General features: G+C 45.7%; 5 protein-coding genes and 2 long non-coding RNA genes across 13 annotated transcripts; 3 read left to right on the forward strand and 4 right to left on the reverse strand.

Moving 5' to 3' along the window:
* Nucleotides 1-10475: 10475 nt before the first annotated feature.
* On the reverse strand, nucleotides 10476-22863 carry RBM17 (RNA binding motif protein 17). Of its 3 annotated transcripts, none has more exons than XM_032107033.1 (12): nucleotides 22794-22863; nucleotides 21446-21586; nucleotides 20200-20316; nucleotides 19177-19343; nucleotides 17197-17291; nucleotides 16614-16670; nucleotides 14788-14929; nucleotides 13676-13827; nucleotides 12965-13038; nucleotides 12533-12631; nucleotides 12149-12221; nucleotides 10476-12005 (listed from the first exon to the last, which is right to left on the reverse strand). In XM_032107033.1, exons 2-12 carry the CDS (start codon nucleotides 21566-21568, stop codon nucleotides 11902-11904), a joined length of 1203 nt encoding a protein of 400 aa, XP_031962924.1. In that variant the 5' UTR covers nucleotides 21569-21586; nucleotides 22794-22863; the 3' UTR covers nucleotides 10476-11901. The 3 variants fall into 3 exon arrangements, with proteins under 3 accessions (XP_031962924.1, XP_031962922.1, XP_031962923.1); XM_032107031.1 differs by having other exon boundaries at nucleotides 17197-17294; XM_032107032.1 differs by lacking the exon at nucleotides 22794-22863 and adding an exon at nucleotides 21985-22277 and having other exon boundaries at nucleotides 17197-17294.
* Nucleotides 22864-24806: 1943 nt separating this feature from the next.
* Nucleotides 24807-29283, forward strand: LOC116443199. The gene is made up of 2 exons (XR_004239776.1): nucleotides 24807-25062; nucleotides 26835-29283. It is a non-coding gene; the product is annotated as an uncharacterized LOC116443199 (long non-coding RNA).
* Nucleotides 29284-40720: 11437 nt separating this feature from the next.
* Nucleotides 40721-56392, forward strand: LOC116443437 (interleukin-2 receptor subunit alpha-like). The gene is made up of 7 exons (XM_032107615.1): nucleotides 40721-41009; nucleotides 49659-49844; nucleotides 50059-50181; nucleotides 50482-50709; nucleotides 53058-53111; nucleotides 54016-54079; nucleotides 55357-56392. The coding sequence occupies exons 1-6, from the start codon at nucleotides 40934-40936 to the stop codon at nucleotides 54057-54059; spliced, it is 711 nt and encodes a 236-aa protein (XP_031963506.1). The 5' UTR covers nucleotides 40721-40933; the 3' UTR covers nucleotides 54060-54079; nucleotides 55357-56392.
* Nucleotides 56393-64097: 7705 nt separating this feature from the next.
* Nucleotides 64098-69981, reverse strand: LOC116442924 (endonuclease domain-containing 1 protein-like). 2 transcript variants are annotated; one of them, XM_032106601.1, is made up of 3 exons: nucleotides 69875-69981; nucleotides 67481-67800; nucleotides 64098-65676 (listed from the first exon to the last, which is right to left on the reverse strand). In XM_032106601.1, exons 2-3 carry the CDS (start codon nucleotides 67763-67765, stop codon nucleotides 65137-65139), a joined length of 825 nt encoding a protein of 274 aa, XP_031962492.1. In that variant the 5' UTR covers nucleotides 67766-67800; nucleotides 69875-69981; the 3' UTR covers nucleotides 64098-65136. The 2 variants fall into 2 exon arrangements, with proteins under 2 accessions (XP_031962492.1, XP_031962493.1); XM_032106602.1 differs by lacking the exon at nucleotides 69875-69981 and adding an exon at nucleotides 69377-69400.
* A 7914-nt stretch (nucleotides 69982-77895) lies between these two features.
* On the reverse strand, nucleotides 77896-97306 carry LOC116442923 (endonuclease domain-containing 1 protein-like). Of its 3 annotated transcripts, none has more exons than XM_032106600.1 (4): nucleotides 97182-97306; nucleotides 83056-83189; nucleotides 80058-80377; nucleotides 77896-78633 (listed from the first exon to the last, which is right to left on the reverse strand). In XM_032106600.1, the coding sequence occupies exons 3-4, from the start codon at nucleotides 80340-80342 to the stop codon at nucleotides 78088-78090; spliced, it is 831 nt and encodes a 276-aa protein (XP_031962491.1). In that variant the 5' UTR covers nucleotides 80343-80377; nucleotides 83056-83189; nucleotides 97182-97306; the 3' UTR covers nucleotides 77896-78087. The 3 variants fall into 3 exon arrangements, with proteins under 3 accessions (XP_031962491.1, XP_031962490.1, XP_031962489.1); XM_032106599.1 differs by having other exon boundaries at nucleotides 97165-97306; XM_032106598.1 differs by lacking the exon at nucleotides 97182-97306 and having other exon boundaries at nucleotides 83056-85315.
* Nucleotides 85412-89401, reverse strand: LOC116442922 (endonuclease domain-containing 1 protein-like). Its single transcript, XM_032106596.1, has 2 exons — nucleotides 88076-89401; nucleotides 85412-86044 (listed from the first exon to the last, which is right to left on the reverse strand). The coding sequence occupies exons 1-2, from the start codon at nucleotides 88358-88360 to the stop codon at nucleotides 85451-85453; spliced, it is 879 nt and encodes a 292-aa protein (XP_031962487.1). The 5' UTR covers nucleotides 88361-89401; the 3' UTR covers nucleotides 85412-85450.
* Nucleotides 97307-114296: 16990 nt separating the features above from the next.
* On the forward strand, nucleotides 114297-119559 carry LOC116443383. Of its 2 annotated transcripts, none has more exons than XR_004239853.1 (3): nucleotides 114297-114406; nucleotides 114565-115063; nucleotides 116638-119559. It is a non-coding gene; the product is annotated as an uncharacterized LOC116443383 (long non-coding RNA). The 2 variants fall into 2 exon arrangements; XR_004239855.1 differs by having other exon boundaries at nucleotides 114927-115063.
* Nucleotides 119560-141995: the final 22436 nt, after the last annotated feature.

A 141995-nucleotide genomic window follows, 5' to 3' on the forward strand; every position in this document is an offset into this window, starting at 1 on the left:
GAAAAGCATCAGGTCTGTGTGCGTGTCAGCCTGGGAGCTCTCTGGAGCTCGGGTTGCAGCAGGAGGTGAAGGTGGAGCATTTGAACCGGGGAGGGTTGTTTATTTTTACTGTGCTTCCTTCATGCCCTCCCTGCAAGTAGAAAGAGACATTGGCTTGGAGGTAGTTCAAGAGAAACTCTTTGAACTGTGCACGACTGGACCCCATCCTCTCCCCGTGGTGCTTGCCAGCGATACCATGAGCTCCACGCTGTGTCTCTGCTCCCTGCAAAACTGGACTCCTCCTGGAGTCAACAAGACTTTCCTCAAACCATCCCTTGTGTGGTCTAAAGCCTCCCCATCCATCTCCTGCAGGCTCCAGCCCCATCCAGACCACCTCAATGCTCCAGGTGAGTGTTCTTCATCCTCCCCAGGGTAAAGTCTGCCAGGTTTGGCTTAACCCCCACTGGAGAAACCTGTTTAAGCCAGTGGGTGAGGAGCACTCCAAAAAAACACCCCCCAGGCTGTTATGAGAGCTGTGGCTGCAGCAGGAATGGCAGGGACAGGGACATCAATGTCTTACATGGCTTTGCTGCCTCTGTCCTGCTCAGGGAGTGTTGGCTGATGCACGTGGAGATGTTCCTGAGCCCCAGCAGCATGTGAGGAACAGAAGTGCTCAAGATTTGATGGCACGGGCTGCTGGGCTTCTTCCAGTGACTGGAACCAGTTACAGCAGCTGGTTTATGCCCTGCCCCTGGGAAACACAGCAGGACAGGCTGGGGGTCTGCCCAAGCTAATTGAGCAGGCAACCATTTCCTTGGGGAAAAATCATCTAAAAATGGAATTTCCCAGGATGTTTAGTAACCTTAAAGGGCCAAAGGCTGGAAAAATTTAAGGCAGGTGGAAGGGAAGAACACCCCAGTCATGCCCAAGGCCAGGGCACCATGACCCAGGAGCTCTGTTGGTCCACCTCAGCTCTAACCCAGTCCTCTGCTCTGGCAAAAGAGTGAAATTCCTTGGAGTGATGAGCTTTCAGCTCTCTACAAAACACAAAACCAGATTTTTACAGTTTTATTTCCCAGGATAAATGCAGATTAGCAGTTCATCTCCAGAAGGGTATTTCCAGCTCATGATTCCAAGGCTTGGCAAAAGAAACTTAATCCAATATACTCAGGGTTAGACCCAAAATGAGTGTCTTACCGATCAAATCCATGTTTGGGTGCTCATGTCCAAGTTTGTTGTCCATAACATCCTGCTCAGTGCCTGCACACCTTGGAAGGGGCTTAACTCCTCGGATGTTTTTTTTCTGCAACACTGATCTTGCCTGGACAATGCAACTTCAGCTCCAAAAACTGCCCAGCTGGAGCATCCCAGAGTTTCATAGTTGCAACCAAGACGTGTATTAGAGGATGATGGTTCAGGTCCACATTAAGGTGCTTCTGTCACCTGGTCCTTGCCCTGGGATTTGCCAGTTATTCTGTGCATTGACCTAGAAAGATCTCAGATGGGACTGTCCTTGCTGTCCACACATCTGCTTTCCATTTTCCAGAAAATTCCAGAAACCAGCTTCCAAGGAGTCAGAGCATCATTCCCTAAATCAGATACTGTTGGGTCTCACCCACAGAAAGCACCTCAGGCATCTCAGTGGTGCCAGGCAGTTTAAAGAAGCAGAGAAGATTTCAAACATGATGTATGGGGATCTTCACCCCTTAGTCACAGTTCAACAGCATTTCTGTCTGGCATCTAAAAAGAACAACATAAAAGTAAAAATAGTCATAATTAAAAGAATTTCTGAGAATCCAGGTGGTCCCAAAATAAGATTCAGATGAAACTAAATGAACTGTGGTCCAGGACAGTGAAATCAGAGCATCTCTCCTCCTGGCAGAGCACAAATGCCAGGCTGCATGGCCAGAGAGGCTGGCAGTGGCTCAGCATCACTTGAGGTTTTCAGAACAGGTTGGGCAAACACGGTGGGAAGGGTTTCAGCCAGCACTGATTGTGCCCCAGGGGTGAGGGATGGTCCAGAAAGCTTCCTGGGATCTTCTCAAGTGCTGGTTTCTGTGGGAGTGGCACTTGGAGCCTCAATGGTTGCTACCAGCGCTCCCAGCCGTGTCCTGTAGGAAGCTGTCTCCAAAGGAAACAAAAGTATAATTTAATGGCTAATATTTCAGGGGGGTTGTTTGGTTGGAACTGACCCAGAAAAGGGTCCTTTTACTGCTCTCCCAGGTTTAAGCTGCATATTTCATAGAATCCTAGGATGGCTTGGGTTGGAATGGATCTTAAAGCTCATCCAGTTCCAACCCCCTGCCATGGGCAGGGACACTTTCCACTATCCCAGGTTGCTCCAAGTGCTGTCCAGCCTGGTCTTGGACACTTCCAGAGATCCAGGGGCAAGCACATATTCTCTGGACAACCTGTGTCAGGGCCTCAGCACCCTCTCAGGGAAGAATTTTTCCCTCAACTTCATCCTTAAGCCCAGAAAAACCTCTTTATCCAGGATGGAGATTTAATTTGCCTTCCCCACCTTGCACTGAATCCATCTGTGTGCGCAATCAGGCTTTGCATCAAGGGGCACAGGGATGAAATGAGCTGCCCTGCACATCCCCAGCCAGGAAATCAGTATTGAACTGATCTCCCTTTCCAGTTAGCGAGATAATGGGTGGGAGCAGTGTGAGACAGGAATGTCAGTGCTTTTAGCCTGAGAATCAGTCACAGGGATCTCCTTCACTGCAGGGCTAGTACTCTACAAGCAAATAAGAATGCAAACAACTCCTTTGAAATATTTATAATATTTGGAATGACTTGCATGGCACAAACCCAAGGAAGACGAGGGTGCTGGGAATTGCTGGGTACACCAGGGGATCTTCTTACATGATTGATCTGGCTTGCAAAGTTCTGTTTTGTCGTTTTGTAATACATCAGAGTGCTCAGGCAGGCTCTTCTCCTCCTCCCCTGGGTTACACATTGCCTGAAGGTGCTGCTTTCCCCATCAGCATCAGGCCCCTTTTCCCACTGCTCAGCTGTTCCCTGGCTGAGCTGCTGCAGTCACACCTAAGCCAATCTTCAAGGTGACCAGGCACTGACCATTACACTTCTGTTTTCAGCCCGTGCCCAGGTTTTCAAGGCTTTTGCTGATCTCCCCACACTCCAGCAGCCAGACACTGGTGCCCAGCTCCCTTTCTCACAATGAGCTCTCCCCACATGCTGACCACCAGCCTGATGCTTCAGCCTTGCAGATTTAGCAGGGGAAAGTTGCAGAGAGGCTCGTGGCCTGTTCCTGCTGGGAGAACAGAGAACACAGCCGGGTCATCAGGGCTTAAGATGCAGAAGGGACTGGGAACAGTGAGCTTTTGGAGAGTTTACAGCCAACCCCCCCTCGTACACTGTAGCCTGACCTAGGGAGATTACTTTTATTAACCTCTGGTATTAGTGCTGCCATCTTCATATCACAAAGATTAGGTGCTCTATAAAGGTGTGGAGACAAGATTGGATTAGAGAGATGCAGGTCAAAGACTTGGGACAAGGACAAATGGCTTTAAACTAACAGAAGGCAGGGTTAGATTAGAGATAAGGAAAAAATTCTTCCCTGTGAGGATGCTGAGGCCCTGGCACAGGTTGCCCAGAGAAGCTGTGGCTGCCCCATCCCTGGAAGTGTCCAAGGCCAGGCTGGACAGGGCTTGGAGCAACCTGGGATAGTGGAAGGTGTTGGAATGATCTTTAAGGTCCCTTCTAACCCAAACCATTTTGTGACCAGGTGCTCTTGGTGCCTTGCACAGCTCCAGATCCTGGTCTCCTGTTCTGCACAATTTTCAGCTTTTGGGTTTTGGAGAGAAAGAACTAGACAGTGTTTCCCAGGGGTGATCTGCAGGCAGTAGTTACTGCAGCTGCCAGGTACAAACCTTCCTGGCTTCTCTGCTGCTGCCAGCTCCAGCAGGCTTCTAAATTTGATTCTGCTCTTTCCATGCAGGAAACTCAGTTTCCCTTCTCCATTGATTTCTGTGGCTTTGAACTGCTACCACACACCCACCTGGCACTGAAGAGGAAATGTCACGTTTGGAGGAACATCTGCATCCTTCTTCTGATGCATCAAGAGTGACAGATAATCAATTCTATTTCACACAGTCCAGGATTGCTAAGGCAAATCCTTGCCATGCAGTTAACTCCCCCCTTTTTTTAAAAAACAGGAAAAAAAAGGATGTATTGATTTTATGATGCCAACACCATTATTTTTTAACATAAAAGCTGATAGCAGCCTCAAGTTTCCAGGCTTTTATGTTCCCCAACACTGCAGGAAAAGCAAAACCCATCAGGCTTTGCCCATGAATAAATCAGCCTGCTGGATAGAAATAAAACAAAGCAAAATACTTTTAAATGATCAGGTAGAAATCCAAGTGAAGAAAGGGGAGGAAATGCGTGACTAGTATGTCATAGCTGAAGATATTTTCAGAACTTAATTTCCTTGTTAGCCCTAAATTCCCGACTTCCTCAGAAGAGCTGAGTCCTTGCAGGTGAATGTGATGCTTCTGGGACAGTGTCTTTGGATGCAATGGAGTTGTGTCACATGGGATGATGGGCAGGGCTGTAACTGGTGCAGGGAGATGGATCTTCCTATGAAATTTGGGCTTGAAGCAAATCCCTGAACCCCAGTTTGAATACACTTCATTGCTGCAGGATTGATTGCCTGGAAAGGTCTTTAAATTTTGCTGTTCGAGTGCAACACCCCCTCCTACAAGGAGAGAAGATAAGACATCGGGAATTGCTCCAGCTCACATCCTCTCCTAGTGGTAACTCTGCGTCTCTGCAACTGCACAAACCCAGCACTTTCCCAGAGTGGAAAAACACAAAACCCCACCAGTTTTCACTTCCCATCCTCCCAAGAGGAGCTCGGTGTGTTGTGCCAGAGTATCATTTGAGCTTTGGTTCACAGTTGCTATACAAGTTTTACAAGTTCAAAGCAGAGAAGTCCAAAAGTGCTACCCAGCTTTGTGCCTGCGGCAGAAGGTGGAGAAACCCAAGATGAGCTGAAGACCTTTGTCTTGGCAGGACCATGTGGATTCCTGAGCTGTTGACTTGCTGCAAGCTCTCAAATGGAGGCCAGAGATCAACACCTCAGAGACTGGGAGAGGAAAAACAACTCAAGGACTGTGAAGTGGCAAGATGCTTGAAAGCTGCTTTGAAAAAAGCCCACATTCTTCCCAGAGAAGGAATAAGAAGCGGGAGAGAAGAAAGGAAAGGGTTAGGCATCTTCCTGGGAAAGATCTTGTTTTCCATAGAGCTGAGGGTGTCTTGGGCTTTAAGCATGTGCTACAGCTGCTGGGGCTGCCAAAGCAGGGCAGGGGGATGTCCTGCACAGGAGACAGGGCCTGGTGGGAGCAGGACATTTTTGCCCTGTCCCCTGGTGCCCACAGCTACAGGGCTGAAAGCTCGGGGTTTGGACACCAGACATTTGTTTGGACACAAGACATTAGGCTGTGTTCTTACATTTCTATACTAACAACCCTGTGCTCTGGGATTTCCCCATTTCCTGATGCTAAAAAGAAAAGAGGAAAAGCCATAAAGCCACAACCATGAGCTCAACGGGGATCAGGAATCGGGGGATGAGAGGAAACCTCTGCAGCAGCACGTACACTATGCTGTCTTCAGCTTACAGAGCTTCCTTTGGCTTTCACGCCTGTTCTTCCACTGCACCTTTTCCTCTTCAATACCCATTTCTCCCCCCATTCAAACAGGCTTTTTCTTAATGGCATGGAAAGCTGTGTTTGCACCTGTGGACAAAAAGCCACCTGCAAGACCCAACCCCACCTGACACAAACAGGGAGCAAGATCCCTAAAGGAGCACAGCTGACAACAGGACCACATTCGTATTTATTGTTAGCTACTGCACATTTCTGGTTAAATTACCAAACACAGGCACACAGGGAGTTTGTCATTCATTTTCTCTCTTCAGGAACAGAAGTGAAAGACTTTAGGTTTGCCCACCTTTTTGTCCAGCAGTTGAAAGTCCTGCAGATTTTACAGCAGTTTTTTTTCTCCTTGCCACTAACTTGCTGAGTTGCATCTCAAGTGACACAAAACATTTTTTTGCAGTAAATAGGAGGTAAAATCATGCTGGACATTCAAGGCAAGCAGCACTTCTAACCCACTGACCTGCAGAAATAAAAAAGCACTCATTTAGAAGAAGTTTCAGAGTTAAAAAATCCTTCAGTGAGGGGGAAAAAGGAGCAGCTACTCCTTTATTGCTCCTGACACAAGGCATGGGTAACTGTGATTACATCCAGGGCTGCCCAGGGGTTAAGGCTTGTCAGCTCTGGCTGATGTTATGAGCAACTCATATAATTACCAGGTTTTGCATCCTTAAAAAATCCTGTCATCCTCTGTGAAGCAGGAAATGTCACTAAAGTCTTTTCAGAAAAATGTTCATTTTTGAGCAACCTGGTCTAGTGGAAAGTATCCCTGCCCAGGGCAGGGGTTTGGAACTAGATGGTCTTTGAGGTCCCTTCCAATCCAAACCATTCTTTGATTTTATGATTCAAAACAAGGCAAAGCAGGTGAATTTGTCCACTAAACTACATCACAGGTAAAAACCATCTGTGTTCACATATTAAACACAAAAGGGCCATGTGTCCTGCCAGGAGCTGCCTGACCATCTCCAGCTGGACTCCAGAAGTCCCTTCTACAGCCACAACCAGAAGTCAGTGGTGGTGTGTGAGGATAAACCAGACTGATGGATGATAAAGGCACTGGGATTGCTCTTTAACTGCTCTACACCTTGAATAAAATCACAGGGCAAGAGGGAAGTCTTTTATTGGAAGTCCTGTCTATAGGACACACCAAAAAAATTCCAAAGCCCAGGTGCTACTTTCAAACCCATCTATGAAGAACCTACATCTCCACAGAGCAGCACAGCAGAAATCCAAATCTGGCTGTGTCCTCTCATTGCTCAGCGACAGCAAATTAGCAGAGCACACACTGCTAATCACAATCAATCCCTGTTTGTCTTTAAGGACAACTGCCTGATCACCTGAAGGGAGGAATTTCCCTAAGGACTCAATCATTACAGTGCTGAACTTAGTGCTACAGAAAGTGCTTGTAAGCAACACTAAGTCCTCCATGATCACAAGCAGCTCCTGCTTTTTTGGGGAAAGGAATAGGGTTAATCTTGCACCCAGCTAGGAACACATTACCAGTGCCAAATGCATCCATACATGGCCCCCAGCTGTGTGGATGTTCTTGCTCTCTTCCAATTTTTAGAGAATTTAAAATAATTTCTGCAATTCTGTGAGTAGCTAATCCTGGACACTGTTTTTATGAAGGACAAGAAAATCATCAGTAGCAGTCAGCTTGGATTCACCAAGGGGGAAGTCATGTTTGACCAACTTGATAACCTTGAAATGAAATGACTGGCCTGGCAGAGGAGAGCTGTGGGTACTGTCTACCTGGACTCATGTAAGACTTCCAAACATTATGTCCTGTAAGAACCTCCTCACAAAGAAGCTCTTGAAGCTGCAGGAGCAGACACCAAAAACTGTCTGAATGCCTGGTCCCAGTGGTCAGTGGCTCAGGGTCTGGCTGGAGGCCAGGAGCTGCTGGTGAACTACAGGTGTCAATGCTGGGTCCAGTCCTCTTTAACACCTTAATTAAAGCAAACTTGCAGATCACATAAACTGGGAGGAGTGGCAGCTACCTCAGAGGGTCATGCTGCCACCCAGAGGGACCTGGGCAGGTTGGGAAGAGGCTGGCAGGAACATCATGGAGCTCAAAAAGGAGTGCCAGGTCCTGTACCTAGGGAGAGGCAATCCCAGGCACGAACATGGGATTTAATTCAATGAAACACAGGGTGAATCTTAGTCTTGCTCAGGGCCTCTTGCACCAAGTGCTGTAAGGACTGGAAGTTCTCACTCCCTCATTGGACTTCTGCTTGCGGAGCAAGAAGGATCTCAGAGTTTAAGATCCTCTTTGAAACCTTCCATATTTGTCTATCTTTAAGAAAACTGTATGAGGTTACAACACGTATTTTCTCTTGCACAGAAGGGTAAAATCCCCTGAAACACTCAAATCTCCCACAGGAGCTTGATTTCAGATAAACCCCTCCTAAGGCAACCACTTACACAGACCGCAGCACATGAATTACATCTCCTTCTGAACTTGCTTCAGAATCCAAAGCTCAAGGCTAAGAGAATTGACCATTTTCTGTTGCCAAAATAAAAAGCAGCTCCACGAGGAATGTGGGTTTTGGTTGCACAGTTGCAAGTACAGAGGAATAGGGTGTAATCCCAACTCTCCAAACCACCTTCTGCATGTCCTTGGGCAAGATATTTCTTGTACCTGCCTCCCTCCCTCCCTGGCTATTCAGACAGAAAGTTCTGTGGGGCAACAACTCTCACCTTTCATGTAACAACAGCAAAGCAAACTTAAATTTTGACAATAGTAATGTTAAAAATGTTCCCTGCGAGCTCCATCTCACTTCAGATGGCAGTCTGACACCAAGTAGGCAAAGTGATAAACTGACAGGTGAAATTCAACACAGGTTAAGTGCAGAACAGTGCAGGTGAGAAAACAAATCATAACCTATGTGCTTCATGATGGGCTCTGAAATAGCTGCTCCTGCTCAGCGACACCACGTTGGGGTTGTAACAATTAGGAAAGTAATCAAGTCACTAAATCCCCACTGTTAAAATAGTAGCCAGTGTTCCCAATTAGGAAGAGAACAAGGCAGCAAACGGTGATGCCACTGCACAAATCCCTGTCCTTAAGACCTCAGGGTTGTTAATGCACCGGGCACCTCATTCAGCTCCGGGCTGACACGTCCTACACGTCCCTCTCAGCTTGCTGGTTGCTTCAGGACACTCAAATCTCTCTAAGCAGGCATGTAATCTGAATTCCCAGAAGCAATGAACAGTTCATACGCAGCCCATGAGGAAATGCAGTTGTTCAATACATTACAGAATCACACAGTGTTTACACAGGTGCTTAAACCAAGGAATTAAAGCTTAAATTTAGGAAATCATACCTGAAAAATACCCGGTGCTTCACCTGAAGCACTATAACCAATCCTGCACTGCCAGTAAAGCAATTGTTCGTAACAGCCCATCATCCTCTTCATTTTCTGTAAAATCAGAACCTTTTAGGGCACCACACAAAAAGAGAAACCAAAGTATTATTGCTTCAGACCAGTCACCATGTACGTACATGAGAGAATGAGGTGGCTGCAGAGTTTCGAGGGTGTAAAGACAAACCACCAAATAAAACTTGGTAGCTGCAAAGAGCTCCAAATTAAGTGCTGCTGAGCCTTTGGAAAGGGCACTGATGAATCAGAGGAGAAAAAGGGATGTGTAAGCAGGAAGAGCTGGAGGTGTTAGATAAAAAGTCATTTGAGAAACTACTAGAAATGGAGGTCAGTGGCAAGATTCCAGAGGAGGCCAATTCTCCAGTAGAGAAGTAAATTCAGAACCAAATTTTTCAATGCTTGCAAGATACAAACGTGCCTGAGGAAGTCTGAGCCAACACACTGAGAGTGTTGAAGAACAGGGAGAAGGTGCATTTGCAAAAAAATGCTTCCTGCTAAGGAGACAAACGAGGTCTGACCACCTCAGAGCCCAGTGAGTGTCCGAAGCTCTGCAGGTTTCCACACCTGGGCAGGTGTTTGCTTGCATCAGCTGTGGCCACCTGCTTACACACCTGGCTCCACTGTCACGTGTTTGTACAGCACCCACCAGAGATGGAACTCAGGGGATGTAGGTCTCCTCCACTTCAGGTGTGCTTTCTTTAGAGTCCCCTTGGTACATAAAAACACCTCATTTATAGCATCAATCTCCTACACAAAATACAAAATGAATAAACTATCTCCCCTACATTTTCATGGATAAACTTTACGCCTGTCTTCAACCACAATAAGGATTCTCAGAACGAAATCGTTCAAAAGTTGCCAATAAAGCCATTCTCAGCAAATGGAAAACCTTCAAGTTATCAGACTGGAAGCTCAGAAGCTGGTGCTAAAAAGCAAAACAGCTGCTTAAAGGCACAAAAACCAGTCTGTGTACCTCAGGAAATGTTTACAGCCTAGTCACTCAAGAGGTATTTGCTGAAATAAGAGCCATAAATAAATCACATTGCTTTAAGGTAAGTCATATTTCAAGCTCAGATCACACTAAATCTGTTACCAGTGGTTAAACTTTCTACAGCAGCCACTCAAATTATTTGAGTATTACAAGCAAGCCTATGCTAATTCATACCAGGCTCATCTCTGTTTTACTACACGGCACCAAAGGCCTTGAAGTGTTGCTCGAAGTCAAAGAGAAAACGAAGAGCAGAGGCAGGAACAGAATCTAGATTCTGTTTTTGCCCCAAGTCCTGTGGTTTTGGAGTCAGGCCTGTTCCTCAGCTCTGCTGCAGTGAGGGTGCATTAGAGAAAGAGCCAACTCATGGTGCAGAAGTGGCCAGCTCTGAGGGAGGGCCTTGCACAACACAAGAGCAGAGTAAGGAAGCCAACACACAGCAGGTAAAATACCAGGTTTTTTTTAAAAATTCCGTTTTACAAGCAAATGTTTGTACAGAGGTTGGCGGAACACAAGTGGACAAAATAAGCAAAACACAAGACCCAAGGGTTTTGTCATAGAAATCTGTGGCCAAAACTCAACAAAAGGGCAATAACTGGAGATACTCACAGCGTTGAACTACAGGTCTATCCCCCCTCCCCCCAGTCCTTGTGTGTAACAGGAAGAAGACATCCAGCATCAGCTTTCAAACAGCTAAAATGCCCTCAGGGCTCCCAGGCATTTCAGTATCTGCACAATTCTGGGTGTAATGGGGCACAGAGACAACTGCCACCATTGCAGAGTCACCCCCTGCCACCTCTTTGTCACATACGGTTCCCAAACGAAAAGCAAACATAAAACCAGGAGCAGAGAGCTGTGTACTATTTTACATCAAGTTAAAAGTAAGAGTAGTAGTGTTTAGTAGTTTAGTTTGTCAACTCTTCAGATTTTCATAGAAGAACTTCCCTCCATGGCCACCTACTTTGAAAACTTCCACAGGCACTCCTTCCCAAAAGGAAAAAAAAGCATAACCCTGATGGTATTTGACCTCAGATATAGAAATATACACAGAAAGAGCAAATGCCAGGTTTGAAATGATTAAACAAAGTTAGTTGCCCATGTGTGAATTAGAGGAAGTGAGATTGTGACAGCTGGCCAGATACATGAAGGAGTTTCCCATCTCCCTGCCTAATAATCTGTATTCAGTTATCCCTGGATATTCCCAGCACAGACTGCCTGACAGCACAGAGCTCCTGCTAAGAGCCCATTAAACTCCTTTCTCTTTCTATTTCCCTGGATTAGACATGGATTTTCTTTTGATCTGAAGACAGACTCAATCCTTATTATTTTAGTCTCCATTCTGGCACAGAAGGCATTGTCCTGGAGTCAGGAGAACAAACCAGCTGCAACTGTCCAATTACCCAAATCACTGGTGTGCAGAGATGAGGACTCAGGAGAGCAAGGCTCTAACTCTAAGGGAGACCATCAGGGAAGAGAAGATCATAGCACACAGTCCTTGTCCAAAGCTTCACACTTATCGTGGATCCAGCACAGGGACTCCATGATGAAGCACCAGAACAAAGAAAGCAGGAATACAGACAAAGCATCTCCTCAGCAGTGGGTTTTTGACAAAGTCATCTGAAAGCTCAAAAAAACCAGGATCCCCAGAGCAGTAAGCAGAAATGTGCAATTCAAAACCACACAGATGTGAATCTTACTTTCAAAGGGCTTTATATTACAAAAAAACGTAAGTCACAACGAATGTGTAAAATCCATTCAAAGAGGCCTGTTTCCAGTTTGCTAGGAAAGCTACTTTTCTCTTCTTTATTCCCAGCCTACTGCTGAAAACGTGATTGCCAAAACAATGACACCTTGAGCTAGATTTCTAAAATCAAACTTGTTCCGCCAGATCCAGCACTCTGAACTTGTCCAGGTTGTAGAAACAAGCCTTCACCACTCTGCCTCCAAAATATCTTCCATTTAGATCCACAACAGCTGGAATTGAAACGAAGAGCAGATCAGCAAGCAGCAATTCAATAAAATAAACATCTCTAACTCAACAGCCTGACCACTGACACTGTTTAATCTCTCTACAGAAGTTAACTCTGAGGTTCACAGGACACAATTTAGGATCCTACCTTTGATGGCAGATTCAACCCGTTCAAACTCTAAAAATATTCTTACAGCTTCATCATCAGGGGCACCAGGGATCTGAAACAAACCAAAAACCCTAAGCCACAAGTAATTAGAACAGTAGCAAAAATACTCTTTTACACTGTTCTTCACAAAGGCAATGAAAAGAACAAAATAAAAAGATTCCAAAAGCACAATGCTCAGAGATTTTTGCCCAGTTCCTATTATTAGAAATTTGTATCTTACAGAAAATCCAGAATCCCAACACAGTAAAGGACCCTGAGAGATCTTCTATGTATGCAGCTTTAGGCAGTAACACACCAGTCATGAGGGACAAGTGCCCAGTTTACTTTCAGAGCAGCCAAAAAGAGAGACAGATTATTTCTTACCTCAAAGATGACGCATTTCCCAACCTTGCCATATTTCTCACATTCCTCCTTAGTTTCGACTTCAAGGTCTTCATCCACCTCCCCAGCACCAACCATGTTCTGAAAGTCAAAGAATAAACCCAGCTCACTGGATGGAGTCTGTGTAGGTGACTGTGTACATGAATCACAGATGCTCTGTGAACTGTGACTACCAATACTTTAAGAGCTACAGAAGGAAACAGTTCCCTGTCCCTAGGACAAGAGAACTGTACAATTTAAAGCAGTGCTGATTTAAAGTCACAGCTTGTACCCCAGGAAGTCACATCACTTCCCCAGAACACAAAACACCACGTGGGTGCAGGCCAGAACCATTTGAACTGTGTAGAGTCTTGTATCAGGAACAGAGGTTTAAACATTCCAACACCAAGACATGTTCCCTTACTCCCAACTCACCCTCAGTAAGACCACTTTAGTTGGGCATTTCAGTATCTCAGTCAAGGGGTTGGAATCCGCCTTCTTGCCTGTTTCTGTTTGAAGACAGAACAGCGAATCAGGGAATAATTTATGATTAAAGCTCAATTAGGGACTTTTATCAGAATCTTATTGATCAAACAATGGAATAAAAGCCACAAAATGTCATTTCATATTGGTGAGGAACAGTTATTCACAGCTTGTAGCTACTGAGAATGACAGTAAGCAGAAAAATCAATTCCAGTGATGTGAATTAAGCAAGAACATTGACAAGGTACTATTTCTTTGAGGAGAATAATTCATAAGTTCAGAATAATTCATAAGAACTAGAAGACTAAAAGTCTTCTGACTTCCATCACTTGTACTCAGAAGCCTGGATGTAGTCTCTAGATCAGACAAGAGCAGGGAAATGAGAGCAATGTCTATAGGACGTGAGAGGGAGGAAGCCATTGGGGCAGAGCAGGATCAGCCCTGGAAGTGAAGATGCTTCCTGACACTAAAGGAGGACAGCTGATGGAGGAAGGGGAGGATGAGCTAAAAAAAAAAGCATATGGGATCACTTTGCAAAAAGATAAATTTCCACAAGAACAAATAGAAGTCATTTTTCCAACTCCCATGTTTTCAACAAGGACAGATGGTAAACAAAAACCCAGGAGCTTCATTTCTCACAGACTTGGTGTAGAACACAATTACCTTTCTCTGTAGATTCACCAACAATGATCTTGCCACCCCTCTTGCTCGTTTTCTCTACTGACAGTGCTGTGCTGAGCCCCTGTTCATGTTTGCCCAGCCCCTGGCCCTCTCTGAAACCATACTTCTGCATGATTTTGTGAGCTACTGTCCCCCTGCAAAGAGAGAAAAAACATCAGTTAGTAAAGGTTTCTTCCAGAAAACATTAACACTGCATTTCTGCTGAGCGCTCAAATATTCTACCTCCTAAAATCTCCTTACGCAGGGGCAAAAAGCACAAGAGCTACTACAAGTTACATGATTTTTTTCTAAGCAAAAGGCTAAAAAGTATGGCTATGTAATGCTGAAAGGTTAAAACACTAAGGGACAGAATAAACAGCCAATTGTGTGGTCAAAGTGAGGCAGGTTAGGTCAGATTTTTAGCCCTTTCTTCAATGAAGTGAAGGTTCCATGGTACTGCTAACTAGAGGTGGCAACAATGCACAAGCTGGTCCAACAGTACCAAGTTTGATTATCTTTTTCTGGACAATTAAAAAACCCCCACGAAATCCAAAAATTAGGTCTCTGAGCTGTTTTTAGCTATAGACTCATCTTCACTTTGTTTCCACAGTAGTAACACAAGCATCACATACAAGGCAGGACAGTAAATGGGCAGATTTGCAGCCACAGCTGCTACATTCATGCAAATACACTCCTGAATTTTTGAACAAAGCAGAGCTGAAATGATTTGAAATATCAGTTTGCTGGTATGCAGCAAATTTAAGACAAAGCTGGAAAAGAAACCTAGAAGAACCAATGTGCCACCTGTGTTTTCAAGTATACTGCATTGTTTGGCTTGGCCAAATACAGGCCATAAACACTATACTGGAGTCTGGCTTAAAAACCAAGCCTTGAATGCAACCACCTCAGATGTGTTTCCCTCAATCCAGTCAATCCTGGATTTTTCCAGGATACACATTTTTTCTGTATCCTGCCAGTTTGGACTCTCTGAACTCAGACTAACCACATACATGCAATGGGTTGTGCTCTTCTCTCCTGACAAACTGTTTCAGCTTTTGGTTTCCACCACCTTCCAATGCCTTTTCCCACAAAATGTGCAGAGGTCACTCATTTACCCCATGTTGGCGAGGAAGGAGTTGCTGGGTCCTGTGGGGGAACGAGGTCTCTCTGGCTCATCATACACTGGAGGAGGAATTGCTGCTTTGGAAGAAGGTGCCCGAGGTCTCGACTCCTCCTCATATGGGAATGATGCTACAGCTGCAGAAAACAAACACACTTGGGTTTTTTTCAATAAAATTTTAACAAACTATGAAAAAAGTCTTCCATATAAATCTAAATCAGAAGTATGTTTCCTTTGCATGTGCTGTTTTAACATCTCCTCACTTCTCTCTCTCAGAAACAAGATCTGAGTTATTCTGGATTTTCCTCATTGGATATAGATTCCCACAGCTCTATAATGCACTTCTTAACCTCTTACTAAATGGATAAAATAAACATTAAGAGGCCACCTGCACTACAATGAGATTATCCAGAGGACAAACTCCCATTCATCAGGAACAGAATTATGACAAAAAAAGGATCAATGCACAGAACTCAAGGCCCAAGGACTGTAAGAAAAATACACTGCACATTTGCAGAGAAGAGAAACCAGTCTATTAAAAAAAAATGAATGCAACTCATCTCACTGGGAATTTCTGAACTGCAACTCTTCCTGGGGATGGAGATGGATCTGGATATCTCAATTATACTGGATGGATTATTAAACCACCTTTCACTGACAAGTCAAATGGCAAAATTAAAAAAAAAAAACCAAACCTATAGAAACCCTAAAAAAAATAAGTAAATCACTTTTGAAAAGACTTATGGACTTTGACGAGACTGACTTAATTTCAGAGTATTTTCTTCTACACTAGCTTTTGTATCTTATCAAATAAAAGGTCAGATGTGAAGTCTGGGGATGTCATATGAGGAAAACCAATCCCTATTTAAACAGCAAATGGACTGGACTATGGGACCAATATTTTCTTGTTTTCTTACAGCCTGGATTTGAGCATCAAGTAAGAAGCCACATAAAGGTTTCTTTAAAATATGACTATGTCACATTTTAAAAGCTCTCCCCATAAGGATATTTCTACTATTTCCAGCCTATATTTACTTTTCCTTGACACCACTCAATTGCTCTTAATTATTTACTCAAAACAATGTCTTTCTGTTTTGAATGTTTACTTACATCACACGCTTTCACTGCTGTTTCATTCACTTAAGCTGTGGGGGTTTTTTTATTTTTCAATATTCTCATAAATACAATGAGGACTCCCAAAGGAACGTTTGTGTGCATAAGAATCTTCTTACTATTTTTTAAAGTAGACAATATACAGCTAATTATTCCAATTTTAAAATTTAAAACAGGTAGGCACGGAAAAAAAAAGGGAAGCAAGATGATGCCATCTCGTGGACAACTAAGATCCTCACACCACCACTGCACACAAATCTCTTCAGCTACACTGTACCCCTGAAAAACGCATAAAATTCTGCCTGTAGTGCATAACTCCTTCAGAAAAGACATTCACTAAGTACCTCCTAAAGGAAAGAGCAATGGAAAAATTCCCCCTCCACACTGTGGAGGTTTCTAGTCTATCCAGAGAAACCTGCCTGTGACATTTATTCTTTCACATCAGAAGTGAGTAGCTGCACATGGTGGTAAGAGCCCAGTTTGCCAAACCACTTGTCCAGCAATACAGAAAGAATCCTTCAGAACAGAGATGTGAAGCAAAGCAGCATCACAGGTCCCCCACAGCCTCCCCACAACAACAAAGAACTTGTTCATGTACTGCTGCTACAAAAAACTCCAATGGGAAAAGCAGGAGGACTTAACCAAACAGAAAGTTGAGTGAGAAATTAACACTGCTGGGTTTAGAGAAGTGGTTTTTGGAGCACTCACGTTCTTTGTCCTTCTCAACGAGAGAAGTGGGTGGTGCAATGGCAGCTCCTCCCATACCTATGAGCAAAATGGAACACAACACATTTGGAGGATATCACAACAAGCCTGATTTATTTACTGTAACTTTGTTGCTGAAAGAGAGTAAAGCTTAATTTTGCTTATGCAATGATGTATTTCTGATCACATCACCTGACAAGCTCTAAGGGGACTGAAGTAACAAATGCAGGAATGAAAGCCTGCAATAGTGAAAACTTGACAGTGCTTCTCACAGCCTGATTTTATGTCATGCCTCACCCCTTCTTTGGAACCTGCACCATGCAGAAACTTACAACAAGTATCTACAAACTAAGGCAAATAGAGGTATTTTCACAAATAACTTGGTTGCCATCTATCTCCATGGAAAAATAGCAGTCTTCTGGATTATATGATGTTGTAATAAAATGCCAGATTAATTCTAAAGGCTCAGAATTAACAGTGTACTCATGTGAGGACAGAGAAATACAGAATCCATGAAACAGGACTGTGAATCCCCCTCCCTCTTCTTCTCCTCTTTCCACACCAAAACCATAAGCAGTTCCCTTACTTCTTTTCCGTCTCTCCCTTTCATAATCTTCATCTTCATCAGAATCTGGATCTGGTCTTCTTGAAAACCCACTGGCTTCGTGTCTGTCTTTACGCCTTCTAGGAGACACAGCAAGTTAGGATGAGAAACCATGGAAATCAACTCTTTGCTTTTATTTGTGATCCCACCTGTGCAAGGTGAATTATTCTGCTCCATCCAGCTGACATTTAACACATTTCCCATGAAAGTGCAAGTAAACACCTTCACCGTTTGTTTTTTTGTTTTTATCCTCATGGGGCATTTTTGGTAAAACAGAAGATGAATCTAAACCAAGATCATTTTCCACTTGCAAGTCAGCCAAGAAGAATGTATGGAAAGGAGGAAGCACCCGAATAAATCTTGTCCAAAGAGGCCAGAGTGACTGAATGACTGCAGTGGAACAGGTGTTGGATGGAGCGGAGAGCAGGGTCACAGACATTAATTGATCACCCTGCTTTGCACAGAATCCTTTTTACATTTCCCATCACAGGCAATACAGAGTAATATGATTTACTCAATTAAAAAAAAATCCTCATGCTTAAACATCAGATTTTTGAGAAGTTTAATTAAAATAAGATTCAGGCATAACTTTCAACGTGAAGTAAGGAATGCTTCAAGATTTGTTTGCGCTTCAGCTGTTATCTAATGTGATCAGGAAATTACTCATTTTAATACTTTACAACAAAAAGGAAAAGCACTTTTCCTCAAAAGTTAAGAGCACAAAGTGCATAAATCAGATCTCATTCCTAGCACAGCCACCAAAACTGTGCTACAGGATGCTAAAAACAGCTCTACTGTGGAACCACACAGAACTTCTGAATCTCTACACTCTGAAATCAAAACAAATGTACAGCCTGATATCCCAAAGCACACATCTGATGCAGGTTTGGCTGAGATTATTTCCCCCAGTTTGAAATCAGAATGTACTATTTGTTTTTCACTTCTTTTCTCTAATGTTTGTATGTATAAAGACTCTTGGCCCACACACAAGTACAAATATGACTAAAGAGCAATCAATGCTGAAACTGTAGGAATGACATCCCAGATTCCTGAGGTCTTGCATGCCAGTAGGACAGAGGCTCAGGCATTCCTTCTCCAGCGAAACAACAAAGATATATCCAAGAGAAGAGAGAAGTCCCAATGACTAGAAATATTAATTTCCACAATCTAAACAGGGCAGCAGAACTGTAATTCCAGACTTCAGATGATTCATACTGCGATGAAGACAACTTATTCACTTCACTTAAAACGAGTGAATGTAATCTTCTGCCTGGCTGGCAGACCTTTTACCACTTACAACAATCAGATACTGAGTCTGCATTCAACTTCCTTAATGTGATTACAGAGATTTCTTATTTCAGGGAAAGGGCATTAAAAATAAAGTAGTATTTTCTTTTCTCCAAAGACAACAGAGTATTAAACACATAATTAACTTATTAAATTACTGACTGCAGAGTATTAAAAAAGGAAATGCAACTATGCCTCTCAAAGGCTCTGCTAGCCACATGTAAAACTGAATGCATTCATGGATCAGTTTGTAGTTTTTAGAAGCAAAAAGGACGGTTCATCACTGAGTGTTGAAAAGGTTTTTCTGTAGTCAGGTGGCACTGACAACAAATACTCTAAAACACCTGCAAGGTGGAAGTCTGATAATGATGCATGAAGTACCTAAATATTGCAGCTATTATTGAAACAAAGTAAATTCAGAATAATTTTGACAAAGGTCTTTCAGCCAAAGAGGCTGCAAAACTGATAGTTCTTATTGGTTTTGCACTGTTAGGTGATTTTTACCAGGGGCATTAAAACATATTAATTAAAACACTGCACTTGTTTCTACAAGCACGCAGTATTCACAAAACCTCTACGAATTTCCCTGAAAGTAGAGAGATAAAATGAAACAAATTGACATGTCTATTCTTTACATAAGAGTCAATATGTCAGGAGTTTAAACAAAAGCCTTACTTTTCTCTCTCTTCAATCTCCTTTTGTCTCTCCAGCTCCCGCTGCCGCTGTCGTTCCTCTCTCTGACGTTTCACCACTTTTTCGTAGTCATTTGGGAACATGGGATCATACTCATCTGCCAGGGGAATCAACACATCTCCTGCAGAAAAACCACTGGGGACAGGATCCTGGGGGAAAAAAAAAAAAAAAAAAAAAAAGGAGTTTTTTCAGCTGAGAGCTGAAAACAACACTCAGTTGGAAAGCAAAAATGTAACACTTCTGATTCCTGACTTCTGTAATGTCAGGTAATATCCTAATCCCACTGGTACTACAAGAAAACTTGGCTTTACTTAAAACTAGCATTTCATCCAGTCTCTCATTATCTCAAATTTTCCCATGAAGAAAGAACCACCCCCTCCCCTTGTCAAATGCAAAGCAGCAGCAAATCAGCACGGACAAGAATTTTCAAACCCCATTAATGCATTATTATAAGCTTTATGGCATCTTGCTGCTGCAACCATCTGCCAGGGTCCTCCCACACAATCTCATCAGGCTTTTTATCAGCTGCTATTAATACAGTACCAACAGAGACACACAGACTGTTCTTCTCTAATCTGAAAGAACCATTTCAGAACTTTTTCTTCGAAAAAGCTGCAGGGACAAACCTTCTCTTGATTCCTTACCATGAGAAATTAATTTAAAAGGTTAGGTGGCTTTCATTTATTTTTCAGTTGATTGTTATACAGGTCCAGTTCCAACACTGGTGCAATCACAGTTATAGTCATTACTTAGCTGCCCAAATTGCTATCTTGCTAGGTAGTTTGAAGCTGTCTGGGATTCTAAGAATACTGTTTTATAACTGCACATTAACCGTGGTAATTCCATGCTGTACCACATGGAAGTCTGTATAAAGTTGAAATGTTACTTAAAAACTCTAAGCAGAGGAAAACATTCTCAGAAAACAATCACTTTTTTGACCACTAGGAAACATTTAATTTCCAAAACATTTGTTAACAGCTGGACTTTTAGCCCCCCTGGTCTTACCTTTAGCCCAGCTGCTACATGAGGGGGTGTGTCCACTATCTGTCTCTCATCGGAGGAGCTGCCTCGTTTCAGGTCAATCACTGGAGCAAGGACCGTAGTTTGTTTTGTTCTCTGACTCTGCAAAAATCACCAAAACACACAATGTCTAAAAAAGATAATACAGTTTTCTAAAAATGAGCTTGCTTGATATACTCATTGCAGTGGTAGGTGAATGGTTCTTGGTTTTCACTGGGACCAGGAACACCCATTAGAAATCCATACAACCTCTTCAGGTGAGTTTGAACTGAGTTAGTTTTTAAGAAGTTCAGACTTATCCCAAAGATCGACTGTTCTTCCCATTTATCATCAGATAAAATATTTTAATCTATTCTGAACTTGAGTTTTCTAATCCTATCCTATTCTTCTGTTAGGCTATGGATACACTGCACATCAGTTACACGGACAAAGAATATAACTAATATAGCAATCAGTAAGTTTCATCCATGCAGTTTGTTCCAAGGATCAACTAAATCCAGCCCCCAATTTCAGCAGCACAAATCAGGAGTAATTCCAGGGGAAAAAATGCTGTGCCTACTTAAGTATTTGGCATCAGTGCTACTGCTTCTTTTTTAATTAATCTCTCTACAGAACCTACACACCCCACAGAGCACTCCTGTCCTGCCGGAACCAAAATATCAACACTGCTCAAAGAAAAAGGGTGACATAAAAAGCAGCAGCAATAAAAAGATAAAATAGCTCTGTCACAGTCTAAAAAGAATTAGCTTGTACTCCTCCCTTTCATCTACTCTGAGAACACTTGCTGTAAAAATTTCTAATACATAATGATTTGCAGGTTAGCACCAAGAGCCTTTTAAATAACAACCATAAAATGATGCAAACGTGTAAATAACCAGTCACAGTGTGACCCCTACTTACATTAAAAAAAAAACCCTAAAGAGCTGAATTTCATTATCTTTAAAGCTAAACTTGAAGATCAGCTTTTGGCTCTGCTTGTTAAAAGCTCTGAAGTTTGCAGCACATACATCAGTGCTTCCTTCAGTTTTAATTTTGCAACACTCCCTCTAAGACACATCAAGAAAAATGCATCTTCCCTTTCCCCCCCTCCACTTTGCCAGGTTCTTTGCTACAAACTCATAGGCAAATCCCAGCAAATTACCCCAAACTGGTATTCTGAGGTCACAAACACAATGCACTGAACACAAAAGAAGTCTGAAAAACAGAAAGCAAAACCACAAAGGGACTGTACCTTTGCTTGTGTGAGAGCTGCTTTCTTCACCTGCAACTGAGACTGCAGCAGTTTGAAATTCTTGGACCAGCCTTCTGTTTTGGAATCACTGGTCTCAACCCCCAAGTCATCGTAAAGTGACATTTTCTCTTCAATTTAAAACTGAAAGACAAAAGGAAAAAAAACCTCCAGATGACACAACAAACCTATTTCCAGGTTATTTGCTAATAGCTTGCATGTATAGGTACACCATATTTTATTTTACTTTTCCTAAAGGCATAGAAAGTTGACCTTTTTCTGGCTAGTGGCAAATACATATAACCAGAGCAAAGCTGTATAAAAGTAACAGTTTGAAAGGTAATGAAAACTGTTCAAGAACTAATTTCTTCCCGCAGTGGAATATGAACAATTAGGGCTCAACAGAATGGAGTTTACTGCAACAAAGAACTAGGAGATTTTGAAGATTATTAAACATCTGGCCTCGGGATGAAACACAGCAGGGGTTATAAAGGCACAGATTCACAGGATGAGGACAGAGCACTGTAGGAATTCCCACCTACCACAGAGCAGTTGGATTTAGGAAGCAGGAGTGATGCTGTCCAGAGGGAGACAGGATGCACTGGGGGATCACAGAATCAATCAAGTTGGAAAAGACCTCTGAGATAACCGAGTCCAACCTTTGGCTGAAGACAACCTTGTCACCCAGACCAGAGCACTCAGTGCCACATCCAATGGTTCCTTGGATACCTCCAGGGACGGGGACTTCACCACCTCCCTGGGCAGCCTGTTCTAACGCTTAACCACCCTTTCCATTAAGAAATTCTACCTAATGGCCAGCCTGAACCTCCCCGGGCGCAGCTTTATGCCATTTCATATTGTCCTGTCGTTTGTTACCCGTAAGCAGACCCGACCCCCCAGCCGGCTGCCCCCTCCTGCCAGGCAGTTGTGGAGAACGACAAGATCCCCCCTGAGCCTCCTTTTCTCCAGGCTGAGCCCCCCCAGCCACTCCTCCTCAGACTTCTGCTCCAGACCCTTCCCCGGCTCCGTTGCCCTTCCGCGGACAATGTATGGATGTACGGATGAATGCAGGAAGGGCGCTGTCACCGCGAGGAAGGGACAAGGGAGCGAGGCACAGGGGCTGTCCCCACGATAAAAGAAAGGACGGGCTGCGACCTCCGTCGATCTGGGGACAGAAGGGGCGAAGCAGGCCCTGACGTCCCCCCCCCCACCTTCCACACAGGCCCAAACACCACCGAGAAGCCGTTGAGCGTGGGACACCCGCCCCGCCCGGCCCTCCCACACGCCGCGGGACCCGGAGCCGCCTCCCCACACGTTCGGGGCCGGGCCCGGGCCCGCAGCCGCCGCTCACCCGTCCCGGCGCCGCCGCCGCCGCCATGAGCCGGCGCTGAGGACGCCGGGAAGGGCCGCGCCTGCGCACTGCGCCCCGCGCCGCCGCCGCGCCAGCGCCCCCCTGCGGCGGGAGGGGGGAGCGGCACCCCCGCCATTCCCACCCCTCACGGCCTCCCCAGTACGCGCCAGTACGGGACTGGGAGCGCGGCACAGCGACTCCCGGAGACTGGGAGATGCGGGAGGGGGCGGAGCAGGCGGTTGGAATGCTGCCCCCGCCTCAGCTGCCCTCCCAGTCGCGAAGAAGCTGCCTGCCCGAAGAATACGAAGCCCCGTTTCCTTCGGGCTCGCACAGCGCACGTCGAGTGTAATCGGCGCTCTGAGCTTTTATGGAATCAGAGAATCACTGAGCCACGGAGAGCGTCCGAAGGAGGCCACGGGGATGGGGAAGGGTGTGGAGGGGAAGCCCTGAGGGGCACTTGGGTTGTGCAGCGGGAGGAGGCTGAGGGGGGACCTCAGGGGGGTCTTCAGCATGGCCCCGAGAGCAGGAGGGCAGGCACGCATCTCCGTGGTGACAGTGACAGACACCGAGGGCAGGGCTGTATTTGTGCCCAACACTGTTTTCCCTGTACTATACTGTGTTCCCTGTTTTCTATACCATGTTTCCAACTCCTTAAGAAATTTCTGGTAGCTTATTCAATCAATGCCCATGGGCATTCAGCGTTCCCAGTTACATACCAAGAGCGCCTGTGATTTTGGGGAAAAAAATGGACACAATATGATTCTGAGTTTGACAACACACATGTACTGAGGAAGTTGGAAAGAAAGAAAACTTTTTTCTCATCAAGTGTATATTAAACATCCCTGTCTAATACTCTAACATGTTTGCTGCCGTTTTACTGTGCCATCACTGCCACTGAGGTCACTGGTTAATTGTTATTGCAAAATATTGGGCTATTAGGAGGACTTACTGAATTATGTCACTTGGGCTTGAAGTGGACTGGTTAGGTCTGCAGAAATAGATTTCTTTTCTAAAGCAAACCTTAAAATTCTGTATCTGTCTGAGCCTGGATTTTACCCAACCATACCAGTTTTCCAGCCCACTATCTTGCACTAATTATTTAATATTTTCTTTTCGACAGTGGCAAAAATGGATTTTCCTTTGTATTTATACTGTGCTGGTATATCTCCAGCTCATACCAAGCAAGTGAAATAGATGAGCTGAGTTTTCTAAGAATCATGGCTTCTTGCACCACATGATGAAGCAAATAAACATGCAAGACTGTCTGCAAAGCCAAACACAACCTCCAGCCCTGAAGCAGATAGATCTGGCACCTCAGCCTCAAAATATTAGAAGTACTATCTCTGTATTAATCAGAAAGCCTTTATCTCCAGCACTGCTTCCGACTGTGCTACTATGCAGTTTATTTCTCCATGGTTAGCTGAAAAAATAAATAAAATAAAGCTACTACTTCCCCTCCTACTTATGCTGCTTTCTATTAACCCAATCTTTCTAAACACGTTTACAGATATGTCTATTTTCATAGTAACAGTGAAAGTTTCTTAAATACAAGAAGAAATTATCTTCACTTTATTTATAGGGGATCTCCCAAGTATCTTCCTGCGGTTCCTTGCCTTAGCAATGCCTGCATTTTTTAAAGGAAGGATTGATATAATTAATGTATTTGTAACCTTATGGAAGCAAAAAAATCAGCCAGGCACTACTTTTCCGGTGTCAGAATCCCACTGAGAAAAGAACTGGTATCCTATGTTAAAGGAAGGAATCAAATAATTAATTGCATCAAAAGGTACTGAGAGAAATCCCTGTGAGTTGAAATGTCACAGAGCAATATCACAGCATGACAGTCACTGGGAGAAACTAAAAGGAGATTAGAGTCTGCAAAGGTGGAAAACACGATAGCAAGGGGAGATTTCAGTTCCTCCTCAGAACAAGTCATAGCAGGGAGGGTAAAGGCTAAATTGTCAGACCTGTAAATAAGTACCTATTAAAGCCATGAATCACATAACTCACAAGGAGAGAAGCAGCTCTTGGTTAAGTCTGAAAAATGCATTAGGCATGGATCAAAACTGATCCATCACTGTTTGTGATAATAGCCACAATGTATTTGTACACACCCATTTAGGAGCAAAGGAGCCGAAAAAATCCTTCTCATTAAATTCAGGGAGGCTTCAGGCAGATACAGAAACCTCACCCGGCTGCCAAGGTCCCAGACAGACTGGAAATGGAGGGGAAATTTGTGAAGTCATCCCCAGCATTACACATCTTGAAGGTGGGTAATTGTGGCTGAAATCTCCTTTTCAGCTACATCTGCAAAGGTGGGGGAGCATTGGCCAGCTCCATGCCTCCAACAGACCCTCACAGTTGCTGAAGTCTGATCTTCCAGTTATCTTTATTTTTTTTTCCATTCAGATTTCAAACCTTTCCATGGTGGTGCTTTTCCTCTTGAATCCCACTCATGATTGCTGTGTCAGCAGTTCTACCTCTGTACCTGCCTTTCTTATCTCAAATGGCTCTGTCTGTACCTTGCAGCTCTTTTCTCCCAATTTCACAATTTTCTCATCATTTTGAAGTGGGTTCGATGCAGCTGGGTCTCCTGAACTCTGGGAAGGGGAGGAGAGGAGAGGAGAGGAGAGGAGAGGAGAGGAGAGGAGAGGAGAGGAGAGGAGAGGAGAGGAGAGGAGAGGAGAGGAGAGGAGAGGAGAGGAGAGGAGAGGAGAGGAGAGGAGAGGAGAGGAGAGGAGAGGAGAGGAGAGGAGAGGAGAGGAGAGGAGAGGAGAGGAGAGGAGAGGAGAGGAGAGGAGAGGAGAGGAGAGGAGAGGAGAGGAGAGGAGAGGAGAGGAGAGGGATTATGGATTCATTACAGGGAGGTCCAAAAAGCTGTGAATAAACTGATTTTTCCACTGTGAGAAGAGCAACCAGCCTTGATTAGTACCCCTCATTCTACCAACAAGCCACCTGGAAAAAGTGAACAGCCAAGGTGATGAAATCTGCTGCAAATCCCAATTTATTCAGAGTAATCAGCCAAAAGCTGGAAGCAAGAAGTTGCAGAAGGATGGCATAGCACTGGCTGGGTGATGAGATGGCAGATGGGACCCAGTGTTAATGAATGCAAAGCAGTGCACACAAGAGAAAATAGCACTAACAAAACACACACAGCGGCAGCTCTAAATCAGCTGCTTCCATTAAGGAAAGAGATGCTGCATTCATTGTGGATAATTTCCCAGAAATGCCTACTTAGTGCTTTGAAGGAAGCAGGAAAGCAAACAGGCTGCTGGGAAGCATAAAAAATTAAAAAAATGAGAAAATATCCTCATAAATCCAACATGCACATGCACCTTTGAGTGGCCACCTGCATTCCTGGGCATCTTATCGCCTCCAAGAACCAGCAGTGCAATACAAAAACTTAAAGAAATCAGATATGTTGGGTGAAAAGAGACAGCTGAAGGGGACCCTGGAAGCATCAAGCACCCAAAATGGTCCAAAAAAGGTAAATAGGGAGTTCTCATTTTTCTCCCTGATGGTGATCTCTACGAATGTGTAAAATAAAGCAGTGCTGGGGGAAAAAAAGAGTAGCCTATAAATGTCTCCTTTATGTCTCATTTCTGTAAAGCATTGATAGCAGTTTTTGGTGGATGTGAATCGTTTGTATTACATTACAGATCTCCTCTGAGGGTGAGGGTTGCTAATATCCCAAAATGGCATTAGAGGGCAGTGCATGGCAACCTAACCTGAATTTTTAGGGTGGCAATCCTGAGTGTGGGAAGCCACCTCTCAAAACCTCTGAGGATCAGAAGAGAGGGGCTCCCACTCACACAGGTGGGAAATGGTGGGGGACCAGCACATGGCACAAAAGCAAAACACTAGGGCTGATCAGAGCAGTGTCAACCTGCTCAAAAAGTAGTTAAATCTCATTAAATGGTGGTTTACAGCCAAGGGTGGAGATCCCAAGCAGAGAACCAACCCTTCTACCTCTTTTGTGGTTGCCCTAGCAGCACCTTCAAACCTTTCTGGATTTGATTTTCTTTAACTTTTTTCCCCCAGAAAATAATTGCTTGCTGTTGTCTTCCCAACGATCTTCAGCTTTACCCACATGGCAAAATGAAATATGAAGAGGAAAGTCCCAGTGGAAAACTTGTCCTGGCTTGGGAAGATTGGCTTAGGTTTGCTGGCTCAGAAAAAACCAAATCCAAACTTCGAGGAGTAGCAACCTGAAGGAATTGAAAATGGTTAGAAAGGCGTTTGAAATATTCTTTCTTCTGCTAAGGGAACAGCTGAAAATGTGACTGTGAAAGCATGAAGGAAACAGTGCCTTTTTGCCATATATAGAATAACCCAAACCCCCAGAAAATTGTGGGGGTTTTTCACCTACTTTTTACTTGCTTCACATTTTCACCTCATTTCATACTTTGGCTGAGTTGCAAAACTAAAATGAGTAAGAAATGTCTCAGAACAGAAACATTTCATCACAGATGAAGTTTCCGACACACATACTTCGATATTTTTTGATGACAACTAAAGAAAACTCCTTTGCTTTTGACACTGCCCAGGAAGTGTTTTTGTTTGGCCAGCCATGGGAAAAATAACATGCTTTAAATGAGGAAATGACCATTTTGTCTTACCACCACTGTCTGAAGCTTGCTTGAAAAAGTGAGAAAATGTCAAAAACATAACAGTGAAAATATTACACATGACTAGACTCAGTACAGATGGGATGTCTGCCATCACTGAGGGAAAAAAGGGTTGTGCTGTTCTGCTAGAGGAAGGATTTGGATAAGAAATTATTCAGAACTCCCCTGTGTTAGCCATACAGTGGGCCTCTGTGCCAAAAATGCAGGTTTCTTACATGCTGAAAATCCTACTGCCTGAGAAATTGGAGGGATTTCAGGAGGTTTGTCTTTCTAGAATCCTAGAAGGTTGTGAGTTGAAAGGGACCTACAAAGATCTGGGTTAAGAACCTTTGCTGGGAGTTGGACTCAATGATCCCTGTGTGCCCCTTCCAGCTTAAAATATTCTGTGATTTTATGAAAATGAGGGGGACGGGGGAGTTAAACGTCCATTGCATTGGTCACCAGTTTTAAAACTAATAACTGAGAAAGATACTGGAAGCCAAGGCAAACAGTGAGGAAGGGTTTGGAAGAGAAGGAAAAAATCAGCTTTACAAACATCTAAATGAAATCTCTGTCCAAATTTACAGGCACACTTTTTGGACTGAAATAAAATTCTGGATATGAGATTAGATTCTAAGAACTGTGGGTTGTTACTGAGCGGAGCAACATCACTCTGGAAATGCCTCTGCTCTGATGATTCACTGATAGGTGAGGTTACCCTTCCACTTGCTCAAGATTCATATCAAGTTCTCATGAACAACTGTTTTCAGTCCAAAACAGCTGAGTCCAAGAACATGAAGTTCAAAGAGAATTCTCTGACATCCTGTCATGGTGGCTGTCACGACATTCTGGGTATAAACAGAACTATTTGGTGTTAACAGCACATTGATGGGCACTGAGATGTTCATGGACAGTAACAGGTTGCCCAGAGAGGTTGCACAGTCTCCATCCTTGGAGGTTTGCAAGCTCCAACAGAGTAAAAATCCGGGTGGGATCTCATAACCAGCCTTTTCTTTCCAATCTGAACCGTTCGATGAGTCAGTGATTATTTCTGTGGCTTTGTTGCTTGCTGTACTTCTCCAGAGAGATGAAGGAGAAGATTTAGCATCCAGACTTGCTCTGGATTTACTCTCCCAGTGCTCTGACTACTGAGAAAATGTCAAAAGGAGTTTGCTCCTCCATTAGGGATTGCCAGCTTTTAAACAGAAATTCAGCTTATTTTCCATGCAGAATTTTGTACTGGGACATGGTCTCATCTCTGTCTTTTTGTGTGGATTTCTCCCCATGTGGGTCATGCGCAGCATCCTGGGCCCTGAAGTATGTCCAGTGGCATTGATATTCCAGGTGAATTTTTGAAGCTAAGACAGATGTTCAGAATCTGTTGAATGTAGGAATTCTGGTTTAGGGCAGTCCTGGAGGACTTAAACGTCAACCCTTCAAGATTGTCTCTGCTACAGAGGTGTGTGATGCAAACAGCGACAGGAGCACTGGAACACACTCATCCCTGACCAATCTGGTCTAAGTGATATGACTCTGGTTTAGGATTCAGAGCTTCCTCAAGCCCCAAGCAGCATTTTCCAGCTGTTTAGAAGTTACACATTCCATCTCACCAATGGACCATGTATATTGGATATATGGACTCAAGGATGTTGTCTTATACAATTATAATTAATCTCATCCAGGTTTAGCTTTCTAAAACTGAGATGCCCAATACGTTTGCAAGCATGGACTGAGGCCAGGTGGTCAATCATTTCTAGAACAGAATCCATGGAACAGCAGTTTCCTTACTTACTGGGACATTTTCCATATTCCACTTTATATCCTAGGACTTATTTTTGGTCATAGTTTTAATTTTATGAAAATAAATAATTGTTTGCCATGAAGTTTTGGTAACTCTACAATTCACAAGATGTTGCTCGAGTAAGAAACAAAGAGTTGTGTGTTTATTCTGAGTGTACATCTCTTACAAGACAGAAAAACTTTTATATGTTACAAAACAACAATATGTTAAAACAAGATTAGGAACAAAAGCTGATTATTCTGCATTTGTCTAGGTAGGATTTCTTGCCTCTTCCTTCAGAAATATTATATGATTATTGAAAAGGACCTGATACTGAACTACCCCGACAGGTAATGTAGCCCAGCCTGTCAACTCTTACATTTCTTAAAAAAAAAAAAAGCGGTGTAGCCAGAGATAGAGTCCCCTAAAGTCCTTGATGATCTGATCCTACTATGGATCAGATCATTGTATCATGGAAGGCAAATGATGAAAATTGAACACTGAGCTGTCATCTTTTTCAGCCTGACAATGTTCACCATGTGCCTTGTTTTTCCTTCTACACTCATTCCAATACCTTAACCATAAATGAGCAATCGCCAGGTGTGAGCGCTATCCATCCTTCTGTTCCTGAAAAACAAGGAAGACATTAAAAAAACCCACCCCAAACCTACTCTTCAGGTAAACAGCATTATCTCCACCATCAGACCAGACCACATGTGCGTAAAAGGATGTGTTATCAAAAATATCTATAATGGTGACCTTAAAAAAGTACAAGAAGTGCTAATGAATTTCTTGTTATTTTAGAAAGGGACTTTCTTCTCCGTTGGTGCAGAGAGCTTCCTGAAGCAAAAACAAACGAAGCTTTTCTCTCTTTCTTTTTAGATGTAAGGTAGAAACATTTTGACTGAGCTTCTGCTCTGTTGTTTTCTAGTTATTCAGAATTAGGAGGAGATGTTTTTAGTGATCCTTCAGCCTGGAGAAGAGAAGGGTCTGGGAAGAACTTCAGGTACCTTCCAGTACCTAAGCAGTCTCCAAGAGACCTAGAAAGGGACTTTGTGTGAGGGCATGGAGTGACAGCACAAAGGGGGATGGCTTTAAACTGACAGAGGGCAGGTTTAGATCAGATATCAGGGAAAAATTCTTTACTGTGAGCGTAGTGAGCCCTGGCACAGATTGCCCAGAGAAGCTGTGGCTGCCCCACCCCTGGAAGTGTCCAAGGCCAGGTTGGACAGGACTTGGAGCAACCTGGTCTAGTTGAAGGTGTCCCTGCCCATGGCAGGGGGGGTTGTTGGAACAAGGTGATGTTTAAGGTCCCTCCAAACCCAAATGATTCTGTGATTCTAAGACAAAGTCCTGTCTTAACTCAAAGACTGAACATGGCATCAAGCAGAACATAGAGACATCTCTGCAGTTAACATGAAGGTTTTTATCAAGAATGTATTGTACTCAAGAGTTTACAGGTGTTGGGCAAGGGGAAAGGCAAGGAGGTGACTTCCCAATCCACATTTGGAGTTAGTGGAGGAGCCAAAATTATGATGAGGTGCTCTTAGCTGTCTCCTCTGGGCTCCTCCTTATGATGCTTGCTGCCTTTGGCAGCAGGTCCTTCTCATGAAGCTCTCCCTCTCTCAGCTCCTCTGGTTTCCCATTTATCAGAAATCCCCATTTGTTGGTTATGATTTCTCATTTCAGAGCTCCACACTGGAGCTGGATGTTTCCGGGATGGAGCATTCCAAGGGCAGAGCCAGGCTGTGCCACCATGGGGAGCTCACAGCAATGCCTGTGACAATCAGTGAGTGCCAGCAGCTCTGCTCAGACAATGTCACTTTTTGGGGAGCATGAGAAGCTGAGGTTTGGCTGTGCATAGACGTTTGGGATGCCACAGCAACCAGGATTCAAATCCAGTTGCATTAAAATGGGTGCAGTTACTGCCTTTGTGCAAATATTTAATTTTTGAATTTTCTTGATCGCACTAAAGAGAGATGATACAGATGTAATCATCTTGATGAGTACTGAACAGCCAAGCAGGTAGATACTAACATTTTATTATGATTTATTTTTTCATATTGTCTTTTATCTATTCTTTTATAGCATCTGAGCTGCACATATCTGGCACAGCATCTGGAGTACTTTCCACTTCTAGCTTTAAATGACCTGACAAAAACACTCCAAATTGAGGAGGCTCAGTGTCTGGCTTTTATTAGTCACATCACGTATTTCAGGTTTTCCACTTGCTCACCATGAAAACGGCTAATGAGATGTTTTTTGAGTACTACTCTTTGTATCATGCAGGTGACAGATATAATGAAGATGGTCATGAGGGCATCTGAGTGAGGGGCAGTCTGGCTGATAGGAAGTAAATCAGCACTGGAAATTGTCCTCTCTTTGTTCCTTCAACACAAGTGACATCAGCGTCTGTGTGACATGAGGACATGTGAAACTCTTTGCCCAAAATATTCTTACTTTCAGAGACTTATTTAATAATTCCCTATATTAAAAGTAAGTTGCAAGTCAGACTCTCAAGATGAGGGAATGTTGATGTCTGGTAATTAGAAATAAAGAAATTTAGGCATTGGAACTATCCACCTTAGGACAGAGCCTGAAATTATAAGATTGTTTAATGCTTTCTTCAGAGGACCATATAGCGCTGTCCTTGGTGATCACCATGCAGTGATCAAAATAGACAGGGCTTCAGAAGGGCAGAACTGTGATAGTCAGAGGTATCAGTAGAGAAGAGGGTGAGTGTACATCCAGAAGAGATATAAAAGATCCCACATGTTGTTTTTTTGTCTGATTTCCTGCCTGCAGTGTCACTGTACCCTTTCAAAGCACAAGACCATCCCACACATGATGGAATTCTGCTGGATAAAGGTGACCGCCAGCAAAATTTGCACATTTTTGTGCAGTTGGTAAATACAATCAGATTCAAAGCCAATTGCACTCACTGTCTGAGCTCAGCATTTCAGGACCCCTTTTCAGCACTGAATCTTCTTATGTTACAAAGAGCTTTGTCCTGATCTCTGGGAGAAAGTTTGAGGCCATTTGCCCCACATGAATGATTCCTCTGCAACCTCCAAAGCCAACCACCAGGCAGTTCCCTCAGTTGGATGAATGGAGATCATGAAATAAAGACTGGCTGTGAAGTGTGGACAGTTTAATTCCTTAGGATCAGAGGAGAACTTCCTCAGGGTACGAGTACTTGTGTTGAACAGCCTGATAAATAGCTGCTGTTTTCTTGGAAGAACAGCTACAGGGCATGAAATATGAACTGCTTTATGGAAATAACTCCTGCATTTCATTAACATGCTTTACAGTCAGCTTGATCCTGTCTAGGTCACCTTCCTCTTTCCTTCTCCTCCCAAGCACTAGAGAGGCACTGACCATCAGAAGTCCTGAAGTGTGAGCATCAGGGCTGGTGTGAGCATCGTGGACCTTTCCCTACTACAGATTTGCCAGCTGCAATCCATTGCTTTCACCTCTAATTGCATTACCCTTCAAGAGTGAATATTGCCGCTGTCCTAGGCCCTATCACCGTGTCCCACAGCCGTAGGGAGGAGGAGAGAAGATCCAGCAGGCAGGAATTGTGCAGCAAGATTGATTTATTTAATTATTTTACAAACTCTTTTATAGACTTTTTTCTTCATAGGCTAATTGGACAAAGAATCAGCCACCCCTTGGGGGTGATTGGCTAAAATCCTAAAACATCCATTGTCAAAATATTTTCCTACTGTACTATAAATGAAACTTTTCAAGGCTGCAGGTGTTTGGTTGTTTATATAACTCTGCTACCGCTTCTGTGAGAGAGAAAAGTCTCTCATGGGCTTAGAAAATAGCAAGAAATCCTTGGTAGCAGCATTTTTGTATCTACAAGTGAAGTTGTCCAGAATTCAGCCCCAAACTTGCTGTGCTCCAGCATTTATAACCTGTGCACAAGAGTCAGAGAGATGGTGGGGTTGGTGACAAGGTCTGTATCCAGGATAATTGACAAATTTCTAGCTCATCTGATTGAAGAGATTAAACCTGGTGGTGCAGAGGTTGTTTTTGCTGAGGTCTCTAAGCACTGGGAGACTGTCACGGACACCAAGGCAACGCAGGGCAATGTTTGGTGCTAATTATAGCAGACGGAGTTTGTTTGTGGGAGATGAATGCCAGGTGGGAGGTTTGGTGGGTGCCCTCAAACCAGATGTGATATGTACTGCATTTGGGTGTTCACAGTCAGTGCAGAGAAGCAGCCACCTCACAGTAGAGCTCATTTCACCCCAAAGCAGACATCAGAAATAGGTCATCTGAGCTGCTGCTTCTCCTCTGCTTTCACAGTGACAGCAGACAGGTGACTAACTCAGAAGTCTGTGTCTACACCAACATCTCATTAACCGAGAAAAGGTGAAAATCACCTTATTGATCCAAAATTCTTTTCTCATCTTGTCTTAGCAGTCGAGCTCCCTCAGGAGAAAGATACGAAGTGCTCTGAAATCCTCCACAGGCCTGTCAGGTTACTCAGAGCTTTGGACCCCAAACATCTGTCACCTCATGGTTGGGGAGACCTTAGAGCAGACTCTGGTATCTAAAGGAGGCTCACAAGAAGGCTGGAGAGGGACTTTTCATAAGGGCAGGGAGTGATAGGACAAGGGGAAATGGCTTTAAGCCAAAGGAGGGTAGAGTTGGATTAGATATTAGGAAGAATTTCTTTACTATGAAGGTGGTGAGGCACTGGAACAGGTTTCCCAGAGAGACTGTTGACTCCCCATCCCTGGAAGTGTTCAAGGCCAGGTTGGACAGGACTTGGAGCAACCTGGGACAGTGGAAGGTGTCCCTACCCATGGCAGAGGGGTTGGAACTGGATGATCTTTAAGGCTCCTTTCAATCCAAACCAGTCTGTGACTCTAAAATTCTCTGATTTGGTAATCCCAAGATTCCATCCCAATCCCACCCTTCACAAATAATGCTCAGTCAGTGAAAATGGTGTTAGGTTAACTGCAACAAAACGGCCCATGGAGATCTGACCCAATGGAAAGGGTACCCATCAGTGAGCTATTTATTTAATATCTCATCCATAATTTTCTGTCTTCAAACGTCCAGCTCTGTTGACCATCAGTGCTCCCTCATTAATGCTTAATTATCCCATTTTAGTCTGCCTCATCTACAGCCAGGTGTACTGGGGTCACTGCAGTATTTGAGAATCACAGAATGTGCGTTAGAAAAATGCCCTACAGAGAAAACCTTAGAGCAGCCACAGGAAATCATGGTTTCAAAATTCTGTCCCAAATCATCAGGTCTGACTTTTGTAACAAATCTTAGCCTGAGTTACTCTGGCAGTAATTGGAAGGATTGCACTTGATTCTGTAAGAAGAGGATTTGGGGCTCATCACAAAGATGTTGGACAAAGTCCTGAGCCTCATTAGAAGCAAAGAAACAAGGCATGAACCCTTATTGTGCACGGAATAAAAGGGTTAGCTTTAGTAATTTCTGCTCAAGAAGGAAAAACTCCTATTATTTTCTGTTTCTTTAGCCTGGCTGAAGCAAAATGCATCCTGACCTTTCCACTCAGCTTTTCATTTTCTCACTCTGTACTTGCTTCCTGATTACCACACAAATTTTCACACCTGAACACCAACTTTTCTTGGTTAGTGGTTAGATCTAGAAATTTCCAAGTTACTCAAGCTGAAGAACTTCTTGTCTTGGTTTGAAAGAACAGGTGTCTGCCAAGGAAGGCAGGAGCCTCCCTTGAAATGAAAAATGCGAACTCCTTCCCTCCAAATGATGAGAATTTTGAAATTGAGGGGCTTTCAGGCAAAGATATGAGGAACAGAAATAACAGCTCTTTCCTATTATATATCTAAATGTGTATAACCAGTCAAACAAACAGCAATAACTCTGGCAGTAACAGCGAACAATCCCAAACCCAGTGCCAGCCTTCTCGGCTGTCGGGCCCTTTCCCCTCGGGTGCAGTTCCGCTCGCAGCCGGCAGGGGCGCTGGCGGCTCCCGGTGAGCAGGGCAGGTGCGATGGTTCCCCCGCGGCTGCAGGGGGCGCTCCGGAGCGAGCTCGGGGAGCACGCGGCACTGGTGCCCTGGGATCCCGGGAAGGGATGGGACAAAGGCTTCACAAACCCCTGGGCAGCCGATCCCGGTGTCCGGCCGGACCCTCGGGAACAGCAGGCTGGAACGGCAGGGACGAGCACAAACCCAGGTGGCAGACGAGATGTATCGAACTCCGGAGCTGCAGTGGGAACCCCCGGAGGTCTCAGCAGGCAGGGCAAGCAGGGCTACAGGAGAGCGAAGGCTCGAAGCAGTGACAGGGGCAGAGCGGCTGAAGCCCGGCTCCCAGCAGGGCAGGGAAAGGCGGGCTTGGGAACCCCGGGGTTTCTCCCTGAGGCACCCGAGCAGATGGTGAACAGGTCCCTCTTTTACTAACGTGGGGTGTTAGGGTCCCGGTGCAACAGCCGCTCCAGTGAGCAGGCTCCACTCACTGCAGAAGGAAGGCAGCTGAAAGCAGAAGCCTGCAGCAGTGACAAAATCCCTCCACAACGATGGCAGCCTCTCTCTGTCCCAAAGCCGAGAACACCAGCCTGCCCGGGGTGTACCCAACCCCCAGGTGAAAGAGAGTAGCCAGTTGAACCCCTCCTTCTGTGGCCACATCTTTTGTTTTTCTTAAGCATACAGTAATTTGTTGCCCTGGCAACATATATGGGAAAAATTCTTTAAGAGAAAAAGAAAACAGGAGAACTCCTAAAAACCCCAACACTTCTCTAAATAGTTCCTACTACTATTTGCATTTCAAAGTTCTAATTTTTTGCATTTCTATAAGAAATCCTCAAAATCCATCCAGTTCAGAAGGTTTTTTTCACTCCCAGGGTAGTGATTAAGTGATTTCACTCCCAGGTAGATTAAGGTCTAAGAACTGAAAGGCAACTGTTTGCTTTTAATTTCTGTGGCAGAGAATTCAGCCCAGCTTCTTGGAACATCTACATCAGCTTCCTATGAGGTGGTAAATTCAGAGCTGACTCAACAAAATTCATACAGCCAAGATTAACTGTGCTTTTACCAAGCTAAAGGAAGGCACTGAGCTATGCCTTCCTAAACAGAAGCACCTACGCAGCCTGTGAAGCTAAAGATGTAGGAAAGTGCCTTCTGAGTGCAGCAGAAAGATTTCTAATGGTGATCTTCAACCATGGGAAGTTCACTTGGCAATTTAAGGGCCAAAGGTGGGATGGGAATAGTGTGAGGTGCCAAAGTGAGCATTGAAACTTGCTCACATTCATCTCTCCTGATTTTAGATGCCTCTAATAAGGGGGATCTGTCCTATTTCAGATAGTCCCTAGACTAGTGCTGGAAGGAGACTTGAGGGCTCATCTAGTCCATGCCTAGAGCAGCTCCATCACTACCACTGCTAAGGCTCTTATTTTGTTCCCTTCTCCATCATCATTGCTCAGACAGTTTCAAGTTATTTGGTTCTTTCTTTTAGAAAAGGTTTTCGAGGCCCTTTTGTCATTCCCATTGCTGCTCCATGGTTTCTCAGTGTGCGATGCCCACGAGTAGGGGCAGGATCCTATCCACGGCTTCACCATCACAGCACAAAACAAGGGATTAACAAGGGATTTCTTTGCATGTGCTGTACATTTCAGAGTTAGATTTAATTTTTTCACGTGTGATATTGCCAATTGGTCTGCATTGTCCAGGGAACTGCTGAAAATACTGAATAACCAAAGGATCACCTGGGCACCACCTTTCAGTGCATCCTTCTCTTCTGAGAGTTTATCAGTGCCTATCAATATGCTCTTCCATTTGACAGAGTTTTGAACTCTCTTTTCAGGGATTTTCCAATAAATTTTGTACTCACCTCATGATTCATCTAGATTATATTTCCATAACTTCACAGATAATACAAAAATTCTTACTGAAATCAAGCAAAGAAATGGTATCTTGGGTAAGGAGCTCATTGCAGAGGCTGTCTTAAGACTTGTGCACTTTACAGGATTAAATATATTTGATTCACTATAACCTCATGGTAATAAAAAGAGGAGAAGGAGCAAATATTACCATGCAATAATACACTTCATTTACCAGTTCCTCAATTTTTTTTGCTCAGGCCAAGGGAATGATGATTGCAAATAAGAATAGGAAGGAAGTTATCTGTACTATTCAGCTGTATTTGCATGTGGAAGTATTAAAGAAACCAGTCTAGGAACTGGTATGTTAAGAACATTGTGGCAGAACTCACTACATGGAAACTAAATATATCCAAGGGTTTTTCATGTTCCTCATGTATTTCTCTTACAACTCATCACCAGTGAAAGGAATAGTTAATAGGAGCATAATGAACCATATCCAGGATGTTTGACAGGAAAGACTGTTCTCAGTCACTAAACAATCAATTTAAATTCTCTTTTCAAACTCAGGATGGATTTTCAGGATGGATTTGTCTCATCCAGCTGGGGCTACCTAAAAGACTTGTTGTGCTGGTTTAACAGTTGTCTGCAGATGGGAGGGAGAGAGGGAGAGAAGATGAGAATAGTGATTCAAGTGGTGGAGGTAGATGTCCAGAAGAGGAGGTGAATCACTCTCTAGATGCCCTTATTGACTCTCCACTGACTCAAGGGGGAACTTTGACAACTGTATTGACCATACAACTCTCTCTTGAGTTGAGCCCTGTGGACCTTGTAAAGATGCTCCATTTAAGGCTTGAAATTTGTGTGCCTCGTGTCAGCTCTGTCTCACTTTGATGGGAAATAAAAAGTGATTAAAACCAGTTTGACCTTTATGGATTGGATGGAAATTTTCTGATGATAATTTCTAGGACATGGTATAACTCGGGATTCCCCAAACCTCTGCTCTGCAGCAGAGCTGGATGCTGCTGTGGAGGTTGGGAAGAGCCCTTGTGGGTGCATAATGTGAGTTCACAACCACCATTACCATCATTTTAAGGATGCAAAAACAATATGCTGATTAATAGAGTTTAGGTAGCTGTTAGAGCCACCCTCACACCCTCCCTGGGAAGGTCCATATGAAATGTTATTCCCTTGAATGGAGGACTTGTGTAAGAGTGATTCACAGCAGAAAAGTTGAACAAAACACAACGCTTGCTTATTTCAGTGAGTTACATGGATGTTTACAACTGCTTTGAACTGGGAAGAGCTGCAATAAGATCACACTGTTGTCCTTTCTGCAAGCTGGCTGAGAGATCAGTTTAAGGAAAGGACAGTCCTCCAGAGCAAATGAGTTTGTGTAGAGTTTTAAAAGCACTTAGAGCGTTTCAAAAGGCCCTTGTTAAACCTACACCTAAAAAGGCTGTAGCTGTGTTTGTGGTTTACTCCCTGGCAACTCCATTTCTGAATTTGTTGTGGTCTTGTGACACTGAATAAAAATAATCTTTATAATCTTATCTGTGGTGGCCTGAGCTACGTGACAGGCTCTTTTCCTCCCAGCTCTATGCTGAAACAGAGAACTTCCCTGAGCAGCAAAACTCTGCTCATCGATGGAGGAAAGTCAAGGAGCAACAGAGACCCAAGCACCTTCTTGTTCTCCTACACCTTCCTTGATTCTCAAGATGCCTTTTTTAATATCCCTCCACCAGTTCCCAGATATCCATGGATTTTTCACAGCACTCCCCTTCCTTTATTGCCACACCTAATTCTGTTGCTAACATCTCATGTTAATCACGTAAATTATAGTGCCAGTTATGGGTTTTTTTCTCATAAACCCCTGTTTTCATCTGTGCCTGGACACCTTTCCCCCTTGTTGGCTCTCTCTGTCCTCACTCTCCCCTTCCCTTCCTCACTCTGCCTTGGGGCAGTTGCTTGCAGAATCAGCACTGTTTTTTTCCTAGAATCATTCAGCAAACAGACCTATTTCCCAAAGCTGATCTGGCTAATTCCTCTCACAAACCGTAACTGTTTTTTCTGACCTTTAAAAGGTGTAAAGGTCTTTTTCATGCAACCTGGTTTTGTAGCAATGAGCCACCCAAAGTCACCATTCTTTCCACTACCACTAACTGTACTTTCCATGTTCATTCCTGGATAAAATCTCTAAATTTCTAATAAAATCTTAGTAGCTGTTACCCACCTGTGCTGAGGTTTGCTACCTGAAAGCAAATGGCTACATGAAAGATTGAGCTGGAGGACTGCAGAAAACACCCCCCATCTCTGTCTCCATCATTAAAATAGCTATGGAATTAGATAGTTAGACCAAACAAGAAATTGAAGCAGATGTTGGCCAGTAAATCCCTTCACCTCAAAAGAACAGATCCAATGTTTAGTAGGGAAAGGATAAAAAGGTTGGGATTTCTTTCCAGGCAATGTAATAAATGTTTTACCAGCCCAGATGGCTGCAGGGTTCAGGCAGTTACATATCTCCAGGCATCTTGGAAAAAGGTGAAGGACTGGGGGTCTAAGGCTTTCAGACAGATTTTTCAGGAGCAAAACTTTCTTAAGTCCTTCAGAGGGCTTTGGCATGAGCTTTTCCTATTACACTGTTAAAGACAGAAGATGACTTGATACTAAAGTGAAGGCAGTAAATACCTGTGGAGCATGAAGCAGCCCAGGGTGAGCAGAGCATTTTACCCACAGCAGCTGCTTCAGAAGTCTTACTTGTTTCCCACACCCTGTTGCATTTAGATTTGGGAAGTAATCTCCTGGCAAAGCCTCGCAGCTGGCAAACCCTGCAGGAGGATTTGTCACCTGCATCACAAAGCTGCACAAAATCTTTCATGGAAGGAGCAAAGGGAGCTTTATCAGGAGAAAGGTGGCAGGCTGATGGATGCAGCCATAGCAGCAGTTAAAAATGTGTGACATCTATTCCTTAGCTTGCCTGTTAAGAGGGTTTAATTCACTGAGAATTTATAAAGGAGAAATAAGTGCCCAGCATGTAATAATCATGATAGAATACTACAGATGGTTTAAATCTGTTTTTTCTATAGTCTATCACAATTAATTCTCTAGTTACTAACAGGAAATAATTTCTGTGGAAATGGCTGAAGCAAAACTACATAAAGTGTGATACTTCCTTGATAATTTCCAGTTTTCTACTGGCATTTGGAAGAATGTCACTGAAGCATGTCACACTCAGACAATTTAGAAACAAGGGAACCTTTTCCAAACCTGACAGCCTCACCCTCATGGTTTTGGTTTGTTTTTTTTTTAAATCAAGCTGTCCATTCTTCACAAGATCAGCTGGGATTCAGAGAAACTGCAAACACGCTTCCATCAAAACCAAATACAGTGTGGCTTTATCATCACTGACAGAAGACCCCTGAAAAGCCAAAAGGATAAGCTGTGGAACCTTTTTTTTTTTGCAGGTAGAGCCCACAGATGTTGCCTGAGATCCATTGTCATGCATCAGACATTTATTCCACAGCCATGGTCCCTCTCTAATACCTGTCCAGCCACAGATTTTGGGGTGAGCACCTGCACAAACCTGTTAAAGTCTCCCCACTTCTACTGACCTCAGCTGTAGTGAAACGGGAAAGAGCTCTGGAGCCAGGAGCTCTGATGTGTCAAACCACTTCCTACACACGAAGGCACGCTCTGCCACACCGAGCATTGAGTTTGGTTTCCTGGATAAAAGACTAATACCTGAACAGAAAGCAGCCTTTCTTCTTTCCTGTGGAGCCAGCAAAACGATGATTTGCTGACCAAAGCCCTCGCTGCACACGTAGGTGGCGCTCCCAGACAGACTCATCAGGCAGTAACCAGCTCTTTGGCTTGGTTGGCAACAGCTCATCACTTCTGAGAAACTTCATCCTCAGACTTGCGGAGAAAAGATGTGGACAAGTCCCATGGAACTCAAGTGGCTTTTGATGTGGCTCTTGTTTGGATTCATCAAGGCGCTCAAGCCAGGTAAAGGACTCTTTTTGCCTTTTGGGAAGGGAAAATATGATTTGGGGTTTTTTGTGGCTGTTAGAGGGTGTTCACAACATCCTGACTCCTTTCAGCAAAGGAAAAATGTTAAGGAGCTTAAGGAATTTACTATTCTAAGGAAATGAGAGAAATGGGTTTTGTGCCCACAAACTGTCAACTGCAGAAAATCCAGAGCTTTAGAGGATATTTTTTGTCTTACTAATATATGTATCCTCCAACCCATCACTGGAACAGTGGGAAGATCAAAGCAGCCTGAGGCAGCCCTTTGAATTTGCTTTTTCCATTTTGCTTGTAACTTTAGGAAACATAAAAATAGACACCGAAATGCCAGTACCCCTGTAGGTAAAATTGATGGCAATGCTATTAGCTAAAAGATACCATCCAAATTTGCTGTGGGTACTATAGACATGAAATATTTTTTCAGCCATGGCTCTCAATCAGCAGTGCCTATAAACTGTGAATGGAGACAGCTAATCCAATTCAGCATAATTTGACACATTTATAAATGGTGACACTGCTTAGATTTGGCTTATTTGTTGTGACAAGTGTGTGCACTGAGAAATGGTCTGGTGATACATTAGTGTATTTAAATTTAAACTGCCTTGTTCGAAGGGGGGGAAAAATATCTTCTATTTTCCGTGCTCCATAAATGTGATATTTCCTTCTGTGTCTGATGATGATGTCCAGGCTGAGAGGTATGAACAGACACAGCCTAAGGCAGGCTCTCAGATATGCTGGTTGTGTAACTGCTGATGGATCATCTTGAGCAGGGCTGGGAATTTTCCTTGGGGCTGGCCATCTCAAGGGAAGAGTGTGTTGCTAATGACCAAACTCATTAATGCAGGAAGGACCTTCACAAATGTTGAAGCCCCAGGTGATTTTATTCTTGTTATTTTGCCAGTAAATGCTGCACCTTCTCCTGCATGGGGCCTTTTCACTGCCAGATGAGGTGCCAGAGCCCACAGGAAGCGCTTGGTGCTGTGTGCAGGAGCAGCACCGTGAGATGCTCAGCCAGAGATGTGTCAGTGGGATCAGTTCTGGGATGAGTCAGGTCCCCCAGATCACACTTTCTGTATTACTGTGCCTGGAACATGTTGTGAAATTTCTTGCAGGCAGATCTCGTTTATCAGAAATCTTTCTGGTTTTTTGGAAAAAAAATCGAGCCGTGTCAGAGCAGTTGCATTTTATGGTATTCGATGTGATTTTATTCACCACTGAATGAATAAATGCCTAGTATTGCATTCTCTACTGTATTTCTAAGCTCTTCGTTCCTCAGCTTCCTGTACTTATTTTCAAGGTCTCTCTCAAAGTTTAAAGATAATATTTATATATATATTTGCAATTTCTTCCTGCAAATAATATGCTAAAATAGAAACACCACCTTTGACCAATTTAGGGGTTTTTAATCATAGACACACCCAAGGTGTTGTGGCTGTAAGACCCGTTGGTTTTAATTCCTTAAGGGAGGATCAACAAGGAGACCTAGGAATAGACATAAGCAAAGCAAAGGGAAAGAGGCTGGGTCAAACTGGTCAAAAACCAACCAGGCCTCAGCACATACAGTGCTTTTTTTATTATTTTGCCTCAGTCTTTTCAGCTCATCCCAGCACTGCAAGTTTAGGTTTGTAAATAGATCCAGCCCCAGATGGTGTTTGGCAAAATGCACTATCAGGAATAAATGTAATTAGAGGAAAAAGAAAATAAAAAGCCTTTGTTTTCCAGAACAGTTTCACTGATGGTTCTCAAAGTGTTTTGAGAGGGCAAAGTCCTGGGGGACTGGGGAAGTTAAGGCATGGGATGATCATTTATTAATTTACTAAAAATTAAACCACACCTTAGTACTAAAAATAAGAGAAATGCTGATTTTCCTGTGAGGAGCATCTCATTTATCTCCTTTATTCTGCACAGCTGCCTAGAAGCTGTAGGCATGGGTGAAGCCTGAAGTGAGGGTCAAACACAAGGTAAAAGCTGTGCTCCTACAACCTTTCCATCTTGCTGTTCATCATACAGGGATACACTGAGTAGATTTGCAAGTTAAACCTGGAAAGGATTAAAACTCACAAAAGAAGGAATTTCATTCAAGTGAATCTCATTCACACAAGATGGGTACCAGATCTCAGTCATGTAAATGAGAGGAATTTCTTTCCCATTATACTTGCATATTAGTGCTGGCTCCCATGGATTTGAAATGCAATGCAGAATACATTAAAGTTGTCAAACATGGACAAGTGATTCTTTTAAGGTCAACTAGAGAGCAAATACCTTTATAAACCTTTCAGCTACAGTGGCCCTCAGCACCAAAGGGCTCAATATACAGCTGAAATTTAAAAAATGTTAAAAAATGTTTTAAAAGTGTGATCCTGCTGAGGAAAAGCAGATATTACAGACAGAGATCCTGCAGTACCTGCATCTTCAGCTGGACGAATTGTTTTCCCACCTCATCAGAGGTGAGATGTTATATCCTTTCTCCTTCTATTGCAGAAAAAAATCCACTCTGTATCTACTTCTAGAAAGCCACTGCTTCTGCCTTTGTTCCCTGTTGCCTTCAGAGCGTTGTTATTTTGGTTCCCCTACATCCTCGATGTTCAGCTATGTCTGCCCTGTTTTCCCTGTTGCATTAATGCTGTCTTCACAGTCCAGCTTCCGGGTACTTTCTACTCACGGATTCCATTCCCTGACCTTGGTCCTGAATTTTGGAACAACGTCGCTCACTGAGGCTTTGCTCCATCTCCTCCAACACTTCCCCAAAACTCACATTTCCAAAGTCCTTCCATGGCTTTCCTCACTTGGCTCCCTATTCCTCAGCCCTGCCAGGGGAGCAGCACTCTGTCACCTGCTGCTTTTTCTTGATGTTCTTGATTTGTAAAGTGTGAGCCCTCACACGAAGAATATATAACCCTCTCTATGTGGAAAAATATTTCATGCATGACGAGGTCAGAAAAATTCTTGCCATGTGTAGAAAATTTCCATCACACTTTTGGGGGAAAAGTTCCATGACCATGCTAAGTCCCTAAGTCAGGTGTGATGAGTCCTTAGGCCACATTTGAAATAGAAATTTCCCCACTAGACCTTTTTTTTTTTTTTTCACTTTCCCAAGACTGGGACACACACTTGTTAGACCATTCAATTAATTTCAGAGAGGATATTCTCTACTGCCCTTTCAGCCCTACAAAAGGCAAGGCTGAGAAAGTTCCAGACAAAGGAAAGAATCTGAACCCTCTGATGCTGTTTAAAAAGACAATTTTTTGTTTCCTTTTAGATGAGAATACCAAAGACATGTGTGTTACTGAGGTTATCTCTTTAAGCAAAAATGTCACACACCAAAACAAGGCTTTCACGTATGATATTCTCAAGACTTGGCTCTGTTCTGCTACAAAACCATGTGCCGTGGTTGCATGTAGAGAATCTGAGCTCTGCGGCTTTACCGCGGAACCAAGGATGTTATGAACACCCAGAAACAAAAACAAACGTTCCCCATTCTTCACTTAGTGCACTTTCTATGCAGTGCACTGTGCCCAGGCTAGTTTTCCTCCCTCTCCCTCTTTCCTAATGTTCCCACTTCCGATTCCACATTTTGAGTCCAAGTCCCCAACCCAGCGTCCCTGCTAGGGCAGGTGTGAGATCCATCAATGCATCAGGTAAACCACTCTGATTATCAACGTGAGCATGGAAGAACGTTCTCCCACCCCTGCAGCTGATAAAAAGAAAGAAGCACATTTAAGCTTTGCTTTGGAGAAGGTAAATTAGGTGTCTGCTGTGCTCTAGAGAGGTTTGCCCAGTTCCAATTCTCACAGAAGGAGCTAAGAAGGCACATGCCAGAGGCTAAATTATGCTTAGCATGAGAAAGCTTAGTCCACTGTCCAACCAAGTTTAGCCTTGCTGTATATGGAATTTTTTTGCATTAGATTCTACTGCCTTGGTCAATGGCAAATAGCTGGTCAGCAGGATTAAGCCAAGAGATAAGAGAAGTGCATTTCTCCCAAACCCAGTTTTCTATGGTCCTAGAGTTCCTGCCAGTTCATATTCCAGATTATTTTACATTGTCTTTCCAACAGAGACATTTTCTGGTACAGAAAACTCAGCAGGCACTGAACTGCCAAATCCTTAGAACAGGACATTCCTCTTCTCCACTGCTGGGAATATTCAAACCCACCTCCTGCCCTGTAAGGCTGATCTCTCCTTCATTGCTGTTCGTATTAAAACTTGTGCCTGGTCATTTCATCTCCACTGTATTTCTGTCACTTACTCTGCAGACTCACTACTACTCAAAATATATTTTAAGATAATCTCTCTATAATCTAAGGTACAGCTAAATTAAAAATCTCATCGGCAAATTACAGTAAAGTTGGGGTCTGTACCCCAACTCCACAGCTGGGATCTCTTCCCATCTTGCAAATCCACATAAGCAATAAATGATGATTTTAATAGGAGGGGAAAAAATCCTGCAGAGCTGAGGCTTGCTTGTTAAATGATCCTTTGGGAATAAGTTTTAAAGTTAGAAAAAGTTCATTACCATTTCAGTCCTGTTGTTGGTATCAACTCCTTCGCTTTGCCTGTATCAGTTTCATCTTCAGGAGACTGCACCATTCAGAGAGCACAGTTTCACACAGCACATAAATCCCCAGGGCTGATTTAGCTTTTCAGGCACAGCTGGGGAAATATCTTCATTTTGGCCTGGTTTGATTTGTTGGTGTCTCTGGGGAGAGGTGCTCTTCATCTCTGAACTGGGCAGGTGTGTGCAGTGCCTGGTTTCTTCCACTGCTTCTGCCCAAGTCTTCAGAACATCCAGCTTCTACCAATCCCATTTTACTGCCTTTGTAGTAAGGGGAAAATCGTCCTATTTTTGCACCTTGCTGTTTTAACTCGACATAAGAATAATGTCAGCACTGGTGACACATGGCCATGTGATAGAGGAAGTTCTGAGTTTAGGTTATTGTGGTGTGACTCACCGTCTGTGTTTTACCTAGCACTAAAAATACCTGTTACAAATTTTCCCCACTCACTTCTTGTGGACTAAAGGTGTTGTTCTGATGCCTCATCTAACACTGCTCTGCCAACTCAGACATGGAAGAGAAACAGGCAGGAGGGTTTCATGAAGCCTTGTACTGCCAGCACACCCACTAAGAGCAGTTTTGTGGTTGGGTGAGTGACGTATTTGAATGGGAAGCGTGAGGGAAGAAACCTAAAAGAACTGCTGCTGATTTATCTGCTGGGTTTCTTTCCCTCAATATCTCCTGTGTGGTATCTGACAGCTCATGTGGAAATCCCAGAGGCCCTGAGACATCTTAAATGGCATCAGACACCCTAGCTCACACATATCTGTTGGCTCAGATGACAGAGCTTGAAGGTCTCAAAAAACTTATCAAACTTAATTTGGGGAGCACTCCAGCAGAAACAATACTACTTTTAAATTCTTATGTTTCATGGTTATTGTCTGAATTCACAAGTCTCCTTCTAATTCCAAGGGTTTGTCTCCATCCACTCCATCATAATAATTGAAACCACCTCCAGAATTTCCACAAATGCTATAGGCACCAAAAATCCATTGATATGGGGAGAAACAGAAATTCACATCTGCCTTAGGAGAGCTATGTGTTCTCATAATTCTGCAGCTGACAGAAGGGCAAAATCCCCATGAACACAATTACACCAACCTCTCTGGCCCCTCTAAGTGCAGAGAAATGGAGTCCCAGGACACTTTTGGGGTGTGGGAAGTGAGAATGGTAGGTAGGAGCTGATGAATTTTGTGAATGAAGGAAAGAGAGAACAGTGGACATCAGGATAGAAAGAGAAGGAAATAGTGGCACACAACACCTTGTCATGGGGATGAAAAATTGGAATATGTGGGAAGGGAAAATGAAGAGGCAAACAAAACCTCGAGATCTCAAGGCAGTGTGAGGGCAATATCTTCAACAAATAATAGCAGGAGTGCAACCCTGGAGCAGCTATGGAGGGATGCAGAATCCAGGGAAATCTGGGCTGTGCAAAATTGAGCCACCACAGGCTGTGAGGCAGCCTGTGTTATGCCCAGATGTGCTGGCCTTTTTAAAGATTATTATTTTCATGTCAGGTGAACTCAAATTGATTGACCAATTCCCAACAAAACAGCAAAACAGCAAAAAAAAACCCCAGACCAAACCAAAAAACAAACAAACAAAAACCCACCAAAAAAAGAAACAAAACAAAAAAGCAAAATTTAAAAGAAAAAAAAGCAAAGCTATTCTTTGCTAAAAATGTAAAAAGTCAGAAATCTAATGAAGGAGCATACCTACCCTGCCACTCCCTATTCCCTGGCTTCTTCCCATCCCTTGGCTCTTTTACCACTCATGCAACAATGATGTTGATTTTTTAGGGGCAAACCATGCAGTTTCCTTGGGCACAGAGATGGAATGAAGTTTTAGGCACGATTCACTCCCGAGGTCAGTACTGTCCAGACCTTGCCAGGTCTGCATCCTCTCTGCAGTCTTCCCACATTATTCCAGGAGGTCCCATGACATGAAACTGAAGAAAGACATGGAGGTGCTGGAACATGTCCAGAGAAGGGCAGTGGAGCTGGGGAAGGGTCTGGAGCACAAGTCTGATGGGATCTGGGGGGGCTCAGCCTGGAGAAAAGCAGGCTCAGGAAGGACCTTTTCACTCCCTACAACTCCCTGGCAGGACGATGCATGGGTTACATGCCGAGTGCCTACTTTTTCTAGAAAGATGAGTAAAAACCAAATAAAGAGAAGCACCTCTGAAGGTATATAAGATATTTTGAGACAATTAAGAGTAATCATAGTGAAGGGTATCTTGCAATATCCATATTCATGCACGGCTCCTCACCAGTATGAGGACTGGTACAATAAACCCAAAAGCCAATGACTTTGATATCAAACACATTGGTGAGGAGCTCTAGTGTGGGAGGAGAAGCCAGTGTTTTGAAGGGTTATGAATGGTTACTAAGGAGAAAGTTCTTGAAAATGGAAGCAAAATATTTGATGTGACAATGAAGCCATTAAAAGTTAAAGGGAGGCAGGCAGAAGGTCACAACAAGACCTGGGAAAGTCATCTTTCAAAATTCTTTGTGGATCAGGGAAAGGAATATGGTTGTAAAGGCCAAAGAAGATACTGCAGTTATTTAGATGTGAGAAGACAAGAATTTGAGCAATGTGGATGAAAATAAAAGGCTGGATCCGAGGAAGGTTGTGTGTGATCCAGCTGCAATGTGGATGTTCACCATGTCCCAAGTGCACCATTTCTGCACAATCTCTGTCTGATGTGTGCAGGTTCAGAAGAACCCAACATTTAATCATCAATTAAAAGAATGCTTCCCCTTTATGATGAGTAGGTTAAATGTTGTGGGTTTTCTTAAGAAGAGACTAATGAGTTGTAGGTTTGAGTGCCTTGTGCTGAGATTCGGATCTGCAATCTGCTTCAAAGAGGCTTTTGAAGTCTTGAGGGAAACAAGCTTTTAGCTTTCAGGGAAAGTGAGAGTACATGATCTCAGCTTGCTGCTGATCTGATAACTTTTTAATTTTAATCACCCTGACAGTCTGTGGTAAAACATGTGGTTAACTATTTCGGGTGCAGTCACTTCTCTCAAAGCCACAGTCTGATGTAGTTTACAAGGCAAATCCTTTGATAACACAAAGGTACAAGGGGATTAAAACAACCCTTATGCAGATTAGCTGTTAAGCTATGCTCACATACTTTTTCATTGTTGCCTTCTTCAAACTTTGTGACTTTTACTAAACAGCACGACAATGTAAAGTAAAAAGGGCAGAAAATAGCAAAGTGAGGAAATGAAAGAAAAGGGCATTGCAGGGCTGGGGCTGGGAGTCACTGGTTGAGTCGCTGTTGGTCTTTCAAGGAGAAGGCACTTTGGGAGTCAAGGGCAGACTCCAAATGATGAACAGCTGTCAGGGACCCAAGGGCCTTTCGCAGTCATTCCTGCTGGTTGCTAAGGCTGCATTAATTATGGCTGCAGAAAATGTGAGGATATGGTGACTAAGAAATTTCAATCCTAAAAGCTGTTACTGTTGTGCATAAGCATAAAGGACCATGGTCATGCACCCAAAGATCCAGAATGCCAGCCCTGGTGCAACCAGACTGATCTTTTAATTTCACAGCCTTTAGGCCTTAAATAATCATTAAGTCGTGCCTTTATCAACTTCTAGGTCTCCAGCTCAGCTTGATCAGGCTTTTCAAGTGCACTGAAATGATCTAACTTAATTCATTCCAACTGATTGAGAAGTATATTTAGATATGATTTGCTGATGACACGACACTTCACGTCCTTGTTTTGGAACAAGATATATTTAGGTTTACAAACTTATTTCACAGTAAGCTGCTCTTTGGTGTCCTCAGACAGAACTGAGTCTACGCCCATTCCAAATCTTTGCTTGTAGATGATTGCAACTTTTAATTGCTTGCTTTTGCCTATTGTGCCTCATTCCATAGACTCAGGGCAGCACACTCTGGTGCAGGCGGCTGCTCTCCAAAATGAGTGTGCACAGCTTCATTAAGAAAATATTGATAGTGTTTCATGTTGCCCATCTGCTGGACATGTCTGGTATTGAGAATGGGGAAGTTCTTGATGCATAAAGTAGAATTCCAGGCTGTCCTGATTCTCAGGCTTTCTATTTGCAGAGATGTGCCCACGTCTTCCAACAACTGAATTTGTTGATGTTACTGCTGAAATGTATCCACTACAGACCAAACTGTACTATGAGTGTCACCCTGGCTATTACAGAGAACGTGGTTCATACCCAGGAATTCAGTGTAAGAGTGAACAGCAGGGTGCTGTTTGGAAATACGGGGAATTTAAATGCCTTGGTGAGTGAGCATTGTCTTTTTTCTATACATAGAGGTGTTTTTCCAATGTGTTACTTGGTATAAAACACAACTGGGCATTAACAAAAGATCTTTCATGCTTATCTCTCTAAGTTAAAACTTGAAACAGTTCTATCCCACCTCCAAAAGTTTGAGTGTTCTGGCTTTGTTCTGATATTTGTCTTGCTGTAACTCAGCAATTGTAACTTCTCCACAGTTAAGAAAAATTTTTCATCAATGGCTCCCATGACGGAGTTAGAACTTACACAGAAGCCAGAAAGAGAACCAAGGAGCCCTGCACCCCAGAAGCAAGAAGAACTTTCAGAGTTCAAGCAAAAAGGTAAATAAGAACTCATTCAATACTGTAACACTTCTCCTGCTGATTTCCATGGTGTGGTGTGAAAATGGTGAGTAATATTTAATTGTTTTGCAGACAGAGGGAAAGAAACAATTGCTGTAATATCTTGGCTGAACAAGTGATATGGTGTAAGCAGATGAGTATTTTATGTCCTGACCAAGAATTAGAAAGGCTTGGTATATCCTGCTTGTCTGTATTTTCTAAGAGCACAAGATTTTCAAGAACAAAAGCAGTATGCAAAATCTGTCTGCTTTAACTGTGTGCTGCCTTGTGCTCCCACAGATTTCTGTGGTCCTCCCAAGACGGTTCCACATGCCTCCATAAGGCTGCCTCCACAGCATTACGTGGGACAAGTCTTACATTTCAGATGCCAAGCAGGTTATGATAAGAGACCCCCCACCTTTGGCAACAGGACGTGCAAGAAGGTGAATGGCAAAATCATCTGGACACCTCTTGATATGAGATGCACCAATGACAGCAACCAGTGGCCACCACAGACCATTGGGCCAGGTAAGATGGTTGTGATTACGCCACATCAGTGTCATTACCTGCTCATCGGGGGGTCCAGACCCCACAACTGTTGTGGGGAGAGTGGGAGCTTCAAAAAAGTTTACTAAAGAAGCCCTGCTGCTGACTCTGAGGGGAAGAAAGAACTCCCTTGTGTATTTAAATGCCTTCACAGAAAGGGGTTTAAATGATGATAAATCTTTCCTTAGCCTCAGATTTTGGCAACAGTTTAAGGAATCACTTTGTTCTGCAAGTTTTATTGATGACAAATCAGATGTATTTATATAAAAATGAATATTTATTAAGACAAATGAACAGACAGGAGATAACAGATGAAAGATCTTAATCAGATTTACTCACTACGGAGTATAAAACTTAAAGAACTACTAGTAGATTATAGCATAACATAAAACAGTGCACTGGATCAAGGTACCTATATTAAAGCCAGCAAAAGAAATAGTATTGATTAGGAGTCAAATGTAATTTACCACTAAAATGACAATAATCTACACAGACTCCTTCACTTAATCCCTTAGGAAGTAACTGTGAAATAGATATCCCTACTCACAGGAGAAACTCCACACGTTTCCAGGAGCATGTACAGATTTCTGCCTTGTGAAATTTTGCTGTGGCTTTTATAGCTGTAAAATGAATGGCTGTCAGAAATTCAGCATTTCTTGTCAGATCTTCAAAAGTAGGATGTTTATTGGCAGCTGGGGGATGCCAGACCAGTGTTAACTCCATGTGGCCAAAATAACTCACTACAAGACAGCTTGTCCTGTTTATCTGACAGGCTAACAAACAGGGGTAAGATGCCCTGCTACAAGGTGGACAGACCCAGCTATCCACACCCTTTGCAGTCCTCAGGCTTCCAGTACTCCCCCAACCTCCTCTGAGGCAGTGAAGTGCAATGGGATGAAATTTAAAGAGGTGGAAGCCAATGCAAGGACAGTATGAGAGGATTTTTCCTACCAACAGACTGGAAAAAAAAGGCTTTTCACCAGTACTTCCTTTAAGAGGAAATTAATCATGCAGAAGTGTAGATGTCTACTGCACAGATGGCCACATCTGAGCTGGGCTGGCTCTAAAACCAACAGAGGGAATAGGTGTTGATGGTGCTCTGTCAGCTGCTCTATTTTACACCTATTTGAGATGAAATGAGCCCTGTGAAGCCTTGTTTCTGCCCAGTGCCTACAGCTCAGCCTCGGTGACTACCTCAGAGGCCACATCTGTGTAACAGTGGGTGAGGAGCATTCTGGCCCTTGTGACCTTACCAGACCACTGCACACCCTGTTTCAGCATCAACCCAGGACTTTCTCTCCTATTTCATAGATCTGTTTCCCTGTGGTGCCTGGTTCAGAGTGTTCCAGGTACGGTAATCACAATTTGTTGTCTGGTCTTTCCTCTTCCATCACAACACCAGACTTTTTTCCATTGAAAATATCACTTGGAGCTATCAGGATGAAGGAACTTCTTGCTGTGATGGAAATAACTCACCAACAAACCAGCCCCAGAAAATAACACGGCCTTTTGAAATTACAAGTATTTTAAAATTACAAATATCTTAAAATTTTTAAACTAGGATTGTGAAAAACATGAGACTGGGCAATGAAAAAAACCCCTTGGCCTTTAATTCAGCAGAACAATAATTCCAGTTTCCTGCAAAATGCTCTCAAACCTGAGCAAGATCATGTCCTGGCAATTAGAGCACCAAATATTTATTCCCCTAAAGTGTTGCCTTTGTCTTGGTTATGATGTGATGTCTATAATGAGGTTGAATAAGGAATATACTCCCCTTTCTCAGTTCTCCTTCAGCATTCAGCACAAAGAAATTTATCAAGAAACTTCTATTACAGGACATCTTGTGAAAAATCTGTCCATATCTCATACTGGGGCAAGTTCAGAGCTTCCTTTTCAGGATAAGAGAGAACTTCAATTAATTTCTTGCACCAGGGAAGTTTTGGCTTATATTTCTGGGCAAAAACAGGTCCTGGCTGAAACCATGTTTCCAAATCCTAACTTGGCACCTTGAAAGTCATCCTTCCAGTCTCATATGAAGTAAAGATCTTGATGGATCCCATTCCAGTTCGCTTCATGCCCACCATTAACAGGTATCAGATCAGCACATGTGTTGATATCTAGGCTGGAAAGATCTACTGATGGCCAAGAAACAAACATGGCAATTTTTAAGCATTCTGTGCAGAGGGAGAGCTGTCAGACTCTACCCTTGGCACTGCCTTGGTGCTGGAACAAGCTGACTCTTTGCCTGCCTCTGTCCTCATCACTGCTCTGGTGTTCTTCATCTGAAGAGAGAATTGATACAAAAATCAAGAATTTCTCTCTCTTCATAGGTTTCACTCTTCTGTCCACTTTCTCTTCCTCATCGAGGACACTGCCAGTGACAGGTATGCCATTTTCTTAAAAACTTCACTCCATCACCCAGAGCACTTACTTGGTCTTTCAGTTTGTTGTTCTATTCCAAAGAGATCCATTTCTGTCAGAAGAGCTACTAAATATGCTGCAAGACACATCTATATCCATGTATTGTGTGAGAAGTTAGTGAAGACAGTATAAACTGATTGTTTAAGCACTTAAGCTTTTATAAAGAAACTTTCAAAGACTCATGTAAATGTAATGTAAATGTAAAAGAAAACGGATCAACCAAAAGCCTGTTTTTTAAATGGAGCCATTTTCAGATTCTTCTCTGAGACTTTCTGTGAATTCATTGAACCACTTCAACTGGAAAAAAGCAGGGGGAAAAAAAGTAAATATTTAAATGCTGTTTTTTTCTCATTTTCAAATGAATAAAAAAAGATGGGCAAATAGAACATTACTTCCCAGCTAAAGCAGTGCATTTAGATCAGTCTGAAGTGATTTTCTTCTCTCCCTTCCCCATCTTCCACTCAGCCATTAGCTGATGAAATAGAAATTGTGTCTTACTGTGCATATGCTCAAGCCTTTGCACAAGGGCTCTTGATTCCAGCTGGAGTCTGTCGAAAACTGTAGTGCACATTATGATGAGGAGGAATAATGGAGTGAGATGAAGGAAGGAAAGGAGGAGTTTTGCAAACCAGAGACCACAACATCAGTAGTCCCTGGTTATTTGGCTGTGGTCAATCTCTCTCCATTGCCCAAGTCCCCTCTGTCTGGGTCCTGGAAGCAATGGGGAAACATGGAAAAATTCCTGCCTCTGGGCACAGGGGCAAGATGAGGCCCTATCCCTGATCTTGCGTGTTTCTCCCAGCTGGCGTAAATGCAATAAATAAGATAACTCCAAGTGCTAACCATATTGATTTTCTGGTTTTACAGCTATCTGGTTTGTTCTGCTTATCATTCCCACTGTCTTGGTGTGACTCACCAAGCAGACAATAAGGTAAGTGGGACACAACGAGGAAAATGGGAAATTTAACCAAAAAATCCCTAGAGGTGGAAGAGTTATCAGCTGGATCAGCCTCTCCCTATTGCACTGCTTAGATTTCTGGACAGCTTCTTTGGTGTTAAATATGACCCAGGATTTTGGGATTGTCTGATTCAGCTGTTAAATACTGGCACAAGAAAAGGAGGAATCAGAGCTTATGAAATTAAAAAATCTCAGAACACGTTGCCCAGAGAGGTTATGAATTCCTCATCCCTGGAGGTGCCCAGGGCCAGGTTGGATGGGGCTTGGAGCAACCTGGGGTCTAGTGAAACGTGTCCCTTCCCATGGCAGGGGGGTGGAACAAGATGGGCTTTAAGGTGCCTTCCAACCCAAATCATTCTGTGATTCTATAATTCTAAAAAGCTGGACAAATTCTTTGTCCCAGCCATTGTGGAACTGAGAATGGCAGTTCAAATAATGAGTGGGAGGTTAATTCTGTGGGAAATTTAAGGTTAATTATGCAAATATGTTGTTTCAGATAGATTATGCAATCAGTCTTTTTCTCTCTGGTCAAACTGTGGGAAGTCTGGGGGAGCATCTGCCACCACAACCACGTAATTCTGTTTCCTTCATCCCCCTGATTTCAGAACTGTGTCATAACAACTTTGTACTTCAGATTTATTTCAGTCTGGCCTCCTCCCTGTTTCTGTTACTACACTGAGGTGCACCAAGGCTATTCCTGTTCACAGGATCCCCAGCCTAGTTAAGCCAGGATGTCCCTATCTGACATTTGGGAATTCTCCTCTTCTCCTCTCTCTTTGCTAATCTTTGTCCTCATTTCTCTTCATGTTCCTTACTAATTACTGATACTTCTTAGCTGAATGGGGTTTTTTCTTGAAAAGTGAGAAGGGAGGACCTCATGAAATCACATCGGAAGTGGATTTTTGTCAATTCATGACTAGACAAAGCCATATAAAATGTAAACAGTACTTTGAAATATGCTTTACTGAAGATGGTCAACTATGGTTCAGATTGCCTGGGCCATTGTAGGATTTCTGAAAATGGTTGGGTGAAAAAGTGTCAAGAATGATCTACATTTTACTGGCTCTGTGCTGGAACAAATGGTGAAATAGCCAATCCCAGATGAAATAGTAACTGACAAATAAAAGTAACTGAGATCCTAAATGGTGTCTTCTGCAAAAAATACTCTGTTGTTTCTCATAGTAAATATAGAAGAAGCCATAGAACACCAGCTTCTTCCCACCTGTAGTAAAGTCTTTTTCCCATTGTAGGGAAGACTTCTCAGGGAATCGTGGCATTCAGATGCAAACTCATGGAATTAATGACTTGCCACAGAAGAAACCAGATTGTACCAGCGACTCCAAGAGCAGCAGTGCCAAATGAGGAGAAAGCCTGGACACTCAAATCCAAAATGTGAAGGAGGCAGAAGATGTTATGGCTTAATTGTTACGAGGACAGTGTGACTTTCCACCTACAGAGTGCTGGGAGGAGGAGGGCATCCTATCACTGACAGATGGGGAAAGAGCCCTGCCTGAAACTGCTTCCCAAACCCAATTCTCCTCCTCCTACCATGCAGCAGGTGTATTTCTAATACAACTGCAGCCCCTCCCAAGCGACCAGGAGTACATATGGACCCCTGTCCCAAGCACATTAGATGGTGCCACCATCATTTCAGCCCACACCCCACCCTCCCCACAAACAAAGCTGCTTTGCTGGACACCTGATGTCCCCCTGCCTCTTCCCCACCCAGGTGGGTCAAGTGTAGGCCTACTTTTCCCCTTCTCAAAGTGTTCCCTTTCAAAATTAAACCTGTTCACCCCCTGCACTGCAGCTGAAAATGTGACTGGACTCCCTTAGGGTTCACTATATACATGCATTCCTCATCACTCCCCTCTTCCCAGTTATTTTGGATTACTCCTTTCCACAACAGTTCGTGCATCATTCCTCCAGCTCAGACAAGGATGCTGCAGATCATGGCAGCTGATTAATTTGACAGGTCCTTTTGTAGCTGCAGAGCATGAGACAACCCAGCACAAAGGCAGCTGAGGACAGGCTCAAGCACACACAATACTTGACGTGTCCTTACATTATTGGGAATCTGTGAGGTCTGGATATTCTTCTGCCTCTTTTTAGCCACGCTCAGCCCAGTAAGATGGGTTTCACCTGGCTGAATGCAAGTATCTGTGTCTGAGGCAGGCAGTGGGGAGGAACAAGAGCCTTTAGAGAGCAGTTCATCTCACCCTGTTGCCTAAGTAGATATAATAAATATATACTATATATAGTAATAAATGTTTTATTGTGATGTAATATATGTAGATGAATATGTATTTATTTATACACACACAGAGATACATAGTTACTGATGTGTATATACAGGTCAAATGTCTCAGGGTCATGACCTATTTCTCTGCATTGAGTTTAACAATGCCCAGATTGACCAGATTGACTGCAGATGCTTACATGGCATATGACAAAAGCCAAATAGGATGGATCCCTTCCTTATAACTCAGAAGACATGAGGAGGTCTTGGTCTAGTTTTCTGGTTTGAGATAGAATGTATGTGTCATTGCTTTACTGGTTAGTATTCCTGTTGAGTTATTCTCACTCTGTAGCCTTGATATTTATATTTCTCATGGCCTTTTTTATTCCTGTTGGAATAGGACTTATTTGTACTACGTATCTTATCACGTGAACGTTCAGTAAGTTCATGGATAACATCAAGTATGCTGGGAATGTCAATCTGCTGGAAGGTAGGAAGGATCTGCAGAAGGATCTGGACAGGCTGGATCAATGGTACAAGGCCAACAGAATGAGGTTCAACAAGCCCAAGTGCTGGGTCCTACTCTTCAGCCACAATAACCCCAGGCAGTGCTACAGGCTGGGGCAAAGTGGCTGGAAAGTGTCCCAGTGGGAAAGGGCCAGGGGATGCTGGTGACAGCAGCTGAACATGAGCTGGCTGTGCCCAGGTGGTCAAGAAGGCCAGTGGCATCATGGCTTGTAACAACAGTAGTGTGGCCAGCAGGACCAGGGCAGTGATTTTCTCCTTGTACTCAGCTCTGGTGAGGTCACACCTCAAGTCCTGTGTCCAGTTTTGGGTCCTCCAGTTCAGGAAAGACATTGAGGTGCTGGAGTGAGTCCAGAGAAGGGAACAGAGCTGGGGACGGGTGTGGAGGCTAAATTCTATGAGGAGTGGTTGAGAGAGCTGGAGTTGTTTATCCTGGAAAAAAGGAGGCTCAGGAGAGACTTTATTGCTCTCTGCAACTCCCTGACAGGAGGGTGCAGCCAGATGAGGGTCTGTCACTTCTCCCAGGCAACCAGCAACTGGATGAGAGGACATAGTCTCAAGCTGCACCAGGGGAGGTTCAAATTGGACCTCAGGAAGAATTTCTTCATAGAAAAGGTTGTTAAGCATTGGAATGGGATGCCCAGGGAGTGCGTGGAATCACCATCCCTGGAGGTGCTCATGAAATGACTCAACGGGACACTTGGTGCCACAAGGTGGTCAAAGATTGGACTCGATCATCTTGGAGGTCTTTTCCAACCTAATTGATCCTCTGAGTGACAAGGAGGGTTTGAAGAGAAAACTAAAGGCAGCAAAGGTAAATAGGAAGCTATTTCCCTCTTCGGGTGTCCCTTTTTTTCTGAGAAGGTCCACAGGCTTGGATGGCAGTAAGGGAGACAAACCCTGAAGAGGTCAGTGTTGTTGGAAGTGAGGGGAGTAGCCATTCAGTGGGTATTCAAAGAGAAACTCTCCATTTGACAGTGCTGTCTTCTAGAAGACTTAGAAACATAAAAACACAACTTGGTTTTGAAAGAGGGCTTTTAATTTATGTCAGATGTGAAAGTACCTGTAAGTTTAATGTGTACCCTGGAAACAGATGTGTTCTAGGACTAGTTCTCAGATTTCCATTTTATGAGCTTACCTGCCAGATTATGCTTTCATACAGAAAATTCTAGCACCACCACTGGCACTGAGAAATTTTTATGTTCATTATGTAGGAGTGCTCCTCTTGTGCCACATGTGCAGGAGCTGTGTGCTGGAGTGATCTGTGTCACTCACTGCACTTCATGGGGCTAAAGGATGGGCAGGTTTGGATTCTCTGTCTGCAGCCATATTCCAGGGTACAGACTGAGAGAGCTGGGGGTGTTCAGCCTGGAGAACAGATGACTCCAGGGAGACCTTAGAGCCCCTTCCAGTGCCTAAAGGTGCTCCAGGAGAGCTGGAGAGGTGCTTTGGACATGAGCGTGAAGTGACAGGGTAAGGTGGAATGGCTTCCCACTGACAGAGGGCAGGGTTAGATTAGATATTAGGGATACATTCTTAACTGTGAGTGTGGTGAGGCCTGGCACAGGGTGCCCAGAGAAGCTGTGGCTGCTCCTGGATCCCTGGAAGTGTCCAAGGCCAGGCTGGACACGGCTTGGAGCAACCTGGGATAGTGGGAGGTGTCCCTGCCTTGGGAGGGGGTTGGAACAAGATGATCTTTAAGGTCCCTTCCAGCCCAAACCATTCAATAATTCAATGAAGCCCCAGGGAGTGGGACTCTTGAGTCTTGTTTTTCCCCTTTTCCCATAGTAGTTCAGCTGTTAAAAAAAAAAAAGATGTGATGTGTTAATCTGGAATATCTGTGTCTGTATTCACAAGAGCTGGTTTATACGTTCCCAAGCTATGTGCTCAATAGCTCATTTTGACCATCCTCACCTGTGCTCTCTGATAATCACCATCTGTCTGATACTCTTAAACTGCAGTTTTCTGAAGACTTCTCATGCTTGAAACTGGAAGACACTTAGCAGCAAAACCTTCTCCTCATTTTTTTTCTTTCCTTTTTTTTCTCAAAAAGCAAGATAAAAACACTTGCTTTAAAATCTTTTTTGATATCTAAGATCCAAAGTTTATCTGGACACCAAGTGTAGTCATTCAATTCCACCTGCATATAAACCAGCATGGGATGAACAGAGATAAATCACTGCTCCTAGCACTTACTCTCTGATGGATGGAGGCAGTGCAACGTGTTTGCTTCCAGCTCAGAAATCACTGGTTCAGCCTTCTTGAGCTTGCAGGTTTTTCTGGCATGTTTATATCATACGGTTTCTTTTGCTTTGGGCTTTGAATCTTGTGTGAAGGTAGTAACTTCATATGAAAAGAAAAACAAAAGGATGCCAACTTGCATTCCCAAGGTACCGCTGTGGAATGATGTTGGCATTTTCTGGACTTCTTCAGCATCTGCTGTAAAACCCCTCAAACCCATTGGCACAGCAGAACATCCATCCAGCACTTGAGACAGATCAGGCTGATCGTGAGTGTATTTTCTCTCTTGGTTCTCTTCAATAAATGAATCTGCCTCAATGGAAGGTTCTTTAGATTATGAAGCATTTTGAGCCTCTGAGTTTACAGTGAATCACAAATTAGCAGTTCTCTGAAAATAATGTCAAGTAAAACTGGTCTTTGCTTAAGTTGTTGCTGCTTTCAGAGGAAACATGAATGTGACCTGGATTCTCAGAAACAGCTCATGTTGTTGTGGCCTTTGAGTATTCCTTAGAATGGATCTGATGTTTACACAGACATAAATAATCATCTGTACAATTTTGCTGAGCCTCTCTTAAATGAAATGCCATCCACCAGGGAAGGATATATTTGAAAGTACAAAAGACTTAATATGTTTGGATTTTGTTGTTGGCTGTTGGAGCTCTGGTATTTGTACAGTCGCTGTGTGAAAGGTGAGTGTGTAAATCCCATTGGAGGAGAACCCAGATGAAAACCAAGAGCAACAGTAAAACCAAAATGAATAGGAAAACTCTCCTGTTGTGTGATTAGTTTGAATAGGTTTGGTGGTTCTTGTGTACATGGAGTGTAACTTCACAGGATCCCATCCAGGGACACAACACATAAGTAGTTCCTCAGAAATCAAAGGGGGTTTAATCTTACAAAATTTTCATAATAGGAAAGTGTGGCCTTTGTATTCAGAGGCTAAGCTGGTTAAGCAAACATCTAATATTGACTCAATTTCTTAGTCTGACTTTGGATGTGAAAGTAACACATGAGAATAGACATTTGGGTTTTGATAAACTTAACTTTCCACTCCGCTAATAGCTCCCAGCAAGGTAAAGCACTTAGAAAGTGTTTTCCTTTTTCTAGATTACCATTTACCTGAAGACAGGAAACTCCCAGTGGGCCCTCATGTGAGACTCAGGAAGGACCCTCATGTCTTTGATTATCATTTCCCAAGAAAAACCTGTCCCTGCAGGTTGACATGAAGAAATGTGCATTTTCTCTGGGCAAGCAGCTGGAGATTGGCCTGGCACTGCCACAAACAGAACGTGTTTCATGCAGAAGCACACACAGTACATTTGCTGCGTACATGAGGGACATCCAGCAGCTTCCATGTGTCCAACCCAGCAGATGGGAATGGCATCTCCTTTGCCCAGGGGTTGGCAAAGTGCCAGTAAGCAGTTCCCAAGCTGTCTTCCCAATGGACAGCCAAAGATACTCCTGGATGGACCAGAGGAGCTTTGCCCAGCTGCTTTCTCAAGGTCAGATTATGTCTTGATTTTTTTGTTTCCGTCTCCTCCGGAATGGCATGTGACAACTGGTTCATTTCATGGAATCCCAGCCCTTGGTGTTACTGGAAAAGGACTGAGCAAGCTGCATGATCCAACACTTGGCAGTGAAGTGAGTTTAGCTCCCAGCATCTCCTCACAGCTCCCAGCAAAAATCATTTTTCCCTAGTGTCTAAAATCCCAGTGACACACTGGAGCCCAGAGCTCTCCCCAAAGATGGACAGACACAGAGCAAACTGCAAAATCACCCTCCCATGTCAGTGCAGCTGCATCTTCCCAGGGGACAGAGGTGCTTCCCACCCCACTGTGGGCATGGACCAGCTCTGGGCCCAGCAAAGGGCTGTATCCCTATTCCCCATTCACAGCAGGGCCAACAGAAAGCAGAGGCAATCGCAGATGAAAGGTGCCTGGCAGGATGCTTGAGGAGCTGGGGCAGCCCTCTGCTCTGCTCCAAGCTGGGCTGCTCTGAGAAACACAGAATCATTTATGTTGGAAAAGGCCTCTGAGCTCATCGAGTCCAACCTTTGACCAACTGGACCATGGCACTGAGTGCCACATCCAGTCTCCAGGGATGGGGATTCCACCACCTCCCCATACCGTGCATTCCAATGTGGAATCACCCTTTCTGTGATAAAATTCCTCCTGATGTCCCACCGGAACCTCCCCTGCTGCAGGTTGATGCCTTGTCCTCTCATCCTCTCGCTTGTTGCCTGGGAGAAAATGCCAGCTGCCATCTGGCTACACCCCCTTTTCAGGGAGCTATAGAGAGAAATAATCTCTCAGAGCCCCCTGTTCTCCAGGCTAACGACCCCAGCAGCCTCAGCTGCTCCTCACAGGCCTTGCCCTCCAGGGCCTTCGCCAGCCTCGTGGCCTTTCTCTGCAGTGCCGGCAGAGGTGGCCTTGGCCCGTCGATCCAGCCTGCCCAGGTCCCTCTGCAGAGCCTTCCTACCCTCCGGCAGGTTGAGACTCCCACTAAACTTGGCATCATCCATGATCTTACTGAGGGTTCACGCCATCCCCTCATCCAGATCATCAGTGAAGATATTAAATGGGACTAGGCCCAACACTGATCCCCGGGGGACACCGCTTGTGGCCGGATGCCAGCTGGATGTGGCACCGTTCACCAACGCTCTCTTGGCCTGGACATTCAGACAGTTCTTCACCCAGCTGAGAGTGCACCCGTGCAAGCCCTGGGCTGACAGCATTTTCAGGAGAATGCTGTGGGAGACCGTTCAAAAGGCTTTGTTGAAGTCCAGGTAGACACTTCCCCAGCCTCCCCCTCATGCACTGGGCCAGTCATCTGGCCATCAAAGGAGATCAGGTTGGTTAGGCAGGACCTGCCTTTCCTAAACTCCTCCCAGCTGGGTCTGATGCTTTGGTTATCCTGTGTGTGCCGTGTGATCACACTCAGGACAATCTGCTCCATAACCCTTCTGTGAAACAAGGTCAGGTGGACACACCTGTAGTTCCCCATATTCTCCTTCCAGCACTTCTTGTGAATGGATGTCACAGTGCCTGGCCAAGCTCCAGGCATATGGGACCTCCCCAGTTACCCGGCCCTGATCAGGACTGATGGAAAGCAGCACTCCTCCTACATGAAACAAGGCAGAATCCAAGCTGATCCTTTTCTCTATTGGGCTTCCCATGTATTTCACAAGCTTGCTGTGGATGGCAGGGCATTTCTGATTACTGCCAGGGGTAAAGGTCCTGGGAAGAGCCTGTGAAGTTGACAGAGGTAGGACTGATGGGGTTGGTGTGTTGGTTTTGCACAGCCTGGTTTTTGATAGTGGGGAGGCCACAGAGGTGTCTTCTGGGAGAAGCTGCTGGAAGCTTCCACTGTGTCCGACAGCCAATCCCTGGTGGCTCTGAAGATGGACATGCTGCCATGGCCTGAAGCTGGGCCAATTAGAGAAGTTGGTAATGCCTCTGTGATAACATTTTTAAGACAAAAATCAAAACAAAGTGGGCCATGTAGTTTTAATTCCAGCCAGAGAAGAGGAGGAGGAGGTGAGAACATGAGGGAAAACAACACGGCAACACCAAGGTCAGTAGGGAAGGAGGGGGAGGAGGTGCTCCAAGCACAAGAGCCAGGATTCCTCTGCAGGCCGTGGTGAGGACCATGTGAAGCAGCGGTGCCCCTGCAGCCGATGGGGATCCACGGGGGATGCAGAGATCCACCCACAGCCCGTGGGGGAGGTGCCTGTGCCAGAGCAGGAGGATGCCAGGAGGAAGCAGTGATCCAGTGGGAGACCTGGTGGAGAGAGGGGGCTCCTGCTGCCAGGCTGGAGCAGCCTGGCCTTGGGGGACTGCACCCCATGGAAGAGTGACCCACGGCACAGCAGTTTTGGGAGGGCTGTGTGCCCGTGGGAGGGGCTCACGCTGCAGCAGGTTTGGCAGAACTGCTGCTAGTGAGAGTGGAGCCCCGCTGGAGAAGTTCACAGAGAACTGTCTCCTGTGGGAGGGACCCCACAGTCTCACAGGGAAGGACTCCTGTCCCTGAGCAGTGGAAGAAAATCTTGGGTGATGAACTGACCAAACCCCCACACCTCTGTCCCCCTGAGCTGTCGATGGGAAGAAGGGAGGGGTTGGGGGAAGAAAAGGTGTGTTTAAGGGCTTACTTTACTTCTCATTATCATCCTCTGATTTTGTTAGTAATAAACTCACTTTCTTTCTCTTAGGTGGGCCTGTTTTGCCCTTGGAGTGTTTTCTCCTTGTCCTTATCTTAACTCATGAACCCTTTGTTAATTTTTCTCTCCTCTGTCCAGCTGTGGCAGGGGACAGTGAGTGAGCGGCTTTCATGGGTGCCTGGCATTTGGCCAGTGTCAAACCACGACAGTTGGTCAAGCAGCCCGTGGTTCCAGAGCCTGGAAAGCAGGGGCAGTGGGCATGGGATGAGCAGTGGTGAGGATGAGTGTGGTCTGAAGCCCCAGCAGGTGTGCAGAGGTGGGTGAGCGAGTCAGAGGGAGCCCCTGAAGTACAGCAGAGGTATTTGCTGAGAAGAAGTAACTGGAGTCTGATGCTGACACTTGTGTGGATGTTATGGCATCCTCTGATGGCCCTTAAACAGCCAATGTCCTGCAAGGATGCTCTGGGCATTGTGCCACCAGAACCAATGTTTTAGTGCAGCCCCCAAAGAGGTTGCTCCTGGCTGAGCAATGAGACCCAGTAGGACGATGAACAACAGCTCCTGAGCTGAGAATGCCGGCTCAAGCTGGCAGCTCTGGAAGTGACCCAGCTTGTATGAGCTCTTGGCACCATGGCCCACTTTGTTCATGCCCATTCACAGGAGAATAACTGGTGTCTGATGCTGACACTTGTGTGGGTGTTATGGCATCCTCAGATTGCATTTGGACACCCAGTGTCCTGCAAGGATGCTCTGGGCATTGTGACATCAGTGCTGGTGGTGGAAATTTCAGCAAGAAGCAATTTGTGGTTTATATATGAGGTAACCCTGGAATCCAGCAATGCAGCAAATAACTTTTATTGTAAGCTCTTGCAAACTAAATGACCTGGCACACACTGATCTTTTACAACCATTGAATACATTTCCCCAAAGCAGTTTCCCATAAATCTGCAGATAAGCTCCAGAAGCAGAGCAGAGAATGAAGGTATCCAAGGAGTGCGTCACAGGAATTTAGCTTTGGCTGCTCAAAGCATCCTGTATATCTGATGGCAAAGCCTGCCTGTCTGATACCTCAGCTGCTGCTCTCAAGGTGCAGTTTCAAAAACACGCAAACAAAACCATGTCCCAGAATCACATAATCACATGATCTCATAAACACATAAACACTGCCCCCACCTCTTTGTGCCTTTGAACAGAGGAGGAGGTGCCGTGAGGGGCAGAGATGGAAACACACCAGAGAAGGAAGCAGCACAGATACTGCACAGGACATTTGTCCCTCTCTACTCTGCTCTGGTGAGACCCCACCGGCAGCTGAGCCTCCAGCTCTGGGGCCCAGAACACAAGAAGAATACAAAGCTGTTGGAGTGGAGTCCAGTGGAGGCCATGAGGATGCTCGGAGGGCTGAAGCACCTCTGCTCTGGAGAGAGCTGTAGGTGTTCATCCTGGAGAAGACTCCTGGGAGTCCAGTACCTAAAGGATCTCTGAGAGAGCTTGAGAGGGACTTGGGACAAGGGTAAAAACTTACAGGACAAGAGGGAATAGTTTCACACTGATGGAGGGCAGGGTTAGATGGGATATTATAAAGAAGTAAATTACCATGAGCAGGCTATGCTATGAGCAAAAGTTACCCAGAGACATTTTGGCTGCCCCGTGCCTGGAAGCATTCAAGGCCAGGCTGGAAAGGGCTTGGAACAACCTGGTCTAGTGGAAGGTGTCCCTGGCCATGGCAGGCAGGTCAGAACAAGATGATCTTTAAGGTCTCATCAAACCCAACCCATTCTGTGATTCTGTGATTCTGTGATTCTGTGATTCTGTGATTCTATGACATGTGGAAAAAGACACTGAGCCTTTTCCATCAAGGATGTGAGGTTTGTTAGCGGGGACAGGCACTGTGGAACAGAGTAACCTGATTCCCTCCATAGAGCTTGGTCAAATCAGACTCCAGCTGCCCCAGCGTGAGGAGCGGGAACTTGTAGTTCCTGTTGTTTTCAGCAATGACCCCCCACGCCTTCCCTGGCGTTGTGCCCACCAGGCAGCAGGCAGCTGACCAGATGTGGCTGGGTACATTAACCCTGTTTTTGGCCGTGGTGTTCCCAGGCACAGCACCCGTGATGACGTAGGTGGTATTACAGCCCTGGCTCTCTGTGGCCATTGTTCTAAACTCGTAGATGTTCCAGGCACCCTTGTTAAGACTGGTATCCTGAGGCACTATGTTGGTGAGGGTGAAAGTAGCCGCCTTGTTGCTATAACTGTTTTGATGGCCACTGGGGCTCAAATGGCCATGGTCCAAACCAATCAGGTTGTCGTAGTCTCCGAGGACAGCCTGGTTCTGTTCTATATCCTTCATGGTGAACCCTTTTTGAAGGAGGGTTTGCTCTGTTTCCATCTCCTTGAGATTATTATTCCCTATCAGCTTGACAGGGAAAGAGAAAGAGGTGTTAGAATGGGGAATGGGAGTAATGCAGCAGATTACCCCAGAGCAGAAGCCTCTGATGGTCAAGATCCCATTTTCTGTGACCTCAGTGTATGAAAATGAATGAATCTGAGAGAAATCATGGACATGCCCCTCCTGCATGAGCACAAAAGCTTTAAAGAGAAAGAAGCTCAGAATCTGACTGCTCTCATTTTGACTTGTGACCTTTGGGATCCAGCCTGCAGCCTGTGCTGGGAGAATGGGTGGGTGCATGAGACAAGGAGCACTTTCCACTCCTAGGTTTGAAAGGTGCCGATGGTGAGACACCTTCCCTGGCACATCTGCTTCCCTTTCCTCCTGTCTCCACAGCCCAAATCTGCCCAGGGCTCTCCCTGGAGTCCCTCAGGCCATTCTGTGATTCTGTGATGCTTTGTGTTGTTGCTACAAGTGTTCCCCACTCCTGGAACACCAGAGGTTGCCTCCTCTAACCACATACACAGGGAAATGTGTTGGGAAATCAGTTCTGGAGCTGAGGTTTTCTTGGGAGGGCTACAGTTCATTCAGGGATGAACATTTTTGCTCAGTAAGCAAAAAGATCTCAACATAAATGGAATCTGCAACTGTGGTGCTAAGAATGTGTCTCAGAGCTGATCTGGGCCAGGGAGCATCTTCTGCAGCATCACTGGAAAGAAGTTACAAATGATCAGCCTCTGAGAGGAGCCTGTAATCCCAAAAGAGTCCTGGGCATGCTAACTACTCCAAAAAGGCCTCTGGAGAAAGTGACTGCAATCAAAGCTTTTTCTGGTGTCCTGTGTCCAGGCTTGAGTTGCTATGTGTAATAAGGTTCAATCATTATTTTTTTTCATAAGTTCAAGATCTTTTTGTTCATCTTTAGGGAAACATATTCAGCCTTCCTCTGGAACAGGGCATATGGCTTCCTTCTCTGGCTCATTTTCACCCAAATTGCCTCCTGCTACCCTGTCCTTAGCAATGACAGGAATTTCCTCTTTTTCTCTTCTGCATTTGGCCTGGCCTGTTCTACTGAAGTTTGTCTGCAGGATGCTTGGGAGAGCTGTGTACCTCCTGGAGTTCTGGCTGTCTGCTGGATCCTTCTGGACCAAGCCTGAGCCAAAGGGGCTCAGGGGTCACTGCCCATGGATGGAGATCACACCCTTCTGACTGGACTGACACTGATGCTCCTCACTTTCCACTGCCTGAAACGTCGCTCCAGAGATCCCCCCAGTGTTAACCTGACCCTCTCATCTCCAGTGCCTGTGCCTGCCGAGGCTTTGTCCCTGGGCCATCTCACCCCATTCTGAGTTTCTCCTCCCTCTTCTCACACCACTCACAAAGCCCGTTTGACTCTGCACTGGGAGCAGATCAGCTCTGCCAGGGATGCCAAACAGACCAGGGCAAAGTGGGGATCAGAGCCCAGCAGGACTCTTGGTCCCTCAAGTTTAGGCTCTCTTGGAAGCCTTTTCCCCATCACTTGGTCATCCACCACAGCAGGGCACTGGGAGGGGAATCATTTGACTTTGTAATGCAATGCAATTTGATGTTTTTGTCAGGTCAATGCTAAAAACTGGGCATCTTTGGGATATGATTCATCTCATCCTCCTGCTGATGTCTCAGATGCATCAGAGGAACCATGTGGTGCAGGTATTTGAAGTTAAATGAGAAGAATCCCATCCAGTGTGTCCATTTGCATGTGTGTGGGTGTGGGAGGGAATAGAAATGTTGGGTCAAATGCTGTAGTTTTTCAATTAGCTATTGGAGAGTGATGTGCTGTAAGAGAAACACTTACCTGGGGCTCAACAAACCACAATTTAGGTCTTGGGGAAGATCCAGGCTGGTAGATATAAGCAGAGTACACGGGAATGCGCCGTGTTTTGTCGTACAGGGTGGCAAAACGATACTGGTTTTTGTAGCGCTGGCAGATCCAGGCTGGGTTTGCTGGCTGCAGGGCATTATTTGGGGTGAACCCTTCATAGAAAAACGTAGGACAACTTGCAAAGTCATTGAAGACCTCGCTGTGTCCCAGCCAGAGGCAGCTGGCCAACACCTGCAGCAGCAGCAGCAGGCGCAGCATCGTGGGAGGATTTCAAGTGAAGGGCTCTTGCTCCCCTGGAAGGCAAATGCAGAGGGACACTCAGCTTGGAGAGAGCTGGTCATGGCCTGGAGCCTTTTTGTGCAGGGGGACAGAGCTGGCAGAAGAGGAGACTGTGAGAGACCAGGAAAGGAGTAACTTCTGTCCTCCTGGCTATGGGGAATCACCAGGGCAATAAGGGTGAAATATAAACCAGGGTTAAGGAGCCCAGAGGAGGCAGCAGTGGGAGAGCTCAGCCTGTATGAGAAAGGATCCAAACCCACCACGAGTGTAATCAGCTCTCACAGCAAAGTTATCTTGGAACTGAGGCACAGCTTTGGGACAAGGTCACCTTTTCCCACCTCCCTCCTTTAGCCCTCCCAAGGAAACCTCAGCTCTGAGGACCTTTGCACAGCAGACACCTGCAGCTGGGCACGGATTCTGCTCAGCCCTCTGCAATGCTGAGCTGGGCTTTAGTCTCATGGGGCATTGGGCAGGAAAAGAACAGCCATGCTGCACTTCCTACATGTCTCTGGCCCCACCCAGGTTCACACAGATGTGCAGCTCTTCCACTCAGCCCCAATCTTGAGCCCCAAATGGTCCACCTGGGGTCCTGCCTCTCAGCTGACATTGGCCAGTGGGTGTCCTGCTGCTCAACTTGCATTTCCACATTATCCAACCCCAGACTCTGAACTTGCAGACGCATGGAGAGACAAAAGGAAGGTGCCAAGCAGATGGTAGCAGCAGGCACGAGGGATAACTCTTCTTATCTTATCAGCACAATGGCTGCTGCAATGCAAGCACGGAGGGACACCTCTTCCCGTGGCTGCATGGGATTCCTGCTGATGCCCATCTAGAGCTTTGCCGATTGATTTTCCTGTACAGTCAAAGGCACCGTTGCAGGAATTTCTATTTCTTGGACAGCCACCTCTCCTGTCTTGTCTTTCTCACTGCTGACATGATTTTCAGCAGTCAGTAAGATCATTCCTTTAGGAGAAAACTTCTGAAAAGCTCCCTGTGATGCTGGCAGCCAAGCAAGGGGCTTTGTCTCCTTTCAGAGGCAGCACAGGCTTTGGGATAGCAGGGATGCTCCCACTTGCATTGCCAGACACTCAGTGGAATGATTTAACATCAGCAGCATTTGGAACAAGGCAGGCAGGACAGGCAGCTAAGAGGGTTCCTGGGAGAGAAATCTGCCACAGCCTCTAAAACACAAAGCCCACCTTTGGCTGGGAGGGGTCTGAGCTGAGGACTGCTGAAGTCCTTACAAGTCACCTTGCACATTTGCTCTTATCCTTCTCCCTGGCCCTCATCTCTCCATTTCCATTGGATTCAGGATGTTAAGCTACACACAGCCCTGCTCTGACCCAAGACATCTGGTCCTTTTCTCTTTACCAGCCCTGGATCAGGAACGTGCTGACCAATGAGCTGGAAACTGAGAACTGGAACCACAGGTGGTGACTTTTTACAGTACTGTGCAGAGCACAGCCACATCTGCCCCAGATTAAGCAGAGAAGTGTCTGAAAAGTCCTTTTGCATGACCCCCTGCACAAGATTAAAATATACCAAACTAATGTAAGATCTAGCTTAATAGATACATAGCAACCGACCTACCTCTGTGGGAAAGAGTGGCACAGGACTCTGCTCACAACCCCAAAGTGGCAGTGGACTCTCAAATGCCTCTGCTGCAGTCTGAGGCTGTTTGGGTTTATAGGATCTCCAGGAAAAGAGATTGTTAGATTTCCCAAACAGGGCTTAGAATGAATTTTTCCAGGAGTTCAGATACCACCTCTGTTTATCCAGAGGTTTTTTGCAAGGTCATGGATGGGGTTTTGGTACTCAATAATCTCCCCCCCAGCCTTCTTCTTCAACACCTTGATATTAATTTTCAGGTGATCTGGCTTGAGTTTCTTTCCCAGATCATTCCTTCTGTCCTTGCCCTCCTGACTGACAGAAAATACTAAAATGCTGCAAAATTCAGTGTATGCAGAAACTCTGATTGCTCCTTAGAGCTCAGCAACTGCAGCCTAGGCTTTGTCTATATATTTACTCCAAAGCTCAGGAAAGACTTTGAATATTGGAGTCGATGGTGAGGAAGGAGCAAGAGCTTACCTTGAAGCAGAGTCTCAGAGCAGGCAGCTGAACTGTTCTTTCCCTCTTCTCCCTGGAGAAAGGACTCTTTGAATCCTCAGGAGTGCCACTGCAATATATACACCCAGTCATAAATGTGCCCCTTCTTATAAACAGGGAATTTTACAGAATAGGGAAGCTTTGTATTTTTATTGAGGAAGTTTGTTCATGCTCACCCTGATATGGGTTGACCGTTGTTTGTTACGGTTTCCTCAGAATTTCTCTGAAATTTTCTGACTTGCAGCATGGTATATTAGGATCACTGAAATATATCTGCTCAGTTATAAATTTGCCCCTTCTTACTAAGATCACTTAAATATATCTGCTCAGTTATAAATTTGCCCCTTCTTACTAACAGGGTATTCCAGAAAAGCGAAGTTTTCTATTTTGATTCAGGGGAGTTTGTTCATGCCCACCCTGAAATGGGTTGACCATTGTTTGTTATAGACTTCTCAGAATTTCTCCCAAATTTGCTCACCTGCAGCATGATCTGTCAGGACCAGTTAACAGGGTCTGGTGACTTCCTTGTTCACTTCATCAATCCCACCAGCTGCAGCTGCTGCTGCTGCAGCACCTACACATGTTTCTGTTCCCAAAAGAACACCTCTGGTGACATTGGGTCGACTGGCCTAAGTACACTCAGATATTCACAGCCTGCTCTTGTGCAGCCTCACATAACATCATTCATATGGCCAGGCTATGTATATCCTCTTGCCTGATTGCCATGGCTTTGTAACAGCTTCATACCAGCAGCCTGGGAAAGAGAAGGCTCTGGGGATACCTAAGAGCACCTGCCAGTACTTTAAGAGTCTACAGGAGAGCTGGAGAGAGACTTGGGACAAGGGCATGGAGCTGATAGGTGTGCTGGTTTCAGTTGAGGTAGAGTTGATTTTCTTGACAGTGGCAGACGTGGGGCTGTGTTTTGGAGTTGTGCTGAACCCAGAGTTGATAATACAGAGATGATTTTGTTATTGCTGAGCAGAGCTTTCACAGCACTTTCTGCTTTTGGTACTGCCACACTGGCAAGGAGGATGGGGGTACTTGGGAGCTTGGGAGGAGACACAGCCACGAGAGGTGACCCCAACTGACCAGAGGGATATTCCAGACCATGTGACATCATGCTGACTATATAAAGTGAGGAGAAGGAGGAGGAAGGAGGGGACATTTGGAGTGATGGTTTTTGTCTTCCCAGGTAACTGTTAAGTGGGATGGCGCCCTGCTCTCCTAGAGATGGCTGAACACCTTTCTACCCGTGGGAAATGGTGAAAGAATCCCTTGTTGTGCTTTGCTTGTGTGCACGGCTTTTGCTTTCCCTGTTAAACTGTCTTTATCTTCACCCCTGAGTTTTCCAGCTTTAACCCTTCCAATACTCTCCCTGATCCCGGTGGTCAGAGAGTGAGCGAGCGGCTGCGTGGGGCGTGGCTGCTGGCTGGGGTTAAACCACAACATTGGGACAAGGTGAAACAGCTTGAAACGGAAGGAGTGTAGGTTTAGATTGGATATGAGGAAGATATTTGTTACTGTGAGGGTGGTGAAGCTCCAGCACAGGGTGCCCACAGAAGCTGTGGCTGCCCCTGGATCCCTGGAAGTGTCCAAGGCCAGGTTGGACAGAGCTTGGAGCAACCTGGGATAGTGGAAGGTGTCCCTGCCTGTGGCAATACATGGAACTAGCTGGTCATTAAGGTCCTTTCCAACCCAAAATGTTCTGTGATTGGATGATCATTCATTCACTCAAAACTAAACTGGACTCATTTTCTTCCATTTCCAAAAGTCCGGGAATGATAGAATGCTGACTTGGTTGTTACAACCAGAAATATCCAGAAGAAGTGTCTTAGACCAAAGTTTGTTTAAACAAGCTGGTTGAGACCTGCAGTTTCTTTTGTCTCTGTTAACCTGGGACTGATGTCTTAAACAACGTGGGCTTTAGCCAGAATAAGGGAGAAGGCCTGTAAGAAGCAGATCTGGCAGAGGTGGGACAAATTCCTCCTTTCTGATGAGGCCCAGCTGACACTGATTTACCAAAATATGAATATCGAACTAATATCGATATCCAACGGAGACGGACGAAAACCCTCTGACAGTTTAGAGTTAGAAAGTGCATGTTTTATTTGGCGCCAGGCACTGCGTGGGACAGCTCCCGAAGATGCAGGGCCCTGACACGAGGCAAACACAAAAGTTTTTATTTACAAAAATTATGAATATCCAAAATACAAATGCATATTCATAACATTAACACCTCCCATTCTCCGCTTCGTATGGAAATGAGCTTACATGTCATTAAGCGTGCGTAGTGTGTGTCCTGAATGCAGTTGGTGGTCTTGAATTGGGTCAGTGGTCCTAAAAAAAGATGAAGTAACTCATCTTCCTCATTTTGACCTTTTTGCCTTTCTGAGCTTTAACAACCCTAATTACTTTAGTGACCTCTAAGTTTCTTCTTGCATGACATTTGAACGGGTTCCAACGAAGGAGGAAATTGGTAATTGTCCTTGTTCCCTACACCAACTTATCAGTGTTTGTCTTCCTCATTCTAAGAACAGCTAAGCAAACATGCAAATGACAGATCATCAGTTATTTGGTAATCAGTTACTAACATCCTAAAACCCATTTCAGGTCCAGCTCTCCTAACTATCTTAATTAACTCTCACTGAGCCCAAGTTCTTTCCTATTCCAACTAATCTCAACACAGCTAGCCTATAACTAAAATCTTTATGTTTCTTCTAAGTCTATGTTTCAACACAACAAAGCAGGGCCCAGCAGTGGTCACATAATCAGAAGGGGCCATAAACCATCAAAGACCCCCAAAGTGTCCCCCAGCTCCACAGTGCTGCATGACACAGTGTAAAACCCATCCCAGGGGAAAAGTGAGGCAATCCCACATGAGCCTGAACACACAGAACCCGTTGAACTCTTTGTTGCGCAGGCCTCCAACCCCAAAGGATCAAGAGTGAGGAGATCAAAATTGCGAGTCTCATTGCTGGAGCCATGGGGGTATCTTGTATGAGCTGTTGGCACCCCAGCCTCTTTGTTCGTGCCCATTCATAGGAGAAGTAAGTGGAGTCTGATGCTGACACTTGTGTGGGTGTTATGACATCCTCTGACAGCACCTGGACACCCAACCTCCTGCAAGGATGCTCTGGGCACCGTGACATTACTGCTGCTGCTGGTGGAAATTGCAGTGGGAATCAGCTTGGGGTTTATATATAACGTGACCCTGCAATTCAGCACTGGGGAAAATAAACTTTATTGTGAGCTACTCAGGAACTGAATGATCTGTCCTATGTTGATCTTTTGATTGTGACATTGAATTCATTGATACATTGAATATATTGAATACATTTCCCCAAAGCAGTTTCCCATAAATCTTCAGATAAACTTCAGAAGCAGAGCAGAGAATCAAGGTATCCAAGGAGTGCATCATAGCAATTTACTTTGGCTGCTCAAAGCATCCTGTATATCTGATGCCTGATCCTGCCTGTCTGATACCTCAGCTGCTGCTCTCAAGGTGCAGTTTCAAAGCAAGCAAACAAAACCATGTCCCACAATCACATAAGCACTGAGTAGTTGGGTTTTGGAAGGACCTCTCAAGATCTTCTATTCCAGACCCCTGGTCAAGCAGGATCGGCTAGAGCAGGTTGTCCAGGATCATAAATTGTCGGAGTTTGAGTATCTGCAGACATGGAGATCTCCAGACAAGGTCTCTGGGCAACCTGAGATGCCCTGGTCCCACAGCCTTCCTAAGGAGGTGAGGGACAAGTCAGCTGCACACGCTTAGGGACAGCTAAGGAGGAGAGGACTTGTCCCTAAGAGCTCTCTCCTGAGATGGGCAGCAAAGCAAAGCAGCTGGAGGCTCTGCCCACGTCTTGTGCCTTTGATCAGAGGAGAAGGTGCCCACCAGGCAGCAGGCAGCCGACCAGAGGGGGTTGGGTACATTAACCCTCCCATCAGTGATGTGGGGGTTCCCAGGCACAGCCCCCATGATGACATAGGTGGTTGTACAGCCCTTGCTGGTTTTGGCCATCGTTTTAAACTTGTAGATGTTCTGGGGGCCAAAGATGAGACTGCTATCCTGGGGCACGGTGTTGGTGAGGGTGAAAGTAGCCAACTTGTTGTTAAAACTGTTTTGATGGCCACTGGGGCTCAAATGGCCACCGTCCAAACCAATCAGGTTGTCGTAGTCTTGGAGGACAGGCTGGCTCTCTTTGATTTGCTCTGAGCTGAACTTGCATTGTTCTAGAGGATCGTCTCTGTTTCCATCTCCTTGAAATTATTATTCCCTATCAGCTTCACAGGGAAAGAGGAAGAGGTGTTAGAATGGGGAATGGGAGTAATGCAGCAGATTACCCCAGAGCAGAAGCCTCTGATGGTCAAGATCCCATTTTTTGTGACCTCAGTGTATGAAAATGAATGAATCTGAGAGAAATCATAGACATGCCCCTCCTGCATGAACACAAAAGCTTTAAAGAGAAAGAAGCTCAGAATCTGACTGCTCTCATTTTGACTTGTGACCTTTGGGATCCAGCCTGCAGCCTGTGCTGGGAGAATGGGTGGGTGCATGAGACAAGGAGCACTTTCCACTCCTAGGTTTGAAAGGTGATGTTGGTGAGACACCTTCCCTGGCACATCTGCTTCCCTTTCCTCCTGTCTCCACAGCCCAAATCTGCCCAGGGCTCTCCCTGCAGACCCTCAGGCCATTCTGTGATTCTGTGATGCTTTGTGTTGTTGCTACAAGTGTTCCCCACTCCTGGAACACCAGAGGTTGCCTCCTCTAACCGCATACACAGGGAAAGGTGTTGGGAAATCAGTTCTGGAGCTGGGGTATTCCTTGGGAGGGCTACAGTTCATTCAAGGATGAAGATTTTTGCTCAGTAAGTAAAAGAAAAATAAAGTGAATAAAAAGAAAAAATGTGAATGGAATCTGCAACTGTGGTGCTAAGAATGTGTCTCAGAGCTGATCTGGGCCAGGGAGCATCTTCTGCAGCATCACTGGAAAGAAGTTACAAATGATCAGCCTCTGAGAGGAGCCTGTAATCCCAAAAGAGTCCTGGGCACGCTAACTACTCCAAAAAGGCCTCTGGAGAAAGTGACTGCAATCAAAGCTTTTTCTGGTGTCCTGTGTCCAGGCTCTAGGAGGACAAGGCCCATGCTGGATGGGGCTTGCAGCATGCTGGTCAAGTGGCAGCTGGCCTGGCCCATGCAGGGGAGTTGGAGACTGAGATGATCTTTAGGGTTCCTTCCAACACAAACCCCTCTATGATTCTATGATTCTACAAAAAGACAGAAGTTTTACCCCTTGCTAAACGTGGAAGCTGCCACATGTGGTGGTGCAGGACCAGATTATTTGCTCGAGTTGCTACATGTAATAAGCTTCGATGATTATTTTTTTCATAAGTTCAAGATCTTTTTGTTCATCTTTAGGGAAACATATTCAGCCTTCCTCTGGAACAGGGCATATGGCTTCCTTCTCTGGCTCACTCCACTAGGACTTCAGAAACCCCACCCTACATGGTACCAAGTATCTGGCACTGTGATACTCTGGCAATGCCTGAATCAGGAAGTGCAGGTGCCACATAGAGCGAGCACACTGCAGAGTCTGGATTTCTTTTAGGGTTACTGTTGACATTTGGACCAAGGCACCACACACAGCCATCCAGCAGGTGCCAGATTCAATCACTCAGAACATCAAAACCCCAAAGCTTTTCATTGTGATCTTTAACTTCAAAGACAGCTGACACCAGCTTCCCACCCAGGAGCCATGAATCAGCCTTATCAGCTTGACAGGTGACAGTTGCTCCATTTATTGCAATGGTTTTAACTCTTTTCCATCTGGGTCATAAACCGAACTTCACGGCATCTCACCGCTGCTGTGATATTGAATTTGTGCTCCCTTATCTATTAGAAATTTTATTAATTGTTGACAATGACTAGTAGATTTGGGGGAAGTTGAAGGAGATAAAGAATCATCTTGACCTGGTTCTCCGTCACCAGAATCACCCCATACATTTTCATCCCATGTATCTCTGCTGTATCTTTCCTGGGACTCTGACATCTCAGTCATCATATACGGCACCATTTTAGTAGAAATTTGCTGTCCTCGAAAATCATCTCTGGTTTTACTTTCAATTACTGGTCTTAATGTTACTTGCTCATCACCAGATGACAATGCAAATGTTATACTCTCAATTTTTCCAAAACTGGGGAGCACTCAAGCACTGATATTTCCTGGGGAGTCTTGGCTTGCAGCTGCTTGAATGCCATCCAGCTGTTAACAGCCAATGGATAACCTCCTAGCCCTCCCTGTCCAGAATTTATCATGGATAAAGCAATGATATCCTTGGGGGGTATGGGCCCCCTCAACCATGGCATCCTATACATGATGCCAAAAATGTGTCATCCCACCTGTAGCAGGATGCTCTGCCTGGAATGGGGTAAAACAACTTGAGCAATGGCCTATTTGCCAAGCTCCCAGTGGTGAATGGAGAAGGGCCCATCATGCTGCTTTTGCTGTTGAATAATGCTGGAACCAGCCAGACTCATCAATCCCAAAGTTAAACATCCTGAGGGTGAGATAAGGATACAGTAGACCTGGAAAAGTAGCCAATAAAGGAACAAACAAGTTATACTACTAATAGCTTATCTAAAGCTGCTGAGCTGACACAGATGGTCTGGAGACATCTGACTGACAATCCATCACTTTATACTGAAAAAGCCCAGTCCCACTTTTTAGTGGCAGGGTCTTCTAACAAACACCTTCCTGGAGTGTGTGTGTGAAGATTCCTCCTTGGAGTGGAGATGACTCTCCAGGTCACTTCTTGAGGCTGAGCCAAAGAGATTTGACCATGGTCATTGGTATGGGTGAGTAACATCAATCTCTACTTAATTGTTTTTGCAAGTTTTAATATAACTGCTTTAATGTATTCACTTCAATACTGCTTCATAGTGCACAGTATTACACTGGTAGTTACAGCTTCCATACTGTGAACTAAATAATTCTGATTAAGATATTTTTGCCTAATCATTATCATCATAAGTCATATATATTTATGTAAATATATCTGCTTTGCAATCCTCAAACCTGTGGGACAAGTTGTATAAAGTTTCAATTACATCTACATAATCCTTTAGACCTAAACCATTGACAAAGTCCAGGGCTAAGATCAGATTCAGCTGAACCCAGACACCTCTCTGAGAAGGATTTTACCAGGCAAGAGGGTCCTTTCTGCACCTCATGACTCAGTGGGAAGGTTTCTCTATTAACCTTTGCCTGAAGCTCCCATTCTGCCCACAAAACCACCTTTAAGGGAAAGGGACCCCCCAGGATCCCTAAATGTTCATGGTCGAAAGGAACGACAAAAGTCAGAAGATCCATAAAATTTCACAAAGTTTTATTAGTAAATTAGACACTTGGTAGGGAAATTGGTATGTTAGTCCCTGAACTACTCTCTAAGTACATGGCAGCGGGTACCCTTTCATGGATAAATTTCCCTGCCCTCAAGACAGGTTTCTCACTTCATATCATATGAAGTCTGTTCTGTCAGACCTTTCTGGAAATGAGTCAGAGACCTTTGGAAGTCTTGGGTTGTCTTGTTCCCCCCCTACAGTCCATTACCCCCTCTACTCTGCTCTGTTGGGACCCCACTTGCAGTGCTGCCTCCAGCTCTGGGACCCACAACAGAAGAAGGACACAAAGCTGTTGGAGTGGAGTCCAGAGGAGGCCACAAAGATGCTCTGAAAGCTGGAGCACATCTGCTCTGGAGAGAGGGTGAGAGAGCTGAGGGTGAGAGAACCTGGAGAAAAGAAGGCTCTTGGGAGAACTTGGATCCCCTTCCAGTGTCTAAAGGGTTTTAAAAGAGAAGGGGACTTTGGACAAGGAATGACAGGACAACAGGGAACGGCTTTAAACTGAAAGCAGGTGGGGTTAGATTAGATTCTAAGAAGAAATTCTTCCCTGTGAGGGTGGTGAGGCCCTGGCACAGGGTGCCCAGAGAAGCTGTGGCTGCCCCTGGATCCCTGGAAGTGTCCAAGGCCAGGCTGGACAGGGCTTGGAGCAACCTGGGATAGTGGAAGGTGTCCCTGCCCACGGCATGGGAGTTGAGACTACATGGATGGTCTTTGAAATTCCTTCCAACCCAAACCATTCTATGATTCTATGACATGTGGGAAAAGCTCCTGAGCCTTTTCCACCCAGGATGGGAAGCTTACTCCCGGGGACAGTCACTATCAAACAGGGAAACCTGTCCCCTCCCATAGAGTTCGGTCAACATGTCCTCCAGCTCCCCCAGTGTGAGGAGCTCGACCTGGTTCTTGTCGTTTTCAGCAATGACTGCCCAAGCCTTTATGTAGTTGTTGTCCACCACGCAGCAGGCAGCTGACCAGAGGTGGCTGGGTTTATTAACCCTCCCCCTGGCGATGTAGTTGTTCCCAGGCACAGCACCCACAATGGCGTAGGTGGTTGTACAGCCCTGGGTCCTCCTGATCATTGTTTGCTGCTCGTAGTTGTTCCAGGCGCCGCCGTTGAGTTCCGCATCCTGGGGCACTATGTTGGTGAGGGTGAAGGTAGCCATCCTGCTGCTGTAGTCATCATGGTGGCCATTGGGGTTCAAATGGCCCCGGTTCAAACCTGTCAGGTTCTTGTAGTCATGAAGGATAGCCTGGCTCTGGCTGATTTTCTCTAAGCTGACATTGTATTGATTTAAGAGTGTCCACTCTTTTTCCATAGTTTTGGGATAAGTTGGGCCAATCAGCTTGACAGGAAAAGAAGAGGAAAAGGGGTTAGTATTGGAGATGGGAATAATGGAACAGATTTCCCTGGAGCAGAGGTCTCTGAGTGTCAACATCCTGGCTTTTGTCTGGTCCTGATGTGGTACAATACCAGACTAGTTGCTCAAGTTCCTATGAGAAACAAATGCAAATATTTTTTTATTTCAGAAATTTATTTCACATTTACTGCATTATATTTAGCCTTCCTTTGAAACAGTGCATATGGGTTTCTTCTGTGGTTCATTTTCACCTAAATCAACCCTGCCACTCTGTCCTTAGCAATGACAGGAATTTCCTCTTTTTGTGTCCGTTACTTCCTTGGCCTGTTTTCCTAAAGGTCTGAAGTTTGTCTGAAAGATGTTTGGGAGAGCTCTGTAGTTTGTGAAGTTCTGTCTGTCTGCTGGATCCTTCTGGACCAAGTGCCTCCACACAAGCTTGAGCCAAAGGGGCTTAGGGACAACTTCCTGTGGATGGAGATCACGCCCTTCTGACTGGACTGACACTGATGCTCCTCACTTTTCACTGCCTGAAACATCACTCCAGAGATCCCCCCAGTGTTAACCTGACCCTCTCATCTCCAGTGTTGGGGTCTCCTCTCCCCACTGTGTAGCCCTGGGAGAGGGGCCCTGAGGGCACAGACACGGGGTTTCCCTGCCCCTGCTCAGCCTCGTTCCCATGGGTTGGTTTGTGTTCCCTGTGCGGGCAGAAGGACCCTTGGTCCCGTGACTGGAACAGTTCCTCGGCAGAGCCCCGGCCATGCGGCTGGAGAAATAAACATCTCTGAAACATCTACCAAGAATCTGTCTGTCCGTATATATTTCCTTTCCACGGGACTCCTGGTTTGGTATATGTATGTTGCAGGATCCCCACTGCAACACTCCAGTGCCTGTGCCTGCTGAGGCTTTGTCCCTGGGCCATCTCACCCCATTCTGAGTTTCTCCTCCCTCTTCTCACACCACTCACAAAGCCCGTTTGACTCTGCACTGGGAGCAGATCAGCTCTGCCAGGGATGCCAAACAGACCAGGGCAAAGTGGGGATCAGAGCCCAGCAGGACTCTTGGTCCCTCAAGTTTAGGCTCTCTTGGATGCCTTTTCCCCATCACTTGGTCACCCACCACAGCAGGGCACTGGGAGGGGAATCATTTGACTTTGTAATGCAATGCAATTTGATGTTTTTGTCAGGTCAATGCTAAAAACTGGGCATCTTTGGGATATGATTCATCTCATCCTCCTGCTGATGTCTCAGATGCATCAGAGGAACCATGTGGTGCAGGTATTTGAAGTTAAATGAGGAGAATCCCATCCAGTGTGTCCATTTGCATGTGTGTGGGTGTGGGAGGAAATGGAAATGGTTATTTGAATACTGCTTTTAATGACTGGAGGGTGATGTGCTGTAAGAGACACTCACCTGGGGCTCAACCAGCCATGTTTTAGGTCTCTTGCCAGGTCCAGGCTGGTAGATGTAGGCAGAGTACACAGGAATACGCATCTTCCTGTCGTACAGAGTGGCAAAGTAATACTGGCTCTTGAAGCGCTGGCAGATCCAGGCTGGGTTCTGTGGCTCCAGGCCTTCATTTGGGGGGGTCTCCCGGAAAAAAAACTGAGGACATGAAGTTTCAAAGGAGTTCACCACCTCGCTGTGTCCCAGCCAGAGGCAGCTTGCCAACACCTGCAGCAGCAGCAGCCACAGCATTGCGGGAGGATTTCAAGTGAAGGGCTCTTGCTCCCCTGGAAGGCAAATGCAGAGCAGAGGACTATGAGAGACCAAGGAGGGGGTAAGTTTGTCCTCCTGGATTTGGAAAAATCATCAGCGCTATAGGGTTGTGTAGGGAGATGACTGGGGAGAAAAGGATAATGGTACAGAAGTTACAGGGGAAAATATGGTTGCTTCTCCCTGGATGAAGCACAGTCAACACATGTGGCCTCCCACACACAAGGAGGTCCAAATCTAAGAGGAGGGCTAAACAGCGGGTGGAGTGGCGTGGAGTGGAGTGGAGTGAAGACACCACGGCCAGGCTCTGTCAAAACCCTTGCAGAGGAGACACCTCGGTGGTATTTTCTAGCTGACAATCTGCCTGGCAGCTGAAGACCATGGGAGATAAATGAAGATGTCCTGCTGCTGAATCAACAACCATGGCAAAATTCCTCTCCTTGAACTGACGCACATCCCCATCCCAAGGTTATTGCAGGTACGTCACTGAGATATCCACCCCCAAGGCATGAGAACCCCTCACTGAGAAAGATGTATGACTACATGCAAATGCCACCTAAATGTAAAGAAATAGCATAAAAGTGAGTTTAAAATGGACAGAAGTGGTGGTAGACTCCATTGTAACTTCTGGGATCAGTCAATGGGCTGAACCTGCCTTCTCTCACTTAGGGACGCCTATTGGGTACGAATCCTACTTTATGCATCCTGAATGATTACCTCAAGCCAGCTTTTGTTGGGGATTAAAGCTTATTAGTGTGTTGTTCTGAATTATCTGAATATTGCTTTGAATATCTTTCTTGCAGTCAGATACTTTCACTGTCAAGCCTCAAACCTTAACCAGTCACAGTTTTATTAATAAAGAGTTTTATTGTTACAGTTAAACAGTTAAAGTGAGTCCTTCAAGGATGCTGGCAGTCTCTGGCAGTGGATAAAGGTGTAGAGACCCAGGAGGGGTTTCTCTGGTTGGTGTGTGACCCTGAACAAGCCAGTCAAACCCTCCAACCCAGAGAGCTACTCAGTGAAGCGTCCCCACAACAGGACACCAACAGACTGATAAGGCAGAAGGATTTTGGCTTTCATGTGGCACTAACAGACTAAACACACACTAAGGGTTTGAGCAAATCTCCCTTTTTCACATGAGAGGGTGAAATCTAAAATAGGTTTTAAGTGCCTAGAGGAGGCAGCATTGGGGAACTCAGTCTGTCTGAGGTGGGTTCCAAACACACCCCATGCCTAAACAGTTCTCACAGCACAGTTATCATGGAACTGAGGTATGACACTGGGACAAGGTCACCTTTTGCAACCTACTTGAGTTGGTCAAGAGCTCAGCTTTTGCACTGGCACTGGAGAAAAAATCCTGCAACAAACCAGGGCCTGGAAGCCCCTACTTCCAAACATGATCTCACAGAATCACAGAGGATGCTGAGTGGGAAGGGACCCATCACGACCATCGAGTCCAACTTTGGGCCCTGCCCAGGACAGCCCCAGAAATCCCACCATATGCCTGAGAGTATTGTACAAACACATCTTGTACTCAGGCAGGTGTGATGATGTGACCACTTCCCTGGAAAGCCTGTTCAGGGCTCAGCCACCCTCTGGGTGAAAAACCTCTTCCTGATATTCAGCTTAAATCTCCCCTGACAGCTTCAGGCCATTCTCACTCCCTTATGCTCTGAGGACCTTGCACAGCAGAGATCTGCAGCTGGGCAGGGACTCTGCTCAGCCACCTTCAGTGCTGAGTTGGGCTTTAGTCTCATGGGGCATTGGGCAGGGAAATAACAGTGATGCTGCACTTCCTACATGTCTCTGGCCCCATCCAGGTTCACACAGACACACAGCTCTTCCAGTCACGTCCAATACTGAACCCAAAGTAATCCAGCTTCGGGTCCTGCCTCTCAGCTGACACTGGGATATTAAGCTACGTATACCCTTGGCTCTGACCCAAGACATCTGGTCCTTTTTCTCTTTAGCAACCCCAGATCAGGAACATGGTGACCAGTAAGCTGGAAATTAAGAACAGGAACAAGTATTGACTTTTTGCAGTACTGTGCAGAGCATGCCCATAGCTGCCCCAAATCAAGCAGAGAAGTTCCTGAAAAGTCCTTTTGCATGACCCCCTCCACGAGCTGAAAAAATGTATTTAACTAACGTAATATATAACTTAATATCAGATCTAGAGAAACCAACCTACCGTGGGAAAGAGCAGCACCAGACTCTGCTCACAGCCCCAAAGTGGCAGAGGACTCTCAAATACCTCTCTGCAGTCTGAGACTGGCTGTTTTTATATGATCTCCAGGAAGGAAGAGTTGTTAGATTTCCCAAACAAAGTTGAAAATTAATTTGTTCGGGAGTTCAGCCACCTGTGTTTGCCCAGAGGCTTTTTGCAAGGTCATGGGTGGAGTTTTGGTGCTCAATAAACTCACTCCTCCTTCTTATTCAACAGTTTGATGTTAATTTTCCAGGTGGCTTGGCTTGAAATTCTTTCCCAAATCATTCCTTCTGTCCTTGCCCTCCTTTACAGAAAGTGTTAAAGAGATGCAAAATTCAGTGCATGCATAAACACTGATTGCTCCTTGGAGGGCAGATGTTGGAACTCAGCAACTCCAGCCTAGGCTTTGTCTATATATATTTACTCCAAAGCTCAGGAAAGACTTTGAATATTGGAGTAAATGGTGAGAAAGGAGCAAGAGCTTACCTTGAAACAGAGTCTCAGAACAGGCAACCTTTCTTCTTCTGCCTGGAGAAGCGCTTGGCTGATCCCTCAGGAGTCCCAGTGCAATATATATACCTGGTCATAAATCTGCCTGTTGTGATAAACAGGGAATTTCACTGAAAGAAAGATTTTCTGTTATTCAAGGAGATTTGTTCATGCCTGCCCTGAAGTGGGGTGATGGTTGCTATTTGCAATTTCCTCAGGATTTCTCCCAGGTTCTTGCAGCATCACATGTCAGGAGAAAATAACCGGGTCTGGTGACTTCTCTGTTCATTTCCTCATTCCCCATGAATGGGGACCTATGTGTGTTTCCGTTCCTGGCAGAACATCTCTTGTGGCATTAGACTGACTGCTCTGTCTCTGAGTACACCCAGATGTTCACAGTCTGCTCTTCTGCAGCCTCTCAGAATACAATTAGCATGGTCAGGCTGCATATTTTCGCTTGCCTTATTGCAAAGGCTTGTAAGAGCCCTTATTCATGCCACAGCCTGGTGCTGAGAAGGCTCTGGGAGACCTCAGAGCCTCTTCCAGTACCTGAAAGTGGTTCAGCTGGAGAGGAGCTTTTGACAAGGGTTTGGAGTAACAGGACAACAGGGAGCAGCTTCAAACTGCCAGAAGGCAGGGTTAGATTAGATGTTAGGATTTTAGTTTCGAGAAGAGCAGGCTCAGGGCACTCTACAACTACCTGAAAGGAGATTGTAACAAGGTTGAGGTTGGTCTCTTTTACCATGACAGTAGTGAGAGGACTAGAGGAAAAGACCTTAGGATGAGACAGGTGAGATTCGGATTAGATATTAGAAAAAAAGCTTTCAACTGCCACGTGGTCAGGCAACGGAACAGATTGCCCAGGGAGGTGCTGGAGTCACCACCCCTGGAGGTGTTTCAGAGGTATCTGGATTTGGCACTGGGTGATATGGATTAGTGGTTTAAGGGTTACAGTGATAGTGCTGGGAGGATGGTGGGACTGGATGACCTTGGAGGTCGATTCCAACCTCTCGGATTCTATCATTCAGTGATTCTGTGAAACTGATTCCTTTCTGGTTTTGGCTTCCCAAGTGTTTCACAAGCTTGCTGTTGAGGGCAGGGCATTTCTGGGTACTGTCAGGGGTAAAGGTCCTCAGGACCTCAGGGAGCTGATGGAGCTGGGATTCACAGGGGTGGTCAATCACCCATGGTTCCAGAGCCTGGGATGAGCAGTGGTGAGGATGAGTGTGGTCTCAAGGCCCAGCAGGTGTGTAGAGGTGGGTGAGCGAGTTCAGAGGGAGCCCCTGAGGTACAGCAGAGGTGTCTGCAGAGGTGCCTCAGCCTGAAATTGCACTGATGTTCTGGGGACTGTGACGTTAGTGGTAGTAGAAATTTCAGCAAGAGGAAATTTGTGGCTTATACATGAGGTGACCCTGCAAACCAGCACTGCAGCAAATAATTTTTATTGTGAACTACTCAGGAAGTAAATGACCTGTCCTATGTTGATCTTTCGATTATGACATTGATTAAATTGAATACATTGAATATATTGAATACATTTCCCCAAAGCAGTTTTCCATAAATCTGCAGATAAGCTTCAGAAGCAGAGCAGAGAATGAAGGTATCCAAGGAGTGCGTCACAGGAATTCAGCTTTGGCTGCTCAAAGCATCCTGTATATCTGATGGCAAAGCCTGCCTGTCTGATACCTCAGCTGCTGCTCTCAAGGTGCAGTTTCAAAAGCACGCAAACAAAACCATGTCCCACAATCACATAATCACTGAGTAGTTGGGTTTTGGAGGGACCTCTCAAGATCTTCTATTCCAGACCCCTGGTCAAGCAGGATCAGCTCGAGCAGGTTGCCCAGAATCTTGTCCTTGCATATGGAATGCTGCCTCCAGCTTTTGGGCTCACAACATGAGAAGGACACAAACCTATTGCAGTGGAATCCAGAGGAGGCCACAAAGATGTTCCAAGGTCTGGAACACCTCTGCCATGGAGACAGGCTGAGACAGTTGAGGGTGTTCAGCCTTGACAAGAAAGGGCTCTGGGGGAAGTTGGATCCCCTTCCACTACCTTGAAGTTCACCAATAGATGTGGAGAGGGACTTTGGACAAAGGCATGGAGTGACAGAACAAGAGGGAATAGTTTCACACTGACAGAGAGCAGGGTTAGATGAGGTGTTAGGGAGAAATTCTGTACTAAGGGGGTGGTGAGGCCCTGTCATGGGGTGATCAAAGAAGCTGTGGCTGCCCCATGCCAGGAAGTGTTTGAGGCCAGGTTGGATGAGGCTTGGAGCAACCTGGTGTAGTGGAAGGTGTCACTGCACCAGGGAAGGGGGTGGAACAAGATGATCTTTAAGGTCCCATCAAACCAACCCATTCTGTGATTCTGTGATTCTGTGATTCTGTGATTCTATGACATGTGGAAAAAGATGCCGAGCCTCTTCCACCCAGAATATGAGGTTTGGTAGCGGGGGCAGGCACTGTGGAACAGAGAAACATTTTTCCTCCCACAGAGCTGGGACAAGTTGGCCTCCAGCTGCGCCAGTGTGAGGTTCTGGACCTGGTTCTTGTTGTTCTCAGCAATGACCGCCCAAGTCTTCATGTTGGTGTTGGTCCGACAGCAGGCAGCTGACCAGATGTGGCTGGGTCTGTTAACCCTATTATTGGCAATGGAGGTGTTCCCAGGCACAGCACCCATGATGACATAGGTGGTTTTACAGCCCTGGGTTCTCTGGGCCATCGTTTGGTTCTCGTAGTCCTTCCAGGCACCTCTGTTGAGAGAGCTGTTCTGGGGCACTATGTTGGTGAGGGTGAAGGTAGCCAACTTGCTGTTGTTGCCACTTTGATGGCCACTGGGGCTCAAATGGCCACGGTCCAAACCCTGCAGCTTCTTGTAGTCTTGGGTGATAGCCTGACTCTGGCCAATTTGCTGTGGACTGATCTTGTATTGCTTTCTGAGGAACTTCTCTGTTTTCATGTCCCTGGGATAAGTTGGCTTGATCAGCTTGAAAGGGAAAGAAGATGAAACAGTGTCAGCACTGAGGATGCGTGTAATGAAACAGATTACCCCAGAGCAGAAGCCTCTGACGGTCAAGATCCCATTTTTTGTGACCTCAGTGTATGAAAATGAATGAATCTGAGAGAAATCATAGATATGCCCCTCCTGCATGAACACAAAAGCTTTAAAGAGAAAGAAGCTCAGAATCTGACTGCTCTCATTTTGACTTGTGACCTTTGGGATCCAGCCTGCAGCCTGTGCTGGGAGAATGGGTGGGTGCATGAGACAAGGAGCACTTTCCACTCCTAGGTTTGAAAGGTGACGTTGGTGAGACACCTTCCCTGGCACATCTGCTTCCCTTTCCTCCTGTCTCCACAGCCCAAATCTGCCCAGGGCTCTCCCTGCAGACCCTCAGGCCATTCTGTGATTCTGTGATGCTTTGTGTTGTTGCTACAAGTGTTCCCCACTCCTGGAACACCAGAGGTTGCCTCCTCTAACCACATACACAGGGAAAGGTGTTGGGAAATCAGTTCTGGAGCTGAGGCTTCCTTGGGAGGGCTACAGTTCATTCAAGGATGAAGATTTTTGCTCAGTAAGTAAAAGAAAAATAAAGTGAATAAAAAGAAAAAATGTGAATGGAATCTGCAACTGTGGTGCTAAGAATGTGTCTCAGAGCTGATCTGGGCCAGGGAGCATCTTCTGCAGCATCACTGGAAAGAAGTTACAAATGATCAGCCTCTGAGAGGAGCCTGCAATCCCAAAAGAGTCCTGGGCACGCTAACTACTCCAAAAAGGCCTCTGGAGAAAGTGACTGGAATCAAAGCTTTTTCTGGTGTCCTGTGTCCAGGCTCTAGGAGGACAAGGCCCATGCTGGATGGGGCTTGCAGAATGCTGGTCTAGTGGCAGCTGGCCTGGCCCATGCCGGGGAGTTGGAGACTGAGATGATCTTTAGGGTTCCTTCCAACACAAACCACTCTATGATTCTATGATTCTACAAAAAGACAGAAGTTTTTATCCCTCCCTAATATGGAGGCTGCAGTGGTGCAAGATCAGATTAGTTGCTCAAGTTCATGTGAGTAACAAGTGCAAATGATTATTTTTTTCGTAACTTAAAGATCTTTTTGTTCCTCTTTAGGGAAACATATTCAGCCTTCCTCTGGAACTGGGCATAATGCTCTGGCACATTTTCACTGAAAAATCTCCAGCTAATCTGCCCCTAGAAAGGTCCTGAATTTCCTGCTTTTCTGTTCCTTAATTTGCTTGGCCTGTTTTACTGAAAGTCTGATGGACATTTGTGAGGGCTCTGTAGCTCCTGGAGTTCTGGCTGTCTGCTGGATCCTTCTGGACCAAGCCTGAGCCAAAGGGGCTCAGGGGTCACTGCCCATGGATGGAGATCACACCCTTCTGACTGGACTGACACTGATGCTCCTCACTTTCCACTGCCTGAAATGTCACTCCAGAGATCCCCCCAGTGTTAACCTGACCCTCTCATCTCCAGTGCCTGTGCCTGCTGAGGCTTTGTCCCTGGGCTATCTCACCCCATTCTGAGTTTCTCCTCCCTCTTCTCACACCACTCACAAAGCCTGTTTGATTCTGCACTGGGAGCAGATCAGCTCTGCCAGGGATGCCAAACAGATCAGGGCAAAGTGGGGATCAGAGCCCAGCAGGACTCTTGGTCCCTCTAGTTTAGGCTCTCTTGGAAGCCTTTTCCCCATCACTTGGTCACCCACCACAGCAGGGCACTGGGAGGGGAATCATTTGACTTTGTAATGCAATGCAATTTGATGTTTTTGTCAGGTCAATGCTAAAAACTGGGCACCTTTGGGATATGATTCATCTCATCCTCCTGCTGATGTCTCAGATGCATCAGAGGAACCATGTGATGCAGGTGTTTGAAGTTAAATGAGGAGAATCCCATCCAGTGTGTCCATTTGCATGTGTGTGTAGGGAAGCAGGACGAAATAGAAAAGTTGGGTTAAATGCTGCAGTTCATCTTTTAATGACTGGAGGGTGATGTACTGTAAGAGAGACACTCACCTGAGGCTCAACAAACTGTGATTTAGATCTGTTGCCTGGTCCAGGCTGGTAGATGTAAGCAGAGTACACGGGAATGCGCAATGTTTTGTCGTACAGGCTGGCAAAGTGATACGAGCTGTTGTAGCGCTGGCAGATCCAGGCTGGGTTTGCTGGCTCCAGGCCATTATCTGGAGCAGTATTCCTGTAGGAAAACTTAGGATAGCTTGCAAAGGAGTTCACCACCTCGCTGTGTCCCAGCCAGAGGCAGCTGGCCAACACCTGCAGCAGCAGCAGCAGGCGCAGCATCGTGGGAGGATTTCAAGTGAAGGGCTCTTGCTCCCCTAGAAGGCAAATGCAGAGGGACACTCAGCTTGCAGAGAGCTGGTCATGGCCTGTGCAGGTGGGACACAGCTGGCAGAGGAGCAGTCTTTTCCCACTGCTCATTCATTGACAACTAAACCGGACTCATTTTCCTCCACTTCCAGAAGTCCGGGAGTACTGTAACAACATGTTGGTTTTTATAATCATATACAAGCATAAGAAGTAATTAATCTCTCCACCTACTCCTGAGGTCTACAAGCTCATGCTTCTGCATTTCACTCTTTTTAATAAAAATTTGTGCTCTAATACTTCATAACTGGATCTTCTCTGCCTTTCAAGTCAGTGGAGGCAGTGCCTATGCATTGTCTTGAGCTGTGCACTTTCTGGATGGAAAGTTGTGAGAGACACTCAATGAGCTCTACTCCCATTGTTCCAACTCCCCTGTGGTCTGTTCCATAAGACAAACCTCCATTTCTTCAACTTGTAAAAAATTCTATTGGATCTTCCAGCCTTATTCCAGTTGGGAGCTCAGAGATTCCTACATGAAGTACTTTTGGTAAGTTTTCCATATCATGGTAGAAAAAAAACAGGACTTGTAACACCTCTCTAGGGAAATTGTACTGAAGTCCAGATTTGGCTTCTCCCTGTGGATGTTCTCCTGATTTCTCCCTCAGTTTTCTTTCTATCAGATGCTAAATGCAACAGTCCAATCTCATGCTCAAAGCAGGGCAAGCTGTGAAGTAGCTGAGCAAATGCAGGGAAATGGAAACAGCTCTTATGAAGGCAGTACTGGAAAAAGGGGATTTTGAACCAGAGGGCAGTACTGTTTCTACTTTAATGTCTGGATGTGGCACTCAGTGCCATGGTCTGGTTGACAAGGTGGTGGTTGATTAAAGGTGTGACTCGATGATCTTGGACATCTTTTCCAACCTAAATGATGCTGTGATTCTACTGACAAAAAATGAGGTGTCACCAAAGCCTTTTCCTGAGTCTTCATTCCCCATGGAAAAAGGAAGTGAATCGCCAAAGAGATGCTAAGTAGATGGAAGGCTGTAGGTCTTCAGGGCAAAGTCAATCACAGCAGCAGAAGCCAAATGCACATGACAAAACAAAATTCGAGAAAGAAATGTTGTTTGGACTTGTGGATTGAAGAGATTTCTGTTCTTCTGGACTGTTCGCCTTCAAGGGCAGCAAAGATCCCACAGCCACAGGCAGGATCTGGAGGTGTCTGGATGGTGGACATTCCACTCTCATTGACCCGTGTGACACCTCTGTTTCTGGGAGGTGCTCTGCTGCTGTGAGCAAGGACAGAGAGGGAGTGTAGACACCTCGAGGCCAGCACACTCTTTGCATCAACCAGGATGGTGATACATGCATGTCTCTCCTTACAAAGTATGTTCATAGAATCACAGAAAGAATCACGGAATGATTTGGATTGGAAGGGACCTTGGGGGTCATCCAGTTCCAACCCCCCTGTTATGACACCAAGCAAGGACACCTTCCACTAGACCAGGTTGCTCTAAGTCCCATCCAACCTGGCCTTGAACACTTCCAGGGATGGGGCATTCACATATTTGCCTCTGCCAGGTGTTCAAACAAGTGTGAGCTTCAAGTGACAGGTAAAACACTGACCCAATCAGACCAAAGATTAGAGGTTCCCAGAAAAGGCAACAGCTGCTTCTTCTATTCTTCCCCTGTCCCAGAAGTGATCCTAAAGCACCTCTGCTGTGCAACTGTCCCTCAAGGAACATTTTCCCTGTGAAAAATAGACCTTTTTCCAGAGCCATATGAAAAGTATCAATTTTATGGAGAAAAATTCAAGGAAAAGGTAAGGATATAGAAGATTGACTATGTTACCAAATCCCCCCCAAGGGCAGCAGCTATACGTTATCCATTTTAAACTCTTTTCCTCAAGCATTTCTATGCAACACTCCAAATGCTGGCTCCTGGCAATCCCTGAATTTTGGAGATAAATATGTTCAATCCATTCTTTCCTCACAAGGATCAACAGCTTTTTTAGTATCATACAGTTCAGCTGAAAAAGCTGGTGTGAGATTTGGATACCTTTGGTTATTTAAACTCCACCAGACCAAGTGCCACAGTCCCTGTGCATGCAGAGCAGGTAACACTCAGGTGACAGAGGGGTCACCTCCTTGCCACCAATGAAGCACCACCCTGCTACACACACTCACAGCTGAGAGCTGTCAGGTTCCCTGTGGTTACTGTCACTCTTTCAGTTTCTTTCAGCTTTGGAGACCAAAAATCAGTACGTTATTTTCACTTTCTGATTCTCATGTGGCAAAACCTCTGAACTGTATAAGACAGAGGGGGTGAGCAACCATCACTGGAGGCTACAAGCCAGGTTTTGAGCCAGATAAGGGAGAAGGATGATGAGAAGCAGACCTTGTGGAGGCGGGATGGTGCTTTTATCATGGCAATTGTCCTCCCTTACACAACTGGCTCAACCGTAAAACTCCCGCCCCTCGCCCTCAGAGAAGGTCACATTCACACCTGAGGGTTTTCATCCCTTCTGATGGGCTGTAATGGGCTCAACTGCACTGATGTGAGAGGCAGCTGTGATGTCTTAGAAGGGGTCATAAACCATCAAAGACCCCTTGAAGTGCCCCCAGATTCATTTCTGAGGCCTTCCACCAAAGGACTGGAAGCTCTCTCCTCTGGAGGAGGTACCCGGGTATTCTTACTGAGCCTGAGCATATTTTAACTCACTGGACTTTTTGTTTGGGGGCTTTTCCCCCCACCTCCCATGGATCAAGACTGTGATCAACACTTCAACCAACAGACATCAAAATAGCAACAATCAAGTTTTGTCCCTTGATCCATGGGTGGTGAGGTCTTTCTACTCTTACCCTTTCTTTCTCTTTCTTTTTTTCCTTTATATATTTTCTTAAGTGATATTTTAATGGAGATATATGGAGATATATATATATATATAATATGGGTATATATATTATATGGATATATAATATGGATATTATTGAAGATAATACTAACCAAAATGACTACATATCTCCTTTCCATTGCAACCAAATTGTTCTAAAATAAACCCATATACATATATACTCCTATAAACACTGGTCATTCAGTGTTGTTCCATTCTAATCCACCCCAAGGGATCTATTAACAAGAACCTGGGTTACCCTTCCCTTACACTCTGCAGCTGTTCCTCAGGTAAAATGGAAGCCCCAGGGTATTAAAGCAGCTCTGGAGCCTGAATTCTGAATTTGTGGAATTTTCTTTCCACCACACAGTGATAATGACATACTTCCTCATAAGCTATACCAACACTTATAACTGCACTTCAATTTCATGAACATTTTGGTCTGTATAGAAATTAATCCATGCTATGGTTTCGTACAGATACATTTTTAAGAGGATGAAATATCTTTACTTATTAGTACAACCTGCTTATTAAGCCTCCTTCGATTTCTCTTCTTGGAAGATGTTTGTATATGGGCCAGGATTTTACCACATATGTGACTCCCAAATGCTGTTGAGATTTGGCTGGTTGGAAGCTGCTCCCAGATATGCTGCCAAGGTGGTCTGAGGCATGGAGCACATACCTTCAGAAAACAGGGATTCAGGCTTGTTGAGTCTGGCCAGAGAGAGGCCAAAGGGCAGCCCAACAGCTGCCTACAGCTACTCAAAAGGTCAAGGACAACAAAGTCGAGCTCTTTGTGGCAGAGCCAAGCACTGTAATAAAGGGCAGCACTCACAGACTGGCTTGGGAGGTGCAGGCTGCACAGCAGGATAAAAAATGCCTCTAGGCAGGTACTGCAGCACTGGGACAGGTTGTTGGGAAATAACAAATGATGAATTGCAGAGGTGACTCAAGGCTTAGCCGGATGAAAACATTGCTGAATTAAGAGTCCTGCGGCTGATGTTGCCAAACAGGATTTCTTTGATCCTATGGTAGATACATCTCCCATCTTCTCTCCACCCCATCCTGGCCTGCCACACTCAGATATTGCCTGGAAAATTATGACAACACAGTAAGTGGCCAAATCCTCTGGTCCCGAGAGTTGTACTTTTAAGCCTCTCTATAGCCCAAAGCCATAGAAAACAAACCACATACCTCAGAGAGCCAAGAGGAAGACACACTTCCAGAATCCTGGTTCAGACTCCTCCAGGGAAAAGACAGCAACTAGATGAGACCACAGCAGCCCATCTCTCTCCCTGAGGAGAGACTGATCTTTTTCAACAGTGTCTGGACCAGTTTGGTTCCTCTGCTAGCCATCCCCATGCGTCAATAAATACAAGCTTTGCTAGTGCACATTAGTTATGCCAAGGGTAATTAGCAGTTACGTCAACATGATTTCCAGTTTGACTGCTGGCTGACTCCATATGGAAATGAGGCTGTTGATTGCAAGAGGAAATATGTCAGACCAGACTTCAGACAAGAGCCTGGTTGCTCATGAGGAAGAGCAGCCCTTGTGCTCAGGGGCTGTGCCTTTGGTCAGCTCTGCTGGGCTTGGCATCCCCTGGAGTCTGTGGATGTGGCACGGAAAGGGAGGGCCAGCTGTGTGCAGTGGGCAACGCTGACCTTCACCTCTGAAGGTGTCACTCAGAGCTCACTGCCTCCAGCCAGAAAAGATGTGATAATGCTGTGTTGTAGGAGGTGGCAGACTCAAATCCTGGCCTAATTAAGAACATGTCCTAATTACAATGAGTTCACAAGAAACTGGCCCTTGAGGACAGACTAACACAAACAAACAGCCATAGGAATTCCCTCCTGGCTCACCCCATCTAAATGACTTGTAGTCCCAGGAGCTCTGGTTTTGGCTAGGAAGGATTTGCCCTGTTTAAGGGCTGGTTCTCAGCACTCCCTGTAGGGTCAATACAAGAGGAATATCCACATTTCCAGGGCACAGCTCACATGTGGAAGATGATGGGAATTACACTACAAAAGTGCTTATTCCTCTCTGATGCCATAAGAATTCACAGACGGACAAGTTTTGATTTACACCTCCAACATTAAACGAGCTGAGTCCCACTTTATGTTGCCATGTCTAAATCCATGATGTCTGTATCACATTACTTAGCCAAAGCACAACAGAAAAATACAAAAGCCATCCTTTTCCAAAGCTCTTTCCTTCTGGACAGACCTCCAATGCAAAGAGCCTCTCCTTATTCATTCTCATGGGCTTGATGTGCTAATCCAGTAGGAATTCCAGGGGAGTTTTGTAACCTGTGTGGGAGGATGTTTCATTGAGAGCACAACAAACAAATAATCAGCATAGCAAGGAACAGGAGGGAAGGATGCAATTCATGCAATTCAGTCTGAGTGTTCTCAGACCAAGATGTTTGGTGTGATTGCAGAAGACAACAGAGGGTAAGGAACAGAGCTTCTTTTTCCTTACTTCCTGGCAGGCTTGGCTGTGTGTTCTAGGTCTTACTCAGGCCCAAAAGAGCTGATAGCACTACAAGATCACCTGGTTTGAAGATGAGCTCATGCTGAACTGGCCATGGACTAGATGTAGGTTTGGGTTCTTGAGAAGTGAAGTCAAAAGTTCTTTGTGCAGGTGACTTGCTCTGAGTCAGACCTCCTGCTGGACCAAGAGCCAGCTCATGGATGCAATAAAGCAAGTCAAAAGTCACCTTAGGCCTCCTCTGGGCTCTCCTTGTGATCCAGCCTTAACCTGCAACACCCCCCTTCCATCCCTAACAGGTGACCTCAGAGGAGACCAGTGATGCTTCCTCTGTGGCTTGGTTTTCTGCTGTAGATACCATTTCATGGGACATGGCCATTGCCAATGGGATGTGTGAGAAAATCCTGAGTCTGGATGCTATGGATGCACAATTTGATGCTCCTTTTCACTCAGAAAGATCCAGAGAACAAAATTATGGTAAAAATGTACCTCTGCCCATAACAAGCCTCTGTGGAAATTTTAGATGGGTATTTCCAGCATTAGGTCAACAAGATGTGATGAGTCACAAAATACGGTAAGCAAACTCAGCATTTCCTTTGTTTTCTGGGATTCTGCACTGATGTGGTTCTGAAAGTGTACACGGGCAGCATCTCACTTCCCAAGTAGGAGAGAGAGGAATGGGAACATGGAGGGTGGATGGGTTTGCAGGGGTAACTCGGAACAGGATGAGAAAATCTGCCATAACAATGGGCAAATGCTTCAGTGATGAGCCAAGATTTCCCTCAAACTAAATCAGACAGGAACCCTCCAGGGAAAAGCAGAAACCCACGTGTAGCCAGCTCAGACCTCACCTCAGCCGGCTCTTGGACAATGAAGGCACTTCCCTAGAACACAACCTTCACACCAGGGACTGATTGCCAGGACCCAGCCCTCAGTGAGGGATATTTTCAGGGGCAGAGAAAGCAGCTGTTGAGGTTAGGGAAGTGCTGGGCAGCAGTACCCACAGCCCAACTATGGGCCTAAGGAGAAGCTGTTTCATTCTTGTGAAGCAAAAGCAAAAGCATCTGCTGTCACAAGTGAGGAAACCAGCTCAGCAAAACTCTTACAGGAGATGAATTTGAAATCCAGGCTGGCTTACAAGGGGCAGATCCCATAACAGTGAAATTTTTAGGGCTTTTGAGGTCTTTGTACCTGTTCAACTTCTGGGGTTAGACCACATCTGGTTGACCTCATTGGAGCTCTTGGCTGCCTCGGTAGAAAAAGTCAGATTCACTAGTTCTGTTACAGGCTGTTGTGCCTGGACAAAGCAAGATCAAACAGCACCAGCTTAATTTGGGTGTGGGGAACCCCAAACCAGAAGCACATCAACATCAAGGTGGAGGTACTGAATGCAAAGAGATGCACTTGATCCAACTGTCCAGTGGGAACCCTTGGAGACACCATGAAGCTCAGGACGGAGCCAATCTTGAGCAGTCTGATCCAGCACTGATGGCAGATCTGCTGCAAGGATCTCAATGATCTTAGAGGTCTTTTCCAACCTAAATGATTCTGTAATTCTAAAAAAATACCTTTCTATGATTACAGAGCTTGATGCAGAGGTTTCACCTCTGAGAGTGGTGGGGAGAAGGAGTCAGTGTGAGTCAAGTCCAACCTCAAATGTCAAAAGGCAAATCTTTATCCAACCATGGGCATTTGGAAAAAAATGTGCAGACTTATTCAAAAAAATACCAAAATACAGGTCAGTGTGGGCAAGGCTGGAGCAATAAGAAGATTGAAAGTGCCAGGTTTAGCACTCGGTTTCTATGTCCTCGTTCTTGTTTTTCAGTCAGCTGCAGATCAAAATCACAGAAATCAGCACAAAATGCAATGGTTGATACTTTTACGGTTTTTTGGTGGTAACAACTGTTTCTTATAAATACAGAGCTGTTATCATCAGCCCCAGCAGGGTGTCCTGGGAGTCTGTACTACAGGAAACACAGTGCTGAGAACATGACCATTTCTGTGCATACACTTGTTCCTGAGTATTATAATCACAGAATAACAGAAGGGTTTGGATTGAAAGGGACCTTAGAGATCACCTCATTCCAACCCCCTGCCATGGGCAGGGACACCTTCCTCTATCCCAGGTTGCTCCAAGCCCCATCCAACCTGGCCTTGGACACTTCCAGGGATCCAGGGGCAGCCACAGCTTCTCTGGGCACCCTGTGCCAGGGCCTCACCACCCTCACAGAAAAGAATTATTCCCAATATCCCACCTAACCCTGCCCTCTGGCAGGCGGAAGCCATTCCCACTTGTCTTGTCCCTCCAGGTCCTTGTCCCCAGTCCCTCTCCAGCTCTCCTGAAGCCCCTTTAAGCCCTGGAAGGGGCTCTAAGGTCTTCTTCAGGTTCTCTTCTCCAGGCTGAACACTCCCAACTCTCTCAGCCTGGCTCCAGAGCTGAGGTGTTCCAGCCCTCCATCCATTCCCCGTGGATGCATTATTTGGAAGGCATGTTGGGGTTAGTGGCACAAACCTGCCATTAAAATCCATGCAATTATTTAATAACAAGCTTTCAAAACATCGTTTTTCTGCAGGATTAAAACAGGGAACACACCTCTTTATTGTAACCTAGGGCAACTGCTCAGACAGATTATTCCATTACAGAGCTCTTCTCTCCTAAAGATCACAGGTGCCCTGCAGCTATTTGGGCATTATTTGTCAGTGCTTTTATTGTGAAGTCTTCTGCTCATCTGAGATTCTTTCTCTGCGTGTCATATTATGTATTGAACTTTGGTTTTTACTCTTGGAAATCACTCAAATGTTCAGAAAACAGAGGAACAGACTTAAAGATATTATTTACTCTCAAATACTCCTTCATTCTCCAAATTATTTTCATTTAGCATCCATTCAGGCAGCTCATCTTTAAAAGGCTGCATGTTTTTTATCCAAATAAATTAACCTGAAGAAACAACCTGTCCCCAAAGATAAGCAAATAGTATTTACTAAGGGCAGGTAAAAACTCACAGCTTTTATTGGTTTGTCTGCCAGAGACTGACTTTGCTGTAGAAGACAAATTTCTGTGTGTTACAAACACTGCAATTAATATTTTTCAATTTCAATTTTGAAATTAGTTGTAACAAAGCTAGATAATTTTACTGATAAGCTGTGAGAAAAAATAATATGCCAGTATGGAGAATTTCTTTGTCTATTTTCTGCTCAGTGATGTTCAAGGGCAAAACACACAAAGGTATTAAAAACTCCAGACTTTTTATGGCCTGACTATGTTCTTTGAAGAAACCCTATCATGCAAGTCCCATCTTCCCAACCCCAAAGCTGCGAGGCTCGTAGGAACCTACACCAGCAATAAAACACAAGGCAATGAAGTTTTACTTTCAAAAAGCCCCAACTATTTTTAGCACATACATTTCACTCCATCCTACCCAGAGAGATGCAAAGACGTCACATGGAGAAGGAAAAGAGCCAGGCCGCCACATCATGTTCTGCACCGTGCTGAGATGGGGAAGAGGCTGGGGAAAAGGCTGTCCTGGAACTAGGGATGGGTTTTGGCCATTTTTTTTTTAAGGAGAAGCAGAACAGTGTCAACAACCCTGGCACAGGAAGGAGGTTGCCTGTGCTAGGTCACGCTCAGCGATTGTGTGCAGGAAGTGGTGTAACTCTTCCCCGTTCTCAGTGGCTGCTGAGACCGCAGCACCCTGGTTTCAGCTGGGGACTGACAGAAGCCCCATAAGGCAGCCATATGGGATCCTTCCCTTGGAGCAGAAAAGCTTCTTTATCTTTGCCCTGAGCCACTCCAACAGCGAGAGTTTCACTGGCAAAGCACGATGGTGTGCACTCAACTTGTGAACACAGGTGAAATTCTTTATGAGAAATGTCAGCCTTGGTCTTCCTTTGGCTTGTCTCTGCTGTTATGAACAACACCCCGCCGGCTGCAGGATGGGAGCCAGGATTTCCTGAGCTCTGACCTCAGCTTTCACATGGATTTGCCAAAGGACCATTGCAAACTCCTAAATCCTCTGCCTCAGCCTCCCTACCTCGATATGACTGACATGAAACACTTGGGAGCTTGTGAGTGTCCCAAACGGCACAGCAGATTATCCTGGAAGAGACATTTAGTCCATCACCAACTACCAGAAAGGTTCAATCCAGAGTACACCATTCTTGGCAGCTGCTCGTCCCTTCTACTCACAAAAAATTATTTATTGTAGACTCCACCACATGCCTGGGCAGCACATCCTTACCTGCATTACCTAACTGCATTGGCTGCCCTTCCTGCTGGATTATTGTTTTATTCCTATGGTAAATCCTAAATTGTTATTGAAATTGCTGAAACGTTGATTTAACGTTCTGTCCATCAGCACATCAAGGAGGAGGAGGTCAGCATTATTATAAAATTATTATAAAAGCCTTCTAAGATCACCGAGTCCAAACACTAACCCAGCACTGCCAAGGCCACCATTAAACCACATCCCCAAGTGCCACATTTTTATGTCTTTCAAATCCCTCCACCACTGCCCTGGACAGCCTGTTCCAACACTTGACAACCCTTTCAGTGAACAAATTTTTGCTAATATCCAATCTAAACCTCCCCAGGCACAAATTGAGGCCATTTGGTGTACTACAGTTGGTCATTCAGGACAACTTTCAATAATTGATAAGATTTTTTACATGAGTCAGGCCAAAGGGGAAATAACCCATAAATTCACTCTGTATTTTAGGTCCCGAAATCTGCTCTTTCCCTTAGTCAATAATTCTATGACTAACCATCATTTTTTTTTTTCTTTAAAGGTGTTTTGGAAGAGTTTTGAAATTCAGATTTGCAAATGCTTGCAGCTGAACATGTATGCCTATCCACTTGACTCATTCCTAATTTAAAATAAATGATAATGAGATCTCAAGGTCAGAGTTCTCTAAAGTGAAGGAAAGAAGCACCACTACAGGTCAGATAAATCTCAAGCTCTTCCTTGACCTCAACTTCAGGAGGTGGCATAAAGTAGAAACCAGGTCAGCTTCAAAGAGATGAGCCTCCTGGTGTTGAACATGCTGGGACTAAATGAGAAAGGCCAAACACAGCTCAGACCTGATCTGGGGCAATGGAAAATCCTGTTTTACGTGCTCAGACCATCATCATATGACCAGGAGGATCTCTGATGTGCTTCTCAGTGCATGGGGTGGTTATTGATGGGGACATCTACAAAGCTGAGAGTACCCAGGGGCAGGAGATGCCTTCACCTGCCTGTCTCAGGGACTCCTTTGCAATGCTTAAAAACAGCTTCTAGAAATTGACTTGAGGAACTTGAGCAGGGTAAGAAAATGCTTTCACAGGAAGAAAGAAGGGAAGCCGTGCTTATCTTTAGAAATAAGGGGTTGGAAGGAAAAGATGGACCCAGACCTATAAACCTGGGAGGAAGAGCTTCTTTTAATTCCAGAACAACTGCTGAGGCCACCTTTCTGCAAGCACCTGTAAAGCAGCAGGGGAGAGGGGCTTTGAAAAGGCCAAATTTTCTCAGACCAGTCTGATTTCCTCTTGTGAGCTGGTAGCAGACCTTGTGGGTAAGGGAGAGAAAGATGATTTCAGAACCCTTCTTTTTACAAAAACTTTGGATGACATCTCCCATGGCAGTATTTGAGAGACCAGAGGCTGACACAATGCATTGGGATACCTGTGGGAAGTGATGGGAAGTGCTCCCAGGAAACTGCCTTTAATGGTCCACCCCAGAGTGGAAGAACATGGGTTTCCACACAGTCCCTCAAGGTCCTGTTCAATGCCTTCATTGGTAGCTCAGCTGATGGAGGAGACCACATCCTTGTTAAATTCACATTCTGTTCCAAGCAGGAAAAGAGTTCAAGGACATGGGGGAGCGGGATTAATACTTAACAGGATAAAAACAAGTTAGAGAGATATTCTAGGTGGAAAAACAACACTCTGAAATTCATAGGCATAGTAGGAGATACAGTTGTTCCACTGCATCCCCGCTCCACTTCCACCACGAGAGTTAACAAAGATCTGAGACATGGAATGGACTGGATTGGGACAGAGGTACCGTGGGGTCAGACCAGCCTGGGCAGACACTGGAGGGCAGAGCACAAGACCAGTATTGGCGATATCAGAACTAATCTGGAAGTTACGGTGCCTTGAAGATGTGGGTGTCTGGTGGTGACGTGACAGTGCTGAATCCTGCAGTCCACCATGGCACAGAGCACAATGGCACCAGGATATGGCATTTGGCATGAGATTCCTCAAAGATTCAAACACCATCCCCAATATCCAGCAAAGGCCCAGCTGGAGTGGCAGACTGAGTTAATACAGTTTGGGTCGGACATTAGGAAGGTTTCCCCAGCTTTCTGTCTGCTGGAACAGGCTCTCTGGGAAGGTAGGAGGTGACGCCATCATGGGACGCCTTCCACATAAACCACAAGCACGATTACTTCTGGACCTTCATTGGGAAGTGCATGGGATGACCTTTGAGGGCAGCCACAAGCCACAGAATCAGAATCACAAATAACAGAACCACAGAATGGTTTGGGTTCGAAGGCGCCTTAAAGATCATCCAGTCCCACCCCTTCCATAGGCAGGGAGCTAGACCACATTGCTCCAAGCCCTGTCCAACCTGGCCTTGAACACTTCCAAGGATGGGGCAGCTTCTCTGGGAAAACATTTCTCTTATCTCTAATCTTATGACTCTGTTTGAGCTTGCTGCTGATTTACTGTGTGCCTGAGATCAAATGACTCAGATTTTTGGAGTTGTTTTCCTCCCAGTACTAAGTCATAAAACCAAAGCTTGCTCAGTTACCCTGAAAATTTCTGACTGGTGATGAAAATGTGCCCTCAAGGTGTGAAGGACTCCAACAACTGCCTGATTGAACATTTGATTTGCTTCTGACCAACATCCTTCCAAAATGTTAGAAAGAGCATGATTAATCCAGGCCAGATTCTTTCATCTTAATGCCTTTGCAGCTGCCATCACATCCCTGAAGAGCTGATCTTCAGCTGAGGGAAGGCAAGTCCTCCCTGAAGTCCTTCAGCTCAGTTGCATCTCTCCCAACAGTGGGGATGGAGACATTTTTTGCTGTCCCTGAACCCTCTGGGGAATGCTCAGCAATGAAGGACCATTCTGAGTCAGAACTTTCTTCTTTCATTCTATCCAATCTTTTAAGTGTCTGGATCTGCCAGAAACACCAATCCCTGGAGCCACTTTCACATCTCTTTCCTTTGAACACCGAAGACTGGTGGTGTTCAACCCATGGTGGGTGAGTGTGACACTCCACTTGTGGGTAGGTGCCCCTATTCAACTCCTCCTCCCTTTAAATCACCAATTCAGGAGTCATCAAAGTTTGACTAGGACACATAAAAAAAGAGGGATCCATAACTGGAGGGAGCAGAGGCCTCAGCTGGACACAGTTTTTGGAAATACTATTCTTATATGCCAGAGGCCTCCAGTACATTCCTCTTGTTGCAGAGGGCAAGACAAAAATAAATGGGAGCCAGTGATTCAGCATTTATTTCTAATCCCTTCACAGATGCTTGTTTCAAATTAAATCCATTTAAATGAGAAGGGGAAATGAAATAGAAAGAGCAGAATTTCAGGAAGGGCAAGGAGGGGGAAGAACAGTTTTGGGGAAACAATAAGAAACAAGATCAGGAAGTAGTTGCACTTCGTCAGTGTTCTGAGGATACAAGGAAGAAACATAGGTCATATAAAAACCACAGGGAAGACCTTCAGGAAGGAGGTTTTGGAGGTGGAAACAAGGGTGGATGCCATGATCAAAAGCAGAGTCAGAGTAACTCAGCCATTGGGAAAGAAAGCTTTCCATGAACACACAGGATGGGATCACTCAGGAGATAACGTGTGGGCCACGCTTATTTCCCTCTCTACCCTTGAAAATACTGAACAATGGCAATTGTGAAATGTGGTAGCCTGTTAACCCCCTGATTCTGTGATGCCATCTTCCCCCTGTTCCCTGCCCTAGCCCTGGCCACTCCCTCGGTTTCTCCCTATTTGTTCCTGTACCCCAACCCTGCCCAGGGATCGCCCCTGGGCCCCTGACAAAACCACCCCACACCCAGACCTCGTTCTCTCTCTCTGCCTCCGAGGGTGCCAGGACAAGATGTGAATAAAGCCATCTTACCACCCTCATGGGAGACCCTTCTCTGCCTCCTTCATCACCACTGCATTGTAACGCTGCTGGCTGCCAGAGGCAAATCACGGGGCTGTCCGAAATGGACTCTGGGATGAGACTGATCACACGGCCCTGGGAAACCCTCACTGAGCTCTCAGGGAGCTGCAGCCTGCTAGGCAGAGTCTAGCAGTTACAACAGTGAAAGGAATGGATTAGAATGAAGGCAAGGTCACAGCTTGGGTGTCCAGGCAGGAGGGCATAGACTCCTGTATTCCCTGAATTATCCATGATCCCACTTGGGTAAGGGACAGCATTGCAGGACACACTGTACAGAAGTTGAGTGTAACACACTTGTGCATTCCTGCTAATAGCTGGCACTCAGACTCGGAGAGGTTGCAAGAATTGGCAGTCCCTGGACAGCAGCCCTTGTTGGATACCTCCAGTCCTGGGTGGCCCATGGTGATTAAAGTTCCCCAGGGCAGGGATGAGCACATCCATGAGAGAGGGGAGGTTCGGAAGATGCTGAAATTTGAAAAGCAGAGACTCACGGAGGAGCAGAAGGGAGGGAACCAGAAAGCTCTGCAGGGGCTGGAGTGACTGAGAGGAAATCACTGCGTCTGTGTTAGGTGGTTTCTCAGGACAGGGGGAAGGGGATGGTTGCAAAGCACTTGTAGGGCAGAGTGTGTAAATCATCTTATTGCAGAGACCTTAGAGCCCCTTCCAGTACCTGAAGTGGGCTCATAAGAAGGCTGGAGAGGGACCTTTTGCATTAAAAAGCAGTGACAGGACAAGGATTTAAGCTGAAGGAGGGTAGATTTAGATTAGATACAAGCAAGGAGCTCTTCCCTGTGGGGTGGTGAGGCCCTGGCACAGGGTGCCCAGAGAAGCTGTGGCTGCCCCTGGATCCCTGGAACTGTCCAAGGCCAGGTTGGACGGGGCTTGGAGCAACCTGGGAGAGTGGAAGGTGTCCCTGACCATGGCAGGGGTTGAAATGAGATGGGCTTTAAGGTCCCTTCCAACCCAAACCAGTTTATGATTCTATGACCTTCAGAGAGCATGGCCCAGAGTTCCTGATGTGTTACTGGTGTTACTGGTGTGAATAGGGCTGATCTGCTGCTGCTGGGAGGATTTTTGCAGCTGCCCCAATAATGGAGATTCAGGGTGCTGATCCCACACTTCTGTGGTGGGGGTTGAAGAAAGGGACTGATTTCTTTTTCAGTTCCTGGAAAGGGTGAAGGGCATGGAAGGGCTATTTTCTTTTCAGAAGAGAGACATTGCTCATGCATGTCTTTTTGAGGAATTATGGAACCACAGAATGGTTTGGGTTGGAAGGGACCTTAAAGATCACCTGGTTACAACTCCTCTGCCATGGGCAGGGACACCTTCCACTAGATCAGGTTGCTCCAAGCCCTGTCCAACCTGGCCTTGGATGGGGCAGCCACAACTTCTCTGGGCAACTTGTGCCTCACTACCTTCACAGTAAAGAATTTTTTTCGAATACCTGATCTAACCCTGTCCTCTGTTGTTTTCCCCCTTGTCCTGTCACTCCATGCTCTTGTAAAAGGCTCCTCTCCACATGTTGCCCAGGGAGGAGGAGCAGGAGGAGGAGGAGGAAAATGGCATCACAGCCATCCATTTTCTGCAGACACTCCTAGGAATTGTCCTCAAATCACCACCAGCAGCACCAAGTGCCATTTCACAGCAGGAGCCCTCACACACAGGGAAGAGGAGAAGGGGTTTGCAATTCAACCTCCTAAATGTCCCTCACCCCAGTGATTCCCAAAGCAGGCCTCAAAGCCAGGTCCAGGTATTACAGCCCCGTAATGGAGATGAGCCTCGGACTGACTGACAGGACACCACGGAGCAGCTTGTGCATGGGGGAAGAGGGGGACTTTGACAATATTTGTCAAACCCACTGTCCCTGCAGCCTCACCTCAGGAGGGTTCTGACTCTGAAACCTGAATTCCTGTTGATGGTCAATAGGCAACACGACTCCCCAGAGCAGATACCGGCCAAGGATGGGAAGGAGAGGGAAGTTTTCTTTCTTGTGTTTTCTGCGCTGGAAGGAGCTTTTGTCATGAACGGGAAACTTGGTGACTGGGAGCATGTGAGGTCACCAGCACAGATGCTTACCAGGCAAAAGTGAAAAGCAGAAGTTCAGAAGGTCAGATTTCTTACACTTGAGTCCAAAAGAATGGGAATTTCTCATTTCAGAAAGATGCCTGGGTGCAGCCAGGGGCTGGGAGCAGGGTAGTTCCTCAGTCAGGTGTTCTCCAGCAGCTCACTGGGCATCATTTCCAGTCACCTCCTACAAGGCAGAGCCCTTCTTGGTGGGATGAGGTCATGAGGGGGCTTTGCCAGGCTGCTTCAAATCCCTAACCTGTCTTGGGAGCAATCATCAGTGCAATTCTGTCCCCTTGAGAGGAAACCACCACTGGGAGAGCACAGCAATTTTATGTGGGCACTGTGGGGTGGATGAAGCCCTGTGGGATCAGATAAAAAGCCATCATTCCTGTAGATGGGAGATGACCTGGCAGGCAAGCATTAGCCCTGCAGCCCTCCTGGCATGCCAGGTGTTGTTTTCCATCATTCCCTGCTATCAGCTTTCTCCTGCAGCAGTGCCAGTGATAGGCAAACCCATGCAACACCTACAACAACTCCCCAGCCGGGCCCACTGGCCAGCCCCAAAGAGACATCTCCCCTCCAAACACCTCTCTGGCCAGAAATTTGCTTCCTTTCATGAGACCTGTCACAGAAGAAGGGCTGGCTGGATACCTGCCCTCGGGTTTTGCCCCAGTGAGCTCAGCACTGCATCCTCTGGACCCCATGGTGGTCTCTGGAGGTAACAGGGGATGCCTGGGGTTCCTGCGGCCAGGGCAGGATCTGGGGCTGGTTGTCCATGATCATCCATGTCTATATCCTGAGTCTATAGGTTTTTGTCTTGCTACATGGTGTGTGTTTAAATCCAAAGGACCGTAACTGCAGCTACCAACACAAACCAGCACTTGTGCGTGGAAGAGCCTCAACTGCAGCTCTTCACCTGGAAAATGACCCACTGGACTAATTTTCCTTGCTCTTTCCCCCATGTGAAAATGATGTTGGAGCAGACTTGCTGTCCCAGTGGAGCTACTTTGCACTATATCCATCAGCACAGTCCTGGCGGAATTTCCACATTTTCTTACAGAGTCACAGAATCTTTAATGATGCAAGGGAGCTCTTGAGATGAACCCCCCTGCCTGCCTAGAGCAGGTTACACAGGAACACATCCAGGTGAGTTTGGAATGTCTCCAGAGAGGAGACATGCCCTCCCTGGGCAGCCTTTTCCAGTGCCACCCTCACTGTAAAGAAGTTCTTCCTCATGTTGAGGCGGAAGTTCTTGTGTTTTAGTTTATAGCCATTGCTTCTTGTCCTGTCACTGGGCACCACTGAGAAGAGTCTGGCACCATCCCCTTGATACCCACCTTTACATTTCTATGTACTGATGAGATCTTACTCTTGCAAGGTCCTCATGATCCCCTCTGGTTAACAGGAGACAAGGATAGGAGGAGAATCCAGGTGTCCTGACAAAGAGCACAGAATAAAAATCCCCCATTCCTAAGTCCAGCCTGTGAAACCAATTTCCTTTACATTTCACTGATTGGATTAAAGTGTGTTCCCTTCAATTTAGAGCTACTGCTGCAGGTTGGGGTCCCAGCAATGAAACAAAACAGTGGAGCTGAACATGTGAAGGCAAATGTTTAGTCCTGCTGCTCATGGCAGCCCAGAAACCTTGGTAAAAAAGAGGAAAACAGCCAACAAAACAAGTTACTGCATCAGACGAGTGGCAAACCCAGTGAGTTGATGTCAGAAGTGAACCTGTGTGCTTTAAACTCACTGAATGGTTCCATACCTGGGGTAATGCCATATAGGACCAGATCCAGAGGCACCATAAAAATAGAGAAAATGTCCCAGGTGGGATACTGTGGGTGCACACTGTGGGTGCGGAGGATGTGTTATCATCCAGATGCTGAGCTCTGTCCCTAGGCTGAACTCAACCCAACGCAGAAGTTGTCCCTACCAACTCTGCTGGGCTGCCCCGTGGTCCATAGCCTTGGAAGGAACAGGTGACCACAGACACAGCCAGTGTACAGGCTGGTCTCCCTGGCTTTCAGGGGCAGTTACAGGTTGATTTAACCTTTAGTGAGAGCTCCAGCTACAGGGGAACACAAAGCCAGCAGGGGTGCTGGAGGTATCCATAGACATGGCATTCCATGGCATTGATTTTCACTGTGTGGGACTTTGAGGTTTGCTAGGAACCTTAAGAACTGATTTGCTCTTTCTAGGCATCAATTTAGACTTCAAGTGTTTGGTTTAGCTGGTGACTGGGGCCACTTAGCCAGGCTGAAGCAGCCCTTGCCACGTGCCTGTCTGTCCAGGAGTCTGTCAGCTCGTAGGGTGCCGCTGAACCAGTTTTCAACCAGCTCCTTCTCAAACAGCAAATCTGAAAGAAATAAATTTAAAAAAAAAAATTTAAAAAAAGAAGAAAAAAAGGGAGCAGCTGCACTTGGTTTTGCTGCAGGAAGTTCTCTGATGGGGAGAAAACTTCCTTTTAAAAACAAGGCATTCATTAGCACTTCTTGTTCTTCGCTTCGCAGTTGCCTTTGGGTCATTGCAGTATCACAGCCTTTTTGCACCCATCATCCAGCCTGCTGTTGCCCCAGTGGACAATAATCCCCCCAGGAGTTCCAGGGGCCTCCACTTCTCAGGAACAAAATGCAACACTATTTCTTTCCTTGCAGTATTTTTTTTTTTGCTTTTTTGCCCCGTGCTCCTAGGTGAGCCATTTTGCCTATGTGTCTCTCCCTCCCCACCTAAATCACTCCTGCTGGCAGTAATTTTTAGCTGTTGAGCTCAAGATCTAATACCAGCTAATATTTTATCTCCTGTTTCCAAACCAGCACTTCATAGCAGACAAACCTATTTCCTCATTGCAATGATTTTTCATGTACCCTAAACCTGCTATCACCCCCAATTTGCTGAGGATATTCCTTCCCCTCCCCAATCTTGGCTGAGCTCTCTTTTTGGTCTCTACTTTGGCCACACATTTAAAAGTGCCACCAGAAAGGATCAGTTTGGGTGTCTCTGATGCAAATTTATCACCTTGGGCTAAAATGCCTGGGCTGTTTTCCAGCTATCCCCACCTGTGGCATCACCACTGTCAGCTCAAGAATAATACAAATCCAGCACTGAACATTCTTTGCAACTAATAACGAGCTGAGCAAACACCAGCTCTGAAAGTGACCTGTAAGAGAATGATCTGGATGTGTAAAACCCCAAAGCACAATTATTTATGGGCAGCCTGGTCTAGTGGAAGGTGTCCTTGATCATGCTGAGAGGTTGGAACTAGAGGATCTTTAAGGTCCCTTCCAACACAGACCATTCTATGGCTCTGTGATTTCACAGCAAGGCAGAATGAAGGTTTCTGTTGTTGTAAGGTTTCTGTCAAGTGTCTAACCTCGCAGCATGGGAATGGTGCATGGGAATGACCTGCTGGTGGCTCCCCATGGAAATTCCTTAAGTTGCATCCATGGCTGCACCTGCCCCATGGTTTACACAAAAGCTGCTTTGCTGGGACCAGAGGAAGTGTCCTTCATCCATTACCTGAGAAACATCACTTCTGATCATCCAGGCTGACATTGTCAGCTTGTGTCTTCTCCTGACACCCTGCCTTCCCCCAGAAACCCAGAGGCACCACACAGATCCTCCTGCCCTGTCTCCTGCCAAGGCATCAATGCAGCTTTCCATGAATGGCATGGCCGAGCTACCAAAATGCCCTGAAATTTCTCTGCAGGAGAGACAGCACTGAGAAAAACAGCAAGTTAACCTGTATTCTGTGAAGTTGGCAGAGAGAAACAGCCCTGTGCTGGCCAAAGCAGCAAGCCCTGGCATTTCCCAGCTCCATGACCTGCACTGGTAGAACCACAATGACTGAGGCTTGTACTGACACGGGCAGAGCTCCGGCAGCAAGAGTTGTTATTGAACTAAACTCCTGGCAGTTGCTGGTGAATAGGTTGACTTTGTGTCAAAAATCTCTCAGGAGCAGTAGAAAATGGAAGAAATTTACGGGATGCATTTGTTTCCAAATATGCCGGGAAATTATCCTGCTCTGCAGCTGGCAAATGCCTGGGGGAAGTTTTCCCCAGAGATGTGGATGGGCTGAAGGTGGGTTGTGGCCAAGGCAGCCCCATGGGAGAGTTCAGGGTGTAAATGGAGACAAGCTCAGTGTGCAAGGAGAGGAGGGGAATCATCCACATCTCCAGGGGTGAAGGGGGAAATGACTATTTTGGCTGCTTATCTTCATAAAGGAGAAAATTTCCAGGTCCCAGAGCAGCTGGTTTGGAGACCAGCCTTGTCTGTGGGTGGTGTGGCTTCCATGAGTGTGTGCTGCACATTCCCTGGGGTGCACAGACCAGCAGGACCGCCAACACTGAGTACAGACAGCGTGGTCATCCCTCCATGCTCATCCCTCCATGCTAATCCCCCCATGGTCATCCCTCCAGGGTCATCCCTCCAGGGTCATCCCTCCATGCTCATCCCCCCATGCTCATCCCTCCAGGGTCATTCCCCCATGGTCATCCCTCCATGCTCATCTCTCCATGCTCATCTCCTCCATGGTCATCCCCTCCATGGTCATCCCTCCAGGGTCATCCTTACCTGGTCATCCTTCCATGGTCATCCCTCCAGGGGGAGTCTGGAGCCCTGTCCCCTTCCTTCCACCTCGTGCCTCTCCTACCCTTGCCCCCAGATCCCTTGTCCCTCCTGTTAACCCATCCCAGGAGGCTCATGCTCCCGGCAGGGTGGTGGCAGAGGGATGCCCCGCCCCATGAGCTGTCCCCACTGTCCCCAGGAGCAGTGCCACATCCTCGGCAGAGCCAACGGTGCTCGAAGTCCCCAGCCAGCCCTGCTGGCCACGACCCTGCATTATGGGGTGCCCCTGAACCTCGTTTCAGCCCCCATGTCAGGTCCTCAGCAGTGAGAGGCACTGCAGAGAGGAGACACGGCCCAGGTGTGTTCCTGGAGAGCCCAGCATCACTTCAGCTGCTCCTTTCCCTGTGGCTTCCACCCACCGCCCTTCGCTGGCGCCCTGCCCAGCCCGAGGTGACGAAGCTGTCCCCTTTCTTCAGCTCAAAGCCACTCTGGGTGTCTCTGCACACTGTCCCCTCGCTGCCACAGCAGCTCTGGCGGTGCCAGCAGTGCCAGCCCAGCCCCGTGCACATGGTTCTGCTTCCCTCTAGTGACAGTACGGACTCACATCAGCAGGATGACTGCTCTTCCCTGGCGCCTGGGGAACAGGACCATTGGGATTGGAGCCCTCGCTGCAAGCTCCATGGATGGGGGGGTGGGATCATCTCCATCCCCACTCAGTTGTGTAGAGCTTGACATGAAAGATTTTGTGCCCACATGAATAATCTTCATTTCTCAGTCCATGTCCTCTGCCTGCACCTGTTCAGTGTCGGGATGCTTGAGACCCTTGGGAAGGTGAACTGGGAAAGGCTGATTTGGAGAGGAGCTGCACAGGGAGGGGTCACTTGGTGGGAGACGTGACCCCTTCCCACAGAGACAAGCCCGGCTCCAGAGTCCTTCCAGCATTCATGCCCATCATCCTCACAGGGCAGCAATGAGGGGACGGGTGAGGATGGAACAGGGACAGAGCTGGACTCCAGTCTAGTGGCTGGAGCACTCAGCTGGGGAAAAAGCAGGCTCAAATCCCTTCGTTTTCTGATAAAACACCCAAAACTCATGGACAAATAATGGTTCCTTGCTCTTCTGACTCCTCTACACAGGAACCCTCCTACAGTGGCCAGAGGCAGACATGTCCTAATAACAAATCCATGCTTTTTGCAAGATGTGATCTCTGATGTCTCCCTACAGATTTTTTTTTTAATCCCGAAGCTTCTGTACACAAAGCATTTTCTTCAAGAAACCTGTTTCTCTCCACAATTTTTCCAGGCTCTCCTCATCACAATTGTAACAGCTGGACTGCTCCTCGAGGAGCTCTGAATGTACTTTCCATTAAATTTCAGCCAATGTTGTTCCATGACCCAAACCACAATCCCAACGTCTACTGTCTGTGATGCTCCAAGTGCCTCATCCCATGCCCCAAAAATGTGATTTGGAGCTTAGAGGGCTTTGCATCCTGGTCCCTGAGACCCACCACCCATCCCACGGCAGTGCCCAACATCACCTCCTCTGCCCAGCTTAACACTTGCAGCCCATTTCCTCTTGCTCCTTTTCCTCCCATCACTCGGGGGCTGGCAGCCAGCTCTGGAGGAGCATCTCCAGGTGCTCCATGTCCCCACGGCAGCCCTGAAGCCCCTTTGCTGGGTGGACATGTTGAGGGATCATCGCTTCAGGTGCCTCTGGCAGCCAGGCCCCCCCACCATGTTTGCTCCAATTTATCCACTCACTGATTGACTCCCTGACTTCTGGTCAGCCAGTCCTGCAGGTTTATTCACCGGGGGAAACTCCCCTTTGCCTCATAATTGATTGTTTCTGCTGTTCTCGGCTTTATCACAGCCTTGTTTCGGGAACAGGGGCTTTTTGGGGAGATGATTCACTGCTCTGTGGATTTTCCTGCATACTCAGTTCTTCAGCTGCCCCATCCTCTCCCCCTTGCTGCTGCTTCCCCCGATTTACCCAGTCCCCAGAGCAAATTGATTCACCGTTGAAGTTTATTTTTGGCTTCCAGCTGTCGGGCTCGTCGCAGCTGCCTCGAGCTGCTGTGTTCCTCTCTGCTCCCCCAGAGTCTCTCCTCCTCCTCATTTTCCTCCTGCTGCTACTCCTGGCTATATTCCTCCATCCTATTCCCCTGCTGCCTTTTCCATGCAATGTTTGGATATTTTTAATAGTCTGAGTCTGCCTCACTGATGACAAACAGAAGCTGGAGGGCAGCAGGAGTGTGGGGTAGGTTTTGCACAGCACAGATCTGGAAGCAGGACATGTGGGGTGAGCAGGGCTTCAGGGTAAGGTGCCACCAGCCTCTGGACACCAGGCTGAAGGGCAGCCACTCATTCCCTGATCCAGGCTGAGCACACAAGACAGCAGGATCAAGCCTATCCCTTCATTCCTCCATGTTCAGAAGGAATAAAATTCAGTAGCTGTGATTTACCTGAGGTGACACCACAAGCACAAGGTGTCCTGGGTGCCCGGGTGGCTTTAACCACTGGTCCCCACCAGATCCAAAGGAGCTGCTGTCTGTGAGTCTGTGAAGCCACAGAGACGTGGAGGGGGGGATTTAGGCAGCTTGATGCCAGCTGCAGCACCTAAAGCCAAGCCCTGGGTCTGTAAATCCCCCAGCTCAGCTGTTATTTAATCCCAGAGGCGTCTCAGTTCTGCAACACCCGCGGCATAATGGGGATGCTGGCCAAGCAGAGGCTGCATCCCAGGGAGCTTCCCCTGACCCTTCTGTTGTGTCAAACCCTCCTGGATGTACAAAATCCTGTGGGATCTCAGCAGACGGGTTTAGTCCCTGGGTGCTCTCCAGGCCACCCACCACAGGAACCAAGGACTGGGGTCCCTTGGAAAAAGGTCATGGCAGTGGCAGGCAGAGATCCACCCTCGTCATTTGGGTAACACACTGAGCTCAGCTTCACCCTCTGAGAGTTTTTTTTTCCAACTTTTCCTCACTCCTGAGGCTCTCCTTTGAAATCCTTCCCATTTTTCAGCTCTCTTTTTGCAGCATGGACCCCAAGCCTGGGCACAGCATCCCTGTGCCGTTCCCCACACACTCTCCCTGCCCTGGTCTGGTATTCACTCACAGTAGTCCTTAGCTCGGGTGGTGTTTGTGTCTCCCATTTGGATGATTACTGACCCAAAACATGTGTTTTAGGGATTTTCCACTTCCCAAGTCCAGGTGCTCTGGCCTTGGATCTCATCCCAGACCGTACCAGGCTCAGGTTTACACAGCTGCAGGTGCCAGGCAATTCATCTCACCAATGACTTGTTTCCCCCCCCCCCAGTTTTGCCCAGCAAACAGTTTCTGCTCCAATTCCAGTTCCTTCTGGGGCTGGATGGAATAGCTGGGAGCACAGATCCAAGCCCAAGTGGACACTGCCGGGAGCAGACCTTTATCCACCCCGTTTGCAGTCACATTGGTGCTGTGCTGGGTTTAACATGGGCCACGGGGGTGTTTGCAGCCTTCTCATGAGAATATAAAAACAGAATCACAGAATGGTTCGGGGTGGAAGACATCTTAGCAACCATCTAATTCCAACCCCCAGATCATTTAGGGCTAAACTGAACAACTTCTGGAAACCTGAACAGGTTACAAACCACGTTCTCAGGTGTGAAATCCTATAAAAATAAGTTGCACTATCACAGCCTCAACCAGGCACAAATTCCACAGGCTTCTGCCTTCCCCTCGCCTGAGACTCTGCACGTCTGGTTTTTCCCCACTAGGTCGCAGCATTAACTTCTATTTCCTCTCCTTACCAAACCAAGAAACTGGGGACTTTTTTTTCAGCAGGCAGCTCTGCCTTGTCACCCCTCCGTCCCCTCCTGGCTCCTGCTCGGGGTTCCCGGGGACTGTGGTGACTCAGTGTGGGGTGGCCGGAGCGTCCCCTGGGGCCCCCACAGAGGGCCCTCGGCTCCTATTTGCATCTGGGCTCACCTTGCTCATATTCATTGTGAAATTAAAAGTGAAAATATAGTAATCACTAATTACATCGCCAGCACGAAGCCCTGAGGAAGGGGACAATGAAGGACCACCAACGCACTCCCTTATCTCTCCTCCCAGACAGCTCTTTCCCCCGGTGTTGATGGTGATGACTGAGAAGTTGTTCCTGCTGATTTACAGCTTCATCCTCATGAACTGGCACGTAGGAATGTTTCTAGCATGGAAAACATGAATGGTGTGTCCAACTCTTTCCCCTGGCCGAACCCTGCTGCCACCCCCTCCAAGGGCAGGACAGGATGCTCTGGAAGTTCTCACCTGGATGGGGCTGGGTCTAGCAGGGAACCTGGACCTATTGCCCCCTTCCAGGGCTTCACATCTCCCCAGTTCAGCAGTCTGGAGGTGTCTGGTGTGGGGAGAGTTATAAGCGGCTGTCTGGACCCCTGCACATGGACAGAAAGCCCCCAGCGTGGGAGACAGGGCTGGATCCCGTGGGAGATGCTGTGCTGGTGACTCATCCCCCACAGGTGTGCCCACGGACGCTCTGGCTGCTGCCCTGGTTTTGGGGGAGCACAGCGGGGTTTGAAGGAGGGTTTCTGTGCTTTCACTATGAGCAAATGGTGCCAACAGTGGGGAGAAAGCTCTGCACAGCCCCGAGGAGCTGATGGTCAGCTAAGAACCGGCCACAAACACATGAAAGGTGGGTGTAGAGACACTCCTCCCCGCCGTGCTGGTCTGCGACAGAAGGCACTACTGGCAAACTGGGACATGGGAGGCTCAGGCTGGATGCAAAAAATCCCTCACTGGGAAAGAGTGCTGCCCTGGGCCAGAGACGCCCGGAGCTGTACCCCCATACTGAGGGGTTTTAGGGCTTGGCCAGACCTTGGCTGACAGCCTGGCTGCAGTCCTGCTCAGAGTGGGAGGCTGGGATGTTCCTCGGACCCAACATTTCTATGCAAGTTTGATTTAAAATAATTGGTTTTCCTGCTTCTGTGTGTCCTCGAGCTGCTTTTGAGCTGTCTCTGCAGCCCTGAGCTCTCCAGCTTATGAAATATCGGTGTTTCCAACAGCAACAGTGATGCAGAGCTCCAGAGGTGGAGGAAGCAGCGAGGAGGAGCACAGGAATCCCCTGCGGCAGCAGGAAATGCCTGGACAGATGGGTGCCAGGTCCCCTTCGGAGCCATCCAGGCATTGTTCCATGGTTAATTACTATTCCTCCTGCTCCCAAGTCCTTCTCAGCTCCCTCCTACTCAAACCCACACCCCAGGGGCCTTATGAGGTCTCAGCTCACTGGTGCTGTGCTCATCTCCCCATCTCCTGTCCTACATTTGGGATAGATCCTTTGCAAATTCACCAGCCATTAGCTAATGCAGCCTCACAAATCCTCCCCTCACTGCCCCACTGCTTCCCTCTGCCAAAGCCAACTGCAAGGTGCTGAGGCTGGAGGGTGTTTCCAGATGTGGGACACGGTCACTCAAAACCTGCCTGGCCAGAGGACTCTGCAGCAGAAATAAAAGGTGGATGTGCTGAAAGCTCCAGCTTGGAGGGAGCCCAGGACACGTGTCCTTGTGCGAATGGATCCGGCTGTGCCTGGGGCAGCTGAGAGCACACAGTGTTCAGCACGGCAGTTCCCAAGGGCTCCAGGGGCTGGAACATCTCAAGAGGAGCGCTGCAGCCTCACCCTCAGGGTTTTCCTGGCATTTAACCAAGTCCCACAAGTACAAGCTATTCCCAACACAACAAACACACGCTCGGTACCGCTGGCTTTCCTCTGCCCTCCCACTCCGCCCGTGGTCTGCTCTGCTTCCCCAAACACCATTCCTCCATAGCTGCCTCTGCTAAAGCAACGATGGACCCAAACCCTGAGCACCTGAGGTAACCCCCAGGTTTTTCTATCCCAGATCCAGCTTCTTTGTGCTGCCTGTGGTCTGTGATGGGGTTCATGGGAGCTGCAGAGGGTAGGAGAGGTGAAGAGATCTCCACATTGCTCATGAATACTTCGGCTTGAACGATGTCCTGTTCTTTTCTTCCAGACCTGTGGCTTTTTACCTGCAGTGACCTTCCCTGACTCGGTGTTTACCTTCAGAGAAAGGGAACATTTGCTGCCTAGTGGAGCTCAGCTACAGCTTTTCAGTCAGCGATCAAAACACTCGAAAGCTAAGAGCAGCATTTGAATTTAAAAATCATAATTACAGTGCCCAAGAGGGAGAAGTTGGAAGAGGGCAATGAACAAAGCAGGGGGTTGGAAGAAAACAAAGAAAGGCATGAGAGGAATCTGCGCTTTGAACAGAGAGTCCTGAATATCTTGTACTGGCTACTTCAAATTGGGCACCTGAAATTAATAGATTCTTTGACCTTCATTTCTCTGTACTCTTGTTCTTTGTTTGTAAAGCAGAAACCACAGTAGAGCCTCACCAAGAAAAAAAAAAAGATGCCATCACAGCAACTGCTCCAGCCAAAGCACTCAGATGCTGCAGAGATGAGGATGAAGAAGGGAATAAAAAAACCCAACCCTCTATGGCTTTTCAGCAAGTGAGTACCAGCATCGCCTGTGGGGAGCAGGGCAGTGTCCTCTGGAATAAAAAATACCTCCCAGTCATGCAATTAAGGACGAACCACACATGCCCACAGGGGTTCTGTGGGCAGCCTGAAGGCAGGCATCTCTTAACTTCTAAATGCTTTCTCAGCCTTGTCACTTCTGGTGTTATTTTGATGGGTTTTATGCATAGGACTCTGCTATATTAAGAGCATGTCTACGTATCTCACAAGTAACTCTGCCTGCAGAGGAAAGCCTGGCACAAACAAACAGAGCCTCGAGGCTTCTCCTCTGGTCTACAGAGATGGATATTGTGCTTGGGCAATTCCAAGAACAGGCACAGAGAATGGATGGGGAACAGCCCTGGGGAGCAGGACTTGGGAGTGCTGGTGGATGAGAAGCTCAACATGACCCAGCAGTGGCTGATGGCAGCCCAGACACCCCCCCAGTCCTGGGCTGCATCACAAGTGTGGGCAGCAGGTTAGGGAGGGGATTTTGCCCCTCTGCTACGTTCAGGTGAGCTCTCCCCTGCAGAGCTGCCTCCAGCCCTGGAGCTCACAACAAAGGAAAAACAGGGATGCATTGGAGTAAGTCAGGAGGAGGCCACAAATATGCTCGTAGGGATGCAGCCCCTCTGCTCTGGAGCCAGGCTGGGACAGCTGGGGGAAAAAAAACCTGAGAGCCCCTTCCAGTGCCTAAAGGGGCTCTAAGAGAGCTGGAGAGGGACTTGGGACAATGGCATGGAGTGACAAGACAAGTGGGAATGGCTTCCCATTGCCAGCGGGCAGGGTTAGATGGGATACTGGGAAGGAATTGTTCCCTGTGAGGGTGGTGAGGCCCTGGCACAGGTTGCCCAGAGAAGCTGTGGCTGCCCTTGGATCCCTGGAAGTGTCCAAGGCTGGACAGGGCTTGGAGCACTCTGGGATAGTGGAAGCTGTTCCTGCAGTTGGCAGAGAATTGAAACTAAGGGCTCTTCAAGGTCCCTTCCAACCCAAACCATTCTGTGATTCTGCTTTGGTGATCATCATCGACCACACCATCACGTTATCTCACTGGACCTTACTGCTGGATCCCACTGGCTTTATTACACTTGGGTCTCTGCAATGGCTGCTCTTGCTGCTATGCAGGATGCAGGACGAAGGATAAAATCCACGTGCCCTGATTCTGGAGTCTTGCTCCTTTAAACAGATGTGGGAGGGAGGGTTGGTAAATCCTTGGACAGTTTTTCATCTTGCCTCGACTGGGCTGGGCTTTGGGCTAGTCTGTTGTCTGGTCCCCTGTCATAGCTGCTGCTGTAATGATTCATCCATCTGGTTTTCTGGGAAAAGAAAATGAGCTAGGGAAATGTTTTTTCTTTTTTTTTTTTTTTTTTTTTTGGCTGTATCTTTCCTGAAACAGTTACAACTTTGCACCCACTGGAGTTGATGGGGCGGGCGGGGGGGGGGGGGGTGGGGGGTGGAGAGGAGTTTTACACATCGCTTTTGACTTGCTAAAGTAGAGACAGAAGTGCTGAGAATCCCATTCCTCAAAGTCAGACCGTGACGGTTTTGTCCTGAACTGTGTTTCCAAGGAGCAAAAAGGATCCAGCAAAACCCAGCAGAAGATCCAGGCTGTCCTCAGCGGGTGCACTGGACAAAACCTCGTGCTGATCACTCCAGGGACACCCACTCCTTCCGCTGGCTCCTCACCTACCTGAGCTCTCCAGAAATGATGCAGGATGAGCTGCAAGGCGGCAGCTTGGACAGAAATCCAGGTGCAGAACAAGGACACTGAAGATCGTCTCAGTGGATTGAAACAGCTACTCTCATGAGTGGTGTAATTTATCACAAATCAGGTAATATGGAGGGGGAAAAATCCAAGGAGTTCACACTGGGTGACGTTCAGTCTGAGAGTGCAGCAGGAAGCCACACTGGATGTTTTCCTTGTTGGTTTGCACAGGGGAGGGATGAGACAATCTGCCCATCCAGCTGGGAACACCAAGGCAACCACTTCTTGGGTTAAGGAAAGTGGCACTGTGAAGTCTCTGCCAGCAGCCCTTAAAAACACTGTTATAAACCAGCCAGCTCCAGAGATCTCCTCCTTCTCCTCGCTCTAGGAATGCATCTTCCTTGGTCCAAGCTTAGTTAGAGGTTAGACTGGGAAAGCAGCAGCCTGTCTGGGAGCAATCACTCCTCCATTCAAACACGTTAATGAATTTCCACCAAAGGGATTAGCTATCAAAGTTCTTTTTTACGCTGCTGGAGCAAACCTTCCTGTGACAAATTCCTGCCCTTATTCGGGCTCCAGAGCTATTACAAGTGACTCCTGTGAGAATCAGATCCTCCTTGGACCCACCAGCACAGGAACTGCCCTCCTCACTGGTCCAGCATCCTTCCTCTCCCATCCCACTCTTTCTTTAGGTTTCTTTCTCCTCACTAGCCTTCCCTAGCGCTTGCCCGTTCCATGATTTCATCTGAGGTGGGTGGTGAGCTCGCTCTCCCCCGCGCAGCCTCTTCCCAGCGGCTCCCGGGATCCCTGCCAGCTCCTCTCCACCCACGGCCTCTCCCGACGAGCCGAACCGCGCAGCTCCCGCTGCTGCCCGCTCCAAGGCAGCATCCCACATCTGCTGCGCTGGCTCGGCCAGGGGCAGGCCAGCCAAGGAGCACCTCACCTATCCCCCTGCACCAGTGCCTTCCAGGGGGTGGCATCTCCACCCCTGCATCCCAGGGGATCCCCAGCTTCCCTGCCAGGACACGGCGATGGGGCACTGAAGTGACTCTTGAATGCTCAAGAAGTGCAGACCCAAGTTTGAGTTTAGAAAACAGCTTTGCGGGTTGAAAACCAAATGAGAACTGCCTTCCCCCCCAACCCCCCTTTTTTTTTTCTGAGTTACTCTTAGACATAAAACCTCTGTGTGGATTTAAGCATTCCCAGCCTGGCTAAATGCAGGAGCACCAAGGAGTGAAGTCAACTGGTCCCACGGCTTCAGAGATTGAGGAGCTGAACATGGCAAAGCAGATTTCAATCAGATTTTGAATTTGTTAAACCAAAGTGTTAAAATTGAAAACAGAGCACAGGACAGCTTCTCAAACCTCTTGGGTTATTCCCTCTGCTCTTTTGCCATGATTTTAGAAAATTATTCTTTTGACTATTCCTCCTGATGCCATTTCTGTGAGTCCATAAAACCATTTTCTCCTTGTCAGAGAATTCCAACGCCGGTGATTTATAGGCTTTGCTTGGAACGCAGCACACAAGTACTTCACTTTTTCATTCGCCCTTTCTAAACGTTTTTAATGATCCGCTTCCTCGGATCTGTTTACATTTGGGACATTAAAAGCTAAGCAACAACTCCATTATGAGCAAGAACACCATAAAAATTCCACCATTGCCAGGAAACATCTCAATACAGTGACAAACGTAGCCACTCTCTCGTCCTGCTGCTCATCCGTGGGAAGACTGGTTTATAAATTATTCATGAGTGCCTTAAAATTTCCAGGCTAATCTCAACTAAAAAGTGGGGGTTTTTACACCATTGTTTCGCTCCCAAGTTCTCCAACTGGAATTTTGATTTGCATAGCGAAATCTGAAAATTTACTTGCACTGAATTTCTTTCCTTCAAGTTGTGATTTCAGTTCTCACTCTGGAAACATAGTGGAGAATCTTTGCATGACAACTTATTTGGAAGCCTGGAAATCCTTCATAATTCCCATGAATTTCCTGAGAAATTTAAGTTTTCCCAGATGTGTTTTTTGAGCAGGTTTGGATCTATAAGGTTTGTGGCACCTTTCAGCAGGCAATCCCACCACCCCAAGGCATTTTTAGTAATGATGAACTATCTGGGGGACTATCAAGCCATTCTCTTCCCAGTCTGTTCCACAGTAAGGACAAGCAAGACTGAAGATTAAATCATGGCAAAATTTAACAGAGAAAATCACTTTGTGGTCCTCTGGAGGCTATTAACAGACCAACTCACTCACCTGTGCTCGTGGATTTTACAGCTGTCAGTCTGTTCTGGGATTTAATCCGCATGGTGGCACTGGAGTATATTCCATGTAAAATCATCAATCATAAATAAATCCCGCTGGGTTTTTATGCAGTAATGTTACAGAAGAACAAACAGTCACGATATTTGAAGCCACGAAGCTAGAAGAGTTGCCTTATATTCCTCTTCATGTCTGTACTCTGCCATGCATTGCTTGGCAAACTGTACCACTGCCGGCTCCTCCACGCAGCGCTTTGATGACCCTTCCCAGCCACTTCATCCCAGGCTGTGCTGCTCCAAATGAGGGTCAGTGTCAGGCTTTCCAGGCTGGAATCCAGCCAGATATGTGCAGGGCTTGACATGCTGATTGCTTTGGGAAAGTAGAGACCAAAAAAACCTTTCCTTTGTAGCAATATGTGAATAGTTCTTCCCGGTGACGGAGGTGAGGCCCCGGCACAGGTTGATCAGAGAAGCTGTGGCTGCCCCTGGATCCCTGGAAGTGTCCAAGGCCAGGCTGGATGGGGCTTGGAGCAGCCTGGGATAGTGGAAGGTCCCTGCCCATGCAGAGAGATGGAACTGGATGGTCTTTAAGGTCCCTTCCAACCCAGACCATTCTGTGACTGAATTTCACTGGCACCAAAATACTCAAATCCTTGTGATCCCAAGGCTCACCTCTCCTTTTAATGACAAGAGGCCATTAAAAAAACTTCTCTGACAAGGAAAAAATGTTTTTATGGACCTGCCCCATGACTGAAGACAGATCATCTGCAGGTTTCACGGCAGGTTCTCCAGAGAGGAATCCTCTGGGAGAGGCAGATGTGATGCTGAGAAGGCAGCACAGACAGAAACTGCATATAAGGTAATTTAAATACTCAGCAATCCACGCAGCAGAGCAGGCAGCCACTCATCTCTCCATGGACTGTTCTTGGAAAGTTGCTGGAAATCAAGTAGAGTGAGAATGACACCAGGAAAAACATTTTTTGCCTCCAATTTCAAGGAGCTGAATGAGAGTATCTTCCAACCCAGGGTCTGTAACCATTACACTGACCAGTACACACTGAACATCCTCTTGTCTGCTCAACAGCAGAGGTGGGAGCAGCCAGCTGCTTCAGCTTTTCTGCTTGGAGCCCTGAAGTTCTGCATGTTCCCAGAGGAAACGCACCTGGCAGCGCCTGGAGAAGAGAACCCAGCAGTTTGATGAACTGTTGTCAGGAACCAGGAGAGAAGAGCTGTCTTAGTGACACCTGGAAAGTGAGAACCTCCCGTTGCAGGCAGCTTAACCCAGGTTGTCTCACTGGAGTTTGCATCACTGCCCTCACTGGATCCGATTCACCAGATAGAAATTCTGACACTATTTTCATTAAGATTACCCAAACAAGGAAGAATTTGCTCTCCTGGCACCTTTACACTGCTGTGAGCTCTAACAGCCTGTTTTACTGCACAGCAAAGCTCTGCCAGCACAAGCCTCTGCTGTTTCATACATAGTAAAGGTCCCAGCAGGACTTGACCAGCCCACAGTGAAAGCCACAATACCCGAATTTATCCTCCTCGTACCTCTGCTGCCCATTCTGGCACTGGAAATGTGTGCTAGGGACACAGCAGATCCCACACAAACAGGTTATTTTTGGTTAGCAAGTCTCAAACTGGCCTGGAATAAATAAATCAGGGAGCATCTTGTAGAATATCACAATTTTGTCTTGTTCACTGTTCCACTCCATGAGCATCTTATGCCTGGATGTTTCATCAATTAATGTTGAAAATTTTATCAATTATAATGAAAATTATACTTCTGACCGTCAATTTATTTGCTGTGAAAACAAAGTCGTTTTTCACCATCACCCCAAGCCCCTACTCAACATGATCAGGATGTTTTCCCCCCAGATTCCCAATATATGATGGATTTCACAGAACATACTTATGTAGAAGGCTAACATTTTGAGATTGTGATGCAAGATCACAAAAATTTCAGACAAATTAATTGCAGCAATTGAAGTTTAGGCTTTATGTAGTAGAATGAAGTGGTTTCATGACTCACTAATAAAAATTATGTACACTGTAAGACACTTCTGAAATATTTTTCCTTTAAAAATTTCCCAATAGACATCATCTTTCACTCCCTCTCATCCCACCATCCAGCACATTTTTTATTAATCCAGAAGTGAAAGGATTTTTTGGGAGAAGCAGTTGACTTCTAGTGCTGCTTTCGGCTTAGTCCAAGCATTGATTTCATTTTAACATCTTTCCAGAACACTGGCAACAGGACAAACTTTTCTGGCCATGGAAACAATCCCCCTGCACACTGCATTTTGTGATTGCTGCAGGGTCTGTTAACAGGATGGAGCAGACTTGCAAACTAATAGTTTAAGTTATGCACTGTGGTACCTGATCGACACTTTGAGACTGGTGCAGGTTTTCTAGGCACCATTTTCCATCCAAATTTGTGTGACAGGGAAGACTGTCTTCCAGTAGCTTCACTTCTTTAAAAGGCCAAGGGTTGAGAGCAAAGAGGATAAATTAAAAAAACCCCAAAAACTCATTACATACACTTCTCTCTTCCTCAGATATATTTTACACTGAAATGCTTCTGTTTTCATCAAGCATTTTTCTTCCTTTTTTCATCCTTTCTTTCCCTGTTGCTGTAAGGAAGATCCAGCATGACCAGGACACAATCCTCTGTGTGGGCACACAGGCACACCAGCAGCAGTGCTCAGATTTGAAAATACTGCCACGAGATCCAAGCACTAGGCAGCTCCATTTTCCTATGTGGTGCAAACAGAAGAAATCATTACATCTTAAGAACTTAAGACAGAATTAAAATGTTATTAACCTTCTTCACTTATTTCTGCATCACCTTGTAACTGGTTCTAACCTTAAGATTAGTTTTTGTAGTTTCCTGTAAGTCCAGACATTTCGATCCTACACACACACCACAAGCAGCAAATCTCCAAACAGATACATCTGCTCCTTCAGGGACTTCCCACAAGAAAACATTTATGCAACTGTCTGCATGGGAGCTACTTAGGCAGTGGATGCACTTAAAACACAGAGATTACTTGCAAGTCACACTTCCAACACCACTTCATTCTGCACAGCTTTTAACCTCCACAAGAACATCTGTCAAACCCCTTAAAACATGCAGCTCTCTGCACTGTACTGCAAACTCCCCCTGGTGCTAGCCAGTCTATATTTTCCGTATTTTAGTAATTTGTTGCATTAATTTAGGGGCTTAACCTACAGTCTTTTGTACTAAACACAGTACTTGCCACTTCTCAAAGCTCCATCTAAAAAGAGACAGAGCATGAAGGTGGATTTTATGAATGGGTGGAAGCAAGAGACTTGAAAGAGATCACAAAGTCCCTTTTGGTTTGTGATTATCTTAATTAGAAATAAAGACTACCTCATTCCAACCCCCTGCTATGGTCAGGGACTCCTTCCACTAGACCAGGGTGCTCCAAGCCCTGTCCAACCTTGGACACTTCCAGGGATGGGGCAGCCACAACTACTCTGGGCAGCCCGCGCCAGGGCCTCACCACCCTCACAGGGAAGAATTTCCTCCTATCATCTAATCTAATCCTGCTCACTGTTTGAAGCCATTCCCCCTTGTCCTGTCACTCCATGCCCTTGCCAAAATTCTTTCTCCAGCTTTCAGTATCTTTTCATACACCTAAAAGATTTGGAGGAGATAGAAGAAAGGTAAATTTGCTTCCAACAACCAGCCACAACCTTAGAAATTCCTCTGAATATTCAAAAGCTGCTCCACTTGTTCACAAAACCCCTCTCTTACCGTTTCCCCATATGAATAGTGGGAAAAGCAGTACATTGCTGAATTCACCAGGACATCCTGGAAAACATTCCCCGCTACAGCGATGCCTTGCTGCAGCTTGGTGTGTGCTGTGCTGCTGTAGGTTGGCTGGTGTTACTAACTCCCAAAAAGCTGGATGTAGAATGACCAGCTGATTGAAGGATGATTTTCAGAGATTATCTTCATGGATAACGAGATCCTGCTGGAACTGGGGACACGACCCACCTTTGACTCTGCCTCCCGTCAGTTGTGCCTCTGAAGAACTGAAATTTCAGAGAAATTCTTATATATTAAACATCCTTGGAGAGATGACTCAGGCTTTTTTATGGCTTACACTGCAAGGAGTGTAGGAGAGAAAAATGCAAGAAGCTCTCAGGCTGGCAGGAAAAACCTCCGTGAGATCTTGCTTTCAGTACGTCTGGAGTACGGGAACTGCAGATCGGGAGGTTTTCTGCTGCTCCTTTTATTTCCTCATACCTCACAGATGGATCATTAAACCAACAGGGAGCGGTTCTTCTTCTTTGATCCCAAGTCCACACTGGTTATTCTCATTGGGAAAACCACCTCCCTTGATCTTCCCTCTCAGCACTGTAAAGCTTTCCAAACCATTTCAAGGATCATCTTCACACAAAGAACCTAAACCAGGACCTTGGGTTATACACTTTACAATTCTCCCCCTCCCACAAGTTCAAACTTGCAGCATTTCTGAATTCAGCAACTCTATTCACTAAAGTAACACACTTCCCTGTTTTCAGTCCTGGATAATACCATTAAAGTTTCTCTCTGGAGCCTCTTGTGTAAAAATTCATGAGGTGCAATTCCCCAATCACTATAACCGATTTCAAATGGTGCTAGAATTATTATTGACTCTGAACACCAAAAGAAATCAGTCATCCTCTAAAGGGGTTACGGAGATCTGCAAGGATGAAGAGTTAAGTGCTGGACAGTATTTTACATCGGAGAATCCCCAGATATTTGATATTCTTATTAAAGCATTGGTGAGAAAACAAAGATTTAGACAGTGAAAATTTTCAAAATCAACCATCAGCTACATACATTTTTTAATACAGTAAAATACTTCAAAAAATATAATCTTGAAACACTTCTCCAGATTTCAGTAGAGTTGGACAATGTGACCAACCACCTGTGGTCCAATCCTCCCAGTCGCTGGCTATTTCCATGAGCACATCCGGCCACCAACCTGCACGCTGGCAAAGCCTTGTCACAGAAAATAAATAACATATTCTGACCTGCCAAACATGCCACAACAGAATGCCAGACACGCAGGAGGGATGCAAACAGCATCCAGAACTCCCAGGGCTCCAATGCAGAATTACCTGTTTCGAATTCTGTAGTGTGTCTTGTATGATATATGTACCAAGTATTTACAAGCATGATGAAGTGGTAAGAAAAATGGATCTAGGTAAGGCTGAAAACAGGCTTTGAGTTAAAAATTTAGAGCACGTGTAGTTCCCTACCTTATCCCTCACCATGCTGTATGACTAGTTGTATAGCTTTTACTAGTTGGGGCATTAAAATCAACATCTTCAATATTGAGTTGCAATTCTGCATTTTACTCTTTTGCCTTGTTTCTGCCTCAAAACCTTCTTGGGTTCTGAAGTTGCTGCTCACCACTTAAAAATATTACAAATATGCTGACAGCAGAACTTCTGCCTTTGAAATCCCTCTTTACATTGCTCTCCCAGGGATCACCTGGGTCACAGACCCCCAGAGTCCCACCGAGGGATTTTGTTTGGTGGTGGAGCTTAATTGGAATGGCACAACCACACAAGGAAGATCTTTCTCTTCTTTTCCTCTGAGGCTCCCGAGGGTCCATTTCCCTGACGAAGGCCGGCATTCTTCCTCCAAGAACACTGATTTCAAATGGTGCTAGACAATGAATAGTTAAATCTAAACCACCACATGAAACCAGCTTCCTGAGGGAGCTTGTGTCTAGCTGAGAGGATATTCCTGTAACAATAAATTGGAAATGCCACAGAAGAATACCTAGCCACGTTGGGTTTTTATTTTTCCTGTTAAACAGTTGATGCTTTTTTCTTATTCTTACCCTTGATTTTGGTTTGAGTCACTCAAATGTTCACTTCTGTTTTCTATTACGGCGCTACCAACAGCAAGAGAATTGCTTGCAGCAGTGTCACTCCGAGGAATTTTGTTAGTCAAGCTTGAACAACATGTACAAGGCTTTAACAAGGAATGAAGGACCTTCATCCTACTTGTGCTGCTGTCTCCTATTAACACAGTCTGTCTGCTGAGCTCTGCCCACAGCACGACTACATCCAGACACACCAGCACGGGCAGCACTGCTGCAAAACTCCCTCTTGTGACAGCAGAACATGTAAGGTGTTACCAAATCTTCCTTTCAACAGCAGCAGCACAAGGACCAGTGTGTGACACGCTACATATCAGTGCCTAAAAGCTGAATATTCATCCCAAAGGCCACGCAGAAAGCCTGGAAACCTGCCCACCTGTCAGCTAGCTCTGGCTGAGGTGGGATTTGCAAACTGGGGGAAAAGTTTGTCTCCAAATCTAACGTTAAGGACTGCATTGATTACGGGCTATTCAGACCTGGCACTTGGCACCTGGAGACAGCACTGCTTCTTAGAAGTCTGACACAGGGTTCTTTCCTGGAAATCTGCTACTGAAGTGCGTTCTAGACAATTTACTCCCTTTCAAACAGATTTTTTTTTTTCATTTCATAACCTCTCTGCAGCTCCTCATCTCAGCTGGCAGAACAAACATCAGACCTGAAGCCCATCTGCAGAGCGATGTCGAGCAAGTCCTGAGTGTTTGCACAGGCACAGCCCCACTCTCGCTGACATGTTCTGGGAAGCACTCAGGTACACCACAGTCTCTTGGAAAGAGCAAATCACCCCGGGCAGTGGCACAGAAGGCACCACAAAGTGCCTGCATGGCAGAGAAGGCACAAAGACACCGCGTGCCCCATCCGGTGTAGAACAACAGAGTTTTAAGGGAAACAACCCATCGGAGCAGGCTGGGCCTCCGCAAGCGGGCAGTTCCTGCAGTTACTGGAAGAGCTGTCACCATGCCAGGCCACATCAGCACTGGATTTATTGTGCAGCTTTTCTGTCCAGAAAGTGCCTGTGTGGAGCAGAGCAGGCAGGAAGCAGCAGGACGGAGCTGTGCCCGTGTCCCCGGGCTCTACCCCGAGCACGCAGCTGCCTGGGAATCTTCCACACAGGCTCACAAAACACTAATGGGTGAAATAAAGCTGCTTTGAAGTGCAGGCAGAACCAAACTCTTTTTCCTTCAGCCATGCAGAAGTCCAAAATTTTGCCTTGCTGCACTGTTTTCAAGAAGACTGCAGTATCTTTATTGTTTCCCTCCTGCAGTTTATTACTCCTGGGTGTGCTCTGTTCCTGCCTCTGGAAGTCCTGTGAAAGCTGATTTTAGTTGATTAGAACCACAGAACCACTGAGGTTGGAGAAGACCTCCAAGATCACTGAGTCCAACCTTTGATTTAATACCACCATGCCCACTAAACCGTATCATGAAGTGCCAGATCCAGCTGTTTTCTGAACACTTCCAGGCATGGTGACTCCACCACTGCCCTCAGCCTGTTCCAGCGCTTAAACCACTCTTTCAGTGAAGAAATTTTTCCTAATATCCAACCTGAACCTCTGCCGAGACTCGAGGCTATTTGCCATTGTCCTGTCACTTGTTATCTGGGAGAAAAGGCTCCCCACCTCATCACAACCTTCTCTCAGGTAAATGTAGGTCTTCAGGTAAATAAGGTCTTCCCTGAGTCTCCTTTTCAACCCTCAGCCAGTCCTTAGTAGAACTGACATTCCAGATCCTAAACCACCATGAAAGATGAACCCATCTGTGGAGTCCTGATGACAGGCAAATCTCTCAATCTCCTTCTCTTCAGGGGGCAGAAAACCACGTAAAAAAAAACCCCCAACTAATTACATCTGTTCCTCAAGTTTCATCACCTGCCAAGATGCAGCTCTCTCTTCATTTACCGCAAGGACAACAAATCCAACCAGCTCAGACTAGGAATCCAACTCCTAGATGGCTGAAGGAGGGAAATCAAACCAGTGTGGACAGTTCTCACATGGGAATCTGTCAGCAGCACAGCTAACGTAATCCTCTCCAAGAAAATCTTCTTGAGAAAAGCCCAAGAAACCTGAGATCCATCTGTGAGACAAGGAAAGCAGTGGCAAGTGTCTCCCCTGGACAAGGCTAATTCCTGCTGCAGCATCTCTTCCATGCAGTTGTATCCATGACATCCACGGATTTGAAGCCAAGGTCCAGCTGCGTGGCTCTGCCTTTACCACCAGCCTCAGGACGGCTGTAGACCACAGCATCTCCATCTGGCTATCCAGAGAGCAAATTCTGCCATTTAATATCATTTGCACTTTTGAAGAAAGCATCTTTCAAAACTTGTAATAACTCTGTGTGTTTCTAGAACAGGCTAATGAGAAACACGCTCGCACCAGGGCTGTAAACTGTCATTTCTAAATTGGAAAACCAAATGAACTGCAGATAGAGAGCTATTGTGCTGCTCCAAGATGCCTCCTTCTAATTAGGTGCTCGAAGTTTTAAAACATTTTCAAATCTTGGACTGCTCCATCCTTCCCAGATTTAAAGATCGGAAGAGCTGAGGGCAATTTCCTCGCTGAACTGGGAAGAAGAACAACAGAGTTGTTAATGTCTATACATTTCCAAGTAAGAACCTGGGAAACAGGGAAGAACAAACCCAGAATTCAATGACTTAGATAAAAATTGTACATGGAAGAGCATCTGATTACACTTAGGTTTCTCCAGTTACAAATTAAGTGTTCTGTAATCCTCCAGAGAAAATTACGGGAATGACATGTCAGTGACTTCAAGCTCTAATCTTACAAGCTTCGTAATTCATGTTTTTATTTGACACTGATGGGATCACTTGAATGAGTAAAGTTTTGTCTGCAATTAAAGCACGGCAAGAATGAAGTTTACAAAGGCTTTGTTTTGCTTTTGAATAATTTTAGGGATTTACAGGTGGTTTAGGAGCATTGAAACACTTACCAGGGAGCCCTTTCTCTTCCACTGATGAATTCCTGCAGAATTCCTGCAATTGGAGTAACACGAGAACTTTCTGTGACTGCAAGAGACAACTGTGGGGGCACTTTATCCCATTAATCAGGGATCATCAGACAGAACAAGCACTGGGTGCGACTTGGAAAGACTTCCATGGTGGACTAATGATCCTGTACAGGAAATTCATTAAAAAATCAGTCCCACTGCTTCCTTTCCATGCCCTGCCATAACAGAAGCCGTGTAAATGGATTTTGTTAGAGCTGTACTTAGGACAGCTTTACAATCCATCTGAAAGACAGAGCCAGCCTGCAATCTGCAGACAATGGCCTGTGAGAACATCACATCTGACAAACTGCTCAACTTACTGTAACTTTTTTAATCCCTTTTTTAATAAAATGTGGAGCCGAGATGACAGAGTGACAAGTCTGCAGAAAGGCTCTGTCTGTACCATGGGAAGGGACTGTGTGAACTTCCTACTTAACGCCTGGCCATGGATCTCATTTATGAGCTGCTGCAGACATCCCATGGCATGGCCGAGATGGAGGAGCCACTGAGAAATTATGTGTCAACTGAAAAACCAACTAATACTAACTGCAGTGAGAAAGAACTGTCTACCCAGATAGAAACTGGGATTGTGAAGTCAGTTACAGATGTCTTTAAGGGATTTCTTTTTTTTCGGTCATTTTCAACTTGAACTTAAACCACAGCTATTGGGGAAAAGCTGCTTCATCTTTTCTTTTTCTGCACCATCAATCCCCCAGCGTTTTCACCACCAGCTTAATGAATTCCAACTATCAAGAGAGCTCATCCGCTCTGTAATTTGTCTTTTTTTGTTCCCTTCACTAAACAAGCAGGAAAAATGTTTTTAATTTGCAAGGCTGAATAAATACCTACTGTGTTTGCCAAGGCTTTATTGACATTCATGGCTGTCCACAAAGCTGACTGACTTCTCACAGAGATGGTTTATCTCCTCAAGTAAAGAAAATAAACCTGCCCTAACAAGAAGATGTTAATCTTTCTTAATAAAATAAATGAAAAGCAGCAGTTCAATAAATAATCCTGTGGCTAGTGAAAGCCCTTCACTCAGGATACAGTCCCAGAGCAGATTTTTGTTGACAGCAAGATCACACAGCACTGGGACACCCTCCAATGCTCACTGCTGCCTCTGATGCTGCACTTCTTGTCACCTTCAGCAGTACCAATACAACTGCCTGTGGGCCATGAAATTCATTCAAATGATTCTAATTCAAAGAAAAAAATGAAGCGTTTCTTTTCTTGACTGAGTTATTTTCAGTCATCTGGTTTTCCACACAGTCAGGGGAGAGGTGGCACTGCATTGCTGCTGAGCTGGAAATGAATGGCTGGGAGTGGGCAGAAACTGATTAAGCTGGCACTAGCAAAAGACATGAACTGTGGAATTACACCTTGGATAGCACCAAATCCCATCTCTCTTGCTCAGCTGGTCACGAGGAGTTGAGATGAGTTTCAGCTTACAAGGAAACACAGTTCTTCAACTTTCACAAGAAAATCAATACACTGAACTCTGAGGTTCTTACTCAAGTTTTACTGGATTTTTACACAAGGTTCAACTTTTCCCACAGGCCTCTTTGGCTGGATTTTTCCATTTGAATTTCTCTCATTGAACAATTCTGTCATCTTAAAATGAGCAAGGAACAATCAAAGCCTCCACAGCTGGAATTTAGTATCATCAGAAGGTCTGTGGTGGCTTGATATAAACACTAAGAAAAAAAAAGCATTTGAGTCGTTTGGGAGGAAAATAATGACAAACCATTACTGAAAAGATTCCTACACCGATGACAGTATTTCACATCCCTTCCTGTGCTTTGTTTAGCTGCACTGAGAAGTGCTATGAAGTAAAGAGATCTGGGGAACATTCCTCTGGAACACGCAAACCAGCCTTCAAATAAAGACAATTATTTCCCACTAGTGAAACATCCAATTTACCCATTATGCAGGCACAGCATGCATTTATCTTTTTAATTTCAGAGGTCCTCAAAGCTTTGAGCAGGAAAGGTCTGATGGCTACAAGGTATTTACAACAACTGATACTAAGGAAGGACACAGATCTGCTGTACCTGAGAAAAAACAGTCTCCACCATTTACAGCTTTATCCGTGGAACAATTCATTACTGACAGGTTTGTCCTCAGAATCTGGAAGAAAAAAAACACCAGAAGCTGTTTGAATTAGTCCCCTCTGTGTTGTTCTGCAAAGAGATGAATTAAAACACAACTTGAGACTAAATTTTCTCTTTCTCCAGGTTTTACACTTTTAACCATGTTATGACTCCTCACAATCTGTACTTGTGTGACGGCATTTACAGTCAGAACAGGCAATCGAGGTGTGCCACTTTAGTGTCTAAGTCCATCATGAAGTCCAGGCATCATGGTCCCTATGGAAAGAGTAATTTCGGATTAGAGCTCTCAAATTCACCAAAAAAACCCTGCTGTCTTTGTTTCATAACAAAGTGTACGTGTAAGCACTCCTTATGAGATGTATCCTAAGGTATCTCCAAACCTGGTAAAATGCCTCAAGCTGCAGTCCACTTCTGCACTGACTGTGGCAATGGTGCCACAGGGAAATAATTCTTTGTGGAGGCAGAATCCATAAATAGCAGGTGCCAGAGAATCACCTGCTGCACAGAACAACATCCTTGACGTAAAAGTTGTCTCAGATTTACTCTGAACTCTGTTTTGAAATCTCTTCAGGCTGATTTTGGGGATTAGCAGGGAAGGAAATCCTAAAAATACAAAAGCAGGCTTATCAAGCTGGGGGAAAGGCAGTAAGATGTTTTTGTGACAAAGGCTTCAGGATATGAATTATGCATTACCAAAAACTGACTTCAGTCTGGATGGGAGGAGGGAGATTTCTGTGCATCCAAATCCCAGCACAACGGGCACAAGCTGCTCTGCAGGGAATTACATGCATCCTGTACAAACATTATCCATTTGAGAATCTCACTCTCCTTTTTGCCCGAGTATTATTTTGTGCTAATTGTGAGAATCTGAGGCAGAAAACCACAAATAACCTGCGAAATCCTTGGAATCAGTTACTATCCAATTCGGAGAGGGCTACTGAGACCGTAAGGAAGCAGGAACAGTCTGGCTTCAGCCTCCCTCTATTTCTGTCCACATTTCCACCCTGCGCCCATCACCATAGCAGCTGACTGCTCCTTCTGCAAAACACCAACCTTTGGGGCAGCAGAGGCAGGAAAATAGTGGGGTTTTTTTCCCAAATGCACCACCATTTGCTGGAAAAAAGCAGCTGATGTTTTCTTTTAGGAACTGGACAGAACAGCTGTAATAAAAAAACGTGATTCCTGTTGATTGCTGAGGTACATTAATGAGGGTGTGATAATGAAGCAGCCACCCACAACAAAACTCACTGTTGATTGTCCATGTCTTACATTACAAAAACACTTATTTTCATTCCCACTGCTGCCTTACACATTTAAAATCATCTCATTGGGGTCTGGGAAAAAAACCAATGACCATTAAGAATAAAACCCAAAATATTTCCTCAGCTTAAAATAGTTCTTCTGACTTACAGCTTTTGGGACATAAGAGAGATGAGCATCATTTTTAGCAACCACCCTGGCACCATGGCTGTTATACAACTTTCAATAGCAGCTCTAATCCCACCCCTGAGCAGAAATGCCCCCGTCATCAAGCACTCCAAAGCTACACCTGCTGTTTGTATCCTCGTGCCATGAGCTGGATCACAGCCACTTCTGTCCCTACAAAGTGAGCTCTCAAAACCAGGCACCGGCTCATGCCACTGCTGCTCTGCTTATCTCCACACTGGATTAATTTGTGCTGCTCCACACATCATCATGGCACTTCGTCTGTCAAAGCATGAAAAGTAGCCTGAAAAGAACTGCTCCTAAGTATCTTTAAAAAATAACGATAAATGCACAAAAACATTTATTAGTCTGTGTTTTCGTTGCCTGATATAACACGGACTTCTTCACAATTACCCAAGAGGAAGTGAAATTAAAATTATCACACAGAAAGACGATAACAATTAAGAAAGATAGGAAGTTCAATCAGACCACTTCAAGTTTTAACCCCAGCTCAATTCCCACGCCTCACAAACACACTGCAGAGGACCTTTCAGTCAAAGACAGATAGTCCGTACTCCTCCCATCCCGTATGACACTGCAAAAAAAACCCGAAACCCAAGCCAGAAATATTTTCAGAGTGAAACAAAACACTTTAGAACCTTTCCTTGTTATGCTGAAGAAGCAAAGAAGCTGGATGGGGCATCGAGCAACCTGGGATCGTGGAAGGTGTCCCATCACACGGCAGAGGGTTGGAGCAAGATGGTCTTGAAGGTCCCTTCCAGCCCAAACCATTCTGTGATTCTATGGTTCTCTGAAGCAGAAATCAGTATTTTTTAAAGATATTCACTTCCTACATTCTGCTGCTGCACAGTGACAAATACGTATGCCAGATACATTTATATACTACATACTTCACAGCAGGAAAAATAACCAGTGCAGAGATCTCATTCCATCAATGTACTGGAAACAGAAATTATTTACCTTTCAATTTGCACAGATTTGTAAGCAGGTTTTTCCCTCACACAACGTGTTCTTCCTCTGGCATATGCAAGATACCCTCATGAGATCAGCACCTGGAATTTACAAAATGGTTTATTTAAATGCATGTTTGCATTTCCCCTTCAGCTTCTCATGAAATGCAGAGAAGTCACATGGTTATGGTAAAAATAAAGATTTTGGGGATTAATTAATGCCCTTTTAGCTGTGCTAGGGACTGGAAGAGCCAGGAGATGAGAGAGATCTTCACTGTATGCTGAGCAAGGATCATCTGGATCAACTGGTGAGCATCTGGCAGTGCTGGAATCAATTACATCTGCACAACCATGCATGGCTTGGAGTATTTACTGATCCTTACTCCTGAACCCTTTTTACTACTCAGTTTGTGTACGTGACTTCTGTGACAGGACAGTCACATCGTGAGGATAAAAGCAGACACTGTGCTTCAGTAACAAACACTGATGCTGGCACACGCCATGGAAATTACAGAGCTAATTAGAGGACAACATAATGCTTCGTGTATTGAACACAGCCAGGAAGGGATGGGAAAAGGGGATGTTGGAGTCTGAAAAAAAATTTGTTTTACAGACTAATTTTTGCTTTGATCTGCAACAGCTATTAAACAACTTCAGTTGCATCGGAAAAATATGTCCCTGTCCATCAGAAAACATAATGTACATAAACCCAAACTACTCATGATCCTTTTAGTCTCCTCCCCACAACTGCTCCACCTTTTGAAGCTACAAACAAAGTCAGCATCTCATAATTGGGAGTGTTAAAGGATGGATGAAATTCTGATTTTCTTTGGGACCTGAGAAACTCTGTTTGTGCAGTAGGTATTTAGCTTCCCAGTAATTTCCAAGGCAGGCAACTACTGCAGCAGGGCAGAGTCCCTCTCATGGATCAAGACACACTGATCTAGAAGCTTCATATAAAACAGAATAAAATGAGCTTGGTTTCTAGTTTACTGCCCGAGGCAAGAAAGAGAGAAGAGACACAAAAAAGAAGAGAAAGTATAAGGAATAATAAGGCAATAAAATCTGATATAAAGGCTGATTAACGCCCTTTCTACTCTAGATAGAGCAGGAATCATAGGAAGATATAGTTTTAAAACAGAGGCTTAAATACAAAGGTGTTTTTGTGGCATTTAGAGAGGGTTGGCATGGGAGAAAGCTCCTTTCTGTTGACACAGAACTGAGCTGCAGCAGATTGCTATCAATCCACGTGTACAAGCCACACAAACATCCTGGAAGGAAAACAAAATGATGCACACAGGTGCAGGTCTGGAACTTGACTACAGAGAAAGAGAGAGAGAGACTGAGTAATCAAATCCATTATTGCAATGGAAATCTGGGAAGAGAGAAGATGCAGAATGTGCAGAGAACATCCCTGCGTACATTAAAAATATGATTAAGAAAAACCACAAAATCCCCCAGAATCATGGACATCCAGTCAGGATGGAATCTCAAGTGGAAACATAATTGATGCTGTTTAAAGTTTGACCAGTGTAAAAAAGGAAGGATGTAGAACAAGTGTTAATATTTGGTTTAAAAAAAGCAACTAGACGCTTCAAAGCTTCCAACAAATTCAAGAGGCAGATGTCAGTCTGGAAGTGGTGTAAGATGGAATTACAGAGGTGAACCCTAAATTGCAAATGACTGGCGCAACTTCCTACTTCTAAAGATGTGGCCATTACTAAACTAAGGAAAAATAAACCTAAAAAAACCCTAGTGATTCAGTCAGTGAGAGCTTTCACTGTTTATTCTGCCAGCATTCAAGTTCTCCTGTTTGTAACAGACATATTAAGTTAATTCATCAATTACTAAATGAGTTCAGTTAGTTCACAGCGTGTAATTAATTTATTCTCCTCTGTTAACAGGCACATCCTAATGTCACTTTGCACTATTTTGGAAATTCAATTTAATTTACTAGACACAATGAGAAAAAGGGAATTCTGAAAGCAGAAAATAAAACTGCAGCAAAGACAGATGCAAAACCTATGGAGATAATGTCCAACATAAATAGCATCTGGCAGCAAGGTCCCCTCCCTGCCCAGCAGGGCTGACTGTTTTGAATTAACTGTTTTGTGGTTGGAACAGGTCTGGGATGTTGGGTGCAGGAATGTGGCAGCTGCCAGCCCATGGTGGTGTCCCCACAGCCATTTCCCTGCAGCTGGACTGACTTCTCATTTCTCTCACCCCTTTCAGTCCTTTGCGAACAGTTTCATCAAGAGATCCCTTTTTTAATGGAACTGCTCTGGATTTCTTTGTGGTTTTAACAGTGGCCAAGGAAATTCACTCAAGATACTCACTCAAGAGGAAATTCACTCCCCATAATTCCTGTAGCCACTGTGAAGGTTAAAAGGATTAAACGGTTGAAGCGATGACTGGGATAATAAAGTATGTGCTGTGTAATGCCAGCTGCACAGGCCTTGACAGAGCAAAGCTTAAGAAAAAAATAGAAGAGGAAAGCCTTTAAATATAAAACCTGACAGTCCCTTAACATATCTGTACTCCAAAGTCCACGTGTAAAGCAGGAGCTGGGAGGAGAGCTCGGGATGGGTGCGGGATGGAGGTTTCTGCAGCAGTGCCGAAGTGGGAGCAACCCCAGCTAGGTCAGATCTGCCTCTCACACTCACCAACCCTTCCAGCACAGATGAAAAATAGCGGCGGACGCACCCTCAGCCAGGGAGGGAAATCAGCTGAACCATGATAACAGTAATGGACTGCAATTACAGCTTCATTAACAGGAAAATTAAGTTAGGCTTCCGTCAGGAACAAGCCATAAAATTTTTCTTGTGTTGGAGCAACACACACATGGCTGGAGCTCCTGGAAGGCCAGTCCTGTTTCATGGGTGATGCAGCACCAGGCAGGGAGACATGGCAGTCTACAGTGTCCCCTGCCACGAGACTGGGAGTCTGCAGGCATCAGCCACATGGCCTGTCTTGGTTCTGCCTGGATTTTGGCAGCATTTAGGTGCTTAGACTCCAGAGTGATAGAACTTTCTATTCAGTAGCTGCTGGGACATCAGCATGTGCTGTATCACAGTCAAAGGTGGAGTGAGGGAACCTGCTTCTCACCTAGACTTTTCTGCAATCAAAAAGGAAGCCTAAACACCACTAAGTCCCCTGGAAGAGCCTGAAATCCAGCAAACTCCATGCCACCACCAGAACCCTTTCCAGAACAAGGCTGCACAGGAGCCGTGGTGGTCACTACCTTCCACTGGACACTGAAGCACCGCTCAAAAAGCAGGAGAGACTCTTTCTGTGCCTGTTCAGCCTTAAGCTTCACACTACCCTGGGAAACTGGAGCAGTACAGCTCCCACATGTGAGGCTGAACACATCTCTGCATCATCTGTGTGGCTCCTGGTACCCAACAGGCTGTTCAGAGCCAACCTGAACTTCCCTGCCAGGCAAACACACCCTTAGAGCAACCGATGCCCAAATCCTGGTCTAATGCATCACAAAACAAGGTCCCTCTGGAGTGTTTCCCTCTATACTGGTTATTCTGATACCAAAATTTCATGACATCCATACCCTTGTCACCTTCTCAACACCTCAAGGGTCCCCCTCAGCCTTTTCAGTCTCATTCTGTCCCATTCTGGTGGAAGCTCAGCTCTGCCCTGTGATCCAGGACTTTTTCACATCACATGTAGGAAACATTTCCTAATTCTGGCCCAGGCAGTTGAGTTCCACACCCAAGGGCAAAAATCCAGCATGGATACACAAACTGGGCATCTATGTCCTTTAAAGTGATTTAAAACTAGCTCAGTACTGGATATTTCTGAAGAGGGTGTATGTTGAATGTACAAGGGGACACACCTAAGCATCATTTTGAGCTGAAGCTTAAAATACACAACCTTTCCTGAACTCTTTCTGTATTTGCATGGAAAACTGGTAATATTCTTGATGAAAAATGAATAATTAAAAGGATTTTCAAAGTGCTTAAAATGATAGCAACAGAGAGAAAACAAAACTGATTCAGAGTACAGCACAGCACTGCAGTGAGACAAGGAATGACTATGATTATGTTTGAGGTACTGTAATTTAAGACAAACTGTAGCAGAACTGCTACAGCAGCTTGCTAATTCTATTACTAATCCTTACATCACACTTTCCAGACTCCTTACGGATTTCCCTCCTAACAGCCTCTGCTTTATCAGCATTTTTTTGGCAAAAGAAATTACAGTAACTTCTGCTATGAGGGAGTAACTGTGTCAGGGGGTTGGTGAGGAATATTCCCTTGCATTTCCAGACTGGAGCAGCACTCTGCTTACTGTGCTCTCTACAAGACTGAACTCTAACAACCCTCATCCTGCCCTCAGGGCCATGAAAGGTAAATCAGGTTTCCAGTTAAGGTGAGGATGATGTGTATCCTGTGTGGATGTGACAAGATAGGCTAAACCAGTTAAAATAATTGAAGTAAACATGCAAACTGCACTGCACACATCTGTAAAACACTGTACAGATCTATAAAATAATGCAGACCCAAAGCAAGAAGTCAGAAGTCTGACAAACCATAGGAATACAGACCATGAAACTGAAAATTCATTTAAAGCTGTATAATTAAGCCCATGCGACAAATACTTCTTTTTCTTCTTCTTCTTAAATACAACATCCTTCACTTCATGTGTCAATATTATTAATATATTGTCTTGTATTACTGCCCATGGGTACAAACCTCATTCTTTAAACACTCCAGTCCCAGATATTTTCAGATGCAAAGGAATGGAGGATTGGCTACAATGCCCCAATCAAACTTGTAATTTTTTTTTCTGCCCAAATCCATAGTTCTGTATTCTAAAAGACAGATGCTAAGCATATCTGCTGCATCATTTCCCTGAATCCCTGCCAGCTCTATCTGCTCTCTGAAATCCCCTGTGGAGATTTCCACCACACTGTGAGCCCTGCACAGCTCCGCCTCCGACCCTTCCTGTTAGGGACTCCTGAGCAATGGGTTTTATCTCATTAATTCAGTGTTTTTTAGGAAACTACTTTTCCCTGCCAGTTTTTAAACCCAGAGGAATTTTCTAGATGTGCAGTGACAGCGCATGAGTAATAGCTCCCTCATTAAACTACCAGGGAGTCATAAAACAAAACAAATTGTTCAGCTTCCCAGTGTTTTTCCGATTTGCTTTCCCTTTCCAAGTCCTGTAGTGCTCACAAACATCCAAACTATCTAAGTGACGTCACTTCTAGTCAGAATTCTTAAAGGAAACAACATGCCCTTTGCCCGTTGCTCAATCCTCTGGTATTCTTACAGTCATATATTTGTGTCCTAGAGTAGTTTCAAGCAATTTTATTTTTTAAGTCAAGAGCTAGTTGTGTCCATGTGAAACATGTACTTCCAAAACACACCATGAAAAGCTTGTCTGGCATGGGAGAAGAGCTGTGTTGTGTTTGCTCCTGCTGGGAACAGGTCCTTTATCCCATTTTGAAACCTGGGAGTCACAACTATACGACTGTGAGGAGCCAATTCAGTTTTAATGCGCCTCAACAAGGCCTGTCGAAGGCATGTAGAGGAGGGGGGCACACATGCAGGAGGCAGCCAGAAGCAGCCTAGTCTCGGGGAGGACTTCGCCTGGCAACACCCAACACGAGGCCGGCAGCAGGAGACGCTGTGGGGGAGCTTCTCCCATCAGGTCGTGAAAAGGTCTCCACCAATGGACGGCAAAGAAAGGTTGGACTGGACCGATGGTTCCCTGTTAGCGAGCAGACTTTGGAAAACTGACTGCGTAGCTGCTCGCTGGGGGGGCCCCGGCCCCGGCCCGCCCTCTGGCTCTCCCGCCCTCGCTCCTGCCTTCCTGTGCCCCTGACCGCCGCCTTGCCACTTCACCCCGTGTCCTTGTCCGGACTGCCTGCTTCCTTCCCTGCCGCCCCTATCCAGCCGTCACTGCCCGCCGTGCCCCGGTCCAGCCCCTCGCCGTGACCCTGTCCCGGCTCCTGCTCCGCCCATCCCAGCCCCCTCTCACCGCGTGCCCGGGGCCGTCGCCGCGGCAGCCGCGCCCGCCGGGAGCTGCGCGGGCTCGGTCGGAGCCGGCCCGGCCGCGGGCAGGCAGCGAGCACAGCCCCGGACACCGACAGCACTGCCCTGCCTCGCTGCTGGCAACGCCCTCTTTCTCTCTCTGTCCCCTCTCTCTCTTCTCCCCCATTCCTCTTCTATTCTCCTTTCTTCTCTTCTGTCTCCTCTAGCCGTCTTTCGCTCGGGCAACTCCTTTCCCGTCTCCTTTTTGTTGTCAATAAACGGTTCTCTGATACAATGTTTGCCTCGTTTGGCTTCGTTTTGTTCCCGACCACCCATTTTTGAAAGGACTCTCCGCAGTTTCTCACAGTGGAACGCGACAACAACATAGAGAGCAGTGATTCAAGGAGCACTTTGAAAGGCCACAATTTCTGCACTGGTTTGTGAGAATGAGACAAGATCTCAGTCTTGCGTGTTGCTGTTCAGGATGAAGAACAAGATACCAGAACAAGATACCAAACAACCCTGGGAGGTAAAAAGGCTTAAAAATATTTGCATTCAGTATGTATTTTGACAGCTTGCAGAAGTGCTAACTACCATCGTTTTCACAACAATCCTTTGAGGCGCTCTTGCAATCCTCACCTTAAGACAGCAAAGGAAGGACTGAGTAGACTCAGTCTAGGGTGACCTGAATCCATTGTTCAGTGTTTTTACTGAAAAAATGCTTCAGGAAAACTTCTGCTCCTTCTGCCTGAACAAAATCTGGGAGATGCAGAATGAAAACCATTTCAGACAGCCCGAACATCTCACACCACTGGGATTTTAATTCTTTTTTAATCTTTTAATGAGCAGCAGAAAGTAAAGGAATGAGATAAACTGGGAGCTCCAGACCACAGTCCCTAAAACATTCTGGCAGCTGCGAGGAGACCCATTACACACACCAAGCTCACCGACCTTGCAGATTTCTCTAGGATAAGCTGAAGGCTTATTCCCTTTTACAGGGAACTGTGCTGTCTGTATCTACAAGTCAATGTTTTGATGCTAAAGAATAATCAGCAGCTTTAAATACACACCCGAGTCAGGCAAAGAAGTGATGGAAGTCAGGGAAAGACTACTTGAGCAAAAGGTGAGCAGAGACCCCAGCCCAGAGCCTCAGGGATGCTCAAGAGCCTCACTGCTGATGATTTCACTATGAGTTAGGTATTCAAACACCTCTAAGGACACAGGCTGTCAGAATTTGCCTCTTTACACTGCTCTATAGTTGGGAACAGAGGTGGGAACAACTTGCCAGCTTTGCTTGTCACATCATCCTTACGACAGCGTGCGGAGGTACCGCTGAGGAAGGGGGATTTAGTCAGGACTGAAATACATCGCAGACACTCTGGCAGATGGCACTGGGTGAACTGAAATGGAATTGAAAAGTTCAGGGTATTTCAGAGAAGGTTCATTTAAGATGAAATGAGGTAACAGCTTCAGAAATACAGAGCAGTGAAGGGAGATAAAAACGTATCCTCTTCATCCTTCTCCTGACATACGGAGACGCTCAATGAACTAAAATGATTGTAAATATTTTGGCATTTACATCATGGCCACAACTGAATGCTGACTTGTCCTGATACACTGGAAACTCCCCAGACACACAGCCCTCACTGCCCTGCACATTCTGCAGTCCAAAGGGTGAGGAAATCTCTCTTGGCATCTGTTTAAATGCAAAGCACAGGTGAAGTGGGGACCTCACAAAAATATGCCAAGAACAGAGAAGGGTTAAGAAATCAAGTTTCTGGACAGATAATGGAAACACCCAAGATTATTAGACTAGTATGAAACAGCAGAAATAACCCATTGAATCTTTAGTAATTGCCCTCTATAAGGACTCCATCACCTCTCCCTGATGTCTTTGGTACTGGCTGCTGTTAGAGACCTTACTAGAATGGGCACATCACAGGTCTGAGACTGCTGATGCCCTAAGATACAACTGAGTTTGACATTTCAGAAACAAGCCTGCTACTGAAGCAGAGTTTGGACAGCATTCCTAAAGCCACAGAGCCCATCAGGCCTGTGGATAGCTCCTCAATTAAAGAAGCAACAAGGAACAAAACCCCAACCTCTTTTCCAGGCAGTGAATGACACCAGCATGAGACTGACAACTTTCAGGATGAGGTCACCTCCGTTTCCCTTCAGAAATGAAGCTGGCAAGTAAATTAACAATAATTAAAAACTCCTTTCACAAAGGGACACTACACTTTTATTATCTCTGTTGAAGCCTAATCAAAAGCATCACAATGGGCTTGTTGATTTTTTTTGAACCAAGACACGATAAAAGACAGAAAGAAACTGGCAATTAAGAACAGAAACCCTATTTTCTTGGGTGCTGTAGTATTTACACTCAAAATACGTATTGTCCCCTGCTTCCCTAAAAGAAATGCAGTACTTACTAGATAGCCACGGGAAAACATATCCAAAAATTTTAATTTACCAAAAAGAGAAGCTTAATGGATAAATAAAAGCGCTTATGACCCTGAAAGTTATATGGGAAGTGCAAGCAACAAGCTGTAATCACAGTCATAAAAAGTTCCTGGCGTTGGATCTAATGATTTTCTTCAGCACAGAGCTCCAGCTGCATTAAGTTCCTTTGCATCCCAATTTACTATTAAAAAAATAATTGTATGAGAGCCAAACCCCATCCATGTATTCTGCTGCACATCTACAGGGCAATAATAACTTTATTAACCCTTTAAAATGTTTTTATTTTTGCTGTGGACACTGAAGCTCCCACTGCTCTTTATCAGGGAAGGTGTTTTGCTGTCGGTGTCTCCCCCCATATGCAGGAAGAACTGCCAGATCAGATTTATCAGCAGAGCTTTAGGCTGCAGATTAAACCTTGGCAATTTCACTCAGAAACTTGAGTGCTTAAATCACACTTCCAGAACTGTGCTTACTTTTGGAAGATTTAGTGTTACAACCCCAAAATGACCCTGCTGCTGTGCAGAACACGCTGCGCTCCCAAGCGATCCGAGCGGCATCGCACACATGGGTCCCCCTCTCCCAGGAGCGTGGGTGGACAATTTTCCCAAGATTGAGCCAATATTAGGACAGAAGGGAAAGCCTAGGAACTGAGGAATGAGAGGGTTAAGTGGGAAGCAGGCAGAGTGGAGGGTGAGCCAGCAGCAGGAAGCCCACCTGCCCCCAGGAGCGATGCCCGCCGGACGAGGAGCGGTGCCAGCCCACAGCCCAGAATAGCAGCGGGGCTGGCAGAAGGGAAGGAAATGTACAGTCTTAGGCAAGAGGTCACCCCAGTCTGAACACATCAGCACTTGAAGTACGGTTTTTCAAGGGCCTGACTCCACAAATCCCCGCTGGTACCATGGGTTGTGACTCAAGAGGCCGAGGACCAAGGACACTGTGACACGATCCGGTCACTCTGTCACTTCATAGACAGGGGCTGAGTGTAAACAGGGAAGTCACGTGGCACCCACAGTGTCATGTAGTGACTTCCTGAGTGCCACCCGGGCTCAGAACATCGCCTGCAACATCTCTTAGCCCACACAGCGTCTGCAAAAAT

Source organism: Corvus moneduloides, chromosome 4 (genome assembly GCF_009650955.1).
Source record: "Corvus moneduloides isolate bCorMon1 chromosome 4, bCorMon1.pri, whole genome shotgun sequence".
Classification (NCBI taxonomy): domain Eukaryota; kingdom Metazoa; phylum Chordata; class Aves; order Passeriformes; family Corvidae; genus Corvus; species Corvus moneduloides.

Bases quoted from the DNA above. Each gene is read 5' to 3' on its own strand.
- LOC116442923 (XM_032106600.1), bottom strand. From the start codon at position 80,342: ATGCTGTGGCTGCTGCTGCTGCAGGTGTTGGCAAGCTGCCTCTGGCTG. The intron at 78,634-80,057 runs GTGAGTGTCTCT...TTTCCTGTCAAG, and splicing joins CATGGCTGGTTGAGCCCCAG to CTGATTGGCCCAACTTATCC.
- LOC116443437 (XM_032107615.1), top strand. From the start codon at position 40,934: ATGTGGACAAGTCCCATGGAACTCAAGTGGCTTTTGATGTGGCTCTTG. The intron at 50,182-50,481 runs GTAAATAAGAAC...GTGCTCCCACAG, and splicing joins TTCAGAGTTCAAGCAAAAAG to ATTTCTGTGGTCCTCCCAAG. The intron at 53,112-54,015 runs GTATGCCATTTT...CTGGTTTTACAG, and splicing joins GAGGACACTGCCAGTGACAG to CTATCTGGTTTGTTCTGCTT.
- LOC116442922 (XM_032106596.1), bottom strand. From the start codon at position 88,360: ATGCTGCGCCTGCTGCTGCTGCTGCAGGTGTTGGCCAGCTGCCTCTGG. The intron at 86,045-88,075 runs GTGAGTGTCTCT...TTCCCTTTCAAG, and splicing joins CACAGTTTGTTGAGCCTCAG to CTGATCAAGCCAACTTATCC.
- RBM17 (XM_032107031.1), bottom strand. From the start codon at position 21,568: ATGTCACTTTACGATGACTTGGGGGTTGAGACCAGTGATTCCAAAACA. The intron at 19,344-20,199 runs GTAAGACCAGGG...TTTTTCCCCCAG, and splicing joins ATGTAGCAGCTGGGCTAAAG to GATCCTGTCCCCAGTGGTTT. The intron at 12,632-12,964 runs GTGAGTTGGGAG...TTTGACTTTCAG, and splicing joins CTAAAGTGGTCTTACTGAGG to AACATGGTTGGTGCTGGGGA.
- LOC116442924 (XM_032106601.1), bottom strand. From the start codon at position 67,765: ATGCTGCGCCTGCTGCTGCTGCTGCAGGTGTTGGCCAGCTGCCTCTGG. The intron at 65,677-67,480 runs GTAAGTGTTTCT...TTCCCTGTCAAG, and splicing joins TGTGGTTTGTTGAGCCCCAG to CTGATAGGGAATAATAATCT.